The 144,179-nt window shown below is 40.1% G+C and overlaps 7 protein-coding genes and 1 long non-coding RNA gene across 17 annotated transcripts; 6 read left to right on the top strand and 2 right to left on the bottom strand.

Moving 5' to 3' along the window:
- Nucleotides 1-700: 700 nt before the first annotated feature.
- LOC124128287 lies at nucleotides 701-4,381 on the top strand. 2 transcript variants are annotated; one of them, XR_007218529.1, is made up of 3 exons: nucleotides 701-742; nucleotides 929-988; nucleotides 2,934-4,381. XR_007218529.1 is itself a non-coding variant. In XM_048384970.1 (2 exons), the coding sequence occupies exon 2, from the start codon at nucleotides 2,938-2,940 to the stop codon at nucleotides 3,529-3,531; it is 594 nt and encodes a 197-aa protein (XP_048240927.1). In that variant the 5' UTR covers nucleotides 913-988; nucleotides 2,934-2,937; the 3' UTR covers nucleotides 3,532-4,381. The 2 variants fall into 2 exon arrangements, 1 of the variants encoding a protein (XP_048240927.1); XM_048384970.1 differs by lacking the exon at nucleotides 701-742 and having other exon boundaries at nucleotides 913-988.
- Nucleotides 4,382-40,590: 36,209 nt separating this feature from the next.
- On the top strand, nucleotides 40,591-45,985 carry LOC125374203 (obscurin-like). Its single transcript, XM_048385106.1, has 3 exons — nucleotides 40,591-40,923; nucleotides 44,077-44,337; nucleotides 45,677-45,985. Exons 1-3 carry the CDS (start codon nucleotides 40,746-40,748, stop codon nucleotides 45,730-45,732), a joined length of 495 nt encoding a protein of 164 aa, XP_048241063.1. The 5' UTR covers nucleotides 40,591-40,745; the 3' UTR covers nucleotides 45,733-45,985.
- Nucleotides 45,986-51,326: 5,341 nt separating this feature from the next.
- Nucleotides 51,327-59,676, top strand: LOC125374177. Of its 7 annotated transcripts, none has more exons than XM_048385020.1 (6): nucleotides 51,327-51,447; nucleotides 54,872-55,017; nucleotides 56,807-56,863; nucleotides 57,380-57,430; nucleotides 57,780-57,839; nucleotides 59,239-59,676. In XM_048385020.1, exons 2-6 carry the CDS (start codon nucleotides 54,903-54,905, stop codon nucleotides 59,298-59,300), a joined length of 345 nt encoding a protein of 114 aa, XP_048240977.1. In that variant the 5' UTR covers nucleotides 51,327-51,447; nucleotides 54,872-54,902; the 3' UTR covers nucleotides 59,301-59,676. The 7 variants fall into 7 exon arrangements, with proteins under 7 accessions (XP_048240977.1, XP_048240978.1, XP_048240981.1 ...); XM_048385021.1 differs by having other exon boundaries at nucleotides 51,363-51,443; XM_048385024.1 differs by lacking the exon at nucleotides 51,327-51,447 and adding an exon at nucleotides 51,728-51,834.
- A 2,744-nt stretch (nucleotides 59,677-62,420) lies between these two features.
- On the bottom strand, nucleotides 62,421-76,384 carry LOC125374180. Its single transcript, XM_048385038.1, has 5 exons — nucleotides 76,246-76,384; nucleotides 70,690-70,752; nucleotides 69,546-69,596; nucleotides 69,041-69,088; nucleotides 62,421-63,920 (listed from the first exon to the last, which is right to left on the bottom strand). The coding sequence occupies exons 1-5, from the start codon at nucleotides 76,358-76,360 to the stop codon at nucleotides 63,859-63,861; spliced, it is 339 nt and encodes a 112-aa protein (XP_048240995.1). The 5' UTR covers nucleotides 76,361-76,384; the 3' UTR covers nucleotides 62,421-63,858.
- A 1,979-nt stretch (nucleotides 76,385-78,363) lies between these two features.
- Nucleotides 78,364-87,228, bottom strand: LOC125374162. The gene is made up of 2 exons (XM_048384992.1): nucleotides 87,098-87,228; nucleotides 78,364-80,558 (listed from the first exon to the last, which is right to left on the bottom strand). Exon 2 carries the CDS (start codon nucleotides 80,551-80,553, stop codon nucleotides 78,364-78,366), a length of 2,190 nt encoding a protein of 729 aa, XP_048240949.1. The 5' UTR covers nucleotides 80,554-80,558; nucleotides 87,098-87,228.
- A 4,955-nt stretch (nucleotides 87,229-92,183) lies between these two features.
- Nucleotides 92,184-100,681, top strand: LOC125374175. Its single transcript, XM_048385015.1, has 9 exons — nucleotides 92,184-92,272; nucleotides 92,756-92,803; nucleotides 93,079-93,123; nucleotides 93,638-93,810; nucleotides 94,045-94,143; nucleotides 94,947-95,014; nucleotides 95,866-95,957; nucleotides 96,269-96,378; nucleotides 99,662-100,681. Exons 1-9 carry the CDS (start codon nucleotides 92,248-92,250, stop codon nucleotides 100,013-100,015), a joined length of 1,014 nt encoding a protein of 337 aa, XP_048240972.1. The 5' UTR covers nucleotides 92,184-92,247; the 3' UTR covers nucleotides 100,016-100,681.
- Nucleotides 100,682-105,337: 4,656 nt separating this feature from the next.
- Nucleotides 105,338-109,183, top strand: LOC125374182. 2 transcript variants are annotated; one of them, XR_007218536.1, is made up of 3 exons: nucleotides 105,338-105,527; nucleotides 107,944-108,089; nucleotides 109,076-109,183. It is a non-coding gene; the product is annotated as an uncharacterized LOC125374182 (long non-coding RNA). The 2 variants fall into 2 exon arrangements; XR_007218535.1 differs by lacking the exon at nucleotides 105,338-105,527 and adding an exon at nucleotides 105,536-105,673.
- A 7-nt stretch (nucleotides 109,184-109,190) lies between these two features.
- LOC125374176 (myosin-binding protein C, fast-type-like) lies at nucleotides 109,191-120,081 on the top strand. 2 transcript variants are annotated; one of them, XM_048385016.1, is made up of 6 exons: nucleotides 109,191-109,378; nucleotides 113,654-113,914; nucleotides 115,508-115,549; nucleotides 116,110-116,172; nucleotides 116,811-117,071; nucleotides 118,617-120,081. In XM_048385016.1, exons 1-6 carry the CDS (start codon nucleotides 109,219-109,221, stop codon nucleotides 118,670-118,672), a joined length of 843 nt encoding a protein of 280 aa, XP_048240973.1. In that variant the 5' UTR covers nucleotides 109,191-109,218; the 3' UTR covers nucleotides 118,673-120,081. The 2 variants fall into 2 exon arrangements, with proteins under 2 accessions (XP_048240973.1, XP_048240974.1); XM_048385017.1 differs by lacking the exon at nucleotides 109,191-109,378 and adding an exon at nucleotides 109,389-109,432.
- The last annotated feature ends 24,098 nt before the right edge of the window (nucleotides 120,082-144,179 follow it).

Raw genomic sequence — 144,179 nt, 5'->3', positions numbered from 1 at the left:
AGGGAAATCTGACGTTTTGCTCTCAGTTGCGGATAAACCTGATGTAGTACAGGTAAATCTGACTTTGGGTTCCCAATTACAGGTGAACATGATGTAGTACAGGGACATCTGACGTTGTGCACTCAGTTGCGGGTAAATCTGATGTAGAACAGGGAAATCTGACGTTATGCTCTCAGTTGCGGGTAAACCTGGTGCAGGGCTTTTAATTAATTTAATTATACAGTGGCTGATCTCTGTTATAGAGATCTAGTTATTGTTCACCACTGTGAAAGTGATACACATGCAACACATAGTATGCGATTTGGTGGTGCGTTTTACGGACGTAAACGTTTTTTGACGTCAGACTTTTGTTGACAACACTTATATTCGGTTTTAATGATGTATATTTCATGCCCCCTACGCTTTTTTATAATTTATACTATTATAACAAAGAATATTGAAAAAACACTATTAAAATATGAAATACTCTTAATGCAGACCAGCATGCATGGTTGATCCTGAACGGTGGACAATGTTGGGAAGAACTCTCCAGTAACCAATTCTTGTTGGTAAGGAAACTGAACATGGAGGCATCTTCATTGCATTGGATGGTCAGGCACGGTGGCGGGGCTGATTACTTTCCATTGTAGAATGATGTATTATCGTTGAAGACGTTAAATTGTAACACGCTTGTGCTGACAATACACTTATTTTATTGCAGCTTCCGGGACTTCCCGGGTTTCCACTGAAGCACACAGTAGAGGTAACCATTGTGTTTTGTTAACACTATGTATTCACTCTTTTTGCTAACGGCACTGATGCAACAAGGTATATAAGTAGTTGTTAAATATATCATTACTTATAAGCATTGTGGTAATAGTGCAGCCTTGGGGATGGTTACATTAGGTCAATGTGACATGATGCTGATACAACTGCGCTCCTGTTGCAGGGAAAGAAGAGTTGCACCTGAAGGATGTGACTCCCCGTCCTCCAGAAGGACAATCTAAAGGTGAAGCTGGTGGTGGTGGCAGCAGATGCGATGCTGCAAAAACGTATACATATGTTGTTGGTTGGTTGGTTTGTTGATTAACGCCGCATTCAGCAATATTCCAGCTATATGACGGCGGTCTGTGAATAATCGAGTCTGGACCAGAAAATCCAGTGATTAATATCATGAAGATCGATCCACGCAATTGGGATCAATGACATGCATCAACCAAGTCAGCGAGCCTGACCACCCGATCCCGTTAGTCGCCTTTTACGACAAGCATAGTCACCTTTTACGGCAAGCATGGGTTATGCTGAAGACCTAATCTACCCCGGAATCTTCGGGTCGGTGAAACTGGTGGTGTTGCAAGCAGAAGCGATGCTTCAAAAACGTATACATATGTTGTTGCATGCCAACTGCACAGGAAGAGAGTTGTTGCAGGGTGCAACTTTTAACAGGACAGACTTGGGGGATCAAATTGTTGCTAGATTATAAAGAACTGATGATGCATTGTGGGCAACTCTTGTATAAATACACAGTGTGTTTTTCTTGTGTACCACTTTTGTATAAACATATGCAGTCGATTGTGGATTGTGTATAACTGTTGTACAAAGATATAGAGCTGTCATTACAATGTGTTTCGTTGTTGTGCACAGGCATTGAACTGGTGCTGAATTAAGTACAACTGTTGTTATGGAATCACATATGTTGCTATGTACACACCTGTTGACTTATGGCATGCAGCTAGTGTTGAATTGTGCACGGATTTTGTATTAGGGTTTCAACAGTGTGGAAACATTGTATACAGCTGTTGTTGAATTGTGTATGACATTTGTATTAGGGTTTCACCCGTGTTGAAGCATTGTGTACAGCTGTTATTGAATTGTGTATATCTTTTGTATTAGGGTTTCACCCGTGTGGAAGTAGTGTGTACAAATGTTGTTGAATTGTGTACGGCTTTTTTTATTAGGGTTTCAACTGTGTGGAGTGAGTGAGTGAGTTAAGATTTAACGTCACATCGGCAGTATTTCAGCCATATTGTGACGAGAAGTACATGAATAATACATATAGTTAGACAATATAAAACGCTGTCAACGATGGACAGTACAATAACTAGCATATCACAGTCTATTTAAAACTAGTTGAGAATATATAAAAGTCATAAGTATAAGTGAACAACACAATATAAAAATAGGCTAGAGATCGTCAGCAACTGAAGGGAGATCTCAACTGTGTGGAAACTTTGTGTGTACAGCTGTTGTTGAATTGTGTACGGCTTTTGTATTAGGATTTCACCCTTGTGGAAGCAGTGTGTACAGCTGTTGTTTAATTGTGTACAGCTTTTGTATTAGGGTTTCACCAGTGTGGAAGCAGTTTGTACATCTGTTGGTTAAATGTATACATCTAATGTTGCGTGGTATAAATAGCAGGATGGGTGTTGTACACTATTATCATCTATAGTTGATATTGATTCTTGAACACATGCTCATGATCGCACAATCGACTCTGCTTTTGGTATAGATATGAACATGGACAGGGTTTTGTCGTTTGTATCTGCAGGATAGGGCATATTTTCATATAATGTAAGTGATACAGCTTGGTGTGTTAATGTTGCTACACTGCGAGAATATAGCAGCGTGTCGTAATGTCAGCTTAGTATATGTGCATGACACTTTATTCATTTTATGTACAGGCCAAGATTACTGCTGAAATACTGAAATATAAATATTTCCGTTCACTGTGACGTTGCTAGCGTTAGAATGACCTGTCCAGTTTGAATAGGATTGAATATAAATTACAGACATACACAATCATCAAACCACATTTTGTGTATGTGATTTTGTATTCAGAAATAGTCAATGTGTAATTTATGTGTATTTTATATAGTTTTAGTTTGTTAGGCAGAGACGAATTTCATTAATTGTGTAATGCTCAAGTGAATTAGTTTTTCTTATATTTGTTTTAGCTGGATGCTACCCTCCTGGTATAAGGGTCCGTCCTCCGCCGCTCCCACGCATATAGCGCTTTTGACAGTACCTGGACCAGCGTCTACTTTATTAGCAACTGCACTGCACCTTGACCAACACCTACATCTACTTCATTACCAGCTGCACGACACCTCGACCAACACCTACATCTACTTCATTACCAACTGCACGACACCTCGACCACCACCTACATCTACTTCATTACCAACTGCACGACACCTCGACCACCACCTACATCTACTTCATTACCAACAGCACGACACCTCGACCACCACCTACATCTACTTCATTACCAACTGCACGATACCTCGACCACCACCTACATCTACTTCATTACCAACTGCACGACACCTCGACAAGCACCTACTTCTACATCATTACCAACTGCACGACACCTCGACCAACACCTACATCTACTTCATTACCAACTGCACGACACCTCGACCAACACCTACATCTACTTCATTACCAACTGCACGACACCTCGACCACCACCTACATCTACTTCATTACCAACTGCACGACACCTCGACCAACAACTACATCTACTTCATTACCAACTGCACGGAACCTTGACCAACACCTACATCTACTTCATTACCAACTGCACAACACCTTGACCACCACCTACATCTACTTCATTACCAACTGCACGGCACTTTGACCACCACCTACATCTACTTTATAAGCAACTGCACGACACCTCGACCAACACCTACATCTACTTCATTACCAACTGCACGACACCTCGACCACCACCTACATTTACTTCATTACCAACTGCACGACACCTCGACCACCACCTACATCTACTTTATTACCAACTGCAGGACACCTCGACCAGCACCTACATCTACTTCATTACCAACTGCACGACACCTCGACCACCACCTACATCTACTTCATTACCAACTGCACGGAACCTTGACCACCACTTACATCTACTTCATTACCAACTGCACAACACCTTGACCACCACCTACATCTACTTCATTACCAACTGCACGGCACTTTGACCACCACCTACATCTACTTTATAAGCAAATGCACGACACCTCGACCAACACCTACATCTACTTCATTACCAACTGCACGACACCTCGACCAACACCTACATCTACTTCATTACCAACTGCACGACACCTTGACCAACACCTACATCTACTTCATTACCAACTGCACGACACCTTGACCAGCACCTACATCTACTTCATTACCAACTGCACGACACCTCGACCAACACCTACATCTACTTTATGAGCAACTGCAGGACACCTCGACCAACACCTACATCTACTTCATTACCAACTGCACGACACCTCGACCACCACCTACATTTACTTCATTACCAACTGCACGACACCTCGACCACCACCTACATCTACTTTATTACCAACTGCACGACACCTCGACCAGCACCTACATCTACTTCATTACCAACTGCACGACACCTCGACCACCACCTACATCTACTTTATTACCAACTGCACGACACCTCGACCAGCACCTACATCTACTTCATTACCAACTGCACGACACCTCGACCACCACCTACATTTACTTCATTACCAACTGCACGACACCTCGACCAACACCTACATCTACTTTATTACCAACTGCACGACACCTCGACCAGCACCTACATCTACTTCATTACCAACTGCACGACACCTCGACCACCACCTACATCTACTTCATTACCAACTGCACGGAACCTTGACCACCACTTACATCTACTTCATTACCAACTGCACAACACCTTGACCACCACCTACATCTTCATCATTACCAACTGCACGGCACTTTGACCACCACCTACATCTACTTTATAAGCAACTGCACGACACCTCGACCAACACCTACATCTACTTCATTACCAACTGCACGACACCTTGACCAACACCTACATCTACTTCATTACCAACTGCACGACACCTCGACCAACACCTACATCTACTTCATTACCAACTGCACGGCACCTTGACCAGCACCTACATCTACTTCATTACCAACTGCACGACACCTCGACCAACACCTACATCTACTTTATGAGCAACTGCAGGACACCTCGACCAACACCTACATCTACTTCATTACCAACTGCACGACACCTCGACCACCACCTACATTTACTTCATTACCAACTGCACGACACCTCGACCACCACCTACATCTACTTTATAACCAACTGCACGACACCTCGACCAGCACCTACATCTACTTCATTACCAACTGCACGACACCTCGACCAACACCTACATCTACTTCATTACCAACTGCACAGAACCTTGACCACCACTTACATCTACTTCATTACCAACTGCACAACACCTTGACCAACACCTACATCTACTTCATTACCAACTGCACGGCACTTTGACCACCACCTACATCTACTTTATAAGCAACTGCACGACACCTCGACCAACACCTACATCTACTTCATTACCAACTGCACGACACCTTGACCAACACCTACATCTACTTCATTACCAACAGCACGACACCTCGACCAACACCTACATCTACTTCATTACCAACTGCACGGCACCTTGACCAGCACCTACATCTACTTCATTACCAACTGCACGACACCTCGACCAACACCTACATCTACTTCATTACCAACTGCACGACACCTTGACCAACACCTACATCTACTTCATTACCAACTGCACGACACCTCGACCACCACCTACATCTACTTCATTACCAACTGCACGACACCTCGACCAACACCTACATCTACTTCATTACCAACTGCACGACACCTTGACCAACACCTACATCTACTTTATAAGCAACTGCACGGCACCATCACCAGCACCTACAGTGGTCATTCTCGCTAACATGGATGATGCATGTCATTGTATCCCAAAAAACATGTGACAGGTGAAGATCGATGAATTATCTCCCTCTATTTGTGTGTAGCATTGGTACATTAACTAAACATCCCACTGATCTTCCTTTTTCGTTTTGATAATCTATCCAAACATCACTCATGCAAGTATGATGTCCGGTTGTGTGCAGTGCAATAACTCATCTGAACTATGTTCACTGGACCTTTTCGTAATCGGCCTAATTGCAGCACTAAAAAGGTTATTACTTGTGTTGTTTTACCATCTGCAGCCTATGCTAGAATACGTAACTGTATTTGTAATGAGTAAGGATGAGACAAATGGACGAACATCTTCTTTATTACAATTAAGAGCGACGTTCCGGTGTAGGTTCTAACACTTATCAAGCAAGTGAAGTACAGAGTATGGTTGACAAGAATATATACAGGATAGGAGGCAGTTTTTATACAGTTGAGTAGGTTTAAGATGCAGTTACACTGTTGTATTTGTAATTAGTTGTGTGTTTGATTAAACAATAATCAGAGAAGTAAGTGAGTTCTTACTTTAATTAGAGATCATTGAGATCATGGGGTCACCATGAGGTGTACTGAGAAGTACAGCACCAATCATCTGATGGTCTGAGTAGTAGATTGGAGTCTGGAATGCTACAGCACTGGCATCATCAGTAAACAACAAGTCCAGTGTAGCTCCAAGACATTGAGTTGGAAAATGAATGAGGTGAGACATTTTCCGCACATTTAAGAAATCTTCAAGTTTCAGTTTTTCACTCAGATCACAGTTGAAATCGCCAGTAACGAGGACATGTTCACATTTCTACTACTTGGAGAGATCCTGAATTTTCTGCATGAAGTTAGTAAGTGAATGCGATAACCGTGTCAATGACACTTTTGGAGGAACATACACACAGGCAATGCAGAACTTGTAAATGTATTCAATACTGCGAGATGCCATTACATCACACAGCTGGACACTGGTTTTTTTAAAACTTGTTGAAACATACACAGCAATACCATGTCCAGTGTCTCCTAGATAGATTTGATATCCTGGCAGGTCTCTATCCCTGTAATCATTGATGTGTGTTTCAGTGAAACACAAAAACATCAAGCACACCAACAAACTTATCATTCTTCACATTTTCGTAATGAGCACTGGGGGATCGAACTTTCAAGTGAGCCACCTTGAGTCCATCACAATGAATGTTCTCTTTATTTTGCAATCTAGTCATCTCATCCAATGTGTTTTTGTTTACTACAATTTTGTGCAAAACCTACAAGGTTTAGGCCTTTCCTTGATTTGACCCTACAAAGCATCATGTACATTTTACGAGACAGGGCTTTAAATTTACTTCCTTGTGTAATTGTCATTTTCTCAATCATCTGCTCATAGGTGCTACCTTGAGACTTGTGGATTGTGAGGTCATATCCTACAGAGTTCCTTGATACTGTTTTCTTTCAACCATGACAGAAAATTGTACGAGTTTCAAGATCTGTTCCGGGAACAAGAACTATCGCCATTTTCAGTCAAAGTTAAAGTCGTTGCCAGGGAAACTAGAAAATTTGTTGTTTATTTTAAATCCCAAAGTATCAAAAGGCACCAGTTTACCTCTAGGCCTGTTTTTGTGCCAAATTTGGCGAAGAAATAATGTACGGTTTTCAAGATCTGCTCCGGAAACGAGGACTACAACCATTTTCAGTCTAAGTCAAAATCGTTGTCATGGAAACTCGACCTATCTATGTGCCAAGGTTAGTTGAGAAATATCTCATGGTTTTTAGTGTTCTGCTCCGAAAACGAAATGTGACGGACGGAGGGATGGAAGAACGGAAGGATGGAAGGAAGGAAAGGACGGACTGCACTTCGTGGCGGGGGATAATAACCACATTCCCTCACTGCTAAAATAATCAATACGTTCCTTTGAACGCGAAAGACAGAACATTGAGTCATTTGATTTTGCATCACTGATTCGTTCAACATGAACTTCAATATTTATGTACAAGTTTTCCGCCACAACTCGATACACTAAAGCTCTACGCTACTGTTTTCACTGTCACTCAATGCTCAGCTGCAGTGGGGGTGAGTCAAGTCTGAGAAGTACCCTCAGCAATGTACATGTTTGTAGTTGGGGTATTTACAGTCTACATGATATGTAGTCACGTCACATGTAAAGGCGAGGAGGTGTTCCTTACCAGGGTGGCTCCTTCCTCGCTGGTGTGTGACTCTCTGTGTACCTACACAACTAGGTGTGGCTCCTACACCTGGGATGCTGCCACCAGAAGCTGCCACCTGCACACACAAGGAGACACAGAGACAGAGACGATGCCCCTTACAAAGAATCGGGTAAGTTCAACAACGTAACAACAGTGAGATACAAGAGTAAGGTTTTTTGCTGGTGATTGTAATATAATCACTCATTGATATAATAGATGGTTAGGTGAAATTGGTTTTCACGTTGTCTTCATAGATCTACAGAACTTCATTGCAGCTCGCAATATGTACACTAGGGTTATCAGGATGAAAGGAAATCGTGTATGTAGAAATGATCAAGGACAAATTGTTAGCTTATATTTACGATGCCCGATCCTTTTGGAGGTCGTTGAAACACTGTACATCAACAACTAAATAAATAAATCGCCAATACGTATTGACACTTGGTACGAGCACTTTAAAAATTGTTTGATATTTCTGGTAAGCAACATACTGTATGGTTGATGATGACGACGAGGATAATAATGTTTATGAGGCTGTTCATGAACCTGATGATACATCTACCTCTATCTTGGACTCTTCTATTTCACAAGAAGAAATATCAAAAGCAATCTCAGAACTTAAATGTTCAAAACCTGCTGGACTGGATAATATAATCCAAGAGTTTTTTGTAGCTGCTCAAAATATTTTGGTTAATATTGTACTTGTTGAATTTGTTTCTTTTGACATTTGGAAATTCCAAAGGCCTGGTGTTCAGGAATAATAATTCCTTTGTATAAAAGGGTGATGCATTATCTCCCAATAATCATAGAGGAATAAACTCTATCAAGTGTATTTAGTAAACTCAGCAGTATTAAATAATAGATTATCATATTGGGCCAGCGCCTATGACAAGATAGTTGAATGGCAAACTAGTTTTCGCAAGGGGTATAGTACAACAGACAATATAGGCATACTACAAGTTATTCAACAGTACTTACAACAACAAAATTGGAAGATGTATGCACTATTTGTAGCTTTTAAGAAAGCTTTTGATCTTGTAAATATATCTAAATTATTTCAGCAAGGAGTCTCTCCTAAATTTGTGAAGTCTTTACAATCTATCTATGAACGTGTCAAGGCCAGTGTCAGACAAGGTTGTGTATTACACCCAATGTTGTTTTTTTATGTTCATCAATAAACTGGCAAGAGATATAGAATTATTATGTTCGCATGGAATACAACTACATCCCGATCTTGTTCAACTTGTTTCTGTTATTATTTGCTGATGATAACATTTTTGTTTCTGATAGTGTGTGGACTTCAGCAACGTATTAATACATTGAAATTGTTTTGCGATGAATATCATTTATATGTAAATTTAGAGATAAAAACAAGGTTGTTGTTTTTAAAAGAGTTGGTATCTTATCAAGGCATGAAAAATGTTTTTTTTTATGGAGTCGAGCTCGATTGTGAAAACTCCTAAAAATATTCAGGCTTAACCTTTACCAGGTCTTTATCATGGGGTAAACATGTACAAGCAAAGAAAGTATCTTTTGGAGTACTTACATCTTTGGCAAATCTGAAGCCGTTATCGTTTAATATTTTGTTTAAAATCTTTGATACCAGAATCACTCCTGTAATGTTGTATGGGTCTGAAATATGGAGTCCTGTAACGAAATTGAGACGGTATATATGATTGCTTGTAAACGATTTTTAGGAGTTCAAACTCAACCTCAAGTCATGTTGTGAGAGGTGAATGTGGACGTTATCTGCTGTATATTTATGCGTATAAAAGAGCTTTTAAATACTGATGTAATATTTTAAACAACTCAGATTCAAGATATGCCAAAAGAAGTTGTATCATGCAACTTCAGGCGCTCCAAAATGGTAAAATTAATTGGGTTAAAAATTAAAAGTATTATTCAGCTAACAGGTTTTGGCCTTGTGTGGGAGCATCAATGTATTACGAATAACCCAATGTTTATAAATGAATTTCTGTGCAGATTTAAATCGTCATATAAACAAGACTGGTATGCCACTCTTTCCGAAAGCTCTAAATCACACAACCATTCGTTGTATAAGCAAACGTTTGGCATGGAAATATATATTACTATGTAACCACAAGATAAATTTAGACATGCTGTGCTTGATTACCGTGTAGTTCCCATCATCTTCGGATCGAATCTGGTAGACTCAAAATGGAACCTAGAGTGGAACGCGTTTGCAAAGCATGTAAATGCAATTATGTTGAAGATGAGTACCATTTTATTCTAATATGTAAATGTTACTTGATTCTGAGGGCAGAATTTATACCAAGAAAATATGAAGAATTCCCAACAAGGCTAAGGTTCAACATTCTGATGTCATCTGTCCATCGAGCAGCTGTACAAAGTCTTTCTTTGTTCATGTTAAAGCCATGTATCTTAGACAATCATTGTTAAATACATAAATGTGATCCTCGAATTCCCACTGTCCATTTACCGTTCGTATCATGGGCATCTGGCCTACAATACACTTGAATAAAGAACCATCACAAGTACCATCTTTTACCGTCTTATGGAATGGCGCGGCCCGGGGAGCGAACCCCTCCGGGTGGACTTTCTACCACAAGACCACGGAGGCGGTCTCATAACATAGATTAATTTGTGTATTGATGTCTTTGCGAACACCTGGTGTCATCACTATTTGGTAGTGATTCATTAACACATGCTTATGATATAGTCGGAATCGGAGCAGATATTTCTTTTGATTATGGAAATGGTTCTGTGGCTTTTATTTAATAAGTATTTTATAAACCATTCTGGGTATACTAACTAATTGTGATGTACTTATTTCTTTTGTTGCCCCGTTCTTGTGATAATGCAAAAAATGAATACGGAGGTTAAGACGACGGCACTGGGACACCCCATCAGCATACAAACAGTCTTAGGACGACACCGCATTGGTTGAATTACCGCCCCTTCAGTTGAATGGCCTTGACCCCTCTACACCGTCAACGCAGATTATAATATGGACGAACTGTACGTCGGTAGATGGCGTGATTGGGAAAGGGTGCTGTTCACAGATGAAAGACGCTTTAACTTGTTCCGAAATGATGGCCAAGTCCGTGTTTATCGACGTAGGGGAGAGCGACTGGCACCTAACTTAATCCGAGATGCGCACCCTTATGGTGGCGGCAGCGTCATGGTATGGGGTGGTATTAGAGGTCAGCGGAGAACAAGGCTTGCCATCATCCGTCGGAATCTGACTGGCCAAAGATTCAGAGATGAAGTGTTGCGGGCTGTTGTTTTGTCATTCTTAGTGGACAACCAAGGGGTACCATTTTGCAGCAGGATTGGTTTGTTAGGCAAAATAGCGGTGAAAATAATAGAAATGGACCACCGGTCCATCGCTTACTCGTCTCGTGGTATTGCTTTCTCGCCTCGTGTTATCGCTTTCTCGTCTCGAGTTATCGTTTTATCGTTTCGTGTCTCGCTTTCGCCCGACCATTTTACCAATCCCCGTCATTCCGGCAACTCAACAGGAACTCGGCAATGCGCTTACTGAAGAGTAGAACAATTCTTCTTATCTTGGCAAACACAAAGACACTTATTGAAATGCCTGAGACGATGGAGCCCAGCTGTGACCACATCACGTGGATCACAAACGAGCTCCTAAGAGTTGTCTTTTGTACAATGAAATAGTTTTCATGATTTCGTGATTAATCTCATTTTTGAGGGGGTGGGGATGGGTCTGACTGCTTATGGGTGATCCATAGCAAACGTTGCGTAGTTAATAGTTTAGTGTGCATGTAATGCACTTTCTTACACGAAACAGAAGCGGTTAAGTAATACCGTATTAACAAAATTAAATAGAAATTTACAGCTTTGAATAGAAATAGTTACGGTTATATGTGGGGAGCGGGGTGGAGGTTGGGGGTTGTAGGAAAACATATAATTTTTCAGCTAGATGTATCCCAGAGAAGACCCACCGCCCTACTTGTTAAAAGTCTGAAAATCATCACAATTTGTTGTAAGTTTAGATGAGGTTTGTGGAAAGATTCTTGTGGGTTAGTACTGTATCTTGGTGTTGGGAGACTGAGTCCCGGGGGATGGACTGTCACCGCCGTCCGTGCGGGGAGAACGAGGTTTGTGTGCCAGTTGAAACAGGGACGAACTACATGTGTCTGGCATCAACAACTTCAACGACCACGACTAACACACCACCCACGACTTCATCATCTATACTTACCACCAGCAGGAGTCCACCAACTACAACTACCACCACCATAACTCCATCAGCTACCACTACCTCCACTATGACTACCACAACGTCGACTACTACAACAACTGCAACTGTTTATCAGTCAAATGGTAAGTTCTGCTGGGCACTTGTTTACAACTGCCATTGTGGGGCAGTCTTTTACTGATAGTATTGCTACCTGTTACAAACTTTATATAAAAAACCCATGAAACTATCAGCGTATTGCCGTGCTACATATTTCATATTTTCTGATTCGCATTTCGGAATTCAGTGTTCATAAAAATAAACCTTCTCAACAATCTCAAGCATTTTGTATGCATGTGAGAAAGCTTAATTTATGCATGGTCTTCAGACATGGTGTGATAGGCGATATAAGATTATATTAATCTACCGTTTATATTAACTCACTCAATTATTTCATCACATATAGCCAATCACTTTTGTCTAATACTTTCAAAAAGTTTGTTGGGGGCACGGGTGGCCCAGTCGTCTTATCCGCCGCGATTCGCTGTGCAGAGTTGCGTCCCTTGGGAACGTCAGAAACCTATGATTGTGGGTTCGAATCCCGGTTCGCCCCGATTATGTTTCTAGGTTTGTCAACACCATACCCCTGCTCTTGGGTTTCACCGAAGTGGTAAACGTCTGAGACCTGCATCACTTCGGGCTTTCCTCCGACATTAAGCTGACACGCCGTGATATAACTGGAATACTGTTAAAAGCGGCGTTAAACCGAACTCAATCACTCACTCAAATACTATGTGTTTATATAAATCATCTACTGATCACCACCATTGATATATTCTTACAGTTCAACACAAATATGTTGGGTGTTACCGCGATGGGCCTGAGCGTGTGCTTCCATTCGAGATGATGGAGGACAAAAAACATCTGACAACTGAAACTTGCAAGATGCACTGCCACGGAAAAAACTACACCTACTTTGGAACCGAGGTAGACAAAGCGACAATTCGATATGTTATTTGTTCATTGCAGTCAACAGTGGACGAACAATTAATCATTTTTTTAACAAAATGAAATAGAAACAAACGTCATTGTTAAAATTTCGGCTAAGATAGCAATCATCCATTGCTGATGTTCAAATCTGAATGTAGCTATTTGTCGTGCCCCGGTTCTGTGCAATATTTGGAACACAAGTGCCGAGGAAAAGTATCTAGCAATGAAGTGACACTGTCATGTTACAATTTGTGTGACCCGTGAAGAGCCGGGGTCTTCAGCAATCCATGCTTGTCGTAAAAGGCGACTATGCTTGTCGTAAGAGGCGACTAACGGGATCGGGTGGTCAGGCTTGCTGACTTGGTTGATGCATGTCATCGATCCCAGTTGCGTGGACCGATGCTCATGATGTCAATCACTGCAATTGTCTGGTCCAGACTTGATTATTTACAGACCGCCTGCTTATAGCTGGATATTGCTGAGTGCGGCGTTAAACAACAAACCACCCAATAAAATGTGTATACTATTATTCAAAGCTTGATTGAAAATAGAAGATAACCGAGTATTCTTATCATATATAACTGTCTACAACATGAGAAGAGAAATGCTGTGTAGATTAAACATTGTAAAACATTACTTTCTTACTCACTGAGGGGCACGGGTGGCCCAGCCGTCTAAGGCGCCGCAATTCGCTGTGCAGAGTTGCGTCCTTTGGGCACGACAGAAACCTATGATTGTGGGTTCGAATCCCGGTTCGCCCCTATTATGTTTCTAGGGTTTTCCTCCCACATTAAGCCGACACGCCGTGGTATAACTGGAATACTGTTAAAAGCGGCGTTAAACACAACTCACTCAATAACCCGGCAGGCCTCAAAGTTTAATTTCTAGCCATGGAGCCATATGGCTACAAGTATTTTTTTCCAGGTAGCCAGTGGTAACATTAAGAAGTCGAGCCAATAGCGCAGGTAGCCAAAATTAAATTAAAAATGAAATTATCTTTTATCAAATAACTACTTCTGTATATTAGTGGAAACTGTACTTGATTTTTGTTATTTGTGACTCGAACAATGATGCAATATATGTTACGAGATTATATAGGTATATCTTTGCTTATCAAATACTAATTACATTAATATTTATATATTTTGGTTCATTGTTGACTTTTGGAGGAATTATTTGCGAGTACAATTAGTAGCAGACATGTTTATTTTCGTGTCTACAGACGTGTACGAAAAGAATTTAGTCTCTGCAAGATATTTTTCAAGGTAATCATTTGGCTACCCCTGAATTTTAGACAATAGACAAATTGAAATTTAGGTCCATTTTAGTCGCAACTTTGTTTATATATATATCCAGTAATGATGATGCAGAAACTATCGATGCACATCCTCATCACTATCTGCACCGTCTTATAGCCGGAATATTGCTGCGTTAAACAACAAACAAAAATCATCAGTTTTAGTTAGAACAGGTCCCTCTCGCGTAGCGGATGAGGAGACGTCGTAGATGTAATGCCATTGTAACATTACAGCATTACACCAGACCAATACAACACACCAGTACACTATACCAGTACACCAGACCAATACATCCAGCAGTACACTATACCAGTGCATGAGACCAATACATCACACCAGTACACTATACCAGTACACCAGACCAATACAACATACCAGTACACTATACCAGTACATGAGACCAATACATCACACCAGTACACTATACCAGTACATGAGACCAATACAACACACCAGTACACTATACCAGTACATGAGACCAATACATCACACCAGTACACTATACCAGTACACCAGACCAATACAACACACCAGTACACTATACCAGTACATGAGACCAATACATCACACCAGTACACTATACCAGTACACCAGACCAATACAACACACCAGTACACTATACCAGTACATGAGACCAATACATCACACCAGTACACTATACCAGTGCATGAGACCATACATCACATCAGTACACTATACCAGTACACCAGACCAATACAACACACCAGTACACTATACCAGTACATGAGACCAATACATCACACCAGTACACTATACCAGTGCATGAGACCAATACATCACACCAGTACACTATACCAGTACATGAGACCAATACATCACACCAGTACACTTTACAAGTACATGAGACCAATACATCATTCCAGTACACTATACCAGTACATGAGACCAATACATCACACCAGAACACTTTACCAGTACATGAGACCAATACATCACACCAGTACACTATACCAGTACATGAGACCAAAACATCACACCAGTACACTATACCAGTACATGAGACCAATACATCACACCAGTACACTATACAAGTACATGAGACCAATACATCACACCAGTACACTATACAAGTACATGAGACCAATACATCACACCAGTACATTATACCAGTACATGAGACCAATACATCACACCAGTACACTATACCAGTACATGAGACCAATACATCACACCAGTACACTATACCAGTACATGAGACCAATACATCACACCAGTACACTATACCAGTACATGAGACCAATAAATCACACCAGTACACTATACCCGTACACCAGACCAATACATCACACCAGTACACTATACCAGTACATGACACCAAAACATTAGACTTGTATATCATAGCAGGACGTAAGACCAAAACATGGGACCAATACATCACACCAGTACATCATAGCAGTACACGAGACCAAAACATGAGACCAATACATCACACCAGTACATCATAGCAGTACACGAAACCAATACATCAGACTAGTACATTATAGCCGTACATCAGACCAATAAAATATACGAGTACATAATAGCAGTGCACTTGGCTAGAACATGGTACATCTGGCAGATCGATATGTAATTCAATGACATAAATACGAAAAAACCCTTCGATAATATTCCACGAGATACTCGGCTCGCTGACTTGGTTGATGCATGTCATCGATCCCAAATGTGTTGATCTATGTTCATGATATTAACCACTGGGTTGTCAGGTCCATACTCGATTATTTACAGACCGCCGTCATATAGCTGGAATATTGCTGAGTGCGGCGTTATACAACAAAACAACCACCAATCAATGAGATACTCAAACGTCTGTTGCTGGCGACGTGCAGCATTGCTATATGGTGTTTATCAGACTGAGACGAGCACCGGCAGTTCCGGGTTGTTTATTCCCTTCTTCAAAGGTACAGGTTCAGACATTGTCAACGTTGTCGAAGGTGTAGTGTTGCAGTTTCCATATAACAGAAACTAAGATATAGTGGTGTTTATTCCCTTCTTCAAAGGTACAGGTTCAGACATTGTCAACGTTGTCGAAGGTGTAGTGTTGCAGTTTCCATATAACAGAAACTAAGATATAGTGGTGTTTATTCCCTTCTTCAAAGGTACAGGTTCAGACATTGTCAACGTTGTCGAAGGTGTAGTGTTGCAGTTTCCATATAACAGAAACTAAGATATAGTGGTGTTTATTCCCTTCTTCAAAGGTACAGGTTCAGACATTGTCAACGTTTTCGAAGGTGTAGTCTTGCAGTTTCCAAAAGCAGAAACTAAGATATAGTGGTGTTTATTCCCTTCTTCAAAGGTACAGGTTCAGACATTGTCAACGTTTTCGAAGGTGTAGTGTTGCAGTTTTCAAATAAGCAGAAAGATATAGTGATGCACATGCTGCTTCTGATTGCAGGCAGGAAAATCGTGCCACTGTGGTAATGTCAAACCTGGGGACATCAAACTTGCCACTGGATGCAACGACCAATGTCCCGGTGACAGAAGCACGATATGTGGAGGACACTGGAGGATTTCCATCTACGAGTTTGTCTAGTGTACGCCAGCCGCTTTATCTGGTCACTTGTTCCATGGTATGCAAAATCCAGACATTCAACACTAAACTTGATTATTTGAAATTTGCTCTGGCACTATAAAAGGATTTGGAAATATACCTCACTGACCTACAAAGTATTTTTTGTCTCCTCATATTGCTGAGGTCCCCCTGCTTTCATTTGTATTCTATTCTATTATCACTTCAGATTTCTGAATAAAAAATTGGGACCTCGATTTTTTTGTTTCACTGAAACTATATTTTACGTAAGTAATAGACAGACTGTTTATCATTACATTCATACATATGTCAAAATAATGTTTGTTTTGTGAACGGGGGCACGGGTGGCCCGGTCGTCTAAGGCGCCGCGATTCTCTGTGCTGAGTTGCGTCCCTTGGGCACGTCAGAAACCCTTGATTGTGGGTTCGAATCCCGGTTCGCCCCGATTATGTTTCTAGGTTTGTCAGCACCATACCCGTGCTAGTGGGTTTCACCTAAGTGGTAAACGTCTGGGACCTGCATCACTTCGGGCTTTCCTCCCACATAAAGCTGACACACTGCGATATAGCTAGAATAATGTTAAAAGCGGCGTTAAACCCAACTCACTCACTCACTCACTGTTTTGTGAACATTTGTCTGGTCAACACTTTATTGATTACAGGCTGCTGTAATATAGATGGAATATTGTTGTCTGCAACGAAAAAAAACTTTCCGACAAATCAAATCGCCAATTTCAACAAGCAGTAGAGCGTTAGGTGCTAGTCTTCCCATTGTAGAACGTGCTTGTGAGTATTTCCCCAGAAGAGAGTGAAAGGAGTCATGAAGAACAAGTGTGTCCTTCCCGACAGGACCATGTTCAGATTGTCACCAAAGGCATTCTGGAAGAACGTTTCTGTTTTCGCACGCTTAACATGTCCTACGAGGCGACGTAATGAATTGTGTGGTCAGACTTGGTGATTTTGTTGATTGGACGTCATCAGTACCTCGCCTAGCTGCTCATAATATTAACCATTGGTTTTCTGGTCGGAGAGATCGTTGCCATAATGGCTTCGATATTGCTGAGATTGGGGTTAAAGTACAAGCAAACAGATTTACACATGTAACAACGAGCCACATAATGACAATGATATGTAATGTTAGTGAATTCATTAAGCTCTCATACAACTGCAGTTGTGCAGTGTTAAATAAAACAAAACCAACGCTCAAGACGATGTGGCCGTCGCGTGGTTCTTCCTGTTCTTCAAGAAGGCCAGCTAAATTACTGTTTTGGCTTAAGTCGTATTTTGTGGGAACACACCAGAGATATAGAGGCAGAACAAAGGATTCGACTCCTCGACCAACGCATGGTGGCCCGATTATTGTACTCACATGTAAATGAGTAAAGTTGACACTCAAATAGATGGTGAGTGGCAAAGTCGTCTAAGGCGCCTCAATTCACTGTGCTTTTGCGTCCCATAGGCACGCCTGAAACCTATGGTTGTGGGTTCGAATCCCGGTTCACCCTGATTATGATTCTGGGTTGTCAGCACCATACCCGTGCTCGTGGGGTTCACCGAAGTGGTAAACGTCTGAGAACTGCATCACTTCGGTATTTCCTCCCACATGTATATGTGATATAACACTGTTACTAGCGACGTTTAACCCACCTCTCTCTCTCTCTCACTCACTCACTCACTCACTCACCCACTCACCCACTCACCCACTCACCCACACACCCACACACCCACTCACTCACTCACAATGATGAGTACACTGAAACACATCGTGACGGGCACAATGAAACAAAACCGACGGGTTCAATGACACACAGTATAATCAACCAAGATACACACAGTGACGGGTACAATGACACACAGTATAATCAACCAAGATACACACAGTGACGGGTACAATGACACACAGTATAATCAACCAAGATACACACAGTGACGGGTACAATGACACACAGTATAATCAACCAAGATACACACAGTGACGGGTACAATGACACACAGTATAATCAACCAAGATACACACAGTGACGGGTACAATGACACACAGTATAATCAACCAAGATACACACAGTGACGGGTACAATGACACACAGTATAATCAACCAAGATACACACAGTGACGGGTACAATGACACACAGTATAATCAACCAAGATACACACAGTGACGGGTACAATGACACACAGTATAATCAACCAAGATACACACAGTGACGGGTACAATGACACACAGTATAATCAACCAAGATACACACAGTGACGGGTACAATGACACACAGTATCATCATCCAAGATACACACGGTCGGGTAGCCAAGTGGTTAAAGCGTTCGCTCGTCAGACCCGGGTTCATCCATAGAACTTGTCTTTCTTCAACGTAGTGTTAGTGTACCACTGTGATTTGTGAGTGTAGGGTAAGTTTACAGTTCCATTCAGTTCGGGTTTATAGATTCTAAATCCGTCTTTTAAATTTTTAAATTTATTTGAACTGAATGTGTCTTTAAAATCTGATATTTACATGTTTATGATCTTATGGACGTAGCAAAGCGAGAGAGAAATGTTTTCTGAAATATGTCAAACACTGAACAGGGATGTTTTTGTAGTACTACAATCTCTGAACATGAGGAGGAGAAGACGCACAAGAGATCCCTTTCAGCAAATGCGTATTAGTTTAATTTTCTCTTAGGATCAGTGGTCAGGCTCGGTGATTTGCCTGTAATGTTGCGTCAGGAGCTGTTCATATTATTAATCACTGATGTGCTGACAATATCGTTCAATAGATTGTCTGGTCCAGATTCGATAAACCATAGCTGGGATATTGCCAAGTGCAGCGTTAAGAACAAACAAACTACTATAACGCCAAGATGAGTATTGGAACCATATCCTACTGTGGGGATTGACCGCCTCGGTGGTCTTGCGGCAGAGCTTCCGCCCGGAGGTTCGGGGTTCGATCCCCGGCCGCGTCATACCAAAAGACGTTTAAAGATGGTACTTTTTGTTACCCTGCCTGGCGCTTGGCAATAAGGGGCTAAAACAAGGACTCGTCGGCTCGGAGTCAGTATACTGTGTCTGAGTGGGGTATTCATGTTAAACCGCGGCATGGTATCTCAGTGAGCTAGCACTATGAATCAGTCCGGACTAGCACAAGCAGCCACACAAACACACACACGTACATGCAGTCGCTATATAAGTGCAATAATCTTGGACGCGACGTTAAACCCCATTTCACCTCACCACCTCACTTGCATAAAGTGGATTGGAATACATATTAATTAGCATTTGAGTTAGCAGAGAAACACAGTTTATTTTAAATGTATAGGACCTTTCTAGTTCCGTGTAATTTGAAGTTAAACATACTGTGTTTTGAATGTAGAGCAAGGTTACATGTAGATAAAGCCGTGCTAAATTAAACTGTGAACCGAACGCGAAGCATCACAGTCGTATATAGAAAAGCACCAAATTCCAAGCTCTGTTGTCCCAAAAACTTAAAATACATTCTCTATGTAGATTTCTTTCGTGTTTTCTCCCCGACATGTATTGCCACACATCCTTTGAACATTGCAGTAGCCGCAACTTTGCATTTTGTTAACTATAATTGAAGGTGTAATATTTAAATACGCCTACCGACAATGACTGAAAAAGTATCTTCTGTGAATATTAGCTTCCGCGGTGATGCAGCCGTCAAACCAACTCTTTCAATCAGAGGGGGTTTATTGTGATTTAATAGCCTCTGATTGACCAGTCATAAGTAATTTCCAAATTCATGGTAGAATTTGTTACAAGGTCCTTCTAACGCACGTTGGTTTCTACTTGAGATTATCCGCATTGTTCGGACAAGTGTGATGTCGTCTCTGGAAGGAGTGATGTCTACACATGAAATGGAACCGAGTCTGTGGCGTGCAATCCTTCTCCACTGCCACACTCGGCACCTGATTAGGCCTCTTAAAAACAAAGCTATCTATGCCAGAAATTTGTTGTTTGAGGCCAAAAACATACAGGACAACATAACAAGAGCACATCAGCCAGGACCTATTCATATGATTTATTTAGTTAAACTTTTCCGAGCAAAGTGCGGCGTGACAATGCGCCACTGTGCTTTGCCTTTGTGAACATATTCCATATGAATAACTTATTTCGTCAACGTGGATGTAAAGTGAGCGAACAATAGTATGTTTCATGTTTGCCGCAAAAGAAATGATTTGTTGTGACGACGATAGTCTGAAGGTTCTTTGGTGTAAGTTATCACGTTTCAAGCCCTATACAAATGTCACAATATTGATTTTCAACTGTAAATGTTCACGAACACAACAACACAAAAAAATATTTGTTCATTACTCTACTGCTTTTCTGAACAGATCATTTTAAACTGCAACATGAATTAATCACTTCCAGTCAATTACGTTATACTTCCCACAATTGGCATGATCGATAAAGTTTGCCATGCTTGTTACTCTGAATATAATAGTTGACAGTTGATACGGTGCATGGTTCTAGTAAGTTCAGGACATGGTCGCTATGTGATGTTGGTTCAGGTACATGTATAACACTGTAATATGTTACATCTGACATTCAGTCGACTATTTCTCAAATCCTGAATCAGTCTTTGTGCGGTGTTGTGACAACCCTTACTGTAAAAAAGTACATGAAGGGTTACGTGTTTACTCTCAATGTAAAAATAAATACATGAAGGGTTACGTGTTTACTCTCAATGTAAAAAAAATACATGAAGGGTTACGTGTTTACTCTCAATGTAAAAATAAATACATGAAGGGTAACGTGTTTACTCTCAATGTAAAAAAGTACATGAAGGGTTACGTGTTTACTCTCAATGTAAAAATAAATACATGAAGGGTTACGTGTTTACTCTCAATGTAAAAATAAATACATGAAGGGTTACGTGTTTACTCTCAATGTAAAAAAAATACATGAAGGGTTACGTGTTTACTCTCAATGTAAAAATAAATACATGAAGGGTTACGTGTTTACTCTCAATGTAAAAAAAAATACATGAAGGGTTACGTGTTTACTCTCAATGTAAAAAAAATACATGAAGGGTTACGTGTTTACTCTTTATGTAAAAATAAATACATGAAGGGTTACGTGTTTACTCTCAATGTAAAATAAATACATGAAGGGTAACGTGTTTACTCTAAATGTAAAAAAAAATACATGAAGGGTAACGTGTTTACTCTTTATGTAAAAAAAATACATGAAGGGTTACGTGTTTACTCTCAATGTAAAAATAAATACATGAAGGGTTACGTGTTTACTCTCAATGTAAAAAAAATACATGAAGGGTTACGTGTTTACTCTCAATGTAAAAAAAAATACATGAAGGGTAACGTGTTTACTCTTTATGTAAAAAAAATCATTAAGAGTAATAACCCGCAACCCTAAATGCAAAAAGTATTTTTTTTTTATATTAAGAGTTATTCTACCATGACGTTGATGAATGCTTGATTCTGACTGGTTAAAAAGGGGTTTCCTTTTTGCTACGGAAACCCCTTTCAAATATATTAAGCCTTTTCACACAAAAAACGCGCGTATTAATACATAGATAGCCTACAGATCGATTCATACTAAGTGGCTGCCGATCAATCACCCGTATCTATATTTCCTCTAATACACACTGGGTCTCTAATACCAGCCAGGTCTCTAATACACGCCGAATCAAGGGCTCTCGCGAAATTAATAGGCGGCGTTGTGTCAAATAGAGGAAATATGGTAGTTTGATATCAGATGTTTTGGGCAATCTAGGCCGCAAACCTGACTGATTCGATGATGACATTAAAAGATTTAACAAAGAAATATCTTTTGCATACAAATGAAATGTTTGTGAACATGTGTAAGAAATGTTCTATGCTGCCCAGAATCGGAACAATTTAAGCGAACCGACAATGAAAGTAAAATATAACATTATAAAAATTGTTTGAAAAAACTTTATTCATGACAACATGTTGTTTATCGATATTCGTTGCCATCTCCGCCAATCACCATCATAAGGCTTTGCAGAAGAGGACTTGAAAGCCCATCACTCTGAAAACACTCGTCCTTTTGAAAAGCCACAAAAACAATGTCCCGACATAATTGAAGCCAAATTCATTTCAGAACACGCACAATAAAGAAAATCATACACAACCCACTATTTCTGGGCCACCAATGTCTCATTTCATTAAAACTCTGGCTTGGAATCCATGAAAAAATCTTGAAATTGACAGGTCACACCTTGCAGATAGGCCTAACCTCGTGTCAAAATGTCCCGCTCGTCTGCAGGCTAAAAAGCGGCTGTTCAGTCACACTCAGTTCCATTGGTAATCATATTGTACCAGCAGGCAGGGGACACCAGAAATGGGCTTCACACATTGTACCCATGTCGGGAATCGAACCAAGGTCTTCGGCGTGAAGAGCGAACGCTTAAACCACTAGGCTACCCGCCCCACAATACATTAAACAATTAGCACATAAAAACAGACCTCGTCTCAGGGACGCAGGCTCATAACGTCATTAAGATAAAACATTAAATTAAAACGTTTCTGCCCAGGATAATGATATACACAGAGATTATTGAATGGATATGCAAAAAGGCTTGTAAGTTTCAGCGAATACTGATGAAATACTATTTGTAAACATATGCATCATACACACAATATTGCAATAATATATCTGTACGTACTTACAGCTGTGCACATCGCCCTGTAAGTACTCGAGACTGGAGCCAACAAGACAATTGTTGCGCAGTGGAACTAAATATTTTTGAGCGTGGTTTAACTTATATGAATCTAATCTAAATTTGATTGACTTATCTTAAATAAATTAACAAGGAACTAAACGTGATAACCTGTTAAAAACTATGGAATATCTATAGTGAGTGGGTGAGTGTGGTTTTTACGCCGCTTTTAGCAATATTCCAGCAATATCACGGCGGGGGACACCAGAAATGGGCTTCACTCATTGTACCCATGTATGGAACCGAACCCGGGTCTTCGGCGTGACGAGCGAATGCTCTAACCACTACGCTAACCCACTGCCCCAATGGTAAATCTATAAGAAACAAAACGTGATTACAGGTTATTATGTGAAGGAAAGTTGAATAAACTCCAAATTAAAGAAACTAAATATCTAACACTAATGCCAATTCTAACAGTTACTGTATGCTTATGTGTTGGTTACTCCTTAGGGAGTCTTAACACGGTCTTACGCTGTTTAACGCTGTCTAACGCTGTCTTACGCTGTTTAACGCTGTCTAACGCTGTCTAACGCTGTTAACGCTGTCTAACGTTGTCTTACGCTGTTTAACGCTGTCTAACGCTGTCTAACGCTGTCTTACGCTGTTAACGCTGTCTAACGCTGTCTTACGCTGTTAACGCTGTCTAACGCTGTCTAACGCTGTTAACGCTGTCTAACGTTGTCTTACGCTGTTTAACGCTGTCTAACGCTGTCTAACGCTGTCTTACGCTGTTAACGCTGTTTAACGCTGTCTTACGCTGTTTAACGCTGTCTTACACTGTTTAACGCTGTCTTACACTGTTTAACGCTGTCTTACACTGTTTAACGCTGTCTATCGCTGTTTGACGCTGTTTAGCGCTGTCTTACACTGTTTAACGCTGTCTTACGCTGTTTAACGCTGTCTTACACTGTTTAACGCTGTCTTACGCTGTTTAACGCTGTCTTACGCTGTTTAACGCTGTCTTACACTGTTTAACGCTGTCTTACGCTGTTTAACGCTGTCTTACACTGTTTAACGCTGTTTAGCGCTGTCTTACGCTGTTTAACGCTGTCTTACACTGTTTAACGCTGTCTTACGCTGTTTAACGCTGTCTTACGCTGTTTAACGCTGTCTTACACTGTTTAACGCTGTCTTACACTGTTTAACGCTGTCTTACGCTGTTTAACGCTGTCTTACACTGTTTAACGCTGTTTAGCGCTGTCTTACGCTGTTTAACGCTGTCTTACGCTGTTTAACGCTGTCTTACACTGTTTAACGCTGTTTAGCGCTGTCTTACGCTGTTTAACGCTGTCTTACACTGTTTAACGCTGTTTAGCGCTGTCTTACACTGTTTAACGCTGTCTTACGCTGTTTAACGCTGTCTTACGCTGTTTAACGCTGTCTTACACTGTTTAACGCTGTTTAGCGCTGTCTTACACTGTTTAACGCTGTCTTACACTGTTTAACGCTGTCTATCGCTGTTTGACGCTGTTTAGCGCTGTCTTACACTGTTTAACACTGTCTTACACTGTCTTACGCTGTTTAACGCTGTTTAACGCTGTTTAACACTGTCTAACGATCTGTCTCACCATCTCTCTCACCATGTCTCTAAACATGTCTCTAACCATCTCCCACCCATCTCTCACCAACTAACTGATTGATGCGCTACTGCCTTATATTTGTTCACAACCCTCGTCTTTCACATGCAGTCACAGCTTGGTGTGTTCATGCGATGCGATCTGTATGCATCGGTTGCGTTTTGGAGAACAGATTCTTTATTTAAAACTATAATGACTGCACGTGAAGCGCGATCCATATGCTCCGGGTGCGTTTTGGAGCACATTTATAATGAACAAACGTGTCTTCAGAACAAGAATGGTTGCTAGCATGAACATGTGTAGCTGTATAGCATCGTTGTCTATACCGTCATCATGGTATTCGCGGTGAGTCATGCTCAAATTTGGTAGTGCCAGAATGTCCCGTTGCTGTGAAATCTCAGCGTGGACCCCTGGGACGTGTAGGGGGCACGGGTGGCCCAGTCGTCTAAAGCGCCGCGATTCGCTGTGCAGAGTTGCGTCCCTTCGGCACGCCAGAAACCTTTGATTGTGGGTTCGAATCCCGATTCGCCCCAATTATGTTTCTAGGTTTGTCAGCACCATACCCGTGCTCGTGGGTTTCACCGAAGTGGTAAACGTCTGAGACCTGCATCACTTCGGGCTTTCCTCCTACATTAAGCTGACACGCCATGATATAACTGGAATACTGTTAAAAGCGGCGTTAAACCCCAACTCACTCACTTACTCAGTGGGACGTTTACATGTTTGTGGGAACACATCTGTAAGACGTGCGCTGCACGACAATCGCAAACGTGAATACTTCCAAAGGACGAGATAGATGAAATGCCTGTTTTGGCCCAGTGGAAATATCAAAGGAGGAGGTAAGAAAAGCGCCCTTATTGATACTCTGAACTGTCAGATTTCATAGTTGCCAAAACATTTGCAATGTTGGTTTTGGTTTGGTTTGTTGTTTAACGCCGTACTCAGCAATATTCCAGCTATATGGTGTTCCTACCCGGAAGAAGTTGCCGGTAATTTCCTCGTGGCTTGGCAGCTTACCTTCACACTCAGGTGAAGCTGGTTGGTTTGTTGTTTAACGTCGCAATCAGCAATATTCCAGCTTTATGACGGCGGTCTGTAAATAATCGAGTCTGGACAAGACAATCCAGTGATTAACATCATGAGCATCGATCCACGCAATTGGGATCGATGACATACATCAACCAAGTCAGCGAGCCTGACCACCCGATCCCGTTAGTCGCCTTTTGCGACAAGCATTGTCGCCTTTTACGGCAAGCATGGTTTGCTGAAGACCTATTCTACCCTGGAATCTTCACAGTTTTTTTCAATATTGGGATGAAAAATATCTGCATATTGAAAAAGCCGAGAACTAGCCTATTTTCCTTCTGATTCTTGCAATATGTGGATTTCTGACATGATTAAATCCATAGGTATGCCTAAAGGAATATACCGGCAAGAGGCATCACCAGTGATGTAGTGTTACACATTGCACTTTAACATTGTGATTATGTATGAAGGAGTTAGCTCCCTTGGATCAGAAAATAAAGAGCATGGCCGAAGTATTGCCTTTCTCTTTTCAACCGAACATATATCGACGCGCATCCACGTAGACGTATAAAGTTAGCGCCTATCGGGTCGCTTAACATCACATTGGCGAAGAGTGAATTCTTTTGCAAGTGGCATTATGGCTGACGAACACGAAGAAGCCCAACCACAAGCGCAACAACAGCCAATACCCGTTATCTGACTGTCCGCCATTCGACTGCAAATCTGATGGAACATTTGTCCGTTGGAACAAGTGGAAATCGCGGCTTGCGAACAATGTATTTGTCGGTTACAACATAATTGATGATCGACAGAAGAAAGTGTTGTTTCTTTCATTCGGTGGCGATGACTTAAACGACATTGTGGACTCGATTCCGGCAGCTGATCTCATGCAGGGGGTAGGCGAGACACATTTCGGGAAGCTAGTGACTGCCATCACGAATCACTTCAACCTGCAAGTAAATATCGAGTTCCAAAAGTACTCTTTTCATCAAATGCGCAAAAAAGTCAGATTCGATTGATTATTTTTATTACGAAGTGCGTCAACAAGCCCAAACGTGCGGTTTTGATGAAAGAATCGATGCGGACATAAAATCTTAGCTCATATCAGGTTGTAGATCTAACAAAGTTAGAGAGAAAGGGTTGAGTAATCCGAACATGACATTGAATGAACTGTTGATATACAACAGAACAGTTGAATTTACACATGAACATTCAAAACAAATTCAGGGAAATTCCAGTAGTGCTAGTGCATCAAACACACATCTACTGTCGAAGAAACCTCAACAATCAAAGCCTGCTCCATCACATAAGAAACCCCAAAAACAGAACACATGTTTAACTTGTGGTAGAAAATGGCCCAATGCTGGTTGTCAAAGGAGCTGTCCAGCTTTTGGAAAAACATGTGGAAAATGTGGCAAAACCAAACATTTCACAAATATGAATAAAATAAGTAGTGAAAATAGTGCAACCTATTGTGGACACTTAAAGTCTGTGATCATGGTTAATAACGAATCTGAAGATGATGACTTTGTTTCTTATCGCAAGATGAAAACAATAATGATCAAAATTCGAGATGAAAGTAAACTGACAATCAGTCATCATGCTTGAGGAAACTGTGTACAATACGCTGATCCAAAGCCTCAGTCAGATTCATGCAGAACAAAAGTGTTTCCATTTGGAAAAGAAGAACCTGTGACTGTATGAGGCAGATTTAGAGCTACCATAGAATCTAAAACTGCATCAGCTGAAGCGAACATTTGTGTTGTTCCAGATGTAAAAGAGTGTCTGTTGAGTTGGGAGATGACTCAACAACTGAATCCGTTACAATTACATGACAAGTAAGACGAGTTCTAAGGATGAACAACTTCTTTATTACAATTAGTGCGACGTTTCGGTGTAGATGCTTGATAAAGGTGTCAGGATCTACACCGAAACGTCATTGTAATGAAGAAGTTGTTCATCCATAGTACTCGTCTTACTTCATCACTCCAACTTCTAAATGTCACTCAAAGAAATTACATGACACTTAATTGTCATGTTTTACAACAAAGATGGTGGTGGAGTATGAAGATTTAGTCACACAACATGGTAAGCTCAAAGATTTACAAGTCAAGTTACACATAGACAGAGGCATTCCGTCTGGAGATCAACCATACAATTAATTTCATATCAGAAAAGACAATGAGACTCAGATTCAAGCAGACCTGGACGGAGACGTTATTGAAAAGGCGACAGGTCCGATACCCTGGGTATCTCCTCTAGTAGTCAGACCAAAACCTTCAAGTCAAGATAAAGTCAGAGTTTGTGTGGATAAGAGATGTCTCAATGTTGCTATTAAACTTGAGAGACAACTCTTGAAGAACTGACAACTAACCTGTCAGGAGTACAAGTGTTCTCCAAGCTTGAGCTTAACCAAGGATATAATCAACTTGAACTTTCCGAGGACTCGCGGTATATAACCGCAATCGATATCGCCACACACCTTGTATTGTATAGATATGAACGCCTGAACTTTGGCATTAACAGTGCTGCTGAAGTTTTTCAGGAATCCATTCGACAGGCCCCAATGGATTACCAGAAGTCGTGAATATCAGTGACGATATTCTTGTATAAACGTCGGACTAATTGTAATAAAGAAGTTGTTCATCCATAGAACTCGTCTTACTTCATCACACCAACTTATAAATGCCACTGAAAAAAGTGATATGCTTGTGTATGGAAAAGATTAACAGTCGCATGATGAAAATCTTCATGCATTGATTATAAGGCTCCGTAAAAAAGGACTACCTTTAAACTGTGAGAAATGCATTTTCAATAAGAATTTCATTGAATTCCTTGGGCATGTATTTATTGGGAAGGGCATGAAACCATCACAGGCAAAACTGTCACAATAACAGTCATGCCACTGCCTACAAATGTGTCAGAGGTAAGAAGTTTGTTGGGGATGATGAACTTTTGTGGTTTTCTATATAATGAAGACCACATAATGTGACTTTAACAAACATTAACTCTGTTCACTGTGAAGTGAAGTGGAAATCCAAATATGTGCCAAAATCTGTGCTTTATAAACTTTAAATATTAATTTGTGAGTGAAATGTGACTATATTTCAGCAAAGGAACTCTATAAACAAACTGTTATCACATATGTGCCAAACACTAGATAAACAACAGCAAATACTTTGTGTCATCTGAAATATTTTAATTTCATTAATAATATTTTAATGTTTTCTTTCAGCAAAGAGACTTGACTTTGAACAATTACAATGTTGTATTTCAGCAAAAAGGACATCCAGTTTGCAATAATTGCATTATGATAGCTTCTTACAAAAAACTTGATGGACTTTTATCATTTTGATGGTCATTTTAAGGTTAAAATGTAACAATTTATTTTCGTTTATATAATGCTTGCTAAAAAAAAGTCAATATGTTGCATGTTAAAAGGCCCAAATTATTATGTGCTGTAATTATTGTTTACTCCAATAAATAATCCAAGGAGGAGAGATGTCGTGATTTACATTGCACTTTAACATTGTGATTATGTATGAAGGAGTTACCTCCCTTTGATCAGAAAATTAAAGAGACTGTCCGACGTAATGCCTCACTCTGTTCAACCGAAAATATATCGACGTGCATCTCACGTACAAATATAAAGTTAGCCCCTATCGGCTCGCTTAACATCACAAGTGAGTGGCTTGGTGAGTTAGTGAGTTGACCATTTAATCTCGATAGGACATTTTCTTTGATTTAATAATCAATCAATCAGTTTATTATCATTACGTTTATGACTTTGGAAAACAACTTATCGCTTCCTGTTGCACATACGGTATGCACTTTCTAAATATGCGTTTTAACCAGTGAATGCACAGGGATCATTCACGTGTTTTGCAAACACTGGGGCCAGCGTTGTCGACAATTTTCCTGCTTCAACTGATTTATTTTATTTATTATCGGACTTTACTGTTCAGACACGCACTGAATCAGACCATTTCCCAGTTACTTGTAGTCTTAGGTGTAGACCTAATATGATAAAACCTATAGATCGAATAGAAAAAAAGTGTTTCAATACCGAAATATATATGGCGTTCTCAGAACATTGAACCGTTTTATTAACCTTTGAAAGACAGATTACTTGAGATGCCAGTTGGAGATATATCTCAGTGTACTACCTCTTCTCAAAAAGCAGAACATTTGACACCTATAATTCAAGAGTGAACAGAGGAAAATGGTATGGCTGTACGCCAGGGTGCTTCTTGATGCAGAATGTGAAAATATGAAACGCTGTAAATACAAACTGTTAGACATGTTTATAATTATTGGAGTGATAGACACTTTAAAGAACTTTCATGTAGTCCGCAATAGATTTAGAGAAACATGCCGGCCAAAAAAGGATGTATTTGAAGAATCTGCTATTGTAAAGATTCTCAACTCCTGTAATGACAAGATAAATTCAAAAACATTTTGTTCCGAACTGAAATTTCACCTACGGAAGCTACCCGTAACAGCACCCAGTATTGGTATTTCTGAGAGGATTGATTACTTTAAAACTGTTTTGAATATTACTGATAATGTAACTGATGTGGATTTTGTTGTGTTCTGCAAAGCTGTTATTAGAGAGCATCCAGTAAATATCATGAATTGTTATGGGTGTAACAATGAGGGTGTTGAGAGTTTGCTAAATCAAGATTTAACGGCTAAAGAGGTTTCAGAAGCCATAGATTCCCTCAAATGTGGTAAAGCAGCTGGTCCTGATGGTATTTTACCAGAGATGATAAAGGATGGCAGTGATGTTTTAATTCCACATCTTCTAGTTCTTTTTCACAACATTCTATGCAGAGGTAGTTTTCCAGATCAATGGTCTAAAATTATATCTTCCTTCTCCATAAGGAAGGTGACGTTCATGTTGTTAACAACTATAGGGGCATTTCCTTAATAGATATTTGTGATGAGGTTTTTACCCCAGGTTTTGAATAATAGATTAAAGAATTTTGTTGCATCATATGATATGTTCCCAGAGTGTCATTCTGGCTTCCGAAAAGAATATTCCACAGTGGAAAACAGGTTTATTCTTCAATCATTAGTGCAGAAATATTTGTCAAAGTCAAAAGGAAGATTTTTCATGCATGTTCGACTCTATTAATAGGATCCTTGGTTTGTTCTGCATTCAAATGGAATTCATAGGAAATCTTTTACTATCATACAGGACATTTATTCTAAAACACTTGCTTGTGTTAAAAATTCAACAAGTAACATCTCCAATTATTATCCCCCGCCACGAAGTGGATGGGGGATAGAGGAATGGGTGCCGTCCGTCCGTCTGGACGTCCTTCCGTCCAGCCGTCCTTCCGTCCGTCCGTCCGTAACATTTCGTTTCTGGAGCAGATCTTGAAAACTTTACTATATTTCTTCATCAAACTTGGCACATTGATAGGTCTAGCGGTGAACTGGTGCCTTTTGATAGTTTGGTATTTTTTTTAAAAGTCATTTTTTTAGTTTCCATGGCAACGACTTTGATTTATACTGAAAATGGCGGTAGTCCTCGTTTCCGGAGCAGATCTTGAAAAACATACAATATATTTCTTTACTCAACTTGGCACATGATGTCATCTCACAGTATTGAATACATTCCCTTTCTTGTTGGTAAGTTCTGTATTGCTTGAGTATATGTTCCTCCAAAAGTGTCATGGACACAAATGGTGTTTTAAAGTCAACATGGATAAAACTAATAAATTAGTTTTTCATAATGATGGTAAGTTAAGGAACAACGAGAAATGGAAACTAGGGCATATGTGTGTCCATGTCTATAGGTTGTCATTTCAGGTAGTTAGAATTGTGATTGTTTATAGTTTTACCTTTAATAGTATCATCTTCAAGCGTTAGCCCATAGTTATATTTAGATCTTTGTCACGTCTATTACGGGTATAAGAGGTGACAGCTTGTGTTGTGTCATTGCCTGTCTTATGTTCTATGTCGGCCCCTTGCGTTTGTTTCCAAGCCAAATCTTGTCAATATTTTTTTGGGTATTAGTACCAAGTCTACAAATGTTGCAGGACTCGGATAATGTGGTCGATATGGTATTTATATTGATTCTTACACACGATACTGACTAAAGCATCTTTATATATCTCAAGAGAGATTTCCAAAACGGTGTTATGAAATTTTGGTTAGATTTGATGCTGTTGGTAGAAATAGGGTTTCTGCTATTAAGAACATGTTATATTCTCATGGCGTCGGACATGTGTGGGAATTTCAAATTGCTGGTGATTCTGAATAATTTATAAGTGTGTTTATACTGGGGGCTAAGGATTGTCATGCACAAACATGGTATTCTGAAGTGTCTGGATGCTCGAAATTATAACTTCATTCATTATTTAATACATCATTATCACTTGAATGTGTTATCAAAAGAAAAGCGACGTATGCTTACCCTTTTACGTATTGGAGAACTGGGAACTATGTAAAACACAGGAAGGAGGGATGGCATCGATAAGACACTCCGATTTTGTCAATTGTGCAAATTAAGGGCAGATGAAAGTGAAATTCATTTCATTCTTGTTCGCCCTATTTATGAAGATATTCACTTAAAATATTTCGCATATGTAGGCTTTATTACTGGTAATAATCATTAAGATATACTCGTTAAAATGTTAAAGTCTTCTGATATAAACTGTCTTGAGAACTTAGCTAATGATGTTAAAGATGTTATCTGTCTTCGTTCTTCTTACCTGTAAATATAATTTCATGCAGCACTTGATGTGAAGCTAAATTGTATGTATCTTTACGTGGACCTGAGACCTTATCACCAAATAAACTGATTGAATAATGATATACCAATGAAGGAAATGTATTAACTTTAAAACAACTTTAACGGTTTTCCCTTTTTTGTCTGATCAGCTTTTGCTATGGAATGAGTTCTTACTTTTCAAAACGAAATATTAACTAGATCATGAAGCAGACTGGTTAATTATCTCATTTCCATGACTCACATTAATCTTGTTGAAAGTCATTTGATGTGTTGGTTGCAAATAGACCTTGAATGGTCCAAACCTCCCTATAACCTACATTCTATACCATATCGTTCCGACTCCTCAGAGGGAGCACGGGTGGCCAAGTCGTCTAAGGCGCCGCAATTCGCTGTGCAGAGTTGCGTCCCTTGGGCACGCCAGAAACCTATGAATTGGGGTTCGAGTCCCGATTCGCCCCGATGATGTTTCTAGGTTTGTCAGCACCATACCCGTGCTCGTGGTTTTCACCGAAGCGGTAAACGTCTGAGACTTGCATCACTTCGGGCTTTCCTCCTACATTAAGTTGACGCCGCGATACTGGAATACTGTTAAAAGCGGCGTTAAACCCAACACACACCTTAGATGACTGGACATGCCACCGATATACCCAAGATTTCGCTGGGATACACACTTCGGGCTTTCTTCCACATCAAGCTGATTTTCCTTGATTTAGATGAAATTCTGTTACAAACAGCGTTGAAACAACTCAGACAAACTACTGGTCACGAACAAAAGTTAAAAAGGTTCAGAACAAGTAGGCAAAGTAATGCCACCCGAAGTTTACTAAGACAGCAATGTGTGAAATGTTGGACTACCACACTAATAACATCAATGTTAAAGTTAGGGGTAAAACCTTAGGCAAGGAGTTGGCATCCCCGTATGCACCAACTGCGATCCCATCCTTGGTGATCGGTTTCTTTAAGGATACAAATCGGAATTTTTACTCAGAGTGGCAAAGTCAAAACAATGTAATTTGACCACGAAAGTTAACATAAGCTTCATGTGTAATCGGATACCGTTCAAAAACCAGCATATTGTCAACTATCTTCTATTGACTTACCCAGGTGAAATGAAAGACGTCAGTGAGACCGCCTTATTTGTTTCAAAGTTAGATGTATGTATACATAGTGACTTAACACTCTCCATAGGATTGTGTGACAAGAGGAATGACTTCTACTTTCAAATACTCAACTGACCATTATGTCTAGCAAAGTTCCAGTGGCCCCAGCCTTTTGAGTCACATGACGCAACTGTTGGGGTACAATGGGGCGTGTTCTTTCTACAAAGATTTCAAAGAGCGTCATGTGACTCTTGATCGGAAGTTGATTGATCAAGATTACATTCAAGGCCTCAGTAAAGTTTTCAAAGATTTTATGGTAGACATGTGGTGGACATTTCCAATTTTGACGCGTCAGTGTCAAAAATCCTGCCTGATGCTTTTTTGAATTGCATAACACACTCTTCAAAAAAAAGAAACCCAAAGCCAGATTTGCAGAGGAAGGTGTGGTGGGCGACATGATATAGAGGGGAAGGAGTGGTGGGTGAAGTGCTGTAGAGGGGAAGGTTGGATGGGCGACATGCTATAGAGGGGAAGGAGTGGTGGGCGTCATGCCATAGAGGGGAAGGTGGAATGGGCGACATGCTATACAGGGGAAGGTGGGATTAGCAACATGCTATAGAGGGGAAGGTGGGATGGGCGACATGCTATAGAGGGGAAGGTGGGGTGGGAGACATGCTATCGATGGGAAGGCGTGGTGGGCGACATGCTATACAGGGGAAGGTGGGATTGGCAACATGCTATAGAGGGGAAGGTGGGATTGGCAACATGCTATAGAGGGGAAGGTGGGATGGGTGACATGCTATAGAGGGGAAGGTGTGGCGGGCGACATGCTATACAGGGGAAGGTGTGGTTGGCGACATGCTATACAGGGGAAGGAGTGGTGGGCGTCATGCCATAGAGGGGAAGGTGGAATGGGCGACATGCTATAGAGGGGGAGGTGTGGTGGGCGACATGCTATAAAGGGGAAGGTGGGATGGGCGACATGCTATACAGGGGAAGGTGTGGTGGGCGACATGCTATACAGGGGAAGGTGTAAAGGGCGACATGCTATACAGGGGGAGGTGTGATGGGCGACATGCTATACAGGGGGAGGTGTGATGGGCGACATGCTATACAAGGGAAGGTGGGATGGGCGACATGCTATAGAGGGGAAGGTGTGGTTGGCGACATGCTATACAGGGGGAGGTGTGATGGGCGACATGCTATACAGGGGAAGGTGTGGTTGGCGACATGCTATACAGGGGAAGGTGTGATGGGCGACATGCTATACAGGGGAAGGTGGGATGGGCGACATGCTATACAGGGGAAGGTGTGGTTGGCGACATGCTATACAGGGGGAGGTGTGGTGGGCGACATGCTATACAGGGGGAGGTGTGGTGGGCGACATGCTATACAGGGGAAGGTGTGGTGGGCGACATGCTATACAGGGGGAGGTGTGATGGGTGACATGCTATACAAGGGAAGGTGGGATGTGCGAGATGCTATACAGGGGAAGGTGTGATGGGCGAGATGCTATACAGGGGAAGATGTGGTGGGCGACATGCTATACAGGGGAAGGTGTGATGGGCGAGATGCTATACAGGAGAAGGTGTGATGGGCGACATGCTATACCGGGGAAGGTGTGGTGGGTGACATGCTATACAGGGGAAGGTGTGGTGGGCGACATGCTATACAGGGGAAGGTGTGGTGGGCGACATGCTATACAGAGGAAGGTGTAGTTGGCGAAATGATATTGAGGGGAAGGTGTTAGGGGCGACATGATATACAGGGGAAGGTGTGATGGGTGACATGCTATACAGGGGAAGGTGTGATCGGCGACGTGCTATACACGGGAAGGTGTGGTGGGCGACATGCTATACAGGGGAAGGTGTGGTGGGCGACATGCTATACAGGGGAAGGTGTAATGGGTGACATGCTATACAGGGGAAGGTGTGATGGGCGACGTGCTATACAGGGGAAGGTGTGATGGGCGACATGCTATAGAGGGGGAGGTGTGATGGGCGACATGCTATAAAGGGGAAGGTGGGATGGGCGACATGCTATACAGGGGAAGGTGTGGTTGGCGACATGCTATACAGGGGAAGGTGTGAGGGGCGACATGCTATACAGGGGAAGGTGGGATGGGCGACATGCTATACAGGGGAAGGTGTGGTTGGCGACATGCTATACAGGGGGAGGTGTGATGGGCGACATGCTATACAGGGGAAGATGTGATGGGCGACATGCTATACAGGGGAAGGTGTCGTTGGCGACATGCTATACATGGGTAGGTGAGGTGGGTGACATTCCATAGAGGGGAAGGTGGGATGGGCGACATGCTATACAGGGAAGGTGTAGTTGGCGACATGCTATACATGGGGAGGTGGGATGGGCGACATGCTATACAAGGGAAGGTGTGGTGGGCGACATGCTATACAGGGGGAGGTGTGATGGGCGACATGCTATACAGGGGGAGGTGTGGTGGGTGACATTCCATAGAGGGGAAGGTGTGGTTGGCGACATGCTATACAGGGGAAGGTGGGATGGGCGACATGCTATAGAGGGGAAGGTGTAATGGGTGACATGCTATAGAGGGGAAGGTGGGATGGGCGACATGCTATACAGAGGAAGGTGTAATGGGTGACATGCTATACAGAGGAAGGTGTAATGGGTGACATGCTATACAGAGGAAGGTGTGATGGGCGACATGCTAAAGAGTAAAGTCAGAGTGTCCACGTCCTAAGAGAGGAAAGTCAGACGGTCCACGTCCTATAGAGAGGAAAGTTAGACGGTCAACGTCCTATAGAGAGGAAAGTTAACGGGCGACATGCTATAAAGGTGTCGTGATTTTAGTTTATCTCACAAATACTTGCATTACATATACTACCTATTGTGTGTGAGATGCAGAACCGAACGTAACTGAGAGATAGTGAAGAGACTGTTTGTGTCTAACACACTGATAAGGGATACCCTGCTGTTGTCAGAAGGGATACAGTGCTGTTGCCAAAGTGGATGCTGCTTGTGCTGTCGAAAAGTATACACTTTTGTTGCCAACAGTGAGCAGTGAAACACTTGTGGCTTCTTTATGGATATTCCGCTATTGTCTATGGAAATGGTCTGATGTTGTTTAAAGGAATATTCTGTTGTCGTTGATAGGATATAGAGGAAAACACACGGCAGGTAAGTGTGTGATGTGCCGCAGGTTGAATAGGACAGGATAACGAGTTTATGTTCAGGAAGTAGTGGTATGTTATAGGCGACTCATTTAAAGATGTGACTTGTTATATGTTAAAGGCGGGACGAGCGACAAGCTATAGTTGGGATGGTGGGATGGGCGACATGCTATAGTGAGAAAGGTGCGTTTATGAGGCGGCACAGGATGACTCCCTAATGGAAAACAGAACACGCCGTCATTTAAATCGACCCAGTTTCATCTTTGTGGACTGAAGACATTAATATGCATACATTGGGTGGCCTAGCGTACAATACACCGGTTGTGTACACATGACTACAACCAGCGTGTAGAGTTCACCAAGTAACCCGCACGACTCTATTGATCAACCCCGCTGTGAGACGATCTAATATTACCATTTTACTTCCTTGTTGTGGGTAGAGCTCGTATTGCATAGTCCTGTTTATCATCTTTTTTAAGGGCCGCGGAACTACACAACTGGGCCCTTGATGAGTGTTGGTAAAATTCCAAAATAATTACGTGCACATATGTCATGCTTCACATGCCGTAAGTGTCTTGATAAGAGGGAACATCTTATATGTGGGTGTAATTTACAAACACGTGGTAATAATGATTATTTTGCATGTTTAATGTGCTGAACAAAGATTTCTGACGTCTCTGATATTGGTCAGTGGGGAATATAGGACTTGTGTTTCGTATCTAAACTGTTCAACTGTTTCAGTTATGAACTTATGTAAAGAAACCAAGACTCACACCAGTTCAAGTGAGTGAGTGAGTGAGTGAGTGAGTGGTCTTCGGCGTAACGAGCAAACACTTTAACCACCAGGCTACCCGAACGCCCCCAGACCAGTTCAAGATTCAGGCCGTCCAATTTATCTCCTTTCCGAAAGAACACTCTAATCCCCTTATTTAACTAAATCTCATGAAAAAAAAAGGTGTCGCTAGATGAGAACAGTCCTAATAAAAAGGTGATTAAGTGAGTGAGTGTTGTTTAGTGCCGTAGTCAGTGAAACTCTAACCATATCTGACCTGAACAGAAACAACAGTGATTGAAAAAAACAAGAGGAGTGATCCACACCATCCGTGCACGATGACAAGTAGTCAAAATTATGAAGGAAACACTCCAACCAAAGCCCTACTTAATAAGCCATGCATTCTGTTACGACCGCACAAGTGACACATGTCGTCATAAAGTTTGGATGATGCAATTCTGAAATGTCAACAGTTGGAAAGTTTAAATGCCTTCCTCTCATGAAGAGCTGTTTAGGTCAATATCCAGTCTGCATTGTACTATGGGCCTTGTTGCCTAAATGACAGAAGAAACTGTCTGTCTGTTTCAGAAGGCATGGCCCCAGATTTTTGTTCAATCGCAAGCATTATCTCTGCATAAAGAGCGAAGTAAATATTATTTTTTGCAAAAGGAGCGCATCCTAGGATTTAACTGAATAATTTTTACATTTGGTCCCCGATGACGCGCGTTCCATTTTGTTTGACCAGGGTTAACGTCCGAGGCCTCAGTAGACTGTTATCTTTAGCCTCGTACCTTCACAAAACCTGCAGCATACGAAGCCAAAGAAATGTTCCGTTAGGCAGGAACCGTTCACTTTAAAAACCCCTCTGTAATCAACCACCACTGCAGCCATCTGGACCTGTACAGAACAGTTGGTTAAGGTGTTTGCAGTGACAGAGTATTTTTATCAATGGAAAGCCAAGAAGGAGTGTGTGTAAACCTTTTATGTAATGAGTGAGCAATGATTTTTATTTTAAGGATGCGTTGTAAAGTTGTTTAGTTTAATGTGCCAGCCGTGTCGTTGTGCCCTTCTAATTCTGCTGGATGAAGCTCAATAGATCCTCAATACAGCCTCAATACAGCCTCAATACAGCCTCAATACAGCCTCAACACATGCATTCATTCAAAATGTAAAGGTGGGTCCCCACCCACAAAGGAACTAGCTGCAGCTACTCCCGGGTAGGTACACCAAGGTGCAATTTTTAATAACCCCTTGCACACCATACACCGGTGCATTCCCATGCAACATTCAATACGCGGGAACGTTCTGTCGGGTAAGTGTCATTGCGTAATAGAAGGGCTTGTCAGTGAGAGCGTACAGTGTGGAGGTCGAATTTGTGTAAATGCTTAACTGTTTAATGACATGCAGACAAATTCTTTGTATTATTTGCAGAAGTTGATTCCTGCAGTGGACCAACGGAACCATGGATAGAAAAAATGTCATAGCAATTGCTGTATGTGCTGTCGTCGTGGCTCTGTTAATCAGACGTCGGAGGAGGGTTGTTCGTAAGTACTGACTATAGGTACTGGTTGTAGAACGTATATTGTATACCCACGCCACGACCTCACAAAACTAAACTTACTGTGCTTTGACTTTGTAGTCACCCTAGAATCAATATTTATAATTTGGCACCGAACACGTTTGCACGAGGTTTCAATTTAAAATACGAAGGTTTCGATTCTAATGCGAGACGACCTCAAATTTTAACCACAGGAAGTTAATCGCCATTATACAATGACTAAGAATGCTCTATAACGTTTTTTGACACTGTCATTACACATAGGTACATCGTTCCGCTATCCTACAGTAGGAATTATTACAGAGGTCCAAATCAAAATACACATATTCTTAACTACTTCAACATACGCTTGTAAACACATACATTTTGTTTTAAAAAAATGAAGTTATCACATAACCCTGCAAAAATGTTATAATTTAATCGCAACCTGTTGCATACCTCCATTGGTACATACCTCATACCTGTTGCATACCCCCATAGGTTCTAATTGTAATAAAGAAGTTGTTCATCCATAAATTCTTATCCTTACTTAGAACTCCAACGTCTAAATGCCTATCAAAGAAGTAATTATTCAATTGTTTGTTTCACAGGTTATACTTACAGTGCAGAAAAAAACGCTGAAATAATTGTTTTCTCAACACACTTTATTAAAAAACAGATTCTGTTACTTATTTTACATTTGTATGTCATATTAGTTACCCCTTTTGAATAATACTTATTCAAAGTAACCACCTCTCAACTCCGAACTTGAGGTGTCTGAGCTTGGCCTACGTCGCGGTTACTCGTCACAACTATCAGTAGCTGCCAAAGTAATTGTTAATTGTCTCTGTGCCACTGACAAGTTGCAGGGCGCCAGACAACCCCGATCTATGATGTTTTTCAACACTTACCTATAATTGCATGAGTTATAAATATCCCCATACCCTCATCAGCAATTTGTAGGAGCAAAAGCAATGATGAGGACAACCCGCCTGGAACCACTGACGGACCAGGCAGTACTGTGGAGGATGCAGAAAAAAAAGATGTTGATGAAGAGAGTGCTGACGAATATTTGTTTGGTGACATGACAGATGAAGAAGAGGGAGATGACATCGAAGATATGTATCAACTTGGAGCATATGCTGACGACTGTTACTTTTATGCCACGAGTCGTAGGGGCTATTATGGTTATGACGACAGAGATGAAGAAGTGAGTTTCCCATTGACCGTTCATCAAACGCCATGCCAAGTTTTAGGTAAAGGTATGTATGTCGTCATGAAGTAATGCTAGAATCGAAGTAATGGCTCACTCACATGGTGAGTTTTTTCTCGGTCAATTGGCTCGTAATATTTCTGAAAGCGCCAACACAATTAAAAAAAACCCGAGCCAATGCAAAATAAAAGAAAGTAGTGCAAGTCAGGCTTAAGATTTATGCTCATATCATCTTCACGAGGCAAGGGACCTAACTTACTCTAGAAGTCCAGTTTCCGCCCTTGCTGAACTAGACTGGAATTATGGAGTTATATTTTAGCTGGACTGGCACAGTCCAATTGAAATCGCATAACGAAATTGACATTAACTAACTGGCAGTTAGTAAACAACATGGATTTCAACGTGCACATTTTGGACGACTGCAGGATTTGCAAAGGATGTGTACCGTCAACAATTTCCAAATCTTTTGAAGTTTTTAATCAAGGTGTTCATGTGATTTGATGCACTTCGCGAGGCAAGACCCGTTTTATTACAATAATCGTTTCGGCTGGGTGCCGCCATTTTGTTTAAAGCAAATGCAAGTTATATGAGAGGTGGAATCAGATTTGGTCAATAGGACGGTCATAGAAGGGACATAACTTGTAATAGCCACTGGTGGCGCTGCGATCGAGTCCAGAAATCCTAGCCCAGTTCTGCAATGATTATTTCTCCATAATACAGGTGAGCCACAGAGCATTGTGGATAAATTTTAATGACCTTTGAGTTTTGTAAAGCCTCACATTAATAGGAAACACAATATGAGCAATATAATACTGCCCTCTAACCTTGGGGATTTGTGCATAACATTTGTTAATTTTCATTGCGATCCTACTGTTATCTGCGCCAATTAGGCAATAACCAAAACAGTGTTTTATTGCAACATGCTAAGATATAAAGATGGCGGACAGAACAGGCCGTTTGCTAAGTAACCGTAAGGTTTTCCTGAAACTAATCCGAAGGGATAATAGCGATGTTTGTTCCAATCATAGACACCATGGCAGTAGCATAACACATTGTGGGATGTTGTCAGCAACCCCAGGGACAGAGAGTGTCAGCACCACATGTAAATTATATTTTGTTCGATTTTTGGCAATATTTTAAATGTTTTCCTTTTGACAATGAGTGACAGGGCGACTTATACACCACGATAACACGTACGTGTTTAATATTCAATTCATTATATAATACTAAACTGTATTGTGACGTGAAAAAGGATCCAGTAATAGAAAATAGGTGGGCAACATGAATTCCAATTGTTCGCCAGTAACCACTAGACCCTGTAAATACTTTGATTACACTGCAGATGTTTTGTACTTCAATGTCAGAGCCATGAGATGTGAATTCCAATTGTTCGCCAGTAACCGTAACACCCTGTAAATACTTGGATTACATTACAGATGTTTTGTACTTCAAATGTCAGGGCCGCGAGATTTGAATTCCAATTGTTAGCCAGCAACCGCTAGATCCTGTAAATACTTTGATTACATTACAGATGTTTTGTACTTCGAATGGCTGGGCCGCGAGATTTGAATTCCAATTGTTTGCCAGTAACCGCTAGATCCTGTAAATACTTTGATTACACTACAGATGTTTTGTACTTCGAATGTCAGGGCCGCGAGATTTGAATTCCAATTGTTCGCCAGTAACCGCTAGATCCTGTAAATACTTTGATTACACTACAGATGTTTTGTACTTCGAATGTCAGGGCCGCGAGATTTGAATTCCAATTGTTAGCCAGTAACCGCTAGATCCTGTAAATACTTTGATTACACTACAGATGTTTTGTACTTCGAATGTCAGGGCCGCGAGATTTGAATTCCAATTGTTCGCCAGTCACCGCTAGACTCTGTAAATACTTTAAATACACTGCAGATATTTTTTCATCAGATTTTCATATTTGTCATTAAACACATTCGAGGGGGTATCAAACAGAGTTAGAGTCTATTACATAGAACTGTCATTTGATCATGAGCTGTAATTGTTTCAACATTGTCCTCTTGTAGTTCAATACACTTGTTCAATCTCTTCTCCAGGTCAGTTAACAGTTGGTAGAAGGTCAATTCTAGGTCATAATAATAATTATAACGAGTCCATTTGTATGGCGCCAAACTCCATACCAGCTCGTGTGCTCATGGCGCTTACATAGTACAAGGGTAATACTTGTCAAAGAGAAATGTTTTTGTCTAGTCTTAAATACAGATAGGGTCTCTGCAGTTTTTAGGGTTTCTCGGAGTGTATTCCACAGCATAGGTGCTTGACAGGAGAATGATCTGAAGCCATGTCCCTTTAATCTCCATCTTGGGACACTACACAAAAGGTGGGATTGTGATCGAAGGTGATCTGGTAGGCTGGTACACTTGAATGAGGTTACATAGGTATCTTGGTGCTGTGCTGGAGATACACTATACATGCATTTAGTGTCAGTACTGGTTATGGTTTAATGACTGAAGCCTGTGTTAAAAACGTTGTATCACCAGTGCGTGTATCAATATTGTAGGAGCGATACTCTGATAACTTGTGTGCGATGATCTTGGTGTGTTTACCCCTTCAAAAACAGATGGTAAGAATGACGACCATATGATGACAACCATGGCGACACTTACGGGCCGACCTTTTATAATCTGGGATTTTGTATGGGGACTAGATATTTTTTCAGCTACAGCTACAGAACCAGATATCCTTTTTGGATTAAAACTGATGAGCCTGTATATTTCTTAAGCATGTCAAGCTGACACACACAATGTAGCTGAAATGCTTTTGAAAGCAGGGTAAAACCAAAATCATTCCCTCTTTAGAACACCAGCTTTTTTCATTGTATCAACAGACCCATGAAGATCCGGGGTAGAATAGATCTTCAGCAACCCATGCTTGCCGTAAAAGGCGACCATGCTTGTCGTAAGAGGCAAGAAACGGGATCGGGTGGTCCAGCTCTCTGACTTGGTTGATGCATGTCATCGATCCCAATTGTGTGGATCGATGCTCATGATGGAAATCACTGTATTGGCTGGACTCGATTATTTACAGACTGACGTCATATAGCTTGAATAGTGATGAGTGTGGCGTAATACGACAAACCAACAACAAACAACAACAACATTGTATCCACAATTTAAGAAAACAAGGATAAACAAACACCTTTATTGTTTCAATAATACGGCACCAGGTATCGAGCTTGTTCTGCAGAACCAGGAAGTGATGTTTGGAGACTCGGCCACCTTCAGACTGAGGCTACGTGATGACACTGGGGAGGCGGGTGAGTGGACCAGAGACGACGTCACACTGACTCATTCCGAGAAAACACAGATCTCTATCAATGGAAGGGACCGTCAGCTTACTCTCACAGATGTCCATCCTCCTGACACAGGGGAATATGCCTACAGAGTGGGGGAGGACAGGACATCAGCCCACCTGTCAATTAATAAAGGTAAATGGACAGTTATTCAGTTGTTTTCAATTATCCTGAATGGACAAAACAGTCTCTGTGTCCTTTGTAAGGGCACTCTGATATTGTTAGCTAAATGACATCTATATAACGTTTGTTATTGGTTGATTTGTTTCTAAAATAAGTTTCATATCTACCTTTGCCTTTTGGTAATTCACAAGGGCACCAAACATAAAACGACCAAGGACTTGTCTGAACATAACATTATCTATCATCCTAAACTGGCTCCAAACGCAGATATCGCTTGGGTGAGATCAAGCGACATCAAATGAAAATACTAATGGCTCTGCTACTAAAACTGTTAGCAATACGTTTTACACTGCTTATTAATTCCTATCTACAAACTGAAAAAGTTGGAAGAATGATGTTTGATGATAAATAAAATCCCACCCTCGTACGCGTGTTTTTTCATATCAAATATATCAACACTCTTTGATGAAAGTGGAAAAAAACCTCGCCAAGCCTCGGAGTTTTTCCGTTGTTATCAACTCGTGTTGATATATTTGATATCAAAAGACACTCGGGTGAGATTCACTATATTCATTCCCTTATTGTTTCCAACTGTTTATCAAGACCAGAGTATTGGAGTTATTCTGAGACATCGGTATTTATATAGTATCATGGTTCCAGGCCATCTTCAAAGCCTGAAAATCACCTGAAGAATTATCTGTATGTCAATGCCACATTAAACATATCATCTTCAAGTCTGGCCGCAAACTAGAAATGATCTAATGAGTTATCTCGAGGCATCGTCAATCACCAAAGTTTGTTCATAGGAACTCTTCATATAACTTGACTAATTACATCAATTCTCTGGACCAGTTACTAGAGAAAATTAATATGATGTCTGTGCAGAATGTGCAGTCTGTGTGAATGTAGTTGTTGTCCAGGTGCTGGTGGAGTGGATGTAGTTTCTGCTCAACGTTTTGATGGAGTAGATGTAGTTGGCGCTCATGGGGGTGATGGAGTAGATGTGGTAGTCGGTCAAGGTTGTCCAGGACATCAAATCGGAAGATCTTATGAGCTAGCTCGGGGCATCACTTGATATGAGGTGGTATTGCAGACGGCATGTGGTTATCTCAGCCGAACGGGATGACATTTAATTGCAAATGCAAGGTAAACTGTAACGATTTCTGAGGCGTTAAAAGAAACTGCGACGAAAGGTCTTGTTCTGATTTTTGCCAATATACGACATTCGCTACAATCGTAATGTACATGAAGCACATGTATTTAGTTGTGAAACTTACTTCAAGCGCTCTGATAATACTCAGCAATGTCAGACAGAGATGCTATATGTAACATAACCTTTATTGTATTTCAGCAAATTGCTTCTGTTCTGTTCAACACCCTCCTCCACCACCGAACATACCAATATGATCTGCGAGGCAACAAAATGAAGAGCATGACAGAAGAACATTTTCCTGCAATTCGGGTCACAAGTGTTGGCTTCCATTGTCTTTTGCTAATCACCTATCAGCGCCAATCATCTGTTGGCTTCCTTTGTTAGCTTCTACCATCTGTTGGCTTCCCTTGTTAGTTTATACCCTTTGTTAATTTCCACCTTTTGTTCTCTGACTCATGGCATTCATTCACCCGATGAAGGAGTAAGCATTTACTCGGAAACGCTGTGTTCCTTATAATAAAGAAGTTGACATCCATATATTCTCTTTCTTATGTGTATCACTTAAATATGCCTTTCAAGGACCTGAAGTAGAGAAATGTTTGATATCCTGGCGAAAAGTGTCAAAACACACTGTTATATGAACTTGCTGATGTCACATTTTTAGATGTGATATTGTTGGATAGTATGAGTACTGTTTCGGCTTCTACATGATGTTTTGAGATGGTGTTAAGAGAATACATGATCCTGTTAAATGTTATTGTTATTCAAATGCTTTTTTTGTAATTTGACATTAAACGTCTGCAGTACGACTTTCAATGATCATGTTAATGAGGTTTGGCGGAGCTTTGATTTTTATTGGACCCTAATTACTTTATGATAGTTGGGTCTCTCTTTGTCTCAGCTCCAAAGCCATGACGCTGGGAAAAGGCAGCATTTGATTAATGAGAGTAGGTTTTATCATGGAGGATACACTTGAGGTAGATGGTTCTACTAATTACCGTACCGCAGGAAGAGACCTGTAGACGTGTATAAGATGGCCTTTGCATAATGGTCGCCAGGAGAGGTGAACATGGAGATAAAGCAGTGGATGTTTTCACGGGCTTGTTGAATAAATTCCCAGCGCTACTGTCAATACATCTTCTACTTGATCTTTGATACATCATTTTGGCATTTACAACATATATTTTTGCAATGTACATTAATAGTTTACTTACCATATGTTTGAGAGTATTTGTCAGTTGTGTTGAGCTTACAAGCAATAAATGTAATTTCTGATAAATATAAAACGTCTCATGTAAAACAAGTAAGTAAGTACAATAGTAAATAATAGTATTCAAATCACAATAAAATTCAATGATAACAAGATACATATGTAAAGCATATATTTCATATTCAGAGCCAGGAGGAAAACTGATTAAATAAAGGGACGAAGCTTGCCCCTAAATATATGCAGAGACATCCTCTGAATATCTATATATGTAAATGTTACGGTACTGTAGCTATCTGCACGAACTTTTGCAAAATGGGCATAAGGTCACGGACACGAAGGCTATAGATACTATACCATATTTGATTTTTTAGATGATAAAGTACATTCTACCATGAATTTGGAATTTACTCGATTCTGATTGGTCAATCAGAGGCTATTAAATCACCATAAACCCCCTCTGATTGTCACAGCTGGTTTGACGACCGCATCACCGCGGAAGCTAATATTCATAGAATAGTACTATTTTCAGTCATTGTCGGTAGGCATATTTAAATAATTATATCTACAATTACAGGTTACAAAATGCACAGATGCGGTAACTACAGTGTTCAAAGGATTTGTGGCAATACATTTCCTGCAGAAAACATGTTAGAAATCTACAAAGGGAATGTATTTACGTTTTGGAGATAACAGAAAGCTTGGAATTTTGGCGCTTTTCTGTATACGACTGTGACGTCATATCTTTTGCGTCACAATGAGCGATATGACGTCATAATGGTGACATACGATGTAGAGCGAAAACCTTGCAAAGCTTGCCTTGTTTTCTTTAGGGATGTCCACCTCATGTTAGCTTACCAAGTTGCCGTGCTTATATGCATTCAATGGCTGTCATATGTTCGAGTGAAGTATTAAGGTGTCAACAAACTGCTTGAGTATATACAGCGCCATATTTTGTTCGGTGATTCCGTAATTCAGATGGATAACCTACTCAAAACACTGGATTCATCCCTTGCCGCTTCACTCAGTATGTTTGCTAACACCAAAGAGTTCGCGTTTTATTTAGTCATGGTAGAATGGAGATAGACATACTGTGTTTTCAATGTAGAGCTAGGTTACCTGTAGATTTAACCCCGCTAAATTTAACATTTGAAACCTCACGCTGCGCGTTCGGTTCCAAATTCAATTTAGCGGGGTTAAATCTACAGGTAACCTAGCTCTACATTGAAAACACAGTATGTTTATCTCCTAATTATCTGGTATAATAAATTCAGTTATTGATATCTACAATTTGATTTGCGATATCAGTAAACATTTCAGGATATAATAAAATCAAATTTGTGATATAAATTCTTTCTTTGGTATCCATAAATGAATTATTGATATCAAGTAAGAATCGACATCTTGAGACCAGACTTGGCGCAGAAAAGAGACACTTATGTACGTGTGATAACATGGCTGTATGTGTGCATGGTATGTATGGATGTATGTACCATTACGTTGATGTATGTATGTAAATTATCGGTGTGTATTTATGTATGTATGCGTGCGTGTGTAAATGTATGTAAATGTATGCAAGCCTAGATTACAAAAAAAATGCCTCCCCAGTTCTCATAATGCTTTATATGAAAGCAAAAATTGTTGGTGTTATTATCAACCTCATCTATCATGTCAGTGACTGATTTCAAACCGCATGGTTGGTGTTGCACAGGCAGTGTCCCAACTCTCCTGTATCTACTTCAATATTTCGCCCTCGTGATCAAACGTTCTAGCATAGACATCCTCTTTTTCACAACATATGCATTTTGGACATATTATCTCTCGGTTCCATAGCCCGTACAGCCTTAAAATTGACTTTATTTATCTTCGAATGTTACGTCTAGTACACACACAGAGGACCGTTTAGCCTCTATAAGGAATGCAGTAGTCAGTGGATCTTCCAGTTAGCTGACTTACTGTTGGTAATATCCGTTTTCTTCCTTGTTGCATATCAAGGTACCAATGCATCGGTCATGGGGTTTTGTTCTGTTCTTTTTGGCAAATAAGAGGATAGTTAGTAACAAACAATATACGGTATACAACGAATCTTTTCACTACTATCACAAAATCATTCGACACAGACACCGCTTCAAACCCGTTTGTAGACTGGACACAGTTATTTGGGCACCGATTATACAACTCCTACCGACAGGGTGGGGTGGTGGTTCAAATCGAAACAAACGACACTGTCTGTTGTCTTAGTTAAGCTGGGCGGCGACTTTGATCTTGCCTCCAACCATGCATGTAGTAGAAGTAAACGATGATTTGGACAACCAAGAAATATTGACCTTTTTCACACTTTCGCCATCTTGGATCGAAAACGAGGCTTGGAGAGCATAGCTCCATGCAGTGTACGTCGCATCAGTTGTTAAGGAACAGACAGCATGTTGTGCATTTCACTGATGGACATTTCAAACAAACAAAAAATGGTATCCTCTGTATCTAATACAGAAGATATTTCACATTTAATCCTGAGGTCCAACTAAAATATGCCTGTAATACACTGGAATTAGCATTTTGCTGTCAGGATCCCGGAAATGAATCGAAAGGTGCATGTCGAGATATGTATTTCAGAAATAGATTGTTTTATCATAACCTCGTCGTCATATAGGTACAATGTGACAGTAGTTTCAATGACAGAAGTTTTGTATCGTAAAAGAACTGCATGACAGGAAACACGTCAGTGTACTTTTGCAAATTTGCTCAGTCAATGCGTGGCTTGGCGAACTCGAGACCGTCGATCATGTTTATTTCACGTTTCATAGTGGTGTTTGCTGTACAACGCACTATCGTTTTGCCATGAGTCCAGTTGACAAAAGACACTTTTTCTGCTATGATTTTCATCGAAACATATGACGATATCAATGAAATTAGTTCACAAAATAACTTGTGTGTCAAAATAAATATTCAGAAGGGGTGATAACTCTATTCAGTGTGTACAATGACAGATGATACTTTACTTGTTCTCAAACATCACTTACTTAACTGATTATTGCTGATTGAGATTGCACCTTGCACAACAAAAGTCATAATGTGTGAACTGTTTAAAATAAGTTAAAAGGAAACTTAAAATTGATAAATACAAATAATGCATGAAATTGAAGAAGTATAAGAATTGATACAAACACCAATTTCTTGAACACCCAATTCCGTTGATCGTGGCATTGTCAGTGTGATGGTGTGGGGAAAGGGCCATATTGTCTAATAAATAATCATTGTTTCTTTATTTTCGATATTCATAATTCTGTGTCATATTTAGTTCGGTGGCGCTTAATTAAGTTCCAGGTGTATACATTGTGTGCACATATGTAAAAACATCCGCATGATGTGTACATGTTTTATTATTATTCAAAATGTTATTGAAATGTTTTTAAATGTTTGTCAAGAACATCATGCATAGGTGTAACTATTTCACTGGTATTACAATGTTTTAACACGTTGCAGAAATGTTATGCCAGAAACTATTTCAGGAAATGTTTTTGAAATGTTTTTTAAATGTTATTCAAGAACATCATGCTGTAACATAGCGAATACTGTTTCATTACATGTTATTGCAATGTTTTCAACACATTGCAGAAATGTTATGCCGGAACATATTTCAACAAATGTTATCGCCATTTATTAAAGTGAGTACCGATTACGTGTCTGTGGATTGGTATTACAATTTGGACTGCTGACACAAGACATATGTATGTATGTCTTGAGAGTTTCTAATACATTTATATGCTTGTCATTGCCAGTGACATTACACAGTGATGGGGTATATAAGTACATATTGTGCTCAGAGCTCATTAGATCTGTCCGAGACAATCACGATGAAAGGCGATCACAAGAGAATCAAGTCACAGTTCAGCAAGGGCCACATTCCCTGGAACAAAGGTCTCACCCTTGAATCTGAAGAGACAGAAAGTGCCTCTCCACCCCAGATACCCAGGACTGTCAGTAGGATGAGTGCTGAAGACTTCTCACTGGTTACCAAGTCTAGGTTTGATGGCAATGGGCTGTCGACTCCTGACTGTGAGGGCATCTCTACCTCTGTGAGGCTGTTGCAGCCTACTGCGGCCAGCAAGCAAGACCTGAAACATGCCCTAGACCAGATTTGACATGTGCCGTTTTGACACGTGCAATGTTGGCCACTTTTGGCTTTTCAATGTTGGCCATATAGATATTGTCCAAGCTCATACGAGGCACAACAGGTGTAGGGATACATGATTCTAACATATTGGAACTCATATGACTTATTATGATGCTTGCATTCATTTATTTCAACAATATGCTTAAAACTGCACGTTCGAAAAAGTAAACCAAATCATTAAAAAATATATAAAACGTATTACAACCTGAAAACACATGTACAAAGATTTCAACACTTACGGTGAATATACATGCCAAGTTTCAAGTCAATTTATTACATAGTATAGTATAGAGCTATAATGAATCAAACATGTGCAAAAGCCGCACCATATCAGGCCTCAGACCACAATTAATTTCCTTCTTTGCCATCTACAGTGACATGGCAGCCAACCATAATTATTATCAGTCGGAGGCTGTTCTCCTGTTGCATGCTGACCAACCTGCCACTTGTCACTTAAAACGCAACTGGTAACTGTGGTCTCAGGCCAGCTTATAAACGGTTATATTAAGCACAGGTTTTTCCAGCTTCGTTGTAGAGGGTCTTGACTCTGGTTTCGTCCACACATTTCTCCATCATACAACACAGTAAGTAAGTGTTCACGGTGTTGTGTTTGTTTGTATACCCCATTGCATCATTCTTCAATGTGTGGTTGAATTTGAGAACGAATGGGACAGTGTGTAATCTGACTCCAACTCGGCATAGATCATAGCAATCAATAGACATATGATCATGGGTTAAGTCCCGGGTCGCCCCGATTATGTTTCTATGTTTGTCACCAAGTTGACCTGCCTGATATAACTGTAAAACTGTTCAAAGCGGCGCTGGCCAAATCTCGCTCGCTCACTCTTGTTCAAATCGAGGCTCTGACTGAAAGGCTGCCGTCTGGTGTCGACGGGTTCTGAGCATGGTAGTGTCAAACCTCCCCATTACGGCACGGCGATCAGAGGAAATGTCAGCAAGCTACTGGATACTGAGGTAGGCTGAGACTGTTCAACCGGGACGCAGTATGCTAGAAGTGTGCATTATTGTAGGTATATTTTCCCACAGAGATTTCGGGCTAGTGAATGTCTGTTAATGGTGTTTCGCTCTATTAATCACTAACGTTATTAAGGAGACTGCTCACGCTTCCATTCACAGGGTCAGTGATGGCGCATAACTTGTCACATTACTTCTGATAGAGGAAAAAGTCCGACGGTCCACATCCTATTGAGGGGGAAGTCAGGCGGTCCACGTCCTATAGAGGGGAATGTCAGACGATCCACTTCCTATAGAGGAGAAAGTCAGACGGTCCACGTCCTATGGAGAGGAAAGTCAGATGGTCCACGTCCTATAGAGAGGAAAGTCAGATGCCCCACGTCCTATAGAAGGGAAAGTCAGACGGTCCACGTCCTATAGAGAGGAAAGTCAGACGGTCCACGTCCTAAAGAGGGGAAAGTCAGACGGTACACGTCCTATAGAGGGGAAAGTCAGACGGTCCACGTCTTATAGAGGGGAAAGTTAGACGGTCCACGTCCTATAGAGAGGAAAGTTAACAGGCGACATGCTACAAAGGTGTCGTGATTTTAGTGTATCTCACAAATACTTGCATTACATATACTACCTATTGTGTGCGAGAAGGCCACGTCGTCTCTGATGCAGAACCGAACGTAACTGAGAGATAGTGAAGAGACTGTTTGTGTCTAACACACTGATAAGGGATACCCTGCTGTTGTCAGAAGGGATAAAGTGTTGTTGCCAAAGTGGTTGCTGCTTGTGCTGTCGAAAAGTATACAGTTTTGTTGCCAACAGTGAGCAGTGAAACACTTGTGGCTTCTTTATGGATATTCCGCTATTGTCTATGGAAATGGTCTGATGTTGTTTAAAGGAATATTCTGTTGTCGTTGACAGGATATAGAGGAAAACACACGGCAGGTAAGTGTGTGATGTGCCGCAGGTTGAATAGGACAGGATAACGAGTTTATGTTCAGGATGTAGTGATATGGTATAGACGACACATTCAAAGATGTGACTTGTTATGTGTTAAAGGCGGGACGAGCGACAAGCTGTAGTTGGGAAGGTGGGATGGGCGACATGCTATAGTAGGAAAGGTGCGTTTATGAGGCGGCACAGGATGACTCCCTAATGCAAAACAGAACACGCCGTCACTTAAATCGACGTGACCTACCCAGTTTCATCTTTGTGGAGTGAAGACATTGATATGCATACATTGGGTGGCCTAGCGTAAAATACACCGATTGTGTACACATGACTACAACCAGCGTGTAGAGATTTCCAAATAACCCGCACGCCTCTATTGATCAATCCCGCTGTGAGACGATGTAATGTCACCATTTTACTTCCTTGTTGCGGGTTGAGCTCGTATTGCATAGTCCTGTTTATCATCCTTCTTAAGGGCCGCGGAACTACAGAACCGGGCCCTTGATGAGTGTTGGTAAAATTCCAAAATAATTACGTGCACATATGTCATGCTTCACATGCCGTAAGTGTCTTGATAAGAGGGAACATCTTATATGTGGGTGTAATTTACAAACACGTGGTCATCATGATTATTTTGCATGTTTAATGTGCTGAACAAAGATTTCTGACGTCTGTGATATTGGTCAGTTGGGGATATAGGACTTGTGTTTTGTATCTAAACTGTTCAACTGTTTCAGTAATGAACTTATCAAGAGAAACCAAGACTCAGTTCAAGATTCAGGACTGTCCAATTTATCTCCTTTCCGAAAGAACACTCTAATCCGCTAATTTAACTAAATCTGGTGAAAAATAAAATGTGTCGCTAGATGAGTCCTAATATAAAGGTGATTAAGTGAGTGAATGTTTTTTACCGCCGTAGTCAGTGAAACTCTAACCATATCTGACCTGAACAGAAACAACAGTGAAAAATTGAAAAACAGTGAAAAAAAACAAGAGGACTGATCCACACCATCCATGCACGATGACAAGTAGTCAAAACATGAAGGAAACACTCCACCAAAAACCCTATTTAATAAGCCATGCATTCTGTTATGATCGCGAAAGTGGCACATGTCGTCATAATGTTGGATGATGCAATTCTGAAATGTCAACATTGAAGGTCGCAATGCCTTCCTCTCACAAAGAGCTGTTGATGTCAATATCCAATCTGCATTGTACTATGGGCCTTGTTGCCTGAATACTGAATAAACTGTCTGTCTGTCTGGTTCAGAAGGCATGTCCCCAGGTTTTGTTCAATCTCAAGCATTATCTCTGCATAAAGAGCGAAGTAAATTTTATTTTTTGCAAAAGGAGCGCACCCTAGTATTTTACTGTATCATTTTAACATTTGGTCCCCAATGACGCGCGTTCCATTTTGTTTGATCAAGGTTAACGTCCGAGGCCTCAGTAGACGGTTATATTTAGCCTCGTACCTTCACAAAACGTGCAGCATACGAAGCCGAAGAAATGTTCCGTTAGGCAGGAACCGTTCACTTTACAACCCCCTCTGAAATCACCACTGCAGCCATCTGCACCTGTACAGAACAGTTTGTGAGGTGTTTGCAGTGACAGAGTATTTTTATCAATGGAAAGCCAAGAAGGAGTGTGTGTAAACCTTTTATGTAATGAGTGAGCAATGATTTCTATTTTAAGGATGCGTTGTAAAGTTGTTTAGTTTAATGTGCCAACCGTGTCTTTGTGCCCTTCCAATTCTGCCGGATGAAGCTCAATAGATCCTCAATGCAGCCTCAATACAGCCTCAATACAGCCTCAACACATGCATTCATTCACAATGTAAAGTAGGGTCCCTACCCACATAGGAACTAGCTGCAGCTACTCCCGGGTAGGTGCTCCAAGGTGCAATTTTTAATAACCCCTTGCACACCATACACCGGTGCATTCCCACGCAACATTCAATACGCGGGAACGTTCTTCTGTGGGGTAAGTGTCATTGCGTAATAGAAGGGCTTGTCAGTGAGAGCGTACAGTGTGGAGGTCGAATTTGCGTAAATGCTTAACTGTTTAATAACATGCAGACTAATTGTATTATTAGCAGAAGTTGATTCCTGCAGTGGACCAACGGAACCATGGATAGAAAATATGTCATAGCAATTGCTGTATGTGCGACTGTGATAGTCGTCATCATCGTCATCGTCGTTGTCGTCGTGGCTCTGTTAATCAGACGTCGGAGGAGGGTTGTTCGTAAGTACTGACTATATGTACTGGTTGTAGGACTTATATTGTATACCCAAAGCACACAACCTCACAAAACTAAACCCTAAAAGATAACCTACTGTGCTTTGACTTTGTAGTCACCCTAGAATCAATATTTATAATTTGGCACCGAACACTTTAGCACGAGGTTTCAATTTAAAATACGAAGGTATCGATTCTACAGCGAGACGACCTCAAATTTTACCCACAGGAAGTTAATCGCCATTATACAATGACTTAGAATGCTCTATAACGTTTTTTGACACTGTCATTACACATAGGTACATGGTTCCGCTATCCTACAGTAGCAATTATTACAGAGGTCCAAATCAAAATACACATGTTCTTAACTACTTCAAAATAACGCTTGTAAACACATACATTTTGTTTAAAAAAGAAGAAGTTATCACATAACCCTGCAAAGATGTTATAATTTAATCGCAACCTGTTGCATACCTCCATTGCATCATGTGCATGGACCCAACTAAGAGGTTTCGTAGAAATCAAAATTGTATAATTATTCAATTAAGTAAGGATAAGAATTTATGGATGAACAACTTCTTTATTACACTTAAGAGCGACGTTTCGGTGTAGGTTCTCACACCGTTAGCACTTGCTTGATAACGGTGTTAGAACCTACACCAAAACGTCGCTCTTTATTGTAAAAAAGAAGTTGTTAATCCAAAAATTCTTTTCCTGACTTAGAACTCCAACGTCTAAATGCCTATCAAAGAAGTAATTATTCAGTTGTTTGTTTCACAGGTTATAGTTACAGTGCAGAAAAAACGCTGAAATAATTGTTTTCTCAACACACTTTATTAAAAACATATTCTGTTATTTGTTTCACATTTGTATGTCTTATTGGTTACCCCTTTTAAATAATAGTTATTTAAAGTAACTACCTCTCAACTCCGAACTTGAGGTGTCTGAGCTTGGCCTACGTCGCGGTTACTCGTCACTACTATCAGTAGCTGCCAAAGTAATTGTTAATTGTCTCTGTGCCACTGAGAAGTTGCAGGGAGCCAGACAACCCCGATCTATGATGTTTTTCAACACTGACCTTTAATGGCAGGAGTTATAAATATTCCCTATACTTTCACTATCAATGAGAGTATATAAATTCCTGGGCTGTGGTCAAAGCGTCGCTCGTCACAAAGATAATCCGGGTTCGTTTCCCACATGGGTACAATGTGTGAAGCTCATGTGTAGTGTCCCCCGCCGCGATATTGCTGGAATATTGCTGGAATATTGCGAAAAGCAGCGTAAAACCACGCTTGCTGACACACTTAACAGCTCTTCCTTTTGCTTTAGTGGCGGTCGGGTGGCCAAGTGGCCAAGTGGTTAAAGCGTTCGCTCGTCACGACGAAGACCCGAGTTCGATTCCCCACATGGGTACAATGCGTAAAGCCTATTTCTGGTGTCCTCCGCCGTGATATTGCTGGAATAGTGCTAAAAGCGGCGTAAAATCTAACTCACTCACTAAATTCTACATTTATGGAAAACACATGTGATCTCCCTCTATGCCTCCATAGTTAAGTGTGAACGGTGGTTGTAAAGTTCGTCTAGGGCAACAGAAAGCACACTAACCCCTTCAGTTTTTAATTCGAAAGTTACATCTAATCATCTATATTTTATAATTACCTGTCTCAAGAAAAGCATATTCCGAATACAGACCAGAGGACATCATTAAAGAAAGATTCCTACTTTATATATGTATCAGACAATGATAGAATTAACAACTGACCAACGTCATATAACAAGCCAATTCTTTCTCCAGGTAGACAACGACCACGACCACAGAGCTCAGTTTCTGTTGAGGGTACCCTTCAAGTTAGTAAGTATGAATTAATATGTCTTTTGTTTTTTTTGTGGTTAACAAATATTTTCATTTGCAAACATAATGGAAAGACTCATTGAGTGAAGCTTTGCCCGTCATGCCAGAACTACCTTCAGTTCCTTCACGTGACTGCGTTCAGACAAAAATCAGTAAGAGTGAGTGAGTGAGTGAGTGAGTGAGTGAGTGAGTGAGTGAGTGAGTGAGTGAGTGAGTGAGTGAGTGAGTGAGTGAGTGAGTGAGCGAGCGAGCGAGTGAGTTTGATTTTACGCCGCTATTAGCAATATTCCAGCAATATCACGGCGGGGGACACCAGAAATGGGCTTCACACATTGTACCCATGTTGGAAATCGGACCCGGGTCTTCGGCGTGACGAGCGAAAGCTTCAACCATAAGGCTACCCGACCGCCCTTGAGAAATAGTAAGAAAACAACGTGATAATATTGATTGATATTGTGTGAAGCTCTGCTGATTGTAATAAGCTGTACATTGTGCGAATGCTCTGTTTTTGTCCAGGGGCAGCAAAGAATTATCGAATCAGCCGCGATGACATCGTGGAAAGATCAGGTATGTGGTAATATCACAGTTTAGATGTCATATGAAGCACTTCACATAGTTTGGATCTCGCCTATGTTTTAGTACCAGTTATTTTATCACAGTTTTATTTAACTTTATTTGGAAAAACTCCAGGTTCCTCTCTTAAATCACTATACTTTTCTTAACCTATAATTTATTTTCAGAATACTCCCGGCGTTAAAGCTTTGACGATAAAACGGCAACCTTCATTGCGGCCGTAGGTTTCTTGATAGCTTGCATAGTGGAGCATAATTATTAACAAAAGGGCTACGACACTCTTTACAGGCCATTAGTCATTACGATGAACACCGTATAATAACACACCACCTTTCTGTTACAGGAAAAGACGACTTGGAGCTGAAAGACGTGACCAACAGCCCGACAGGGGAGGCAATCACAGGTAACATAATTTATCATACCTCCATGTCAGAATGATGAGATCTGATTGGTCCACGTGATCTTGTTAAAATGTGTATCCCGCCTTGGAGGGAAATTAATTTCTCAGCTGGAGAAATCCCTCATACCCTGCTTAGAAGCAAAAAGCCGCATGCTTTTTTCGCGTCAATGTCAATACGGCACAAGTTAATATCAGCTGTTTTCTATCAATTATGAATTTGTTTTAATTCGGTTAGAATATCATGTAAAACATGTCGGTAAGATACATTCGTTGCCGCAGGATCAAGAGGGGTCCTATGTGTTTTTATCGTCCTGCGTCAGGTTTTATGACATAATATTGACATTGCCCCCGGCTCGTGGTATAAAATCTAACGCGGATTTGGTTAAATAATATAGAATGTTGGCAAACTACATAAAAATGTTAAACCCTCTTAATGCAGACAAGTAAGCACCTTAACCCTGTTTCATTTTAAAAAAGCGAAAAAAAGTGGCGACGGCGGTGGTGGTGGAGGTCGTGGTGGCAGCGGCGGCGGTGGTGGTGGTGGTGACGGAGGCGGCAGTGGCGGCGGCGGTGGTTGTTGCGATGGTGGCGGAGGAGGGAGGAGGGGGAGGAGGAGGGGTTTTTTTTGGTTGTGGTTGGTAGGTAAAGCCTTGTCCAGTGTGTTTCCAGTTGGTTTCCAAAGGCCCTTTTCAGGGCCACCCCACTCTCCCGAAAGAACGCTTTCATCATTGCTTTACCTACCAACCAAAACCAAAAAAACCAACCTCCTCCTCCTCCGCCACCACCTCCGCCACCACCGCACGGATGCGTAGAACAACTTCCGGACACCAGGGATACCAGAACTACTGATGTATTTATATGGGTACCCGTTAAAAAGTGTGTAGCTATTTTCACTGCTGCACATGCATCTACCAAAACAACTTTTGCAGTGTTTTGACGACTGTTTCCATGGCAGTAAAATTTTGATGACGTTATTTTGTTTGGTCAAATCAAATTTCCAATTGTATTTTGTAAACTACGATTATGACTAACTCAGAGGGACCACGAATTTGAGTTCTTATAACCGTAGTTTAAGGCCAGCATATATCCAGCAGTATAAACAGCAAATATCCGGGACAAAAATATATTCACTATATCCGTCAGTTCGTTATAGGCGTGTTCTTTTACAAACGTATTTTACTGTACTTTCTTTTGCCCAGCATTATGTATTTGCCTCGGGTTTGCCGCCATAAATTGTGGGCTGAACCTGCTAGCTGTCCTGAAGAGATTTATTTACTGTTTAAAGTAAGTCCGTTCGGTTTATATGTTTTGAAGCTGTGCCTTCCTATCCCGTATTATGATGTTGGGTCCATTAATTAAACCTGCTACATTTAAATGACTGATTGTCCTTCTCTGTTGTCAGCTATGTGTCCCCCGACACCTCCAGTTGGTGGAGCCACTCCCCCGCGTCTCGATCCCATATAACGCCAGGACAATCTCACAACCAGCATCTACTGAACAGCACCTGCATCATCAACTACATCAGGAAGTGCACAGACGTCAGAAATTGGGAATCGACACGCTACAGTGCCTTAAGATTTGACTTCAACAATGTATATCGTGTGTTTGACTATATGCAGGTCTTCCTTTTAGGTTGACGTAATTGATGTATACATGCGTAGTGCCCATATAGAATAAACCGTTAATGTAGATGATAATGGGATACAAGAGGAAAGGCTACAATACACCAAAGGTTGTTGTTGAGTTACAAAAAGGGATGTGCCAAGGTGGTTTTGTAGTATATAATTGGTGTATCCCACATAGGTCTGTACAAATTCAGCTTATACAATTTCAAAAATGAGTGTTTTTTGTGTATACATAATCAGCAAATTTCCTTCTGTATCACGATGGACTGTTATTACATCAAGTCAAGACAAACCAGTGATTGATATCATGAGCAACGTCCAACGCCGTCGGGTATCAACACACGCAATCGACCAGTCCAGTCCAGTCCATCCGACCCACATTTAGTCGACTCACTCAAAAAAAACAATAGAGTGCTGGGGACCTAATAGAAACCGTGTTACAAAATACCTTCTTCAAGTTCGTACAAACACACAGATACAGTTTTATGAGGATCATATCACAAATATTCATTAAAAGCTGTGCATTTAACATATGAATACAACGTGTTCTGTTTGCATTTTGTTTCTCCGGTGAGGTAAAAAATACAGTTCATATACTCTGCAATAAAAGAAACGCAAAAGTAAAAAAAAAATCATAAATTCTGTCAGAGTGTTGCCGACATCCATACAAAATTATATCAAAAATGAATTTGTACATTTCTGCATGGATTGGGATTGATTTGTGTGGAAATTTTTGTGGAATGAGGTACTGCAGACATTTGGTGAAAAGATGGAAAAACGCAACCACGTGAGAGCCTGGTGCCGAAACACACCAATATGATATGCACGTTCAACGTAACTCGTTTGGTAATAAAATCGTTGGGATGCGTAAGATATCAGCCCAGACCGAGGAACCGTTTACGCGCTGAAGGTATTCGCGCTAGATGACCAGTTCGGGTGTCATTTTGATGGAGCTGCATCATCGACTGCGACGTCAAGGTGCGATGGAAACAAGTTTAGTTCAGTGATGAATCACGTTTTATGCTTCGCCGTGTGGACGGTAGGCGTCGTGTTTACACGGGGAACGTTATACACGAAACTGCATACAGGAAGTGGACAAATTTGGTGGTGGAAGTGTGCCGATGTGGGCAGCCATCTCCTGCACTGGTAGAACAGACTTGGTGCAAGTTCCTGGGAACTTAACGGCACAGCGTTACACGGATGAGATTCTTCGACCACACGTCATTTTCAAACAAGACAACGCCTGAACTCACCGCAGTCAACAAGACTGACAACAGCCTTCCATAGGAATGCCAACATCCAGATCCTGTCAAGGCCCTCCAGGTCTCCAGATTTAAACCCAGTCGAACATTTATGAGATGTACTGGATTAACGACTGGGAGCACGTCAGCATCACTCACAGACCATCCAACAGTTGGCACAAGCACTGCAGGTAGAATGGGTGAACGGTTCCCCAGGGCACAATTCGGTAACTGATTTCTTCCATGGGACGACGATGCCAGTCAGTTTGGACTCATGGTGGCCATACACGATATGTAGAACAGATGACCTTGAACATCTACTGTTCCATTTCTGCTATATGGAACATGGGTCAATGACAATGATATGTGCCAATTTTGAACAATCGATTACAATCTGTTGATTTTTATATGATGCATAAAATATAAAACTTTTGCGTTTTTTTTGCAGAGTAATTATAAACACGGATACTTTCGAGTGATCTCATTCAATCAGTCAGATATATGACGGCGATCTGTAAATAACCGTGTCTGGACCAAATAATCAAGTGATTGATATTATGAGGTGCCGTCAACACCGTCGGAGTATGACACGCCATCAACCCAGACCACCCGATCTATCAAGTCACCTCTTACGAGCCGCATAGGGTGCTAGAGACTAAAGTTGTATATGCGCCTTGAGACTGGTGAGCTAACTGCCAATGGTCGTCAGGCACCTTTGCACGAATCCCAAGTTCCAATAGTAGCAGACCCGAAATTGCAAATGGACGTTCGCATTGTTCTCCCTAATGTCCCTGATGCAGTTGTCACCGATGACCCACTCATGGGCTCCCAAAAAATAAAATCCCTGATGCTGGCCTCGAAGATTTGGAGTTTTCCATCTCTTCAGACCCATCTGCTGTCGATGGTCTTTCTGATGATCCCTTGTGTTTTTTGTTACTGTCATTTTATTATCAAATCTGTGGTAAAAAAACACACCATCAAAGTAAAAACGGTTTCAAATTAAAATTAATAAAACAAGGAAAGGTGTCTTGTTTATAGTACTTTGCTTAAAATTGTGTTCTTCAGGACAATCTTTATCAAGACGCCAGAGATAAATTTGGGAAAAAAATAAAAACAAAACACAATACAAGAAAGGTGAAAAATCACAATCAAATTCGGAGTATGACACGCCATCAACTCAGACCGCCCGATCTATTAAGTCGCCTCTTAAAATCAGACAAAGTGTATTCCGGACAATGTGTGCATGCGAACAGGAATGTTGCAGTATCTGTCTGCCATACGTTTCAGACAGTCCACACTACGCATAGTCAACACGACAACCAATAGTTAACCCGACCCTTCCTTTTAGAAACAAAACAAAACAGTTGTCGTCAACACAAACTGCCATAAAGCAAATATAAACAATTGAACTATTAGACGTTATAATGAACTTTAGAACATTGTAACAAATACATAAACGAGCACCAGTACTGAACAGGCGACTTCTCGTCTTTGTGTACTAGAAGTTCTCTGCTTAGTGCTTTTTGGTGTATGCGCGCTAAACAACAAACAAACAAGCACATATCTATATATATTTTTTTTATAATATCTCATCATATATACACAAACACACATACACTCACACACACACACACACACACACACACACACACACACACACACACACACACACACACACACACACACACACACACACACACACACACAACACACTCACACACACAAACACACTCACACACACAAACACACTCACACACACACACACATAATACATCGTTAATAGCCTTTCTTGTAACTGGACACACAAACTACATCGGAAACATATTTTGGTGTAACTTGACAAACATACAGTGCATCGTAAACATCCTTTCTTGAAACTCAACACACATAGTACTTCGATAACATCCGTTGTTGAAACTCGACACACATGCAGTACATCGACAACATCCTTTCTTGAAACTCGACGCACATACAGTACTTCAATAACATCCTTTCTCGAAACTCGACACACATACAGTTCATCGATAACATCCTTTCTAGAAACTTGACACACATACAGTACATTGACAATATCCTTTCTCGAAACTCGACACACATACAGTACATCGACAACATCCTTTCTCGAAACTCGACACACATACAGTACATCGACAACATCCTTTTTCGAAACTGGTCACACGTAGAGTACTTCGATCACATTCTTTGTTGCAACTTTGCACACACACGGTACATCGATACATTCTTTGTGGTAGCTCGACACGCAAACCGTACATCGTTAACATTCTTTGTTACAACTTGACACACACACGGTACATCGATAACATTCATTGTGGTCGCTCGACACGCAAACCGTACATCGATAACAAACTTAGTTGCAACTCGACACATATACAGCACATCGATAACATCCTTTGTGGTAGCTGAACACACACAGTAGTACATCGGCAATACTCTTTGTTGTAACTCCACACAGGTTCAATACATCAGTAACATCCTCTGTTGTGTGATCGCCTTTCCTTGTACATTCAATTATCATTTTCAACTGAACATAAACATAGCACATCGATTTAAACTGTATGGCCGCCGCATATGTGTGCATATATGTACCTTAGAAACCTCGACGAATAACCGATCTGTATAGTTGCCGTCAAATCATATACATTCCAACTCTGCTGTCTTGGAGGTCCTGGTGGCTGCACATCAGGTAACCAACTCCATTGGAGAAGTTCCTGGAGAGAGTTAATGACTTCTGACTTTGTTGTCGCTATACACAAACAACGTGTGGATTTCCCAAGCCAGTGCTCTGGACCAGTCGTCGTCAAATCATATCACGTTCAAGGTCTCTGAGCTTCGGGTGCCTTCATGCTGTCACATCCGGGTTCATTTGTCAAAGGTCATGACGAGTTCGCTGACGCCTGACACTGTTGTCACTTCACGACACTTATCAATCATCACACGCACCTATTCAAAACATGATCTGTTGTAATATGCACACATACAATGTGAACTGTCACGTCCAAGCAGTTGTCAACACACACGTGTCATTGGTGCAGTTCTTGCTATAGTGGGGACAATGTCTGACGTCTATGCAGTTCATGATACAGTTGATTGTGCAGGTGCTGTGCAGTAGATGCTTGTGGTGAGCTTGGCCCGGCGTTATATGGGATCGAGACGCGGGGGAGCGACTCCACCAGCTGGCGCCGTCGGGGGGCACATAGCTGACAACAGAGAGAAGTGATCAGTCATTTTAATGTAGCAGGTTCAGTTAATGGACCCAACATAGTGAGGAATTATCATTGAGAGCCCTACAACATTGGTGAACTACCATTGAGCGCCCTACAACATTGGGGAACTATCATTGAGAGCCCTACAACATTGATGAACTATCATTGAGCGCCCTACATCATTGGTGAACTACCACTGAGAGCCCTACAACATTGGTGAACTACCATTGAGCGCCCTACAACATTGGGGAACTATCATTGAGAGCCCTACAACATTGATGAACTATCATTGAGCGCCCTACAACATTGGTGAACTACCACTGAGAGCCCTACAACAGTGGTGAACTACCAGTGAGAGCCCTACAACATTGATGAACTATCATTGAGCGCCCTACAACATTGGTGAACTACCAGTGAGAGCCCTACAACAGTGGTGAACTACCAGTGAGAGCCCTACAACAGTGGTGAACTATCATTGAGAGCCCTACAACAGTGGTGAACTATCATTGAGAGCCCTACAACATTGATGATCTATCACTGAGAGCCCTACAACATTGATGAACTATCACTGAGAGCCCTACGACAGTTAGGATCTACAATTGTGAGGCCTACAACATTGATGAACTATCACTGAGAGCCGTACGACAGTTAGGATCTACCATTGTGAGGCCTACAACATTGATGAACTACCATTGAGAGCCCTACAACATTGATGGACTACCATTTAGAGCCCTACAGCATTGATGAACTACCAATGAGAGCCCTACAACAGTGGTGATCTATCATGGAGAGTCCTACAGCATTGGTGAACTACCATTTAGAGCCCTACAGCATTGATGAACTACCATTGAGAGCCCTACAACAGTGAGGAACTATCATGGAGAGCCCTACAACATTGGTGAACTACCATTGAGAGCCCTACAACAGTGAGGAACTATCATGGAGAGCCCTACAGCATTGGTGAACTACCTTTGAGAGCCCTACAACAGTGAGGAACTATCATGGAGAGCCCTACATCATTGGTGAACTATAATTGAGACCCCTAGAACAGTGAGGAACTATCATGGAGAGCCCTAAAACATTGGTGAACTACCATTGAGAGCCCTACAACAGTGAGGAACTATCATGGAGAGCCCTACAGCATTGGTGAACTACCATTGAGAGCCCTACAACAGTGAGGAACTATCATGGAGAGCCCTACAACATTGGTGAACTACCATTGAGAGCCCTACAACAGTGAGGAACTATCATGGAGAGCCCTACAGCATTGGTGAACTACCATTGAGAGCCCTACAACATTGGTGAACTACCACTGAGAGCCCTACAACAGTGGTGAACTACCAGTGAGAGCCCTACAACAGTGGTGAACTATCATTGAGAGCCCTACAACAGTGGTGAACTATCATTGAGCGCCCTACAACATTGATGAACTATCACTGAGAGCCCTACGACAGTTAGGATCTACCATTGTGAGGCCTACAACATTGATGAACTCTCATTGAGAGCCCTACGACAGTTAGGATCTACCATTGTGAGGCCTACAACATTGATGAACTACCATTGAGAGCCCTACAACATTGATGAACTACCATTGAGAGCCCTACAGCATTGATGAACTACCTGTGAGAGCCCTACAACAGTGGTGATCTGTCATGGAGAGTCCTACAACATTGGTGAACTACCATTGAGAGCCCTACAACAGTGAGGAAATATCATGGAGAGCCCTACAGCATTGGTGAACTACCATTGAGAGCCCTACAACATTGGTGAACTACCATTAAGAGCCCTACAACATTGATGAACTATCATGGAGAGCCCAACAGCATTGGTGAACTACCATTGAGAGCCCTACAACATTGATGAACTACCATTGAGAGCCCTACAACAGTGAGGAACTATCATTGAGAGCCCTACAACATTGGTGAACTACCATTGAGAGCCCTACAACAGTGAGGAACTATCATGGAGAGCCCGACATCATTGGTGAACTATCATTGAGAGCCCTACAACAGTGAGGAACTATCATGGAGAGCCCTAAAACATTGGTGAACTACCTTTGAGAGCCCTACAACAGTGAGGAACTATCATGGAGAGCCCTACAGCATTGGTGAACTACCATTGAGAGCCCTACAACATTTGTGAACTACCATTAAGAGCCCTACAATATTGATGAACTATCATGGAGAGCCCTACAGCATTGGCGAACTACCATTGAGAGCCCTACAACATTGATGAACTACCATTTAGAGCCCTACAACAGTGAGGAACTATCATTGAGAGCCCTACAACATTGGTGAACTACCATTGAGAGCCCTACAACAGTGAGGAACTATCATGGAGAGCCCTACATCATTGGTGAACTACCATTGAGAGCCCTACAACAGTGAGGAAATATCATGGAGAGCCCTACAGCATTGGTGAACTACCATTGAGAGCCCTACAACAGTGAGGAACTATCATGGAGAGCCCTAAAACATTGGTGAACTACCTTTGAGAGCCCTACAACAGTGAGGAACTATCATGGAGAGCCCTACAGCATTGGTGAACTACCATTGAGAGCCCTACAACAGTGAGGAACTATCATGGAGAGCCCTACAACATTGGTGAACTACCATTGAGAGCCCTACAACAGTGAGGAACTATCATGGAGAGCCCTACAGCATTGGTGAACTACCATTGAGAGCCCTACAACATTGGTGAACTACCACTGAGAGCCCTACAACAGTGGTGAACTACCAGTGAGAGCCCTACAACAGTGGTGAACTATCATTGAGAGCCCTACAACAGTGGTGAACTATCATTGAGCGCCCTACAACATTGATGATCTATCACTGAGAGCCCTACAGCATTGATGAACTATCACTGAGAGCCCTACGACAGTTAGGATCTACCATTGTGAGGCCTACAACATTGATGAACTCTCATTGAGAGCCCTACGACAGTTAGGATCTACCATTGTGAGGCCTACAACATTGATGAACTACCATTGAGAGCCCTACAACATTGATGAACTACCATTTAGAGCCCTACAGCATTGATGAACTACCATTGAGAGCCCTACAACAGTGAGGAAATATCATGGAGAGCCCTACAGCATTGGTGAACTACCATTGAGAGCCCTACAACATTGGTGAACTACCATTAAGAGCCCTACAACATTGATGAACTATCATGGAGAGCCCTACAGCATTGGTGAACTACCATTGAGAGCCCTACAACATTGATGAACTACCATTGAGAGCCCTACAACAGTGAGGAACTATCATTGAGAGCCCTACAACATTGGTGAACTACCATTGAGAGCCCTACAACAGTGAGGAACTATCATGGAGAGCCCGACATCATTGGTGAACTATCATTGAGAGCCCTACAACAGTGAGGAACTATCATGGAGAGCCCTAAAACATTGGTGAACTACCACTGAGAGCCCTACAACAGTGAGGAACTATCATGGAGAGCCCTACAGCATTGGTGAACTACCATTGAGAGCCCTACAACATTTGTGAACTACCATTAAGAGCCCTACAATATTGATGAACTATCATGGAGAGCCCTACAGCATTTCCGAACTACCATTGAGAGCCCTACAACATTGATGAACTACCATTTAGAGCCCTACAACAGTGAGGAACTATCATTGAGAGCCCTACAACATTGGTGAACTACCATTGAGAGCCCTACAACAGTGAGGAACTATCATGGAGAGCCCTACATCATTGGTGAACTATCATTGAGAGCCCTACAACAGTGAGGAACTATCATGGAGAGCCCTAAAACATTGGTGAACTACCACTGAGAGCCCTACAACAGTGAGGAACTATCATGGAGAGCCCTACAGCATTGGTGAACTACCATTGAGAGCCCTACAACATTTGTGAACTACCATTAAGAGCCCTACAATATTGATGAACTATCATGGAGAGCCCTACAGCATTTCCGAACTACCATTGAGAGCCCTACAACATTGATGAACTACCATTTAGAGCCCTACAACAGTGAGGAACTATCATTGAGAGCCCTACAACATTGGTGAACTACCATTGAGAGCCCTACAACAGTGAGGAACTATCATGGAGAGCCCTACATCATTGGTGAACTATCATTGAGAGCCCTACAACAGTGAGGAAATATCATGGAGAGCCCTACAGCATTGGTGAACTACCATTGAGAGCCCTACAACATTGGTGAACTACCATTAAGAGCCCTACAACATTGATGAACTATCATGGAGAGCCCAACAGCATTGGTGAACTACCATTGAGAGCCCTACAACATTGATGAACTACCATTGAGAGCCCTACAACAGTGAGGAACTATCATTGAGAGCCCTACAACATTGGTGAACTACCATTGAGAGCCCTACAACAGTGAGGAACTATCATGGAGAGCCCGACATCATTGGTGAACTATCATTGAGAGCCCTACAACAGTGAGGAACTATCATGGAGAGCCCTAAAACATTGGTGAACTACCATTGAGAGCCCTACAACAGTGAGGAACTATCATGGAGAGCCCTACAGCATTGGTGAACTACCATTGAGAGCCCTACAACATTTGTGAACTACCATTAAGAGCCCTACAATATTGATGAACTATCATGGAGAGCCCTACAGCATTGGCGAACTACCATTGAGAGCCCTACAACATTGATGAACTACCATTTAGAGCCCTACAACAGTGAGGAACTATCATTGAGAGCCCTACAACATTGGTGAACTACCATTGAGAGCCCTACAACAGTGAGGAACTATCAAGGAGAGCCCTACAGCATTGGTGAACTACCATTGAGAGCCCTACAACAGTGAGGAACTATCATGGAGAGCCCTACAACATTGGTGAACTACCATTGAGAGCCCTACAACAGTGAGGAAATATCATGGAGAGCCCTGCAGCATTGGTGAACTACCATTGAGAGCCCTACAACATTGGTGAACAACCATTAAGAGCCCTACAACATTGATGAACTATCATGGAGAGCCCTACAGCATTGTTGAACTACCATTGAGAGCCCTACAAAATTGATGAACTACCATTGAGAGCCCTACAACAGTGAGGAACTATCATGGAGAGCCCTACAACATTGATGAACATTGAGAACCAGATATCATGTTTACCTTTATCTTTTTCACCTTGAATGCCTTTCAGCTCCAAGTCGTCTTTTCCTGCAAGATATTAGTAATGTCTTAGTATTGTTAGCTCAGATTTCACACTGAATGCCCGAAATATTGTTTAACCGTTGTTTCAAGAAACACATCTTGGCGGCAACGGAAGTGACCTGTTGTATGGAGACTGGACCATGCACAATCTGGACACGTTCTTATCCAAGATGTTGCGTATTCGCTGTGTAATCTCCATCGTTTGAATGTAAACTCCGTGTGGGGAGCGCAGCTGTTTTTACAGCTTCAGCCGCAATTTTAACTTTGTGAACAACTTGGAGGTCTCAGTTTATTGGATAACTTTAGACGAGATCCGAACTGAGTGAACAGGCTTAACTCTGAGATTAGCTTCTGGCGAGATCCGAACTGAGTGAATAGACTGAACTCTGAGATTAGTTTCTGGCCAGATCTAAACTGGGTGAAAGGATCAGATGAAATCTTACCGTGTGATATAACGACTCACCTGATCTTTCCACGATGTCATCGCGGCTGATTCGGTAATTATATGCAGCCCCTGGAGAAACAGAGCATTCGCAAGATGTGTACGCTGTTGTTTTACAAAGCTACATGTGTATTTTCTCACAATTATTCAGGGTGTTTGATTCGATCTATCACGTTAACCTCTACCTTGGTATTGTCTGAAACAAAACCTCGTCACTTGGAGACAAGGAAGGTAGATCTGACCGGATTTTTTTTTCACCCAATGACTTATGTCTGCAGATGAAAAAAAATCATTAATCAACAGCATCACATTAAAATGTTATTTATGTATACTGTCTCGTTGTGTCATCGTTGCGCCATATTTTTGTCGTACAGATGTGCATCCCTTTGGTGTGCCAGAAACCATTTATCGAGTGTTCGAATCCCGTTTCGCCCTGATGATGTTTCTGGGTTTCTCAGCATCATGTCAATACTGATGGGTTTCATCAAAACGGTGAACGTCTGAGATTTACATCAGTTCAGGCTTACGGCGGCACTGAGTCATAGTCAGTTGGCCAGGGGTGAAAAACAAGATGTTCGTTCCCACATTTTCCTTTACACCTTAAACCTTTTTCTATTGCATAAAAGAGGTATATGTACACACCTTTTATTGGGTAGTAAGCTTGCAATTGTGTGTGGGGATTTTCAGGGGGTCGAAATTGCATAAATTGAAAGAAAAATGCATAATTTGACAAAACTGTCTGTAACATTTTTATTAAGTCATTAAACTATCCAAATTATGTCTTTGATTACAGGTAATGAGTTCGGTTATCTGAATTTGGCAAACATTTTGTTTCATATAACTGTTATTTTAATTCTCAGTGGAAACATTTGTAAAAATCATGTTTTTTTTACTTCGATACCCATGCTTTGCATGGTGCAGTCGACCGAACCGCACGTTGAAATCCACTTGTTACAAACCGGATGTCTAGTTCGTTTCGCGATTTTAATTGGACTATGCATAGACTCGTTGGTCCAGCCAAAATGTAACTTCGGAATTCCAGCCTAGTTCGGCGAGGGTGGAAACTGGACTCTATAGTCAGTTAACGCCCTTGCCTTGGGAAGATGGGAAGATTTCAGAAATTCCATTTACTGCGGATCCTGAAGAATAATTGGGTCATACTTATTAACTTGCAGCGTGTCCTCAGCAGAAACTGAGCTTTGTGGTCGTGGTTGTCGCTGTCGTCTTCCTAGAGTAAGAATTGGTGATTTGAAATAAATAAAATGTTCTGTCAGTGGTTTGTTAATCATATCATTGTCTGATAAATATTGAAAGCAGGATTCTTTTAAGGATGTCGGCTTGTCCGGGAACGTTTTCTAAGATAGCGAACTTTCTAAACGAAAGGGAGAGAGGCTAGCGTACATTCTTTTGCGCTAGACGAACTTCAGAACCACCATTCACACTATAAATAGGCTTATAGGGAAATCACTCACGTGTTTACATTTTTACATGAAAGGAGTGGTTAACGTTTTAGAACATACCAACCACATATGGATAAACAGTTTATCTATGAGAAATTATCATTCTGTTTTATATGTTTTTTCAAGAAGTTGATAATAGCGTGTGCAGCGACATTCCATGATGACGTCATACAGTGCCATGACGTCACGTGACTAAGTGTAAATCCAGTGACGTCATAGCTGAAGAATATTGCTGGCCTGTTCTGGTCTGTTTGGCCATAAGGAATAAGTGAAGAGAAAATTGATTACCATTTTGTCTGACGCTGAAGATTTAACAATTTGACTTTTAGTCATAGATTCGCGTCGTCCGCGCAATATATCGGCGATAGACGTACTTACATTATGTCGTTCTGATAGACACACATACGTTTTATTCAGCATAATGCCCTGGTAGAAAATGTATCAGTGCAAATAGTTGCAGTTCCTAGTTTCAACAGTTTACTTAATAAGTAAGGATAAGATTTATGGATGAACAACTTCTTTATTACAATTAAGAGCGACGTTTTAATGTAGGTTCTAACACCGTTATCACTTGTTTGATGTTAGAACCTACACCGAAGCGTCGCTCTTGATTGTAATAAAGAAGCTGTTGATGCATAAATCTTATCCTTACTTAGTACTCCAACTTCTAAATGCCTATCAAAGAAAATTTCTTGATGTAGATATAAGGCAGCGTTAAACATAACATCCATCTTATTGTTTTGTAAGAGATTTATTTGCGTGTGAAAAGTGTAAGGCTTACAGATATATTATTCCTAATGTCAGCATAAAACAAAGAGAGAGAGAGACACAGAGAGAGACACACACACACAGAGAGAGAGAGAGATAGAGAGAGAGAGAGGGGGAGAGAGAGAGGGAGAGAGAGGGGAGAGAGAGGGAGAGAGAGAGAGAGGGGAGAGAGAGAGGGAGGGAGGGAGAGAGAGAGAAAAAGAGGGAGGGAGAGAGAGAGAGAGGGAGAGAGAGAGGGAGGGAGAGAGAGAGAGACACAGAGAGTGAGAGAGAGAGATAGAGAAAGAGAGATGATCTCTGAGTGGCCTAAATGTAGAATATTGTTCCGTGTTTATCTGTTCTAAATCTCGCTCCCACCAGGGCGGTTGAATGTTTAGCACAAATACCACATTAACCCTTATCTGTGCGTTCAACTGCTTCCTGGTGTATGTTGGTCAGGTGATATATTGCACTGACAGCGTTACTATGGATTACATTGTATGTATATGTGTAGGTGCATGAGAGAAAATATATTGACGGAAGTTTCATTCGGGAGACATTATTTGTAATGAGCTCAGTGTCATTGTTAAATGTGCAGTTTGTGAAGTGAAATGAATTGCCAGCTGTACCAACCCAACATATTGTAATGTATGGATATAATTATGAAGACGCTAGTAGATAATCAACCACACTGACGCCATTATGAGTAATATATGTAAATAGAATCATCATTCTCATTTCATGTATGGATACCAAATGTACAACAGGATTATGTAAGTTTATGAGTATTATATGTAAATAGAATCATCATTCTCATTTCATGTATGGAAACCAAATGTACAACAGGATTATGTAAGTTTATGAGTACTATATGTAAATAGAATTATCATTCTCATTTCATGTATGGATACCAAATGTACAACAGGATTATTTAAGTTTATGAGTAATATATGTAAATAGAATCATCATTCTCATTTCATGTATGGAAACCAAACGTACAACAGGATTATGTAAGTTTATGAGTAATATATGTAAATAGAATCATCATTCTCATTTCATCTATGGATACCAAATGTACAATAGGATTATGTAAGTTTATGAGTAATATATGTAAATAGAATCATCATTCTCATTTCATGTATGGAAACCAAATGTACAACAGGATTATGTAAGTTTATGAGTAATATGTGTAAATAGAATCATCATTCTCATTTCATGTATGGATACCAAATGTACAACAGGATTATGTAAGTTTATGACTAATATATGTAAATAGAATCATCATTCTCATTTCATGTATGGAAACCAAATGTACAACAGGATTATGTAAGTTTATGAGTAATATATGTAAATAGAATCATCATTCTCATTTCATGTATGGAAACCAAATGTACAACAGGATTATGTAAGTTTATGAGTAATATATGTAAATAGAATCATCATTCTCATTTCATGTATGGATACCAAATGTACAGCAGGATTATGTAAGTTTATGAGTAATATATGTAAATAGAATCATCATTCTCATTTCATGTATGGAAACCAAATGTACAACAAGATTATGTAAGTTTATGAGTAATATATGTAAATAGAATTATCATTCTCATTTCATGTATTGATACCAAATGTACAACAGGATTATGTAAGTTTATGAGTAATATATGTAAATAGAATCATCATTCTCATTTCATGTATGGAAACCAAATGTACAATAGGATTATGTAAGTTTATGAGTATTATATGTAAATAGAATCATCATTCTCATTTCATGTATGGATACCAAATGTACAACAGGATTATGTAAGTTTATAAGTACTATATGTAAATAGAATCATCATTCTCATTTCATGTATAGAAACCAAATGTACAACAGGATTATGTAAGTTTATGAGTACTATATGTAAATAGAATCATCATTCTCATTTCATGTATGGATACCAAATGTACAGCAGGATTATGTAAGTTTATGAGTACTATATGTAAATAGAATCATCATTCTCATTTCATGTATGGATACCAAATGTACAACAGGATTATGTAAGGTTATGAGTACTATATGTAAATAGAATCATCATTCTCATTTCATGTATGGATACCAAACAACAGGATATATCTAAGTTTATGAGTATTATATGTAAATAGAATCATCATTCTCATTTCATGTATGGAAACCAAATGTACAACAGGATTATGTAAGTTTATGAGTAATATATGTAAATAGAAGCATCATTCTCATTTCATGTATGGATACCAAATGTACAACAGGATTATGTAAGTTTATGAGTACTATATGTAAATAGAATCATCATTCTCATTTCATGTATGGATACCAAATGTACAACAGGATTATGTAAGTTTATGAGTACTATATGTAAATAGAATCATCATTCTCATTTCATGTATGGATACCAAACAACAGGATATATGTAAGTTTATGAGTATTATATGTAAATAGAATCATCATTCTCATTTCATGTATGGAAACCAAATGTACAACAGGATTATGTAAGTTTATGAGTACTATATGTAAATAGAATCATCATTCTCATTTCTTGTATGGATACCAAACAACAGGATATATGTAAGTTTATGAGTATTATATGTAAATAGAATCATCATTCTCATTTCATGTATGGAAACCAAATGTACAACAGGATTATGTAAGTTTATGAGTATTATATGTAAATAGAATTATCATTCTCATTTCATGTATGGATACCAAATGTACAACAGGATTATGTCAGTTTATGAGTACTATATGTAAATAGAATCATCATTCTCATTTCATCTATGGATACCAAATGTACAACAGGATTATGTAAGTTTATGAGTAATATATGTAAATAGAATCATCATTCTCATTTCATGTATGGAAACCAAATGTACAACAGGATTATGTCAGTTTATGAGTACTATATGTAAATAGAATCATCATTCTCATTTCATGTATGGAAACCAAATGTACAATAGGATTATGTAAGGTTATGAGTACTATATGTAAATAGAATCATCATTCTCATTTCATGTATGGATACCAAATGTACAACAGGATTATGTAAGTTTATGAGTAATATATGTAAATAGAATCATCATTCTCATTTCATGTATGGAAACCAAATGTACAACAGGATTATGTAAGTTTATGAGTACTATATGTAAATAGAATCATCATTCTCATTTCATGTATGGAAACCAAATGTACAACAGGATTATGTAAGTTTATGAGTACTATATGTAAATAGAATCATCATTCTCATTTCATGTATGGAAACCAAATGTACAACAGGATTATGTAAGTTTATGAGCAATATATGTAAATAGAATCATCATTCTCATTTCATGTATGGAAACCAAATGTACAACAGGATTATGTAAGTTTATGAGTAATATATGTAAATAGAATCATCATTCTCATTTCATGTATGGATACCAAATGTACAACAGGATTATGTAAGTTTATGAGTAATATATGTAAATAGAATCATCATTCTCATTTCATGTATGGAAACCAAATGTACAACAGGATTATGTAAGTTTATGAGTACTATATGTAAATAGAATCATCATTCTCATTTCATGTATGGAAACCAAATGTACAACAGGATTATGTAAGTTTATGAGCAATATATGTAAATAGAATCATCATTCTCATTTCATGTATGGAAACCAAATGTACAACAGGATTATGTAAGTTTATGAGTAATATATGTAAATAGAATCATCATTCTCATTTCATGTATGGATACCAAACGTACAACAGGACTCTGTGAGTTTCTTACCATAACTACAGTAATCACAAAACACATATCTGAGTCATGATCAGTCATATAATCTCAAGAATTCCTTCTTACTGGCTTGGAAAAATACCGTCAACTTCAGAATAGTTACAAATAGGAGGATTCCTTGGTGATAAATATTGAAATATTAGAATATTATCAACATTCCAAGCAAGAGATGATGTACGAAAAAGCTTTTGTCGAAATGATTGTACATGCATGTAAATATATCCCCCACGAACAGTTTATCTGTTATTAGAGACCCGTGAAGATCCGGGGTAGAATTGCGTCCCTTGGGCGCTCCAGTAACCCATGATTGTGGGTTCGGATCCCGGTTCGCCCCGATTATGTTTCTTGGTTTGTCAGCACCATACCCGTGCTCGTGAGTTTCACTGAAGTGGTAGAGACCTGCATTACTTTTGGCTTTCCTCCCACAATTAGTTGACACGCCGTGATATCACTGGAATACTGTTAAAAGCGGCGTTACATCCAACTCACTCACTCACTCACTCACTCACTCACTCAGGCACTCACTCACTCACTCACTCACTTGCAGTAGAATCGGTCTTCAGCAACCCATGCAAATCAATCACTCGATTGTCTGGTCCAGACTTATACAGCTGGAATATTGCTGAGTGCGATGTTAAACAGTAAACAAACAAACAACAGCAATTAGAACTATCATGGTGTGGGTATACAACAGAAGTTCTACAACAAGTAAATATAGTCAGTACTTACGAACAACCCTCCTTCGACGTCTGATTAACAGAGCCACGACGACAACGACGAAGGCGACGATGACGACTATCACAGTCACACACACAGCAATTGCAATGACATATTTTCTATCCATGTTTCCGTTTTGTTCCAGTGAGAGAGTCACCATCTGTAAATGTTACAAAACATTTAACATATGCATTATGTACCATTACGCAATGGTCCACATACACAATGACACCCCGCTGGTGTCGTCCACCAGATAAACATCACTGGACAAAATATCATCCATTCCAACATTTCCAAAACTTGGAAATACCGTCATTCCAATTGGAAATATGACCATTCCAAAATTTGGAAAGGTCATATTTCCAAGCTTGGAAATGTTTGGAAATGTTTGGAAATGTTTGGATTTGTTTGGATTTGTTTGGAAATGTTTGAATACATAGGTGATTTTATGTCTGCTTCTTCTGTCTGCTGGTTAAGCTGTTCAGATCGTTTCCAAAGTGGATTTGCTGCAATATTCTATCCCAACGCTTTAGTTGAATACATAATACTGTTTATAAATGTATTTGACGGTGCAACACATCAAGAATTTACTGCCGCTTCTTCAACTTGTGTGCACTTGAGATTATTATTACGTCGGTAATGCACTCTTTCAAGTGCATCTTTGGCTTAAAGCTTCAAACGAATGCTTTCATAAAATACCCCATTAGATACTTTTCAAATGTTAGGATGTGTTGGCAACACATCATGGTTTTATTGCCGCTTCTTTCAGTTCGTAGGCTTGTATAACGGAACATGGTGGACTTATATGTCTACATATTTGATTTTATGTCACCAAGCTCATTTGTCGATGAAAACATTTCATCTGTAATACGTTACATAAGTGTATCATACTTATGGCCATCATATATTTTGGCAATATTTAGATATCGCAACACATCATGATTTTATTTCAAAGATGCAAAATAAAGGTCACTGAGGGTAGATTTTTTATTTAATTTGTATATAGCGTAGTACAGTGAATTTCTCTTGGTTGTTTAACAAGCTCACATAAAAGATGTAAGCCTCAATAAATTAAGAATTATGTTTCTACTGGTGCTTCTTCTGGTTCTCAGTTTGTTGTTGCGCTTTGTTCAAATATTTTGTAATATGAACTTAGCACCATAAATGATTTGAAATTTATCACAGGATGTACACCACCACAAGAGAGGCATCGTGGTTTTACTAGTGCTATTTTACAAATCGAATATACCTTTATCAGACATGGCGATGCGATTGAACACCGGATTGGTACCCTGTTATATATGGCTGTTTCCCTCTCTGTTTCTCAGAACTAATCCATAAATTGATAGCATTATAACTAAACTGCTGTCGAGGTGTTCATTCCAAATCTTACATTTCACCAAGCCATGCAGAAATAACAAAAATACAAAACACAGGATGAACGTGAATTTATATTCAGGATATCATGTCATAGTTCAAGGTATATGTACAATAAATAACACTTGGGCACATCACTGGGTAATGATCATACATGTATACAATTATATCTACAATAATACACATACAAGAACTAAAATATAGAATGTACAATTAAAATTTCTATTTAAAGCAAAACTTTACAACAACAATAAACCAATAAATTACACACACACAAATCTGTCCCTTGGTGACACAAATGTAACTGTCCTGGTACCTATTTGTCCCTCAATTTTGACGAATTTACCCTTAATTCGTTGAATGGGCATAAACGAAGATGGACCAGAGTCAACATACATGGAAGAGTGCCAGGCTTCCACTGGTCGGCCACAATGGTTTTTTAGTTTATCTTCAAGTTCCCGATACCATTGAACTTCTGCAAGGATGTGTCTCTTCTCTATGCCGTCAACTCTTGCTGAGTGCTGAAGGTATCTCAATACCTTTCCAGGTCTCGGAAAAAACCCCCAACCAATTTTCCCGTCCCCGTCTGTCCAGTAGGCAGTGATGTAAGAAGATCTCACACTTTGAGACTTGGCAGATCCAAAGACTTCTGATCCAAGGTATAGAGTTTTTATTTCCCTAACGGCCGGCAAAGTCTCGACTGTTTCGCCATAGAGGGCTCTGTACATTTCTTGAAGGGAGTGTTCATCATTTTCAGTGAGGCCAAAAAATGAACCTGTCAATGTCAGTCCACTGAAGGTTTTCAATGTGATGAAGTCGGGATGACATCTGTCGGAGCTGCAAGCATTCACTTGAATTAATCTTGCCAAGAGTACCCACTTTAATGTTAGCTGTAACAGTGGCGATGATCGGCTCAAGGGTGTCTCCAAAGTGAAACTCGTCATCTAAGACCAATCCAAGGAGATGAGAATGGCTTACGAAACGTCTCATCAGCTGCAGTTCTACGCTTTTCTTGTTAGTTGTGTAGTCGCCCAGCATACCATTAAACCGTTCAAAACTGAACAGCCAAAACGAGTAAATGGGTCCAAAGTCCTGAACACACTCAATCAGATGACCATGCAAGTGCATGTTAGGGGTAACTCTGTCACGGCCATATAATCGCTCAAAATTCTCACAGAAGCGCATCAGTAATAAATCTGCCATTTTTATGTCATTTTCAGTTAATACTCGGCAACACAAATATCTACAGGCCAATACAAAATTTCGCCAACATTCTAAATGATCATCAGAAATAACATCCTTCAGTGCATACACAGAAAACAGTAACGTCCAGTTTTTAAACTGGTCTGCACTAAACCCTGCAAAACCGGAGGAAATCTTATGTGGGATGCGACCAATGTCACTTGGACAGTTAACTGCATCCACCTTTGCTTGGATAGTGTCTAAGTTCTTGTCAGTTAGTACACCAGTGTCTCTCCATACATGCAACATATGTTTTGATGTCCCCAGAAACAAATTGTGCATAGGGTCCACAACAGACATTTTGATCAGATCAAGGTATGGCAGCTCAGACAAGACGGAGTATCTTGTTCCATACGAACTCGCAAGTGCTTCTCTATCTGTCTTGGTTCTGGCACTTGTGATGTGTCTAATTTCTCGTATATGCTTTTCATGGGTGCGAGGTATCCACTGAGTTCTGTCAAAACCACTGTAGTCTCTTTTGCCGAATTCACCAGGAAAAAACTTCTTGCACCGAGAACACCCTTTGACGGCTGCATGTCCCAGAAAGCCACATAACTTTTGGCAAGCAGGGATATCACATCCAATGCACATTAAGCCCAAGCGAAATATCTTAGAGTTGAATGAAAAACCTACTGTCCATGCTTCAAGAAGCTCATCAACTAAAGGTTGTACAAAACTGTTTGTAGGGGGTTCTTTCTTCATGTGCGGTATAATACCAACAATGATAACATTCTCACGTTTGTAACGTTCTTCTCGAGGTAGATTGAGGATGACTAAATACATTACACCTACAGAGTATTTGACGTGTTTGAATGGCTGAAACCAGTCTAAATTAAGCATAAGGCCATAGTTTCTCTTCTTCTTCAAATATGTCCCACTGAAGCTCTTCCAGATACGACCATCATACACGTCATGCAAAGTACCATCACTAACGACCCTGTCACGCCATTGTTCACATTTCTCCTCAAAACCTGGTCTTGACAAAAAGTTAAAAAGTGAATCTTTCAGAGATTTAAAATAATAGTTCTTATGTGGTACAAGCTTCTTCTTGCCAGAGGAAAGGGTCATACTTTGTAACAGTTGTGCACCACAAGGCTGGCGATAATGTCTCATTGGGTGATTAGGTTGGGAGACGTTTGAACAAGTCATACTGACTTCTTCTCCTTCGAAAACAGAAATACAGTCAGAATATCTATATATGCTACAGCATGCTGGGCATACAACATAGTGGAAAAAGTTATTGTCGTCAATTCTGAGTAATTTCTTGAGCAGGAAAATAGTACTTGGGAACATCGGTACTACAACAGCAAGGAACTTGTAATGCTGAGCGGCAACGGCGAGAAGGGCATGAAGGTATTTCAGAAGGAATGCGATGGCATTTGAGGAAATATAAAATACAGACTGCCAAATGCAGAGGAAGAAACATGTCCATAAGATGAGTGCCTTAAAAAATGGTTTCACTTCCGGTGAGGCAGGTTGAGAGGATTCAGCTTGCTGAGGTTTTCTCGGTTGAAAACTCTGAAGCAGATCGTCAATCTCATCTTCATCAAAGTATACCTCTTCATCATCGTCAGAGCTGTCTTGAGATGCAGGTTCAGGTTCTGTACTCGGACAAGTGCCTTTGTGTCGCTTGTAATTAGAAGAAGAGGAAAAAGAGTTTCCACAGTCTTCACAGCGTTTTCTCTTCATAAAGGAGGCCATGATTCCTGAAAAAGATTAGTAACAAATTAGTAGTTTGTACATAAGATAGACAATACATCTAAACCTGTTACATTAATAAACATACACATCATCCGTTCATGTGGGAAGTACCTATATGCCTACAGCATAAAGAGGTCAATGAACAGATAAATGTTTATTGATAACTATTTCTAAAGTGAGGGAATATCCGTTTTGTTAAATATACTTTTAGTATTTTGTGTGTGTGTGTGTGTGTGTGTGTGTGTGTATGTGTGTGTGTGTGTGTGTGTGTGTGTGTGTGTGTGTGTGTGTGTGTGTGTGTGTGTGTGTGTGTGAGAGGTAGAAGAAGAATTGTACACCATAAAAATGGCTACGTATGTAGTTGGGGTAGATATGTTGAATGCCCGGCCAGTATGACCTTTGAGTCACTACAGTTTCAGTCATTAAAATGCGTAAAACAGTATTTGAGTGAAAGAAAACACTATAAGTGAGTGAAACGAAATACCTCAGTACAGGCACACCCAGTCCCACAACCCCAAGTCTGCATGTATCAATACTCATACCTGCCACATCCTCAATCACTTAACTTACTCACACAATCATCTGACAACATGTTCGCCAACCCTCGTATCACAACGCATGCACGCATGCACGCACGCACACTCGCACACACCCCCACCCACATCACATTCTTCTTTCCCCACCATTATGTCTACGTCAGCCAACATGGATCCATGCACATGCTTTCATACATAATCCATCCTCCCACCATTCCCCAACATCCATCGAACTATAACTATATCCGCCCTCATGTATCGGTATTCGTGCTTTCATACATACATACACCCCTCTACCATTCCCCTACATCCATCGCAGTATAACTATGACTATAACCGCCTTCGTGCATCCGCACTTATGTTCACATTGCATTGCATATGCATCGAATTACACGTTTAAAATATCGTAAATATTTTACAACATGTACATATTATATATCAGCAAACAGAGATTATAACGCAATAGATTTCATCCGTCAAAACATCACAGAAAGAGGGGCAGCCTGGAATTTTACAATGGCATCTGAATGCACTAAGACGTTCAACTGGTCAGGAGGTGAGAGTTGCGGAAGATTACGGTAAACTTCAGTTACAGATCTCCATTACGAATATCTAAAGTATGAATAAAGATCACAGCTTGCTATGACGTGTACTTCATGACTGCAGAATTTGCAATGTCCTTAGCTCTAAATTGTATGTCTAAATGCTTATGTAGACAAAGACCCAAATGTATATAGGCATGACCATATTATATTGTACGCACATATCACCACATTTAAAAACAAAGCTAGATTGAGTCTTTTAAGGGCATTAAGAACTGATACACACAAGGAAATATATTTATGGATGTCAACGGAGGAACACTGCGTTTCGGAATATATACATTCTCCTTCATCAGGTGCATATTATTAAATGCTATGAGGCAGAGAACATAAATTTGTACCTGTAAGAACAACAAAAGTAAAACGATAGCAAAGAAGGGAACGCAACAAGGGAAGCCAACAGATAACTGGCATGGCGCTGATTACCCCGCCTCCCGTTTGCCCATTGTCCATTTCCCATTACCAATCATTCATAAGTTAAGTTTTGGCTTTAATTAGTCCATTGATAATCAACCATCAACGTCTATTATCTCCACCCTAAAAATATGTAGTTTACTGAGAAAGTGGTATCCAAATATAATGTGTGTTACTGTTGATCACTTTCTTAAAGGCATTTTGGTTCAAAGCTTTCGGTCATAGAAGCCGTGCCATTTTTCTCTTGTCAGAGGAGTACACAAAGTATACGTCATCTGGACTAACATTTTTGGTTCGGTGGCTGGGTTAGATCGCCAACTTTGTGTTCTGGCGATTGGGTGCCTCACTCACAGTGTGGGTTCAAATCCCGGACGGGACTCAACCCAAGAAAGTACGAGAATCTGTACTTTACTCAGAAAGTGTTATCCCAATTATAACATTTGTTGTCAAGAAAACACAATAAATGTATATTCGGCTTTGGAAGGGTAATGATATCACAGACATATACGGATATTGATGATGACTTGGAGGAGCTTCGTAACGCACGTCTTCTCAATTCAGGGATTGGTAAATCCAAATATGTGTGTGTGCGTGCGTGCGTGCGTGCGTGCGTGCGTGCGTAAATGTGGGCCTGTTGGATGTTACATAAAACATTTATCTTGAGCGGGATGGTAGTTCGAGTTGGATTAGCATGTTAACAATATGATCTTCTTTAGGCAGAGAATGCCGCGCATGAATGTATTGATGAAATTCCTAGGTACATGGGGCCTTTTCGTCCTCAGGAATACCCACAGTGGAGACTTCAATGGGGATAGGTCGTACTCAATGTGCTACCTGGTAGATTTTGTGTCATCAGACCGGACAACGTTGGTCTTTGACTGATTGTGGCGTAAAACACACTTTCCATTTACTTATATCGGAAATTGAATGTTCATCTTAATTGATATTGTTGAACATGTAATATATTTTTAAAGAAATAAAACAGTGACATAATAACTACAACTTTATGTGAGCGCGAGTAGCTTTTTTGGAATGAGATGAATAAGTCTTATAAAGTTGTAAGCTTCTTCACAACCGTGTAACTATGAATTGACTTTATTGTGTAATCAAAAAAGAGATAGGACCTAAAATAGCCAAATTTCATACGATTTCACTTGTCCACCATCTTGGATGCAAGGCGAAAACATTTCAGCGCGTTTGAAGCCACTGAGAATGCCCCCTGCAGAGTTGGACGAACATTCTGCGGTGGCGCGGCTGAGTTGACCAGAGGCTATCAGCAGTATTTCCTATCCAGGTTATTTAGGTCAGTTGTTTGTGTGTGTGTGTGTGTGTGTGTGTGTGCGTGCGTGCGTGCGTGCGTGCGTGCGTGTGTGCGTGCGTGTGGACGTGCGTGCGTGCGTGTGGGGGGTGGGGGCGGGGGCGTGGGGGGTGATATTGGGGGGATAGATGATAGATTTAGCAACAAGTAAGGTCATCTTGAGTGGGGGGGTATTCGCAGATGGATTAGCATATGAACTATGATTCTCTTTAGGCCGAAAATGAGGATCCACGATGTTCGACCTGGTAGAAGTGTTATCAAACCTCACAGCATTGGTTTTTTGACTGACTGTAGCGTCAAAACAAACTCATTCATTTACTTGAACTGAATGTTCATCTTAATTGTTATGGATAGTCACGGAGCCATGATCCAGAGAACAGGGTGTCATTAGATAGAAATAAACTAAGTAATAATAGGATTACCAGAAAAACGGGGTTTTACACACAAGCCAATAAACTGCGCTCATTAACACCAGAGTAAGTCAGTACAAGATTGAAAACTGCCCCATAATTATGTATGACATGCTTGTCGGGTATTGCTACATATATATGTGAAAACAAAGTTATTAAAATGAAGAGCAAAACTGATGAAAGTTAACAATAAACGTGTATACGTGTTATATCGTCACTGCAAAAATAATGATTGTTTTTCTTTAGTATTAACATTCAAATACGTTATATATGTATCTGTATTAGCGATATTGTCTTTGTTCCGACGGTGAGTCAGCGTTAGCCGTACTATCTCGTAGTATAATTGAATTTCTGAAGACATTACGATACAGTTTTTCTGATGCATCACGTCTGCACTAGCGCTTGATAACAGCCTTGTGTTTGGGTGTTTCAGTGGTTTAAATCGCTGCTCTTGATATTGTTGATTAAACTTTGATACTGTGAACAATATAATGTTATGTGAGAGGTTGACTTTAGAACGGTAACATACTAATAGTATATAGGATGACATAAACAGAACAATGAGAAGTTCGTCCAGATTAGTGTATAGGCAACATTTAATAATTAAAATAATTACATTCAACAACTCCCCTTTTAAGTCCATTTTCCTGACTTATAAGTAAATGCAAGAACAATCGGCCGGAATAAAATGTATAGTTCTTGTCCACTTCCATATGACTATATAGCATACAATAAGCTATCGGGTCCCGTTTAGATCGGTTTGGGCGGCAGCCTAGATAGCCATAGAATAGTTTCATCTTGGAATCTCCCATATCACTGGGGCTCCTCTTTAATTTAAATGGAGTTACTCGTTACGATTCCGAACCTTCACGTGACTGAGTTTATGAACCATTGTCAAATAGTGGTGACATTAAATCTAGGAAACAATACGCGAAGTCGCGCATGCACAGAACGGAAAATTTGGTCAAGGCATTAAGTAATCCGCATGCGCAGAACGATTGATTTCAGTACTTCCGCTAAGCGCTTCGAGTGCAGCGTCAAACGCGGGCCTGTAATCTAACACGCGGAGACTGACCAATGAAATCTGAGAAGTAGAAATACCGGTAGACGCTGTTGCTTGATTGACAATGTCAATCAAGAAAGGGAGGAGCTTAACGCTATCGTTCTCTCCCAGTAAATTCCGATGTCAAATAACGACGTTATTTGGACGGAAAAACGATGGTTTGAAAACGTCCAAATAACGTCGTTTTTCCGTCCAATGACCATATACGGAAAAAACCGACGTTTTCGTGTTTGCAGTGTAAGGATGCCACTGTCTTAAATATACATGTTAAAAACTAGTAAGCACTATTTCTATGGTTTACTATTTCTATAGCAGAATATGCAGGTACAATTTACTGACGAAGAACTGGACGAAAGGTTTGGTTTAAATGCAGTAAAGTCACATGCCACATCTTAATGTCATTCCATACAATAAACACTTGCGACCAAATACGTATTCATGGTGATAGTGTTTACAGAGATCGAGTTTCTGTGCCAGTTATATAATGATAAACTTATACAGCCTTTCAAAAAGCAATAATTCATTAAATAAAAATTGATGTAATGCTCAAGCCATAGCTTCGTCACGTCCTTATACGATAACAATAAAAACGTGAATCCATACACTTTTAGGTTAATCATATTGGTTCTACCATGATGTTAGCCTGTTCTGGATTCTGATGTGGTCAGTCAAACTGAATCAGAGGTATCAAAGGAGTGTAAGTTGTCTCGTACGAAAGTATCAATATAACATCAGTCGGTAAAATACTTCGAACATTTATACCATCAAATCTAAGTGGACTTAACAAATAATGAATAATTAATATTTCGGTGTGAAATGCAATTAAATTGGTTATGGACCGCGAAATAATGCTTAATTTCACATATAAATCTAGTATGAAAGGTTTTTAATGCTGCGTTTGTTGCTTTCAACTGTCGTTTGTTTCGTGGCGTTCTTGTACAAAATCCCACCCCTTTCATATTATCATCGTTGAAAGCAAAGAGTTCATACGCAATTCTCACTATGTTCACATAATTATATATTCTCTCAATTAAAAACAAAGTAGTTTTGTTTCCAAAATAACACGATCTATTGTTGAAGTTGCCAGAATACTTATAGATAAATAGTCATTGGATTTGTCATAGTGAGTCGTATATAGTGTTTCCAACATCACTCTTATTGGAACAAGAAGTATATTGACACTGTATTCATATATGAACCGTTCACATTTATTTGTAGTAAGATAACTAAAAACGAGTCAAGAGGCGTCACTCTATTATCTAACAGAACCCTAAACGAATTAACAGACATTAAAACGGTAAGTTTTCGAAATATAATCAATACCCCATTCTACAGTTCAATATTTCTCTAGTGCATGCTCGCCTCAGACTCGGGTTTAGTTATGTAACTGGTTATGTATAAGATTTATATCTGAATGCTTGATGAACACAACGGATCCAATTCTGTTTTAGTGCATGGAAATTACAGTAAAGTTAAGATCTACAATAACTGGTTGCGAACTAGTTACAGTTTTATAATTTCCCTGTATCAAGAAGAAAAGATTTGGCATAATGCTCAGGTCGGCAATTAATGGTTGGCAGTTTTATCTCTTTCTAGAGTGATAGCTTTCATTATGGAAGAATGATATTTGAATTTCACACTTTCTAAAGTGACGGTTATCTGAAGATTGTCAACATATTCATCTTTTGAATTCCGATTACCCTCACGTGTATCTTATCATAACATTTTACGCATAAGTCTTTATTGGTTCTCGCTATTGGTGAAATTGTGCCGTCTATGTACGACTATGATATTTTTAATATATCATAGTTCAAAAGACGTTCTCGTCAACTACGGACATACCCAATGTCGTATTCTCGTTATGAAAAACCTACCTCGCAGTCGTGAAATGGTATCAAGGACACTAAACTAATTAAATATTTTATCTGGGAGTGGTATAGCCGGAGTTGTACTGAGACATTTCAGAAAGTAACATACTCTCGACTCACATTCACTTTCGACAACTTAGACAGTAGTTTCGTATGGTATGAAAGCAACTTCTAAATCTGTTTGAAAAATCGCAAAGAAAAGCTGTTTACATGTAACGCATTGCCATCTAATCTACATCATATCGTCAAACAAGACATTGTTTTCAGCTTTCATTAATCAATATCTTCTACGCAACATAACATCTACATGGGAGAAGTAAAATGATTACTTACTTATTCAGTTGTTAATCCGGCCCTCTCCAGAAACTTGACCAGTTTCTTAATCTACGATGAATGGCAACTTGAGCAGGCAGCTGGGCAAACACAGGAATGTGATGATTGTTGAAGCATACCAATCAGGGTATACTCTGCCGCTGAGGAGAACGTGTCATATAGCACCAATGACCTACCACGTGACATAGCGAGCAGTCACGTGATATGTTACGCGCGAGAAGTTAATTCCATGGTGTGCAATAGTCTTCATTCCAAACTGACGCCATCTTTCAGTGCTTTTATACAAACAACATTATATTTTATTCATTTAGTTTTTACTTACCTTTTTTAAATAAAATTCACTTTCTGTGAAGCAGACGTTAAATAAACGAAAGAAACAACTCATTTTAGTATCTGAAGTAATCCTTAACTTATTATCTTAAAACTCACCTCTAGTTTTTACATAATATTCAGTTAGATTATTTACCATATCTTGTTTTGTGTTTGTACCCGTCGGGCACATCCCATTTGTGAAGCCGATGTTGAATGATGATGTGACACTCCCACTCCAAATAAAGGGGATAATAGAATATAAATATTTCAGATAACACTTACTGTTACCTTTAATAAATCTTTTCCTTGTTGTTGTTTTTAATGAATAAAAATAGCTTTTTGGGGTGATTTTTTTGTATCTAAAGATAGTAACCCGGCATGATGAAAGGACAATGTATGAAACGATGAAACAGAAGCAACATATATAACGGAATACGGTTGGTCCTTATAGCCTTCTGTTCTATTTGTAGGAACAGACTAAGCAAGAATGCTTCGCTGTGAACTTAATTTTTTCAGTGAAACCCCTATCAAAATACTACCCTTGTTTCTCTTTTCAAAGATTCTAGTTTTCACCTGTTTTGTCTGGTTTAAATTTAACAGTTTTTATTCAGAAAGGCCATACGCCTTTCATACGACAATTCACTGCAATAATGATGAGAAAAACAGATTGAGTTATATCATTGTAGATACAATTACTGGTAGCTGCATATTATATTTTGGCACTATTTACCACGAAAAGACCAAATCATGAGCAAATTTAACTGAAATGTAAAGTGGCTACTCTTTATATTTATTTTCTTATCTTCCTTGTCTATAATCATATGACATTGCCTATGAAATTTGAATAAATAAACAAATATTTTGTTTTCCCATACCGACTGACGATTGTCGTAGAACAAAGATCGTTTCTACAATAGAGGGCCTCATTAGTAATATTTGAACTAATATATTATATTTTGTAAACGCTTTTGCTGGCTGTGACCTAGGCAAACCATGATGTTTTTAGAAGAATCTGCTTTGTTTAAATCACAATCACTGATCCAAACATGTGCGCCAATATGTTAATCCTTCAATAAGATTATCTTATCGTGAGAAGAAAGGTGCCGTTTATGAACTGTGCGTTGCGACTCAACGTTCAACTGAATTGTGAAAACATTTTAGTATTGGGCAGAGACGTCCACATTATACAAATTCTCACTTCCGTTTAAAAAATCCAAAATGCATATATACTTAGACGTCTGATGGCCAGTTACGTTTGAAACGCGTTGAAAAAAGGCTGTTCATTATCTTGGATCGACTTTTTGCAATGGAAGAGGCATCACTGCATGGAATTTGGTCAGAGTCAGGAGAAAGCTCAGGTAAGACCAAATATCTACATATTTATTTATGTAAAGACATCGGTTTATTTCTGTGTAAATCACCATATAGAGGAGATACATTATCGTTCGATATTATTATATTATGCAAAACATCACACATAAGATTATGAAATGTTTTCCCTTTCTGAGATATTGCTCATATCTGACAAATATACATACATTGTAAAGGAATCGTTTAGTGCCATATACATGAATATAGAAATGTAATGACTACTCTATTAACATAAGACGTTCGATATAGAGTTGTGAACGGACCTAACAATTTACATCTACCATCTTTTATTATCTCTGTCGCAGAAAGCACACTTCGTTGTGAACTGCAGTGTTATAGTGAGAACCTTTGACACAGAAGACAATTATTTCTAAAATATGTTCTAAAATAACGTATCGCTTTACCGTATGCATGTACATAGTATAACGTTAGTTGTTATCTATTAGATTTTTGATCCCCGTACATTGCTAAAACTGCACAATGCGACACCCGGGTATACGACTATTAAAAAACCTCCAATACAACAATGTTGATAAACAAAGATTATTTGTGATATCTACAAGCAGTGTCACAATAAAACTGAAGATTTTGATTTTGTATCGCCTATGAAAAGTAATTTATTCTGCAAACATGCAGTGCCACGGAAACTCTAACTATCTTTTATTAAGAAGCTGCATATGTGTTATTTCGTTTAAACAATTTGTAACTACAGTTTGAATCCCCTTTTTAACATGGACATATTATACACTTGATGAGATTGTTTGCGCGGCTCAGTTCTCAGTTCACATGTTTGACAAATGGCACTATAAAACGTTGGTAAAAATATCAAAAACAGCCTTTTTAATTTGGAATAGTATATGCCCAATGACGGTTTGGCAGAAACCACAAAAAAGTATAGATTGTCAATAACATGTCGCACATACCGGGCCCTAGTTCAAGATCAAAGATAATTGCCGCCTTGGAATGTCTAGCGGAATGATTGACACCTGTTATCACTGTAAATGTCTTGTCAAGGCTTGACTAACGATGACTCAACGCCAATTTAAAGAGGACATTACCACATGTTTATTGATAAACATTGAGAATAACCATAGACAGTATGGCGCCGCTTAATTTGACTGTCTGCCGCTTTCACACTGATTTGACAATATGCATAGGTAACACGCGTTACTGCCGCATGAGTTTGTTATTTTCTATGATGGGTAGTGATACGTGTGCGATTTATTTGCAATGAAACTTAGCCAATTCTCTATGACATCGGCATTTGTGCACGGGAACCACGGCGTGTATGTTTATTTCTCTCAAATCGTAAACGTAATTATTAATTACTACAGTCACCTACTACAATATTTTGGGTTATTTGTCATTTGGATATTTTCTTAATAACTTAAGACAAATAATTGATATATGAATTATTTATATTAATATGAATTCAGGCTCTTGAAATAGAGTTTATTAACATCATTCCTCTATTTGGCTGGCATTTTGAGTAGATTGTTCTGACTAAATCTAGTTCCACCATGCAAACTACATGTTTTCCTCTGAATTTATAATCAGTATCTCTTCAATTGTAATTATTCTACCTGCGTTTTATGTTATAAGAAAACCGAACAGTTATCATCATTCGATAGGACAAAGGCTTAACTATGCTTCTTACCCAAACTACCAAACTAAGTATTCAGATGTGTGACCATATCCCTACAAACACGCTAAAACCAAGCAATCCCATTTCACTTACATATTGTTTGAAACACATGCTAGTCAATCGCAAAATACTGATTCGCATTTTAGATTCAAGGTAAGCAATGCATTATATACTTACAACATATTTATCATGTTCAATTTAAGGATCCGAATACCAGATCGACGAGGAGGACAAGAGTGACACATCGTCGGAATTTGCCACCAATTACCAGGTATTCATTGAAATAGTGAATAGATTATTCACTGATTATCCGGGGAAGTTAACAATTTTTGATTTAAACAATATTTCATTCGGAAATAATATAACGATACAGAATAGGGAAAAGGTGAACCGAAAACTAAATATCTATACTAAGTCTAACATCTTTCCTCTTACAATAATGTACGCAGTAACTATATTCTAATGTAAATGAATAACATTTTGTAAAAAGGAAATACGGTGAGACAGTTAAGTAATGTTGTATCATTTATTTCGGTTTCTTCATGTCCCAGGAAACTATACGCTGACCTCTTGTAATAGAGTAACATGAATGTTTTATTAGTAGACTGAATGTGTGTCTGTATGAACTGAATTGTATCATCATAGTGTTGACCCAAAAGGAATATCGCCAAGGTGAACGAGACAAAAATATTGAAAAAAATCATAGAGTAGGTTAGGAAAAAAAGTCATGGGAAAAAAATCATAAACAATAAAATCTGTATGCATATCAGTTTTATTCAAGTAACAACAAGTGATCTGAAGACTAAATAAATAAAGTCCTGTTCTGTTCTGAAGACGCCGTCATGATTAGTTGGCGCCAGCCTAGACTGTCCAATCAACGTGAATATACAAACCGTGATGTTACTTGACCAGTTGATGGCACCTGTCAAACTCAAAGTGCCCCTGGTCCTCCACCCACCATGTGTAATACTTTAGCGCACTTGAACGTTTTATGTGCAGCTATATCACTGTTAGGCTGAGTGATGAGAGAATAAATTTGGTCGTTTTTGTTAACGATCGTTTTTATGTTCAACCTGGTAACCTTATAAGTGACTAACTGTTTTATCATGATGAAATGAAACATAAAAAAATAATCAGAGGGAATGACGGTCGCATTTTTCGCATACATGTCATGCTCGCATTAATTTCATGATTTACTCAAGATAGATTTGAGCAACGATCATGTTTGGGTAAGGGAGATAATTTTGTCTCCGCTTGCAATTGGTTTCAATCGGACGAGCAGCTCCGAGATCGCAGCTTGACTGTTCGGTACGGCCGAAACGCGGCATCCATGTTGTTCACGCTCCTTAGATCACGCGGCCTCATTGGCCTGACGAGACATAGCTCTACATGCCACTATCGCTTTGCTTCAGTTTCTGCCAGTCTATACCTTTCTTGAATTAATTAACGATTTCATTGTCAAAGTGGTCTGATTTCAGTAATGTTAATGAAATCGGTGTTGTAATATATTATAAACTTGAACATTGTGCACTATCTGTTATAAATCTGTCAGTTATATATGTAATATTCATATTGTCAGGGATTGTTTTACTAAATGTGTTAACACTTATATCACCCGTTTACATCATCTGCTGCTAGTGTCGAAAACAAGTGTTTGACGAATTCAAGTTTTACCGCATAACCATATTGTGGAAACATTTTAATTTTGTATTTGGTCTCATCGTAGAGTCCAGTCAAGCGCAAGAACAAAATCTTGAGACAAAGGAAAGAAAATGGAAAAAAGAATAGATTAGGAAGCGGTCCAGTTGCCTCATCTACACCTATGACAAGAGTTTACGACTTTTCAGGTATTTCTTACCGAACTTTACAATAATGGTTCCTAATTAGTGGCCAGGTTGAACTGTTGAAATGTGTCTGTGATTGCAGAAAGTGTCTCTCATAACCTGTAATGGGTTGTTCATACATAATTGTTTTAAATAGATTTTATATTGTAAATATGAGGTGAGACTGTAATAAAATATCTGTCTGTAATTACGACAAGTAGGACTGACCGTTAGCTTTAGCAGTCCACGTGAAGCAAAAAAAGTATAACGTTTGTGACTCGCCTGCAGTCGCAGATGAATTTCTTTACCTTTTTAAATGTCCAGGGCTCAATCATCAAAGAAAAACATGAACTGTAAATTATTGTGCATGGCAAAATGTATATAAACTTTGCAAATGTATGCAGTCTAAAAACTATTATGTTCGAGCAATAAAGCACGTTCAAGATAACTGATTCATATATTTTCATCAACCCAAGCCCATTTCTTAAATTGTACTTTTCTATGCAGATGGAGAAGATGACGGTCAGGACTTACTGAGAAGAGCCTCAAGCTGTAGTATGTATTTTCATCAAACACAATTCTATGAGCAGGTTCATGAATTTTCTTGTCACATTCGTGCAGTTTAACATGTAATTTGCTTTCATTTCAATCAGAGATTATCGTAGGTATGCTTAGACACGCAGTTATTTTCAACATCTAAATGGATATTCATAAAGATAAATGAAATCCGTATCCATCGGCGATCAATGGTATGTAGTGCATCGATGTGTCTGCAATTTGCTTAGAAAATAGCACTCATACGGCATCTGATAAACAAATTAATGTTTCAGAGAAACAAGCTGCAATTCAAGCTGAGACTCCTCGTATGAGACAAGGTATGTCACACAACGTATGAAATGATTTTTCGCATTATATGAATAATCATACATTTATATGATTTTGGCACATCTTTAGCTGCCACAAGATACGCGGAATGACACAGGAGGAACATCTCCATTATTGATAAGGATTGCTTAATCGACATTAAAATGCCCTAGCTAATGATATTCAAACACTCATTCGTCAACACCAATTACATTCGACCAGCAACAAGATCATTTAATGTAACTATCCTTTTTATGTTTGCCGCTGAGGCTTGTCTTATATTCCAGCGGGATTTCAAATGACTGCAACCTAGTGCTTATAACACTTCAGATTGCAGTTGATGGCAAAATTAGCTTACTCTTTTTAATAAGAATATCAAGGAGGGGTAGTTCTGTTTGGCTCGAATATATTTTGAATTTGATATTTGAGTGCATATTTTGGAGAAGGTTGCACTTGAATTTTTCCCAGAACGTAAAACGGTCATCCAGGTGCTATGTAAGTATTTAATGTTTCTCTTAATTACAGGAAAGTCAATCCCCTATGCGGAATTTCTCCAACTCATGAGGGTCATGGAAGGACGACTTCACAGGGCCATTACAGATTTGAAGGGCGAAGTCGGCGACCTTAAAAAGGAAATTGGAAACTTAAACAGCGAGGTTAGAGACCTCAAGAGCAAACTTACTGAAAAGAATACACAGGTAAGTGATGATAGTCAACACTGTATTCAGTTTAAAATGCATTCTCGATATGATTTATCGTGTTTCAAGGGGAAAATTATAGTTAAATGTATATTTAAGTGTCATTACAAGGAAACATTGATTTTAAAAATTACATCCAGCCAGTGTTGGATCATGCGATATAACAGTAAGTGAACTAGTAGGGCATACCATGATACGTTTCACCGTCAATTTTCACTATATTTGTATTTCCAGGTTACCGCCCTAACTGCAAAAGTTACACGTTTGGACAACAGGGTCCAGGAACCAACACAAACTTCTACCAAATCCAGCAAAGTCAGTACAAACATAAGGGTAAGATCCCAGCAAAACATCAAAACGGCGGATATGTGGAAAACCGTGTTTAGCGACCGAGATTATACAGCTCGTTAAACGAGGGCAATCAACATAAACTATGTGTTGTTATTGGGAAGAAAAACACCATAACGATTGTTTTCCCGATGTACTCGGCACTAATAAGCGGATTAAGGTTCAATTCAGATACTTTCGGCTTGAAAGCATTCACTTTCTTTATCTAAAATAATATTTGGCATGGGGGAGATTGCACTAGTTACAATCAAGTTGTAAACAATCAAGTTGTAAACCAACGCATGGACCTGTTACTGTTGTGGTACGGTATATTGTAGACATGGAGCATAGAGTGTTTTTGTATGTTGGATGAGTGTGTTTGGATGAGAAAGTGTTTGTATGCGTGAACGTTGTGTTTGTGTCCAGAATGGTAAATGCGTATGAGTTTCGTATGTACCCCGGTATGCAAGTATGAAAGTAATTATGTCTTGAGTGTATGTGTGTGAACGTTACGTAAATTTGTGCATGGAGGTATCTGAGTGAGGTAGGTATGTTGTGGTGTGTCCACAGAGGTGGATGTGGGATGCAACTGTATTTTATTGTAATTTTTTAATTTTTTTTAAATGGCCAGGTGTATCTATTTTAAATAGCTTGGGTTCAGCAATCGCATTAATTTCACGATTTACAGTAATCGATGCGTTTCTCATAAGACAATATCAAGTTTCGATAGATTTATCTCACAGATAAAATCACCAATATTGATTCTTTCTATTGTCTGTTAACTATATTTTATCAATTTTCTTCCTTAGGCAGCATTGAAGGCAGCGATCGACCATGCTGAAACTGAGAAAGGGTGGACTATGGAGCCTATGTTCACGTAAGTATCGTAGTGTGCAGTGATCATTTTGGAAAGGACGATATGTTCATTCTGTTACAATCATTTAAATAATTCGAAAATATCATTTTTACCATACTTGACAACCATTTGTTTGGAGTCGACTTACACCAGGAAAACGCTGTGGCATTGTAAGCACTATTTCTGTTGATATGTGTATCTTTGCGTCTGTGAGACCGAGTATGTAACCTATATAATTATTTATCTCTTTTTAAACCCCTATAGGTTTGTCGCTGATAAAAGTTAATCAAAACTATCAAAAGTCATATGTAATTTATCTTTGTTTCACTTATACTTTTATTACAGTACTTTTTATTCAGATGAATAGATAGGCTTGTTTTAAAATCTTATCGCATTTTTAGTGTTCATTTTACCTCCATAATCAATGAACGAGTCGCAAAGTTTTGTGTGCCTCAAGTTTTTCTGATAAAATTGGAGGTACATCCGAAAAAGACTGTTACGCAATTTTGGCAAAAATAATATTTTCTTAATACCACCACGATTACTTCTCTTCCATGAATCCCGTTTCAGTAGAAAATAGTCATAAATAAAGTCTTAGGAATCTTTGTAATGGGAAATTATATGAGACAGTCACATAAATATATATCTTTTTGTTATTTTTGTACCAGAAAACTGTACCACCAATATATCTCAAATCTAAACGAATATGTCTTAATTATGCAGTGAAATTATACCTAATAATCTTGCTTCTTTTAGTTACTTCAAAATAAGTTAATAAGTTCATGCTGAAGTCGTTAAAGAAGATTATATGTAATAGTTATTGGCATATGTATATTTCTGGTCATATAATAAAAGTAAAACATTTGTTGCAGGTTGGAGTCCGCACAGAATCGACAAGTTGTCAAATACATCTGGGACTTTTCTAAGGTGATAGCTCCAAGCATGACAAAACAGGAATTTAAAGGTATTTTTATCATTTAAGTGTATTTCAAATGCATGTGTCCGTCATGTACATTTTTAAAACATTTCAATTCCATAAGTCAATGCAAAGGTACACATGCCTACTAGTGGAAAGATTTAAACCTTTTTTCATTGTTTTGAAATGACTTATCTATGATGCGTAACATTCCCATTAGTCTGTCAGGAAAGAATTATATGCAGCATTCACAGGTAAACTAATGGTTAAAGACTTGCTGTACACTATTTGAAGATATGGAAAAAAGACCGGTATGTTGCAGTTCACATCCAAATAAGGAAAGAAACATTATGTTCCAGATGGTATGACCAGGATCATGTTAACGAAGAAAGAGAAGCTATCCCGAACACGTAACGGAAAAGAGAAAGAACACACGGACGCGTCCAGAAAGAATTCAAGGAAACTGACGGTAAGTTGAAAGATTTGTGTTGCTGGAGGGATTAAATACCCCCTTAGGATATAAAATTTGGATTATTGAAGATGAATTTTGAGTGAAGCTTAACTTGGGCAAAGTAAGGCCAATTGTTGGAAGTGTTTGAGGTGTGACTTTATATAGGCCTGTTGGCCATGGCCGCCGAGTTAAAAAAAAGAGAAATTTAGAATGAGGTGAGTGGCGCCTTATTAATATATAATTAAAAGGTGCCCAGTGGAGTAAGGTTATAGGGAGAGGTGGAATTTGGAATACATATGTTTTTTGCAGAATTAACAGCAGGATAGATTAGAATAGAGAATTTTATTAGGACAACCGGGGTGTATAAAAATTGGTAAATTGCCTGCTTTTAATATTTACCTATTTACCCTTATATAGTTTACACCCCGGGTAATTTTCTGTTGTTTATATTATGAGTGTATATATATACATAGTGCCCCAGGTAATTTTACAAGTATACACTACAATTCTAAGACGGAAAGGCCGTCATGTGTTGTCTAGACTGTCCAATCAACGTGAGTTAACAAACCGTGATCACTTGACTAGCATTGATTAGCTTGTCTATAATGCCCACCTTTGTAACATGTCAATATATTGCTTTGTCATTATATCATTGTAATTAGTGCTGAGAAAATGTTGTTATGAACAGTGGCACGACCATCACCCGACACCTGTATATATTCAATGTGTTACGTGACAGACTATTTCTATTATCCCCCAGTCTCTGTCTTGTTAGTTAACGCCAGAGTCGACACACGCGTAGCTCAGCTATTTTAGTCAGTCTTCTAATGACTGGGACAACACACACGACTTGTGTAACTTGTTTATAATTTCAATCACTGTTCAGAAAACATTTGTGGAGGTGTAATAAACCACAGGCGCGAAAGAGATTTTTTTTTAACCTTTAATATGAAAGTATATATTTTACAAGAGCTTTTTGCCAGTCTAGCTACCACTCGCTCGTCTTCTACATAAGAGTAAAAGTGGGGCACATCTCTGCCGGTATTCTTCCATGTATTCGCATAACAGCTTCGAAATAATATTTTGGGCGTCCATTGATGCACATATGCATCGGAGAGTCAACTAGGACATTGGCAAATGAATTCATGTAAATGCAATATCATCATACAACGTGTTTAGAAAATAATAAGAAGAAGAAGATTCCAAGCGATGCTCCCGAGTGCTTTGCCGGTACTGACGTCAGTGGTTAGGGCTTGTGGTTTTGCACATTAGTAGATAATAGAATCCAGTCAATATATATAATATCGTTTTTTAAGTCTTTCACAGTATTTTAACCTGTGAAATAAACTCATCATAATACTTATTAAGAGGTGTGTCGCTAATCACCTCGGGATATCTTTGATATTCCATGTATAACTTTGCTCTGACTTATTGAATTTCCTATTTACCTGGCTTGAATCAATTCATATACAGAAGAGTAAAACGACTGAACCTGCATACATTTTAAGCGGTCATTGATCAAAGGATATTATGAGGCGTACTACTTTTTGTTTGTCAACATCACGCCTCGAAACATTTTATAAAGTAAACCGTGACTGTTCTGTTGTTAAAATTAGGTATTACTGAAACGGATTTTTGAGCAGTTGTCAATATATGAAATAATAGGTCATGTGTATCCATTAATGCCCATCCGACGGATATGTTTCCATTACCAAGCCTAGTAAGGCAAGGTTGCCTGTTGTCCTCAATACTATTTTGTGTTGAGCAATACGATTTAGCAACAAAATTTAAAAAATCATTGGCTTGCTATTATATGCGTATGAATTTCTCTTTTAACAGCAGGGTTTTGCCCGGTCTCAGTAATATTGAATTGTATAAACGTTGTTAGGTAAGGTTTAAATCTTACCATTTCTTGGTAGTTATTATTGTCGTTGCAAGAAATTAATAGTTTCTTTTAAATGTTACTTGACGAATTTACATTGCACCCTCAATGTAAATGTGTTGTCAATATATTCAAACAGTTGAAATCATTTCCTAAATAACTAATGTTACACAAATAACACTTTCTGCCATAAAAAAGGTACATAACGCCATCTTTCTACCTTTATAGAAACCCTGAGCGTCACCCAATGACCCTAATAAATCTGTCACCCGCGGCCGCATGTATATGCACATAGAAAATTGGTTAGAGGTAGATATGCCACAAATACAATTACAGAAACTCTCAGAATATGATAAATTAGGAAGCATTTGTTTTTAATGATTTAAAGAATGGTTTATCTCAAATAAAGAAGGCCAACAGACAATGCCTATATGAAGTTCCCTCCAGACAAATTCCTTCCACATAATTTACTATTGCATCTCAGAGGACTGTACCTTGGGTACTGAAACAGATAATGAACATTACCCTGATGAAAGTAACCACAACTAGAAGATAAATTATGAGGAGCAAATCTATCAAATTTGTAGCCATTTATTTCACTACGTTCTTATCTAAATGTACTATGTACTATCCAATTCTTTCCGTTACCAAATATTCTATATTGATGAGTTACATTACTATCGATCCGGACTTTCGTTGTCAAACATGTTAAATCGACACAAATTAGCCTCGAGCAGATCACCACTCAGCTGCCCAGCCATTCCACAGAGATTTTTCTTAAATTGTTCTGATAAACAAAACCAGAATATCGGAATCGTAACTGACATATCTCCCTTACTTGCGATATGTTCCAATGTTGTTAGAAATGTCGTGTCATTTTAAAACGTATATAAATCCAATCATACCTTCAGATCATTGTTGTAACATGTCTTTTGGTAGTATATTTATCTATACTACGAAATGTTTCATGTTTCATACTCTGTGGGGAGTGACTAATATTCACACCAAGTACCAGATAGATAGTTAGGAATGTAACGATGCGTATAACTATAGTTGCTGCAATTGCTTCTCTGAAATGAGAATAAAATGTTTCATGTTTGTTATTCCTGCATTAAAACGTCTTAAATAACTCCTGCTTGTACGCAGTGAGTTTTACTTTAGGAGTTCAACTGCAAATAATATGTACTATGAGTTGTAAGTTAATGTTACTGAAACTTGAAGATTATCTGTAGACTTCTTTTTATAGATTTAGATATGTATTTCTTCCCATTTACAGAATTTCGATTTATAGTGACTCTAAACACAACATGCTCAGGACAAACTATTCTACTGAAGTAATGGGCACATTTCTGTTTTGTCTTCGTTTTATTTCGTGTTTAAGAAAGGTGGGTGTTATAAAGTGAACGGTTTTGCTTTCAGAAAAGCAGAAACCGTGTAACTGGCATTGAAAAATCCGAACTACCTCATCACACAAGGACCAAGTACATTCGAGTAATGAAAAAAACGCAGCTCATGTCGTCAGAAGAGAGTTCGGTCGACGAGGATGGCAACCGGGTCTTCAATGTGAGAAGGAGGGACTGGGAGAGTCATGAAATGAGGGCCGCTAAAAAAGTGGCCGACGAGACATTTAGTAAAACAACCAAGACAGCAGCGTCCATCGTACCACGGACGAGACGAATTACAGGTGTCTCGTCATTTGCACCACCTCCTGCCTGGTTGCAGAAAGAAGACAGCTGGGTCAGCTCAGCACTGACATACCATGGAGTAGTTTAGAATCATCATCATTCATATCCTCATCAGAACATGCTTACTTACTTACTAAAAGGGGTGTTTTTATAGGTTAGGAATTTTAGGGTTTATTGGCAGCTTGTTTTTTGTCCTTTTTTTTAAATGCGGCCAAGTAGGCCTGGTTTGATTAGATATATGCTTAGTGCTTCAAAGGTTTAAAGTCATGTAGGGGGTTCAGTACAGTCATGTGATTGTTGCAATTTAGTGAGGATTGGAGTGTTGTTTGGTCTGTGTTGCTGGTAATGTGTTCCATAAAGTATTGAATAGGGCGCTCTAAATGTAAATGTCACACGGGAATAATACGTGTTCGGGCGTTTCTTTTTAAGTTGCAGTGGGGGTATTTACCGGTTGGGTGGTTTTTTTAATTAGGTGTAGGTGAGAGCTTAACTTAGTGTGGCCTGTTTGTAGTTTGGTTATTACTCTGTCAATGTTTTTGGTTTTATGATGGATATGTTTTTTTGAGTGGCGTTTTAGTTTGCAATCATATTTCTGATTGTTATTTTGCCGCTATTTTCCTTTGAGATACTTTTAACTTCTTTTTTTTTATTTTGGTAGGTTGATGCTTGGGATGCTTACTTCTTCTAATTTTAGTGCTGATTTGGCTGCTTTGTCTACATGTTCGTTGCCAAACACCCCAACGTGGGCAGGGATCCAAACTATTTCTATGTCTTTACCTAGTTTACGTAGATTGTTGGCGCTTTTATCTGTTGTATTAGTTTGGGGCGTTTTTTGTGGTTTTGTTTTTATGGCCTGGAGCCCACTTAATGAGCCGGGATGCGCATGAATCACGGTCGTCAAAACGAATATATTTACCAATTATATGAAGTCAATTAGCCAGTTCAAGAGACAATACCCTGGTGTAATTACGTCGCATGCCTCTGGTTCACGGTTCGTCTGATCTCCCGTCATAAAACCACGATGTTTATTTACCTGGAGCCCCAGACAGCGCTGACTTCCCTGTGTGCAAGTACGTACATGGCAATAAATGGTTTGACAGTTGTTTGACGGAACCCCCCCCCCCCCCCCCCCCCCCCCCCCCCCCCCTCCTTCTACCTTTTATGGCATATTTCAAAATTCCAAACTTGACCTGTTTTGTATATATGTATATATTATTATGTTAATATGGACAATGGTAAAATTCATAATCACAGTTCAAGGGCTGTTCACAAATTATGTAAATCTGCTTCGTGATGAATGAAGCATGGTAATAAATGTATGCATCTGAGTCATTTGTTCTGTATTCTTTGATGAGAATGAGTTTTCTTATATTAATGATGATTACTCTCACAGAATATTTGATAAGAGGATAGGACTTTCAGTTGAGAATAGTTATGCAAAAGTATAGGCGGTCTGTGCACATGTGGTAAAACTGATATATCATTGACATGATAATCGGGACTTGGAAATCATAGTCTCTCATTATATGACATAAATACACGTCTATAAGGACGCCCGACTTGTTCACGAAGCGTAATTTCAGGTTATCTGAAATCTGTCGGTTTGGAATTATTATTTTTTGTTTGTAATAAGGATAACAAAAACATGTTTTGTATTCTATTGAAGCATTCATAAATAATTCAGTGTTCGTTTCCCGCGGTTAAAGAGTTTAAACTGATTGCAAACTGATTTTAAAATATATGGTTCTGTCTGTAGTACGTCCTGATGTCATAATATTATGTCGTAAACATGTTAAATAAAACAATTATTGATAACTTCCTGAATTCCAATTGTTCAATGAACAGAATTATTCACAGCTCTGGCCTGAGACAACAATCAATTAGATGTTACTAAAGATTGTCCATTCTATGATCTTAGGCACATGTCGGCGCACTTACATGTGAGCCGTCTAGACGACCGTCTGTTTTGTCATTAAATGGCAGCTGCCATCCAGCCGAATACTTAATCTTGAGACCTATTAGGGTCTTGTCGAGTCAAGTGCGGGTCTCTCTCCCACCTTAGGGACTGAGACTGTAAAAGCCCCTCGCTACACAGACAAGTAGTGAATGTTTGAGATAAATATATTATTATATAGTTTAAACTCAATAAATAACTGTTGTTATTGTCCAAATTACTGATAAAACATATTTTAACTTTTTCCTTCTAACCATATTTCCAAACCATTCCAAACCATTCCAAGCCATTCCAAACATTTCCAATTTTGGAAATATGCTTGGAAATGTTGCCATTCCAATTTTGGATTTTTTGGAAAGATCGATCTTTCCAAGCTTTGGAAATGTTGGAATGAGCGATCTTTCCAAAGAAATCCAACGATCATTCCAAATTGGAATGGACGCTATTTGGTCTTGTGCATGTACACAAACTACCTGCCTAACAACCGCCCAAGTGTCACCCATAGTGTTGATACGTGGGACGGTATGTTCCCCAGTGCAGTATTACAAATCTACGGTGGCCAATACCCGCCACTGGTGAGATCATTTTTCACTGTATGCCTTTTTATTTGATCTGCCGGCCGCCAAATACTTCAACTGGTAAGATCATTTTCCCCTGTTAACCTCTATATTTGATCTCACCAGTGGAAGTATTTGGCGACCGCCAGATAAAATATAGAGGCATACAGTGAAAAATGATCTCTACAGTGGAAGTATTTGGCGGCCACCAGATAAAATATAGAGGCATACAGTGAAAAATGATCTCTACAGTGGCGGGTATGGGCCACCGTACAAATCGCACCTGGGTGTTCCTACCCGGAAGAAGGTGACGGTAATTTTTCTCTAGGCTTGGCAGCATACATTCATCTTCAGGTTAAGTTGGTTAGTTTGTTGTTTAACGTCGCACTCAGCAATATTCCTGCTATATGACGGCGGTCTGTAAATAATCGAGTCTGGACCAGACAATCCAGTGATTAATATCATGAGCATCGATCCACGCACGCAATTGGGATCGATGACATTCATCAACCAAGTCAGCGAGCCTGATCACCCGATCTCGTTAGTCGCCTTTTACAACAAGCATAGTCCCCTTTTACGACAAGCATGGGTTGCTAAAAGACCTATTCTACCCCGGAATCTTCACGGGTCCCAGGTTAAGTGGTCGGCCCATTATTATTTTAAGTGGTCGGCCCATTATTTGCATGAGTGAATGAATGTATTATGGATGTACTGATGATGTATTAAACATTATCCCGCATCACTGCAGGGACACACAGACACGGTTAGCACACTCAGCTGATAAAACTGTGCATAGCATCGCGAAAACTCAAATCATTGGTTTTTTACTTTTATAAGTATATATTTTCTCCTTGGCTTCCCATTGATATGAAATTAGTTATATGTGTTAAGAAAGAGATGGTCTCTTCTGAAACTAGCTGTAGAAGAGATTGTGACGTCACTTCTGAAACTGTCTGTGGCGGCGAATAGGTCCAGGGTGATATCATACCAGAATGGAGATATAATACCCTGGACAATCGAGGATGCAAATGACGGAAAAGGTTCGATGAATATTTTCGATAAATGTCAAATGGTAAAACGCCATTAAGTCGATATTGATCATATTGTTATTCATTACTCTCGGGGCTGTTGGATGGCCTAGTGGTTAAAGCGTTCGCTCGTCACGCCGAAGACCCTGGTTCGATTCCCGACATGGGTACAATGTGTGAAGCGTAAACCAATACTCACTCACACACTCACTTTTGCATAACACATGGTCAGCAGGACCTGTTGTTGTGTGTCGACCAACGTGCATAGAAATACAAGGGTCAAAACCAGGTCCATAGTCACAGGAAACTCGGGTAAAAAGTACCGCGTGCAACGGGTTGATTAATGCGTAGTTCCCGGGCTGTATATCGATTTAATCATGTATAGCAAATATGTTGGGAATAGGTAACAAATGATTAATGATATATGCTATCATTCCACAGTAGTGAGTGAGTGAGTGAGTGAGTGAGTGAGTGAGTGAGTTGGTGAGTCGGTGAGTGAGTGAGTTGGTGAGTGAGTCGGTGAGTGAGTTGGTGAGTGAGTGAGTGAGTGAATTGGTGGATGAGTAGGTGGGTAGGGATGTTAGTGAGTGAGTGAGTTGGTGGATGAGTGAGTGAGTGAGTGAGTGGATGGGTAGGGACAAAAACTTTAATTTAACTTAAACAAATTTTTTGTTGTTTAACTCCTCTTGGGACTAGAAATACGTTTCTTGAATGACACTCATTTTCGCATCCTACTTTACAGACCATAGACGTTTTATCTCAGTGAGATAGATTAATATTAATGCTACGACTACAAAATTGAAAATAATCAGTCGGGTTCCTGTTACGCATCTCTGGAATACAATTAGCGACAGCTATCTGATTGGCAGGAAGAGATAGAGGGAAATTGATATGAGTCAACATAGGGAATGCATCTGAAACCATTTTTGTCACTGATGCGTCAACATGTGGAGATGTCTCATCATAAAACTTCACTGAGGCCTTGAATATTGTAACTCTGATCAAACAACACGGAACGCGCGTCATCGGGGATCCAATGCTAAAAATATTCATTTAAATCCTCAGTACTCTTGTTTTGAATGGAATAATAAAATATATTATTTATTTCGCTGTTTAGAGAGAGATAACTCTTGCTACTAAACAACACCTGGGGCTGCTCATATAGATTTTCATAGGGGGAGTGAGTGAGCAATTGTTTTGAACAATATTCCAGTAATATCACGGCGTATCATGTTACTTGTTTGTTTGTTTGTTTGTTTAATGCCGCACTCAGCAATTATATGACGGCGGTCTGTAAATAATCGAGTCTGGACCAGACAATCCTGTGATTGTTATGATGACCATCGATCCACACAATTGAGACACAATGACATGCATCAACCAAATCAGCGAGCCTGACCCTCCGATCCCGTTAGTCGCTGGGTGGCTGTTATGTGTACACGACAATGTGTATTTCCTCTTCTTTAGTGATGAAGTATTCTCAATCTTACACCAGGTTAATACAAAACAAAACAATCATTATTCTTACCTGTCTGTACACTATACCTACAAGGAGTTCCCCTTGTCAGTAAACAAGACGGTCGTACACTCATCAAGGGCCCAGTTCTGTAGTTTCGCGGCCCTTAAGAAGGATGATCAACATCGAAATGCGACAGGAACTCTACCGGCAACAAGGAAGTGAAAGGGGAATATCAGACAGTGACGTCATTAAATCAGTCGCCGGTTCATTGTGTGTGCGACCAAAACTGGGTAAACTCTACAGGGTGGGGTACCGGTCCACGTCTTATAGAGGGGAAAGTTAGACGGTCAACGTCTTATAGAGGGGAAAGTTAACGGGCGACATGTTATAAAGTGATTTTAGTGTATCTCACAAATACGTGCACTACATATGCTACCTATTGTGTGCGAGAAGGCCACGTCGTCTCTGATGCAGAACCGAACGTAATTGACAGATAGTGAGGAGACTGTTTGTGTCTAACACACTGATAAGGGATACCCTGCGGTTGTCAGAAGGGATACAGTGCTGTTGCCAAAGTGGTTGCTGCTTGTGCTGTCGAAAAAGTATACACTTTTGTTGCCAACAGTGAGCAGTGAAACACTTGTGGCTTATTTATGGATATTCCGCTATTGTCTATGGAAATGGTCTGATGTTGTTTAAAGGAATATTCTCTTGTCGTTGATAGGATATAGAGGAAAGCACACGGCAGGTAAGTGTTTGATGTGCCGCAGGTTGAAGAGGACAGGATAACGAGTTTATGTTCAGGAAGTAGTGGTATGTTATAGGCGACTCATTTAAAGATGTGACTTGTTATATGTTAAAGGCGGGACGAGCGACAAGCTATAGTTGGGATGGTGGGATGGGCGACATGCTATAGTGGGAAAGGTGCGTTTATGAGGCGGGACAGGATGACTCCCTAATGGAAAACAGAACACGCCGTCATTTAAATCGACCCAGTTTCATCTTTGTGGAGTGAAGACGTTGATATGCATACATTGGGTGGCCTAGCGTAAAATACACCGGTTGTGTACACATGACTACAACCAGCGTGTAGAGTTCTCCAAGTAACCCGCACGACTCTACTGATCAACCCCGCTGTGAGACGATCTAATATCACCATTTTACTTCCTTGTTGTGGGTAGAGCTCGTATTGCATAGTCCTGTTTATCATCCTTCTTAAGGGCCGCGGAACTACACAACTGGGCCCTTGATGAGTGTTGGTAAAATTCCAAAATAATTACGTGCACATATGTCATGCTTCACATGCCGTAAGTGTCTTGATAAGAGGGAACATCTTATATGTGGGTGTAATTTACAAACACGTGGTAATAATGATTGTTTTGCATGTTTAATGTGCTGAACAAAGATTTCTGACGTCTGTGATATTGGCCAGTGGGGAATATAGGACTTGTGTTTCGTATCTAAACTGTTTAACTGTTTCCGTTATAAACTTATCAAAAGAAACCAAGACTCACACCAGTTCAAGTGAGTGAGTGAGTGAGTATAGTTTTACGCCGCTTTAAGCAATATTCGAGTAATATCACGGCGGGGAACACCAGAAATGGGCTTCACACATTGTACCCATGTCGGGAATCGAACCCGGGTCTTCGGCGTGACGAGCAAACGCTTTAACCACCAGGCTACCCGAACGCCCCCAGACCAGTTCAAGATTCAGGCCGTCCAATTTATCTCCTTTCCGAAAGAACACTCTAATCCCCTTATTTAACTAAATCTCATGAAAAAAAAAAAGTGTCGCTAGATGAGAACAGTCCTAATAAAAAGGTGATTAAGTGAGTGAATGTTGTTTAGCGCCGTAGTCAGTGAAACTCTAACCATATCTGACCTGAACAGAAACAGCAGTGATTGAAAAAAACAAGAGGAGTGATCCACACCATCCGTGCACGATGACAAGTAGTCAAAATTATGAAGGAAACACTCCAACCAAAGCCCCACTTAATAAGCCATGCATTCTGTTATGATTGCACAAGTGGCACATGTCGTCATAATATTTGGATGATGCAATTCTGAAATGTCAACATTGAAGGTCGCAATGCCTTCCTCTCACAAAGGGCTGTTTATGTTAATATCCATTGTACTATGGGCCTTGTTGCCTAAATGACAGAAGAAACTGTTTGTCTGTTTCAGAAGGCATATACCCAGATTGTTGTTCAATCGCAAGCATTGTCTCTGCATAAAGAGCGAAGTAAATATTATTTTTTGCAAAAGGTGCACATCCTAGGATTTAACTGAATCATTTTTACATGTGGTCCCCGATGACGCGCGTTCCATTTTGTTTGATCAAGGTTAATGGCCGAGGCCTCAGTAGACGGCTATCTTTAGCCTAGTACCTTCGCAAAACCTGCATCATACGAAGCCGAAGAAATGTTCCGTTAGGCAGGAACCGTTCACTTTACAACCCCCTTTGTAATCAACCACCACTGCAGCCATCTGCACCTGTACACAACAGTTGGTGAGGTGTTTGCAGTGACAGAGTATTTTTATCAATGGAAAGCCAAGAAGGAGTGTGTGTGAACCTTTTGTGTAATGAGAAAGCAATGATTTTTATTTTAAGGATGCGTTGTAAAGTTGTTTAGTTTAATGTGCCAACCGTGTCGTTGTGCCCTTCTAATTCTGCTGGATGAAGCTCAATAGATCCTCAATACAGCCTCAATACAGCCTCAATACAGCCTCAACACATTCATTCATTCACAATGTAAAGGTGGGTCCCTACCCACAAAGGAATTAGCTGCAGCTACTCCGAGGTAGGTACACCAAGGTGCAATTTTTAATAACCCCTTGCACACCATACACCGGTGCATTCCCACGCAACATTCAATACGCGGGAACGTTCTTCTGTCGGGTAAGTGTCATTGCGTAATAGAAGGGCTTGTCAGTGAGAGCGTACAGTGTGGAGGTCGAATTTGCGTAAATGCTTAACTGTTTAATGACATGCAGACAAATTCTTTGTATTATTTGCAGAAGTTGATTCCTGCAGTGGACCAACGGAACCATGGATAGAAAATATGTCATAGCAATTGCTGTATGTGCGACTGTGATAGTCGTCATCATCGTCATCGTCGTTGTCGTCGTGGCTCTGTTAATCAGACGTCGGAGGAGGGTTGTTCGTAAGTACTGACTATAGGTACTGGTTGTAGAACGTATATTGTATACCCACGCCACGACCACACAAAACTAAACCTTAAGAGAAAACCTTCTGTGCTTTTGGTTAGTAGTCAACCTAGAATCGATATTTATAATTTGGCACTGAACACTTTAGCACGAGGTTTCAATTTAAAATACGAAGGTATCGATTCTACAGCGAGACGACCTCAAATTTTAACCACAGGAAGTTAATCGCCATTATACAATGACTTAGAATGCTCTATAACGTTTTTTGACACTGTCATTACACATAGGTACATCGTTCCGCTATCCTACAGTAGCAATTATTACAGAGGTCCAAATCAAAATACACATATTATTAACTACTTCAAAATACGCTTGTAAACACATACATTTTGTTTGAAAAAAAATGAAGTTATCACATAACCCTGCAAAGATGTTATAATTTAATCGCAACCTGTTGCATACCTCCAGTGGTACATACCTTATACCTGTTGCATACCTCCAAAGGTTCTAACACCGTTAGCACTTGGTTAATAACGGTGTTAGAACCTACACCGAAACGTCGCTCTTTATTGTAATAAAGAAGTTGTTCATCCATAAATTCTTATCCTTACTTAGAACTCCAACGTCTAAATGCCTATCAAAGAAGTAATTATTCAATTGTTTGTTTCACAGGTTATAGTTACAGTGCAGAAAAAACGCTGAAATAATTGTTTTCTCAACACACTTTATTAAAAACAGATTCTGTTATTTATTTTACATTTGTATGTCATATTAGTTACCCCTTTTGAATAATACTTATTCAAAGTAAGCACCTCTCAACTCCGAACTTGAGGTGTCTGAGCTTGGCCTACGTCGCGGTTACTCGTCACAACTATCAGTAGCTGCCAAAGTAATTGTTAATTGTCTCTGTGCCACTGACAAGTTGCAGGGCGCCAGACAACCCCGATCTATGATGTTTTTCAACACTGACCTATAATTGCAGGAGTTATAAATATCCCCATACCCTCACCAGCAAATTGCAGGAGGAAAAGCAATGATGAGGACAACCCGCCTGGAACCACTGACGGATCAGGCAGTACTGTGGAGGAGAGTGAAGAGAGTGCTGACAAATATTTGTTTGGTGACATGACAGATGAAGAGAGTGTTGACGAATGTCTCTTTTATGAAGAGAGTACTGACGAATGTGTCATTCCTCACTTCATTTATTTGGGTTATGACAACAGAGATGAAGAAGTGAGTTTGCCATTGACTGTTCATCAAACGCCATGCCAAGTTTTAGGTAAAGGTATGTATGCTTCAGGAAGTAAGGCTAGAATCGAAGTAATGGCTCACTCACATGGTGAGTTTTTTCTCGGTCAATTGGCTTGTAATATTTCAGAAAGAGCTAACACAATTAACAAAAAACGAGCCAATGCAAAATAAAAGAAAGTAGTGCAAGTCAGGCTTAAGATTTATGCTCATATCATCTTCACGAGGCAAGGGACCTAACTGACTCTAGAAGTCCAGTTTCCGCCCTTGCTGAACTAGACTGGACTTATGGAGTTATATTTTGGCTGGACTGGCACAGTCCAATTAAAATCGCATAACGAAATTGACATTAACTAATTGGCAGTTAGTAAACAACATGGATTTCAACGTGCACATTTTGGACGACTGCAGGATTTGCAAAGGATGTGTACCGTCAACAATTTCCAAATCTTTTGAAGTTTTTAATCAAGGTGTTCACGTGATTTGATGCACTTCGCGAGGCAGGACCCGTTTTATTACAATAATCGTTTCGGCTGGGTGCCGCCATTTTGTTTAAAGCAAATGCAAGTTATATGAGAGGTGGAATCAGATTTGGTCAATAGGAGGGTCATAGAAGGGACATAACTTGTAATAGCCACTGGTGGCGCTGCGATCGAGTCCAGAAATCCTAGCCCAGTTCTGCAATGATTATTTCTCCATAATACAGGTGAGCCACAGAGCATTGTGGATAAATTTTAATGACCTTTGAGTTTTGTAAAGCCTCACATTAATAGGAAACACAATATGAGCAATATAATACTGCCCTCTAAACTTGGGGATTTGTGCATAACATTTGGTTATTTTCATTGCGATCCTACTGTTATCTGCGCCAATTAGGCAATAACCAAAACAGTGTTTTATTGCAACATGCTAAGATATAAAGATGGCGGACAGAACAGGCCGTTTGCTAAGTAACCGTAAGGTTTTCCTAAAACTAATCCGAAGGGATAATAGCGATGTTTGTTCCAATCATAGACACCACGGCAGTAGCAAAACACATTGTGGGATGTTGTCAGCAACACCAGGGACAGAGAGTGTCAGCACCACATGTAAATTATATTTTGTTCGATTTTTGGCAATATGTTAAATGTTTCCCTTTTGACCATGAGTGACAGGGCGACTTATACACCACGATAACACGAACATGTTTCATCTTCAGTTCATTATACAATACTAAACTGTATTGTGACGTGAAAAAGGATCCAGTAATAGAAAATAGGTGGGCAACATGAATAAGAATTGTTCGCCAGTAACCGCTAGACCCTGTAAATACTTTGATTACACTGCAGATGTTTTGTACTTCAATGTCAGAGCCATGAGATGTGAATTCCAATTGTTCGCCAGTAACCGTAACACCCTGTAAATACTCTGTTTACATTACAGATGTTTTGTACTTCGAATGTCAGGGCCGCGAGATTTGAATTCCAATTGTTAGCCAGTAACCGCTAGATCCTGTAAATACTTTGATTACACTACAGATGTTTTGTACTTCGAATGTCAGAGCTGTGAGATGTGAATTCCAATTGTTCGCCAGTAGCCGTAACACCCTGTAAGTACTTTGATTACATTACAGATGTTTTGTACTTCGAATGTCAGGGCCGCGAGATTTGAATTCCAATTGTTAGCCAGTAACCGCTACATCCTGTAAATACTTTGATTACACTACAGATGTTTTGTACTTCGAATGTCAGGGCCGCGAGATTTGAATTCCAATTGTTAGCCAGTAACCGCTAGATCCTGTAAATACTTTGATTACACTGCAGATGTTTTGTACTTCGAATGTCAGAGCTGTGAGATTTGAATTCCAATTGTTCGCCAGTCACCGCTAGACCCTGTAAATACTTTGATTACACTGCAGATGTTTTGTACTTCAATGTCAGAGCCATGAGATGTGAATTCTAATTGTTCGCCAGTAACCGTAACACCCTGTAAATACTTTGATTACATTACAGATGTTTTGTACTTCGAATGTCAGGGCCGCGAGATTTGAATTCCAATTGTTAGCCAGTAACCGCTAGATCCTGTTAATACTTTGACTACACTACAGATGTTTTGTACTTCAATGTCAGGGCCGCGAGATTTGAATTCCAATTGTTCGCCAGTAACCGCTAGATCCTGTAAATACTTTGATTACACTACAGATGTTTTGTACTTCGAATGTCAGGGCCGCGAGATTTGAATTTCAATTGTTAGCCAGTAACCGCTAGATCCTGTAAATACTTTGATTACACTACAGATGTTTTGTACTTCGAATGTCAGAGCTGTGAGATGTGAATTCCAATTGTTCGCCAGTAGCCGTAACACCCTGTAAGTACTTTGATTACATTACAGATGTTTTGTACTTCGAATGTCAGGGCCGCGAGATTTGAATTCCAATTGTTCGCCAGTAACCGCTAGATCCTGTAAATACTTTGATTACACTACAGATGTTTTGTACTTCGAATGTCAGGGCCGCGAGATTTGAATTCCAATTGTTAGCCAGTAACCGCTAGATCCTGTAAATACTTTGATTACACTACAGATGTTTTGTACTTCGAATGTCAGGGCCGCGAGATTTGAATTCCAATTGTTCGCCAGTCACCGCTAGACTCTGTAAATACTTTAAATACACTGCAGATATTTTTTCATCAGATTTTCATATTTGTCATTAAACACATTCGAGGGGGTATCAAACAGAGTTAGAGTCTATTACATAGAACTGTCATTTGATCATGAGCTGTAATTGTTTCAACATTGTCCTCTTGTAGTTCAATACACTTGTTCAATCTCTTCTCCAGGTCAGTTAACAGTTGGTAGAAGGTCAATTCTAGGTCATAATAATAATTATAACGAGTCCATTTGTATGGCGCCAAACTCCATACCAGCTCGTGTGCTCATGGCGCTTACATAGTACAAGGGTAATACTTGTCAAAGAGAAATGTTTTTGTCTAGTCTTAAATACAGATAGGGTCTCTGCAGTTTTTAGGGTTTCTCGGAGTGTATTCCACAGCATAGGTGCTTGACTGGAGAATGATCTGAAGCCATGTCCCTTTAATCTCCATCTTGGAACACTACACAAAAGCTGGGATTGTGATCGCAGTGATCTGGTAGGCTGGTACACTTGAATGAGGTTACATAGGTATCTTGGTGCTGTGCCGGAGATACACTATACATGCATGCATGCATACATACATACATACATACATACATACATACATACATACATACATACATACATACATACATACATACATACATACATACATACATACATACATACATACATACATACATACATACATACATACATACATACATACATACATACATACATTACATTTGTCATTTCATATTTCTCATCAATGTTAAACAAAAAACCAACAAACAAACATGATCAACTTCATCTCGTAATGGATGCCAAGAAACGATTTTAGCTGTAAATATTTACTCGAACGACAAAGAAGGACACTGTGTGACATAATTAGTGCACAGGAGATACTGGACGGTGGAAGAAGTTCCAGCAGCAACATAGGATCATGTGTTCCCATTTAGTGTCAGTACCGGTTATGGTTCAATGACTGAAGCCTGTGTTAAACGTTGTATCACCGGTGCGTGTATCAATATTGTAGGAGCGATACTCTGATAACTTGTGTGCACTGATCTTGGTGTGTTTACCTCTTCAAAAACAGATGGTAAGAATGACGACCATATGATGACAACCATGGCGACACTTACGGACCGATCTTTGATAATCTGGGATTTTGTATGGGGACTAGATATTTTTTCAGCTACAGCTACAGAACCAGATATCCTTTTTGGATTAAAACTGATGAGCCTATATATTTCTAAAGCATGTCAAGCTGACACACACAATGTAGCTGAAATGCTGTTCAAAGCAGTGTAAAACCAAAATCATTCACTCTTTAGAACACCAGCTATTTTCAATGTATCCACAGACCCATGAAGATCCGGGGTAGAATAGATCTTCAGCAACCCATGCTTGCCGTAAAAGGCGACCATGCTTGTCGTAAGAGGCGACAAACGGGATCGGGTGATCCGGCTCTCTGACTTGGTTGATGCATGTCATCGATCCCAATTGCGTGGATCGATGCTCATGATGTATATCACTGTATTGGCTGGTACAGACTCGATTTTTTACAGACCGTCGTCATATAGGTTGAATAGTGAGTGCGGCGTAAAACGACAAACCAACAACAAACAACAACATTGTATCCAAAATTTAAGAAAACAAGGATAAACAAACACCTTTATTGTTTCAATAATACGGCACCAGGTATCGAGCTTGTTCTGCAGAACCAGGAAGTGATGTTTGGAGACTCGGCCACCTTCAGATTGAGGCTACATGATGACACTGATGAAGCCGGCGAGTGGACCAGGGATGACGTCACACTTACTCAGTCCGAGAAAACACATATCTCTATCAATGGAAGGGACCGTCAGCTTACTGTCACAGATGTCCATCTTCCTGACACAGGGGAATATGCCTACAGAGTGGGGGAGGACATGACATCAGCCCACCTGTCAATAAATGAAGGTAAATGGACAGTTATTCAGTTGTTTTCAATTATACTGAATGGACAAAACAGTCTCTGTGTCATTTGTAAGGGCACTCTAATATTGTTAGCTAAATGACATCTATATAACGTTTGTTATTGGTTGATTTGTTTCTAAAATAAGTTTTATATCTACCTTTGCCTTTTGGTAATTCACAAGGGCACCAAACATAATAAGACCAAGGACTTGTCTGAACATAACATTATCTATCATCCTAAACTGGCTCCAACAGGAGATATCGCTTGGATGAGATCAAGCGACATCAAATGAAAATACTAATGGCTCTGCTACTAAAACTGTTAGCAATACGTTTTACACAGCTTATTAATTCCTGTCTACAAACTGAAAAAGTTGGAAGAATGATGTTTGATGATAAATAAAATCCCACCCTCGTACGCGTGTTTTTCATATCAAATATATCAACACTCTTTGATGAAAGTGTAAAAAACCTCGGCAAGCCTCGGAGTTTTTCCATTGTTATCAACTCGTGTTGATATATTTGATATCAAAAGACACTCGGGTGAGATTCTCTATATTCATTCCCTTATTGTTTCCAACTGTTTATCAAGACCAGAGTATTGGAGTTATTCTGAGACATCGGTATTTATATAGTATCATGGTTCCAGGCCATCTTCAAAGCCTGAAAATCTCCTGAAGAATTATCTGTATGTCAATGGCACATTAAACATATCATCTTCAAGTCTGGCCGCAAACTAGAAATGTGTTGACTGTCGTTTCTTGTGATTGACCAAATATGATGATCAAGGTCTAAAGACTTCTTTTATTAAGACATGATCCACGAGACTAATTTGTACTGCACTGGACATTTATTTTGTTTTCACAAACTGGAAGGGAATTGAAGTTGATGACCTTGATATGACCAATACATCAAGTCGGAAGATCTAATGCGTTACCTCGAGGCATCGTCAATCACCAAAGTTTGTTCATAAGAACTATTCATATAACTTGACCAGTCACGTCAGTTCTCTGGACCAGTCATGGTTTAATCTGACGACCATGTAGTTGTGTTTAAGCATAAGGTGACTTAAGACCATCAATGGTGCATTTACTGGAGAGAATTACTACGATGTCTGTGCAGTGAATGTAGTTGTTGTCCAGGCACTGTTGGAGCAGATTTAGTTTCTGCTCAACGTTTTGAGGGAGTGGATGTAGTTGGCGCTCATGGGGCCGATGAAGTAGATGTGGTTGTCGATCCAGGATGTGTTTGATATCACCAGGACATCAAGTCGGAAGATCTTATGAGCTACCTCGAGCCATCTTACTATACATCACTTGGTATGAGGTTGTATTATAGTAGGTATGTGTTTATCTCAACCGAACGGGATGTCATTTAATAGCAAATCCAAGGTGAACTGTAACGATTTCTGAGGCTTTAAAAGAAACTGCGATGAAAGGTCTTGTTCTGATTTTTGCCAATATACGACATTCGCTACAATCGTAATGTACATGAAGCACATGCATTTAGTTCGAAACTTACTTCAAGCACTCTGATAATACTCAGTAATGTCAGACAGAGATGCTATCTGTTACATAACCTTTTTTTGTATTTCAGCATATGGCTTCGGTTCTGTTCAACACCCTTCTCCACCACCCGGTAATATATAGAACATTATTTTCGTGTTCCTGCCATACTATGAACTCGTTCCTAATCTTGGAACACTACACAAAAGCTGGGATTGTGATCGCAGTGATCCTGTAGGCTGGTGCACTTGAATGAGGTCACACAGGTATCTTGGTGCTGTGCCGGAGATACACTGGTAGGTAATGACAAGAACCAAACACACACACACACACACACACACACACACACACACACACACACACACACACACACACACACACACACACACACACACACATACACACACACACAGACAGACACACACACACACACACACACACACACACACACACACACACACACACACATTTTAGCTGTAAATATTTACTCGGATGACAAAGAACGACCCTGTGTGACACAATAAGTACACAGGAGATACTGGACGGCGGAAGAAGTTCCAGTGGCAACATTGGACCATGTGTTCTCATTTAGTCTCAGTACTGGTTATGGATTAATGACTAAAGCCTGTGTTAAACGTTGTCTTCTGTTTCGAACCTGTATCATCAGCGCGTGTATCAATATTGTTGTTGCAGGCGCAGCCTTCCATCGCGCGATAAGCGATGACTTTCTTGGGTTTATCCATGTAAAAACAGATGGTAAGCATGGCGACACTTACGGACCTACCTTTGATAACATGGACGGTCTGGGATTTTGTACTTTTCAGCTACAGAACGAGATATCGTTTTTGGATTAAGACTGATGAGCCTAAATATTTCTTTTATACAGAACATCTTGCAACAATGGGTTTTTTCAGCAATCTGAAACATTATTATTTCTTTCAAGCTTTTTTCTGGTATAAATCTTTTATTTATCCAAAAAAAAACCAGGCCAACCATATGGGATATAATGTTGCCTATTATTAGCTAGGGTTGGATATAAATGAGTTTTATTTTCCGCAATAATGATGATGTATAGAAGGGGTTTAGTTTCCGTTATCACCATCTTGATCAGGGTAGGTTGACTTTCTGTGATAACTATCTTTAAAAAGAGAGGAATTAAAGTTGTCTTTGGGGAATAGATAAATCATGTTCGGAATTTGGTTAAATATATGACGTCATCAACTTTTTTAAAAACCATACGAAGCTGACACAAACACTGTAGCTTAAATGCTATTTAAAGCGGTGTTAAACAAAAATCACTCAATCTTTAGAACACCAACTCTTTTCCATTTTATCACATTCTTAGAAAATAACGATTACCAAACACTTTTATTGTTTCCATAATACGCCACCAGGTATAGAGCTTGGTCTGAGGAACAGCATAGTAATGTTGGGAGACTCGGCCACCTTCAGACTGAGGCTACATGATGACACTGAGGAGGCCGGTGAGTGGACCAGAGACGACGTCACACTGACTCATTCCAACAAAACACAGACCTCTATCAATGGAAGATGCCGTCAGCTGACTGTCATAGATGTCCATCCTCCTGATACAGGGGAATATGCTTACAGAGTGGGGGAGGAAATGACATCAGCCCACCTGTCAATGAATGAAGGTATGATGGTGTTTTCAATTATCCTGAATGGACAAAACAGTCTTTATGTCATTTGTAAGGGCAGTCTAACATTGTTAGCTAAATGACATCTATATAACGTTTGTAATTGGTTGATTTGGTTCTAAAATTAGTTTTATATATACCTTTGCCTTTTGGTAATTCACAAGGGCACCAAACATAATAAGACCAAGGACTTGTCTGAACATAACATTATTTACCACCCTAAGCTGGCTCCAACAGGAGATATCGCTTGGGTGAGAACAAGCGACATCAAATGAGATCACTAATAGCGCTGCTACTGAAGCTGTTAGCAGTAGGGGCGGTTGGGTAGCCTAGTGGTTAAAGGGTTCGTACGTCACGTCGAAGACTCGGCTTCGATTCCCAAAATGGGTACAATGTGTGAAGCCCTTTCTGATGTCCCCCGCCGTAAGCAGTACTTTTTACAGTGCTTATTACTGTCTACAAACTGAAAAAGTTGGAAGAATTATGTTAGATGACAAATAAAATTCCACTTTCGTGGGTTTTTTTCATATCAAGCATATCAACACTCATTGATAAAAGTGAAAAAAGTCCTCGGCAAGCCTCCTCCAAGTTTTACCATTTTTACAAATCGAGTTGATATATTTGATATCAAAAGACACTCGGGTGAGCTTCTCTATATTCATTCCCTTATTATTTTCAAGCTGTATATCAAGACCAGTGTATTGGAATTATTCTGAGACATCGGTATTTATATAGTATCAGGTCTCCAGGCCATCTCCAAAGCCTGAAAATCTCCTGACGAATTATCTGTATGTAAATGGCACATTAAACATGTCGTTTCTTGTGATTGTCCAAATATGATGATCAAGGTCTAAAGACTTATATTATAAAGACATGACGCACGAGACTAATTTGTCCTGCACTGGACATTTATTTTGTTTTCACAAACTGGAAGGGACAAGTCACGTCAGTTCTCTGGACCAGTTATGGTTTACATCTGACGACCATGTAGTTGTGTTTAAGCATAAGGTGACTTAAGACCATCAATGGTGCATTTACTGGAGAGAATTACTACGATGTCTGTGCAGTGAATGTAGTTGTTGTCCAGGCACTGTTGGAGCAGATTTAGTTTCTGCTCAACGTTTTGAGGGAGTGGATGTAGTTGGCGCTCATGGGGGGTGATGGAGTAGATGTGGTTGTCGATCCAGGATGTCTTTGATATCACCAGGACATCAAGTCAGAAGATCTTATGAGCTACCTCGAGCCATCTTACTATACATCACTTGGTATGAGGTTGTATTGTAGTAGGTATGTGTTTATCTCAACGGAACGGGATGTCATTTGATTGCAAATGCAAGGTGAACTGTAACGATTTCTGAGGCGTTAAAAGAAACTGCGACGAAAGGTCTTGTTCTGATTTTTGCCAATATACAACATTCGCTACAATCGTAATGTACATGAAGCACATGTATTTAGTTACGAAACTTACTTCAAGCACTCTGATAATACTCAGTAATGTCAGACAGAGATGCTATATGTTACATAACCTTTATTGTATTTCAGCAATTTGCTACCGTTCTGTTCTACACCCTCCTCCACCACCGATCATACCAATATGACCTGCGAGGCAACAAAATGAAGATCATGACAGAAGAATATTTTCCTGCAACTCGGGACACAAGTGTTGGCTTCCATTGTCTATTGCTTATCACCTATCAGCGCCAATCATCTGTTGGCTTCCTTTGTAAGCTTCTACCTTCTGTTGGCTTCCCTTGTTAGTTTCTATCCTTTGTTAATTTCCACCTTTTGTTATCTTATTAATTTTGATGTCCTTACATGCACATATATATGCTTTCCTGATTCATGGCATTCATTCACCTGATGAAGGAGTAAGCATTTACTCCGAAAAGCTGTGTTCCTCATCATAAAGAGGTTGACATCCATATATTCTCTTTCTTATGTGTATCACTTAAATATGCCTTTCAAAGACCTGAAGGAGAGAAATGTTTGATATCCTGGCGAAAAGTGTCAAAACACACTGTTATATGAACTTGCTGATGTCACATTTTTAGATGTGATATTGTTGGATAGTATGAGTACTGTTTCGGCTTATACATGATGTTTTGAAATGGTGTTAAGAGAATACATGATCCTGTTAAATGTTATTGCTTTTCAAATGCTTTTTTTGTAATTTGACATTAAACGTCTGCAGTACGACTTTCAGTGATCATGTTAATGAGGTTTGGCGGAGCATTGGTTTTATTGGACCCTAATTACTTTATGATGGTTGGGTCTCTCTTTGTCTCAGCTCCAAAGCCATGACGCTGGGAAAGGGCAGCATTTGATTAATGAGAGTAGGTTTTATCATGGAGGATACACTTGAGGTAGATGGTTCTACTAATTACCGTAACACAGGAAGAGACCTGTAGACGTGTATAAGATGGCCTTTGCCCCTAAATATATGCAGAGACATCCTCTGAATATCTATATATGTAAATGTTACGGTACTGTAGCTATCTGCGCAAACTTTTGCAAAATGGGCATAAGGTCACGGACACGAAGGCTATAGATACTATACCTTATTTGATTTTTTAGATGATAAAGTACATTATCTGGTATAATAGATTCAGTTATTATATCTACAATTTGATTTGCGATATCAGTAAACATTTCAGGATATAATAAAATCAATTTTTAATATAAATTCTTTCTTTGGTATCCATAAATGAATTATTGATATCAAGTAAGAATCGACATCTTGAGACCAGACTTGGTGCAGAAAAGAGACACTTACGTGAGGGAAGAAAGTCAACAATTGAATTTGCAGATGCTGTGGCCCATTTTGTACGATTGTGATGATCAGGAAATGTAGTGTTGGTTTATTATAAATTGTCGATTTGTATTTTAAATTTGATGTTGAGACATTATAAACCGTTGTGATATTAGAATATTAATTGTAAAATTCAATCATGTTCATGTGCTGTGATAAGGAAATCATGTGAAATCAAATACTTTATAAATAAAAAAAATCTATTACTGCATGTTTGTTCATACTCCTATTCATTGAAATCGTAGTGTGTCCATAGAGCGTCGGTCCCCCCTAAAAAGACAGTGGGACATACCCACAGGTGTTAGTCCATTAATCCCTGTGTTGTTCTAAGTTTTCCAATGTTTGGAAACCGGGAGTACACCGTTTTGAATACATACTGACTGACACTCTTGATGGGTCGGTGATTAAGACAACAAATCAAGGCACCCGCTTCCTGCCTGTTCAGTATGTACGTGTGATAACATGGCTGTATGTGTGCATGGTATGTATGGATGTATGTACCATTACGTTGATGTATGTATGTAAATTATGGGTGTGTATGTATGTATGCGTGCGTGTATAAATGTATGTAAATGTATGCAAGCCTAGATTACAAAAAAAATGCCTCGGTCGTTTGAAGCCAGAAGGCAGGGGTATTCCCGGGAAGGAAGCCTACTCTCGCAGTAGGTCACTAGAGCAGAACTTTTTCTCGCAGAATAAGGCGAGCATAGCAGAGTCAGCAGGGGGATTATCGGCTTTTGTGTGAAAACAACGCTTAAGAATGATCGACTTCCTGTTCCTGTGTACCACCGTTGGTGTTTGTTTTTTTCAGAGAAATAAACTGAAACTGACACTGTGAACAGATTACGAATTGAACATCAAAAGTGTCTGTCAGGTTTCTAAGTACTTTTCCTGGAGAATATGTGTCTTGCACAAGCGCTATGTTAAGGCTTTACTTTTCGTTTATTTAGCAGGCCCCTCATTCTCACAAACAGTCGAACTGTTTATATTACTATATCCTGCTATGCTTTACATCTAACAAAGCTATACATTACTATTATATTAGGCCTTAACCTTACCTTCATTTGAAACTTTTTCCCTCTTTTACACAAGCCATAGGTTCCAGTATTATACTTAATCTAGCCCTATTTACATATATACATAAATCATACATAATTTATAGTCATAATTTATAATATGATATAATATAATATAATATAATATAATATAATATAATATAATATAATATAATATAATATAATATAATATAATATAATATAATATAATATAATAATCTTGGCAAGTGGTAATGAATTTTGATATTCATTTTATTATAATCTGTTAAATTGTGCAAAACTTTGTGTGTTAAATCATAAATATTCAAAGGGACTGTTCCCTACACCCATCAATATCTTAATGAATGAACAGATTATTGTATGGATTATATAAGACCTCACTATGTATATGTTTTACATTTGCGTGCATGAAAGATAGGGTTGAGGGAGAAAGGAAATATTTTCCTAAACATTTCCAGTAACTAGTGGATGAAATTGGACCTTGCTAAACCTGAGGATAGCATCAAATCCGTGATAGATTTGACAGATCTCACAGGGTGACATTCAACAGGTTCATTACCATAACAGTTTAAAGAGAAGAAATTTGAAGTGAACTACATTGGAAAATAAGAGAAGAAATTAATAGTCAATGTGTTTTATCATAAAAAAACTCTCAGTTCGGTAACCAACAGTTGTTATTTTAGTACTTTCAACAGGAATCCTAAACCTTCTCTTACGCTTTTATGATGTATTATGACAAAGTGAAAACAACAGACATTAACGTGCAACAAAGCATTTTCCATGGACTTCAGAGTAATTAAAACTACACCATATCAACTACAGATTGCTTCCGTGTGCGAATGCTGTAATACGTGCATATTGGCTCCCCAGTTCTCATAATGCTTTATATGAAAGCAAAAATTGGTGTTATTATCAACCTCATCTATCATGTCAGTGACTGATTTCAAACCGCATGGTTGGTGTTACACAGGCAGTGTCCCAACTCTCCTGTATCTACTTCAATGTTTCGCCCTCGTGATCAAACGTTCTAGCATAGAGATCCTCTTATTTACAACATATGCATTTTGGCCATATTATCTCTCGGTTCCATAGCCCGTACAGCCTTAAAATTGACTTTATTTATCTTCGAATGTTACGTCTAGTACACACACAGAGGTCCGTTTAGCCTCTATAAGCAATGCAGTAGTCAGTGGATCTTCCAGTTAGCTGACTTACTGTTGGTAATATCCGTTTTCTTTCTTGTTGCATATCACGGCACCAATGCATCGGTCATGGGGTTTTGTTCTGTTCATTTGGCAAATAAGAGGATAGTTAGTAACAAACAATATACGGTATACAACGAATTTTTTCACTACTATCACAAAATCATTCGACACAGACACCGCTTCAAACCCGTTTGTAGACTGGACACAGTTATTTGGGCACCGATTATATAACTCCTACCGACAGGGTGGGGTGGTGGTTCAAAGCGAAACGAACGACACTGTCTGTTGTCTTAGTTAAGCTGGGCGGAGACTTTGATCTTGCCTCCAACCATGAATGTAGTAGAAGTAAACGATGATTTGGACAACCAAGAAATATTGACCTTTTTCACACTTTCGCCATCTTGGATCGAAAACGAGGCTTGGAGAGCATAGCTCCATGCAGTGTACGTCGCATCAGTTGTTAGGGAACAGACAGCATGTTGTGCATTTCACTGAAGGACATTTCAAACAAACAAAAATGGTATCCTCTGTATCTAATACAGAAGATATTTCACATTTAATCCTGAGGTCCAACTAAAATATGCCTGTAATACACTGGATTTAGGATTTTGCTGTCAGGATCCCGGAAATGAATCGAAAGGTGCATGTCGAGATATGTATTTCAGAAATTGATTGTTTTATCATAACCTCGTTGGCATATAGGTACAATGTGACAGTAGATTCAATGACAGAAGTTTTGTATCGTAAAAGAACTGCATGACAGGAAACACGTCAGTGTACTTTTGCAAATTTGCTCAGTCAATGCGTGGCTTGGCGAACTCGAGACCCTCGATCATGTTTATTTCACGTTTCATAGTGGTGTTTTCTGCACAACGCACTATCGTTTTGCCATGAGTCCAGTTGACAAAAGACACTTTTTTTGCTATGATTTTCATCGAAACATATGACGATATAAATGAAATTAGTTCACAAAATAACTTGTGTGTCAAAATAAATATTCAGAAGGGGTGATAACTCTATTCAGTGTGTACAATGACAGATGATACTTTACTTGTTCTCAAACATCACTTACTTAACTGATTATTGCCGATTGAGATTGCACCTTGCACGACAAAAGTCATAATGTGTGAACTGTTTAAAATAAGTTAAAAGGAAACTTAAAATTGATAAATACAAATAATGCATGAAATTGAAGAAATATAAGAATTGATACAAACACCAACTTCTTGAACACCCAATCGCGTTAATCTTGGCATTGTCAGTGTGATGGTGTGGGGAAAGGGCCATATTGTCTAATAAATAATCGTTGTTTCCTTATTTTCCGTATTCATAATTCTGTGTCATATTTAGTTCGGTGGCGCTTAATTAAGTTCCAGGTGTATACATTGTGTGCACATATGTAAAAACATCCGCATGATGTGTACATGTTTTATTATTATTCAAAATATTATTGAAATGTTTTTAAAATGTTTGTCAAGAACATCATCCATAGGCGTAACTATTTCACTGGTATTACAATGTTTTAACACGTTGCAGAAATGTTAAGCCAGAAACTATTTCAGGAAATGTTATTGAAATGTTTTTAAAATGTTATTCAAGAACATCATGCTGTAACATAGAGAATACTGTTTCATTACATATTATTGCAATGTTTTCAACACATTGCAGAAATGTTATGCTGGAACATATTTCAACAAATGTTATCGCCAGTTATTAAAGTGAGTACCGATTACGTGTCTGTGGATTGGTATTACAATTTGGACTGCTGACACAAGACATATGTATGTATGTCTTGAGAGTTTCTTATACATTTACATGCTTGTCATTGCCAGTGACATTACACAGTGATGGGGTATATAAGTACATATTGTGCTCAGAGCTCATTAGTTCTGTCCGAGACAATCATGATGAAAGGCGATCGCAAGAGAATCAAGTCACAGTTCAGCAAGGGCCACACTCCTTGGAACAAAGGTCTCACCCTTGAATCTGAAGAGACAGAAAGTGCCTCTCCATCCCAGATACCCAGGACTGTCAGTAGGATGAGTGCTGAAGACTTCTCACTGGTTACCAAGTCTCTGTGAGGCTGTTGCGGCCTACTGCGGCCAGCAAGCAAGACCTGAAACATGCCCTAGACCAGATTTGACATGTGCGGTTTTGACACGTGCCATGTTGGTCACTTTTGGCTGAATGCCAAGCAAATACATCTCTGTATTTCTTGAAAAAGGCTTCAATGTTGGCCATATAGATATTGTCCCAGCTCATACGAGGCACAGCAGGTGTAGGGATACATGATTCTACCATATTGGAACTCATATGACTTATTATGATGCTTGCATTCATTTATTTCAACAACATGCATAAAACTGCACGTTCGAAAAAGTAAACCAAATCATTAAAAAATATATAAAACATATTTCAACATGAAAACACATGTACACATATTTCAACACTTACGGTGAATATATATGCCAAGTTTCAAGTCAATTTATTACATAGTATAGTATAGAGCTATAATGAATCAAACATGTGCAATAGCCTCACCATATCAGGCCTCAGACCACAATTATTTTCCTTCTTTGCCATCTACAGTGACATGGCAGCCAACCATAATTATTATCAGTCGGAGGCTGTTCTCCTGTTGCATGCTGACCAACCTGCCACTTGTCACTTAAAACGCAAAGTTTCGGCCAGCATTCACCACCTTGCTTTCGCAGTAAACACTGTCAACAATGCTCACCGGAAGTTTCGAGCAGAAACACACACAGCGACCTTCAACTTGGGGTCAAATCATGGGAAGATGGAACCAATACCTTCACAGATTGGGGCTAACAAAAAATTGACAGCAACCTACAATGTCTTATCTTTCATTTAAGCTATCATAATTATAATATCACATAATTCACTTAAACAATTTTGCTGCTGGCTGATCAGTCCATTTAAACAGGGCACAATATTCTCCTATTTTCCTTCCGGTTCGCAGTAAAACTTAGGAGTGTGGGGTGTGGGGTATGGGGTGTGGGGGTGTGGGGGTTGGGGTGGGGGGGAGGTAACTGTTGTCTGAGGCCAACTTATAAACAGTTATATTAAGCACAGGTTTTTCCAGCTTCCTTGTAGAGGGTCTTGACTCTGGTTTCGTCCACACATTTCTCCATCATACAACACAGTAAGTAAGTGTCCACGGTGTTAAGCTTGTTTGTATACCTCATTGTATCACTCTTCAATGTCTGGTTGAATTTGAGAACGAATTGGACAGTGTGTAATCTGACTCCAACTCGGCATAGATCATAGCAATCAATATTCATATGATCGTGGGTTAAGTCCCGGGTCGCTCCGATTATGTTTCTATGTTTGTCACACAGTTGAAATTGTGGAAAGTCAGACGGCCCACGACCTATAGAGAGGAAAGTCAGATGGTCCACGTCCTATAGAGAGGAAAGTCAGACGGTCCACGTCCTATAGAAGGGAAAGTCAGACGGTCCACGTCCTATGGAGAGGAAAGTCAGACGGTCCACGTCCTATAGAGAGGAAAGTGAGATGGCCCACGTCCTATAGAAGGGAAAGTGAGACGGTCCACGTCCTATAGAGAGGAAAGTCAGACGGTCCACGTCCTATAGAGAGGAAAGTCAGACGTACCACGTCCTATAGAAGGTAAAGTCAGATGGTCCACGTCCTATAGAGAGTAAAGTCAGATGGTCCACGTCCTATAGAAGGGAAAGTGAGACGGTCCACGTCCTATAGAAGGGAAAGTCAGATGGTCCACGTCCTAAAGAGAGGAAAGTCAGATGGTCCATGTCTTATAGAGAGGAAAGTCAGATGGTCCACGTCCTATAGAGAGGAAAGTCAGACGGCCCACGACCTATAGAGAGGAAAGTCAGATGGTCCACGTCCTATAGAGAGGAAAGTCAGACGGTCCACGTCCTATAGAAGGGAAAGTCAGACGGTCCACGTCCTATGGAGAGGAAAGTCAGACGGTCCACGTCCTATAGAGAGGAAAGTGAGATGGCCCACGTCCTATAGAAGGGAAAGTGAGACGGTCCACGTCCTATAGAGAGGAAAGTCAGACGGTCCACGTCCTATAGAGAGGAAAGTCAGACGGACCACGTCCTATAGAAGGTAAAGTCAGATGGTCCACGTCCTATAGAGAGTAAAGTCAGATGGTCCACGTCCTATAGAAGGGAAAGTGAGACGGTCCACGTCCTATAGAAGGGAAAGTCAGACGGACCATGTCCTATGGAGAGGAAAGTCAGACGGTCCACGTCCTATAGAGAGGAAAGTCAGACGGACCACGTCCTATAGAAGGTAAAGTCAGATGGTCCACGTCCTATAGAGAGTAAAGTCAGATGGACCACGTCTTAAAGAAGTGAAAGTCAGATGGTCCACGTCCTATAGAGAGGAAAGTCAGATGGCCCACGTCCTATAGAAGGGAAAGTCAGACGGTCCACGTCCTAAAGAGAGGAAAGTCAGACGGTCCACGTCCTAGAGAGAGGAAAGTCAGATGGACCACGTCTTAAAGAAGTGAAAGTCAGATGGTCCACGTCCTATAGAGAGGGAAGTCAGACGGTCCACGTCCTATAGAAGGGAAAGTCAGACGGTCCACGTCCTATGGAGAGGAAAGTCAGACGGTCCACGTCCTATAGAGAGGAAAGTCAGATGGCCCACGTCCTATAGAAGGGAAAGTCAGGCGGTCCACGTCCTATAGAGAGGAAAGTCAGATGGTCCACGTCCTATAGAGAGGAAAGTCAGACGGGCCACGTCCTATAGAAGGGAAAGCCAGACGGTCCACGTCCTATGGAGAGGAAAGTCAGACGGTCCACGTCCTATAGAGAGGAAAGTCAGATGGTCCACGTCCTATAGAGGGGAAAGTCAGACGGTCCACGTCCTATAGAGAGGAAAGTCAGACGGACCACGTCCTATAGAAGGTAAAGTCAGATGGTCCACGTCCTAAAGAGAGGAAAGTCAGATGGTCCACGTCCTATAGAGAGTAAAGTCAGATGGACCACGTCTTAAAGAAGTGAAAGTCAGATGGACCACGTCTTAAAGATGTGAAAGTCAGATGGTCCACGTCCTATAGAGAGGAAAAACAGATGGCCCACGTCCTATAGAAGGGAAAGTCAGACGGTCCACGTCCTAAAGAGAGGAAAGTCAGACGGTCCACGTCCTAGAGAGAGGAAAGTCAGATGGACCACGTCTTAAAGAAGTGAAAGTCAGATGGTCCACGTCCTATAGAGAGGGAAGTCAGACGGTCCACGTCCTATAGAAGGGAAAGTCAGGCGGTCCACGTCCTATAGAGAGGAAAGTCAGACGATCCACGTCCTATAGAGAGGAAAGTCAGATGGCCCACGTCCTATAGAAGGGAAAGTCAGGCGGTCCACGTCCTATAGAGGGGAAAGTCAGACGGTCCACGTCCTATAGAGAGGAAAGTCAGACGGGCCACGTCCTATAGAAGGGAAAGCCAGACGGTCCACGTCCTATGGAGAGGAAAGTCAGACGGTCCACGTCCTATAGAGAGGAAAGTCAGGTGGCCCACGTCATATAGAAGGGAAAGTCAGACGGTCCACGTCCTATAGAGAGGAAAGTCAGACGGACCACGTCCTATATAAGGTAAAGTCAGATGGTCCACGTCCTATAGAGAGTAAAGTAAGATGGACCACGTCTTAAAGAAGTGAAAGTCAGATGGTCCACGTCCTATAGAGAGGAAAGTCAGATGGCCCACGTCCTATAGAAGGGAAAGTCAGACGGTCCATGTCCTAAAGAGAGGAAAGTCAGACGGTCCACGTCCTAGAGAGAGGAAAGTCAGATGGACCACGTCTTAAAGAAGTGAAAGTCAGATGGTCCACGTCCTATAGAAGGTAAAGTCAGATGGTCCACGTCCTATAGATAGTAAAGTCAGATGGTCCACGTCCTATAGAAGGGAAAGTCAGACGGGCCTAGTCCTATAGAGAGGAAAGACAGATGGCCCACGTCCTATAGAAGGGAAAGTCAGACGGTCCACGTCCTAAAGAGATGAAAGTCCGACGGTCCACGTCCTAAAGAGAGGAAAGTCAGACGGACCACGTCTTAAAGAAGTGAAAGTCAGATGGTCCACGTCCTATAGAGAGGAAAGTCAGACGGTCCACGTCCTATAGAAGGGAAAGTCAGACGGTCCACGTCCTATGGAGAGGAAAGTCAGACGGTCCACGTCCTATAGAGAGGAAAGTCAGATGGCCCACGTCCTATAGAAGGGAAAGTCAGATGGTCCACGTCCTATAGAGAGGAAAGTCAGTCGGTCCACGTCCTATAGAGAGGAAAGTCAGACGGACCACGTCCTATAGAAGTTAAAGTCAGATGGTCCACGTCCTACAGAGAGGAAAGTCAGACGGACCACGTCCTATAGAAGGTAAAGTCAGATGGTCCACGTCCTATAGAGAGTAAAGTCAGATGGTCCACGTCCTATAGAAGGGAAAGTGAGACGGTCCACGTCCTATAGAAGGGAAAGTCAGATGGCCTACGTCCTATAGAAGGGAAAGTCAGACGGTCCACGTCCTATAGAGAGGAAAGTCAGTCGGTCCACGTCCTATAGAGAGGAAAGTCAGACGGACCACGTCCTATAGAAGTTAAAGTCAGACGGTCCACGTCCTATAGAGAGGAAAGTCAGACGGACCACGTCCTATAGAAGGTAAAGTCAGATGGTCCACGTCCTATAGAGAGTAAAGTCAGATGGTCCACGTCCTATAGAAGGGAAAGTGAGACGGTCCACGTCCTATAGAAGGGAAAGTCAGATGGTCCACGTCCTAAAGAGAGGAAAGTCAGATGGTCCATGTCTTATAGAGAGGAAAGTCAGATGGTCCACGTCCTATAGAGAGGAAAGTCAGACGGCCCACGACCTATAGAGAGGAAAGTCAGATGGTCCACGTCCTATAGAGAGGAAAGTCAGACGGTCCACGTCCTATAGAAGGGAAAGTCAGACGGTCCACGTCCTATGGAGAGGAAAGTCAGACGGTCCACGTCCTATAGAGAGGAAAGTGAGATGGCCCACGTCCTATAGAAGGGAAAGTGAGACGGTCCACGTCCTATAGAGAGGAAAGTCAGATGGTCCACGTCCTATAGAGAGGAAAGTCAGACGGACCACGTCCTATAGAAGGTAAAGTCAGATGGTCCACGTCCTATAGAGAGTAAAGTCAGATGGTCCACGTCCTATAGAAGGGAAAGTGAGACGGTCCACGTCCTATAGAAGGGAAAGTCAGACGGACCATGTCCTAAGGAGAGGAAAGTCAGACGGTCCACGTCCTATAGAGAGGAAAGTCAGACGGACCACGTCCTATAGAAGGTAAAGTCAGATGGTCCACGTCCTATAGAGAGTAAAGTCAGATGGACCACGTCTTAAAGAAGTGAAAGTCAGATGGTCCACGTCCTATAGAGAGGAAAGTCAGATGGCCCACGTCCTATAGAAGGGAAAGTCAGACGGTCCACGTCCTAAAGAGAGGAAAGTCAGACGGTCCACGTCCTAGAGAGAGGAAAGTCAGATGGACCACGTCTTAAAGAAGTGAAAGTCAGATGGTCCACGTCCTATAGAGAGGGAAGTCAGACGGTCCACGTCCTATAGAAGGGAAAGTCAGACGGTCCACGTCCTATGGAGAGGAAAGTCAGACGGTCCACGTCCTATAGAGAGGAAAGTCAGATGGCCCACGTCCTATAGAAGGGAAAGTCAGGCGGTCCACGTCCTATAGAGAGGAAAGTCAGATGGTCCACGTCCTATAGAGAGGAAAGTCAGACGGGCCACGTCCTATAGAAGGGAAAGCCAGACGGTCCACGTCCTATGGAGAGGAAAGTCAGACGGTCCACGTCCTATAGAGAGGAAAGTCAGATGGTCCACGTCCTATAGAGGGGAAAGTCAGACGGTCCACGTCCTATAGAGAGGAAAGTCAGACGGACCACGTCCTATAGAAGGTAAAGTCAGATGGTCCACGTCCTAAAGAGAGGAAAGTCAGATGGTCCACGTCCTATAGAGAGTAAAGTCAGATGGACCACGTCTTAAAGAAGTGAAAGTCAGATGGACCACGTCTTAAAGATGTGAAAGTCAGATGGTCCACGTCCTATAGAGAGGAAAAACAGATGGCCCACGTCCTATAGAAGGGAAAGTCAGACGGTCCACGTCCTAAAGAGAGGAAAGTCAGACGGTCCACGTCCTAGAGAGAGGAAAGTCAGATGGACCACGTCTTAAAGAAGTGAAAGTCAGATGGTCCACGTCCTATAGAGAGGGAAGTCAGACGGTCCACGTCCTATAGAAGGGAAAGTCAGGCGGTCCACGTCCTATAGAGAGGAAAGTCAGACGATCCACGTCCTATAGAGAGGAAAGTCAGATGGCCCACGTCCTATAGAAGGGAAAGTCAGGCGGTCCACGTCCTATAGAGGGGAAAGTCAGACGGTCCACGTCCTATAGAGAGGAAAGTCAGACGGGCCACGTCCTATAGAAGGGAAAGCCAGACGGTCCACGTCCTATGGAGAGGAAAGTCAGACGGTCCACGTCCTATAGAGAGGAAAGTCAGGTGGCCCACGTCATATAGAAGGGAAAGTCAGACGGTCCACGTCCTATAGAGAGGAAAGTCAGACGGACCACGTCCTATATAAGGTAAAGTCAGATGGTCCACGTCCTATAGAGAGTAAAGTAAGATGGACCACGTCTTAAAGAAGTGAAAGTCAGATGGTCCACGTCCTATAGAGAGGAAAGTCAGATGGCCCACGTCCTATAGAAGGGAAAGTCAGACGGTCCATGTCCTAAAGAGAGGAAAGTCAGACGGTCCACGTCCTAGAGAGAGGAAAGTCAGATGGACCACGTCTTAAAGAAGTGAAAGTCAGATGGTCCACGTCCTATAGAAGGTAAAGTCAGATGGTCCACGTCCTATAGATAGTAAAGTCAGATGGTCCACGTCCTATAGAAGGGAAAGTCAGACGGGCCTAGTCCTATAGAGAGGAAAGACAGATGGCCCACGTCCTATAGAAGGGAAAGTCAGACGGTCCACGTCCTAAAGAGATGAAAGTCCGACGGTCCACGTCCTAAAGAGAGGAAAGTCAGACGGACCACGTCTTAAAGAAGTGAAAGTCAGATGGTCCACGTCCTATAGAGAGGAAAGTCAGACGGTCCACGTCCTATAGAAGGGAAAGTCAGACGGTCCACGTCCTATGGAGAGGAAAGTCAGACGGTCCACGTCCTATAGAGAGGAAAGTCAGATGGCCCACGTCCTATAGAAGGGAAAGTCAGACGGTCCACGTCCTATAGAGAGGAAAGTCAGTCGGTCCACGTCCTATAGAGAGGAAAGTCAGACGGACCACGTCCTATAGAAGTTAAAGTCAGATGGTCCACGTCCTACAGAGAGGAAAGTCAGACGGTCCACGTCCAATAGAGGGGAAAGTCAGACGGTCCAGGTCTTATAGAGGGGAAAGTTAGACGGTACACGTCCTATAGAGTGGAAAGTTAACGGGCGACATGCTATAAAGGTGTCGCGATTTTAGTGTATCGCACAAATACTTGCATTACATATACTACCTATTGCGTGCGAGAAGGCCACGTCGTCTCTGATGCAGAGCCGAACGTAACTGAGAGATAGTGAAGAGACTTTTTGTGTCTCACACACTGATAAGGGATACCCTGCTGTTGTCAGAAGGGATACAGTGCTGTTGCCAAAGTGGATGCTGCTTGTGCTGTCGAAAAAGTATACACTTCTGTTGCCAACAGTGAGCAGTGAAACACTTGTGGCTTCTTTATGGATATTCCGCTATTGTCTATGGAAATGGTCTGATGTTGTTTAAAGGAATATTCTCTTGTCGTTGACAGGATATAGAGGAAAACACACGGCAGGTAAGTGTTTGATGTGCCGCAGGTTGAATAGGACAGGATAACGAGTTTATGATCAGGATGTAGTGATATGTTATAGACGACACATTCAAAGATGTGACTTGTTATATGGGCGGGACGAGCGACAAGCTATAGTTGGGAAGGTGGGATAGGCGACATGCTTTAGTGGGAAAGGTGCGTTTATGAGGCGGGACAGGATGTCTCCCTAATGCAAAACAGAACACGCCGTCATTTAAATCATGTGGTCCCCGATGACGCGCGTTCCATTTTGTTTGATCAAGGTTAATGGCCGAGGCCTCAGTAGACGGCTATCTTTAGCCTAGTACCTTCGCAAAACCTGCATCATACGAAGCCGGAGAAATGTTCCGTTAGGCAGGAACCGTTCACTTTACAACCCCCTCTGTAATCAACCACCACTGCAGCCATCTGCACCTGTACACAACAGTTGGTGAGGTGTTTGCAGTGACAGAGTATTTTTATCAATGGAAAGCCAAGAAGGAGTGTGTGTAAACCTTTTATGTAATGAGTGAGCAATGATTTTTATTTTAAGGATGCGTTGTAAAGTTGTTTAGTTTAACGTGCCAGCCGTGTCGTTGTGCCCTTCTAATTCTGCCAGATGAAGCTCAATAGATCCTCAATACAGCCTCAATACAGCCTCAAAACAGCCTCAACACATGCACTCATTCACTATGTAAAGGTGGGTCCCTACCCACAAAGGAACTAGCTGCAGCTACTCCCGGGTAGGTACACCAAGGTGCAATTTTTAATAACCCCTTGCACACCATACACCGGTGCATTCCCACGCAACATTCAATACGCGGGAACGTTCTTCTGTCGGGTAAGTGTCATTACGTAATAGAAGGGCTTGTCAGTGAGAGCGTACAGTGTGGAGGTCGAATTTGCGTAAATGCTTAACTGTTTAATGACATGCAGACAAATTCTTTGTATTATTTGCAGAAGTTGATTCCTGCAGTGGACCAACGGAACCATGGATAGAAAATATGTCATAGCAATTGCTGTATGTGCGACTGTGATAGTCGTCATCATCGTCATCGTCGTTGTCGTCGTGGCTCTGTTAATCAGACGTCGGAGGAGGGTTGTTCGTAAGTACTGACTATAGGTACTGGTTGTAGAACGTATATTGTATACCCACGCCACGACCTCACAAAACTAAACTTTAAGAGAAAACCTACTGAGCTTTGACTTTGTAGTCACCCTAGAATCAATATTTATAATTTGGCACCGAACACGTTTGCACGAGGTTTCAATTTAAAATACGAAGGTATCGATTCTAACGCGAGACGACCTCAAATTTTAACCACAGGAAGTTAATCGCCATTATACAATGACTTAGAATGCTCTATAACGTTTTTTGACACTGTCATTACACAAAGGTACATCGTTCCGCTATCCTACAGTAGCAATTATTACAGAGGTCCAAATCAAAATACACATATTCTTAACTACTTCAAAATACGCTTGTAAACACATACATTTTGTTTTAAAAAAAAGAAGTTATCACATAACCCTGCAAAGATGTTATAATTTAATCGCAACCTGCTGCATACCTCCATTGGTACATACCTCATACCTGTTGCATACCTCCATAGGTTCTAACACCGTTAGCACTTGCTTAATAACGGTGTTAGAACCTACACCGAAACGTCGCTCTTTATTGTAATAAAGAAGTTGTTCATCCATAAATTCTTATCCTTACTTAGAACTCCAACGTCTAAATGCCTATCAAAGAAGTAATTATTCAATTGTTTGTTTCACAGGTTATAGTTACAGTGCAGAAAAAACGCTGAAATAATTGTTTTCTCAACACACTTTATTAAAAACATATTCTGTTATTTATTTTACATTTGTATGTCATATTAGTTACCCCTTTTCAATAATACTTATTCAAAGTAACCACCTCTCAACTCCGAACTTGAGGTGTCTGAGCTTGGCCTACGTCGCGGTTACTCGTCACAACTATCAGTAGCTGCCAAAGTAATTGTTAATTGTCTCTGTGCCACTGACAAGTTGCAGGGCGCCAGACAACCCCGATCTATGATGTTTTTCAACACTGACCTATAATTGCAGGAGTTATAAATATCCCCATACCCTCACCAGCAAATTGCAGGAGGAAAAGCAATGATGAGGACAACCCGCCTGGAACCACTGACGGACCAGGCAGTACTGTGGAGGATGCAGAAAAAAAAGATGTTTATGAAGAGATATTCCGTACTGACGAATGTGTCATTTATCACAACACTGGTTTTGGTTATGACGAGAGAGATGAAGAAGTGACTTTGCCATTGACTGTTCATCAAACGCCATGCCAAGTTTTAGGTAAAGGTATGTATGCCTTCAGGAAGTAAGGCTAGAATCGAAGTAATGGCTCACTCACATGGTGAGTTTTTCCTCGGTCAATTGGCTCGTAATATTTCTGAAAGAGCCAACACAATTAAAAAAAACCGAGCCAATACAAAATAAAAGAAAGTAGTGCAAGTCAGGCTTAAGATATCATCTTCACGAGGCAAGGGACCTAACTGACTCTAGAAGTCCAGCTTCCGCCCTTGCTGAACTAGATTGGAATTATGGAGTTATATTTTGGCTGGACTGGCACAGTACAATTAAAATCGCATAACGAAATTGACATTAACTAATTGGCAGTTAGTAAACAACATGGATTTCAACGTGCACATTTTGGACGACTGCAGGATTTGCAAAGGATGTGTACCGTCAACAATTTCCAAATCTTTTGAAGTTTTTAATCAAGGTGTTCATGTGATTTGATGCACTTCGCGAGGCAAGACCCGTTTTATTACAATAATCGTTTCGGCTGGGTGCCGCCATTTTGTTTAAAGCAAATGCAAGTTATATGAGAGGTGGAATCAGAATTGGTCAATAGGAAGGTCATAGAAGGGACATAACTTGTAATAGCCACTGGTGGCGCTGCGATCGAGCCAAGAAGTCCTAGCCCAGTTCTGCAATGATTATTTCTCCATAATACAGGTGAGCCACAGAGCATTGTGGATAAATTTTAATGTTATCTGCGCCAATTAGGCAATAACCAAAACAGTGTTTTATTGCAACATGCTAAGATATAAAGATGGCGGACAGAACAGGCCGTTTGCTAAGTAACCGTAAGGTTTTCCTAAAACTAATCCGAAGGGATAATAGCGATGTTTGTTCCAATCATAGACACCACGGCAGTAGCACAACACATTGTGGGATGTTGTCAGCAACCCCAGGGACATAGAGTGTCAGCACCACATGTAAATTATATTTTGTTCGATTTTTGGCAATATTTATAATGTTTTCCTTTTGACCATGAGTGACAGGGCGACTTATACACCACGATAACACGTACGTGTTTCATCTTCAATTCATTATATAATACTAAACTGTATTGTGACGTGAAAAAGGATCCAGTAATAGAAAATAGGTGGGCAACATGAATAAGAATTGTTCGCCAGTAACCACTAGACCCTGTAAATACTTTGATTACATTACAGATGTTTTGTACTTCGAATGTCAGGGCCGCGAGATTTGAATTCCAATTGTTAGCCAGTAACCGCTAGATCCTGTAAATACTTTGATTACACTACAGATGTTTTGTACTTCGAATGTCAGGGCCGTGAGTTTTGAATTCCAATTGTTAGCCAGTAACCGCTAGATCCTGTAAATACTTTGATTACACTACAGATGTTTTGTACTTCGAATGTCAGGGCCGCGAGATTTGAATTCCAATTGTTAGCCAGTAACCGCTAGATCCTGTAAATACTTTGATTACACTACAGATGTTTTGTAGTTCGAATGTCAGGGCCATGAGATGTGAATTCCAATTGTTCGCCAGTAACCGTAACACCCTGTAAATACTTTAATTACATTACAGATGTTTTGTACTTCGAATGTCAGGGCCGCGAGATTTGAATTCCAATAGTTAGCCAGTAACCGCTAGATCCTGTAAATACTTTGATTACACTACAGATGTTTTGTACTTCGAATGTCAGAGCTGTGAGATGTGAATTCCAATTGTTCGCCAGTCACCGCTAGACCCTGTGAATACTTTGATTACACTACAGATGTTTTTTCATCAGATTTTCATATTTGTCATTAAACACATGCGAGGGGGTATCCAACAGAGTTTGAGTCTATTACATAGAACTGTCATTTGATCATAAGCTGTAATTGTTTCAACATCGTCCTCTTGTAGTTCAATACACTTGTTCAATCTCTTCTCCAGGTCAGTTAACACTTGGTAGAAGGTCAATTCTAGGTCATAATAATAATTACTACGAGTCCATTTGTATGGCGCCAAACTCCATACCAGCTCGTGTGCTCATGGCGCTTACATAGTACAAGGGTAATACTTGTCAAAGAGAAATGTTTTTGTCTAGTCTTAAATACAGATAGGGTCTCTGCAGTTTTTAGGGTTTCTCGGAGTGTATTCCACAGCATAGGTGCTTGACAGGAGAATGATCTGAAACCATGTCCCTTTAATCTCCATCTTGGAACACTACACAAAAGCTGGGATTGTGATCGCAGTGATCTGGTAGGCTGGTACACTTGAATGAGGTTACATAGGTATCTTGGTGCTGTGCTGGAGATACACTATACATGCATACATACATACATACATACATACATACATACATACATACATACATACATACATACATACATACATACATACATACATACATACATACATACATACATACATACATACATACATACATTACATTTGTCATTTCATATTTCTCATCAATGTTAAACAAAAAACCAACAAACAAACATGATCAACTTCATCTCGTAATGGATGCCAAGAAACGATTTTAGCTGTAAATATTTACTCGAACGACAAAGAAGGACACTGTGTGACATAATTAGTGCACAGGAGATACTGGACGGTGGAAGAAGTTCCAGCAGCAACATAGGATCATGTGTTCCCATTTAGTGTCAGTACCGGTTATGGTTCAATGACTGAAGCCTGTGTTAAACGTTGTATCACCGGTGCGTGTATCAATATTGTAGGAGCGATACTCTGATAACTTGTGTGCACTGATCTTGGTGTGTTTACCTCTTCAAAAACAGATGGTAAGAATGACGACCATATGATGACAACCATGGCGACACTTACGGACCGATCTTTGATAATCTGGGATTTTGTATGGGGACTAGATATTTTTTCAGCTACAGTTACAGAACCAGATATCCTTTTTGGATTAAAACTGATGAGCCTATATATTTCTAAAGCATGTCAAGCTGACACACACAATGTAGCTGAAATGCTGTTCAAAGCAGTGTAAAACCAAAATCATTCACTCTTTAGAACACCAGCTATTTTCAATGTATCCACAGACCCATGAAGATCCGGGGTAGAATAGATCTTCAGCAACCCATGCTTGCCGTAAAAGGCGACCATGCTTGTCGTAAGAGGCGACAAACGGGATCGGGTGATCCGGCTCTCTGACTTGGTTGATGCATGTCATCGATCCCAATTGCGTGGATTGATGCTCATGATGTATATCACTGTATTGGCTGGTACAGACTCGATTTTTTACAGACCGTCGTCATATAGCTTGAATAGTGAGTGCGGCGTAAAACGACAAACCAACAACAAACAACAACATTGTATCCAAAATTTAAGAAAACAAGGATAAACAAACACCTTTATTGTTTCAATAATACGGCACCAGGTATCGAGCTTGCTCTGCAGAACCAGGAAGTGATGTTGGGAGACTCGGCCACCTTCAGATTGAGGCTATGTGATGACACTGATGAAGCCGGCGAGTGGACCAGGGATGACGTCACACTTACTCAGTCCGAGAAAACACAAATCTCTATCAATGGAAGGGACCGTCAGCTTACTGTCACAGATGTCCATCCTCCAGACACAGGGGAATATGCCTACAGAGTGGGGGAGGACATGACATCAGCCCACCTGTCAATAAATGAAGGTAAATGGACAGTTATTCAGTTGTTTACAATTATCCTGAATGGACAAAACAGTCTCTGTGTCATTTGTAAGGGCACTCTAATATTGTTAGCTAAATGACATCTATATAACGTTTGTTATTGGTTGATTTGTTTCTAAAATAAGTTTTATATCTACCTTTGCCTTTTGGTAATTCACAAGGGCACCAAACATAATAAGACCAAGGACTTGTCTGAACATAACATTATCTATCATCCTAAACTGGCTCCAACAGGAGATATCGCTTGGGTGAGATCAAGCGACATCAAATGAAAATACTAATGGCTCTGCTACTAAAACTGTTGACAATGCGTTTTACACTGCTTATTAATTCCTGTCTACAAACTGAAAAAGTTGGAAGAATGATGTTTGATGATAAATAAAATCCCACCCTCGTACGCGTGTTTTTTCATTTCAAATATATCAACACTCTTTGATGAAAGTGGAAAAAAACCTCGGCAAACCTCGGAGTTTTTCCATTGTTATCAACTCGTGTTGATATATTTGATATCAAAAGACACTCGGGTGAGATTCTCTATATTCATTCCCTTATTGTTTCCAACTGTTTATCAAGACCAGAGTATTGGAGTTATTCTGAGACATCGGTATTTATATAGTATCATGGTTCCAGGCCATCTTCAAAGCCTGAAAATCTCCTGAAGAATTATCTGTATGTCAATGCCACATTAAACATATCATCTTCAAGTTTGGCCGCAAACTAGAAATGTGTTGACTGTCGTTTCTTGTGATTGACCAAATATGATGATCAAGGTCTAAAGACTTCTTTTATTAAGACACGATGCACGAGACTAATTTGTACTGCACTGGACATTTATTTTGTTTTCACAAACGGGAAGGGAATAGAAGTTGATGTCCTTGATATGACCAAGACATCAAGTCAGAAGATCTAATCAGTTACCTCGAGGCATCGTCAATCACCAAAGTTGTTCATAGGAACTATTCATATAACTTGACTAATCACATCAGTTCTCTGGACCAGTTACTAGAGAAAATTAATATGATGTCTGTGCAGAATGTGCAGTCTGTGTGAATGTAGTTGTTCTCCAGGTGCTGGTGGAGTGGATGTAGTTTCTGCTCAACGTTTTGATGGAGTAGATGTAGTCGGCGCTCATGGGGGTGATGGAGTCGATGTGGTAGTCGATCCAGGTTGTCCAGGACAACAAATCGGAAGATCTTATGAGCTAGCTCGGGGCATCACTTGATATGAGGTGGTATTGCAGACGGCATGTGGTTATCTCAGCCGAACGGGATGACATTTGATTGCAAATGCAAGGTAAACTGTAACGATTTCTGAGGCGTTAAAAGAAACTGCAACGAAAGGTCTTGTTCTGATTTTTGCCAATATACAACATTCGCTACAATCGTAATGTACATGAAGCACATGTATTTAGTTACGAAACTTACTTCAAGCACTCTGATAATACTCAGTAATGTCAGACAGAGATGCTATATGTTACATAACCTTTATTGTATTTCAGCAATTTGCTACCGTTCTGTTCTACACCCTCCTCCACCACCGATCATACCAATATGACCTGCGAGGCAACAAAATGAAGATCATGACAGAAGAATATTTTCCTGCAACTCGGGACACAAGTGTTGGCTTCCATTGTCTATTGCTAATCACCTATCAGCGCCAATCATCTGTTGGCTTCCTTTGTAAGCTTCTACCATCTGTTGGCTTCCCTTGTTAGTTTCTATCCTTTGTTAATTTCCACCTTTTGTTATCTTATTAATTTTGATATCCTTACATGCACATATATATGCTCTCTGATTCATGGCATTCATTCACCTGATGAAGGAGAAAGCATTTACTCCGAAAAGCTGTGTTCCTCATCATAAAGAGGTTGACATCCATATATTCTCTTCCTTATGTTTATCACTTATAGCTGCCTTTCAAAGACCTGAAGGAGAGAAATGTTTGATATCCTGACGAAAAGTGTCAAAACACACTGTTATATGTACTTGCTGATGTCACATCTTTAGATGTGATATAATTGGATAGTATGAGTACTGTTATGTGTATGGGTGTATGCTTTTATATGTTTGTTAGTATATCAGATGCATTTAGACTTGAATTGAAACAAGAAGGCTTGGGTTGCGTAACTTTGCTTGAATACTACACCTGGGGAGCTGGCTGACTGAGCGGGTTAAGTAATTATGTCACAAGTGAAGCTTGTAGCTAATCAGCATTATAGTATAAGGTTGTGGTGATTCAAAAATAGTTAGTTTTTCTGCTTCTTGGGTGTTGGCCAGACCTGTATTTTAACCTCCTCATTAATGTTAAAGTTCAGAACACTGTGTGAGAGATTGTATCCCATGTCGGGGCTTGTGAAACTGAACAAGAAATCATGCTGATATTTGCAAATGTGTGCCTTGGAAAACTTGCAGTGTGAGCTTATGTGCAACTATGGATATATGTGTTTTCGTGGACCAAGCAGTGGAATGAACAATCAAACATGGAAATCAGGGTGACTATATAAGTATGCAATTTGCTGTAGCCCTTTGATGGTGATATTATTTGTGCATGGTAGCCCAAGTCTAATTCTCCCAAACTAAACTCAGCTGTATTGGTGATCTATCATGCATTGTTAATAAATATCTGTCTTAATTGTTGTGCGATCCTTTCATTGTGCGAATGGATTTGGAGTGTATCCCTTCGTTCAACTTCCACTCGTAACAAATTGGGGGCTCGTCCATTTCTTTAAAGGGAACTATAATTAAGCGGGAAGCAAATTTGCATTTGTGTGTTAAAAGCAATACAAAAGTTAAAAAAAATAAAATAAAAAAAAATAAAGTATTTGCTATATATTTGCAAACATCTTTGGGAGAGCACAACAATGTTGTTTTCTATATCATAGGTACTTCAATATTACATGTGTATGATAGTGCAACATGAGTTTTGTAATTATTGAGTTTGTGAAATCTATGACCAGAGCTAAAATTCTCAACCTCCCAAAAGCAGATTTGTTTGTATTAGCTGATTATTTCAGTATTGATGTTGATAAGGCAGCTAAGAAAGGTATTATTCAAAATGTGATATTGGATGATTTAGCCAACAAGGAATTGATTAGAATGGATAGTACTTCGGAGGGGTATGATGATGGGAGAACTCATCAGACACAATTTGACCGAGAAATTGAGTTGTTAAAATTTCAAAGTTTAGAGAAAGAACGAGAACGGGAGTTTGAATTAGAGAAGCAGAGATTGGATTGGGAGGAGAGAGAGCGTGAGAGACAATTTCAGTTAGAAAAGTTAGATCGTGAGAGACGGAATGAGTTAGACAAGATCGGAGATGCTCATCAGCATGTGGATGTTTCTAAATTCATTAGGTTTGTGCCTCGTTTTTGGGAAAGTGAAATGGCCTATAGAGTGTTGGACTACTTTGTTACAAAGTGTGCTAGTGGGTAAGGCTCATGAGGCTTATGCAGCTTTATCGTTGAGTGATAGTGCAAGTTATGAGTTGGTCAAGGATACTATTTTGAAGACATATGAGTTGGTGCCAGAAGCGTACAGACAAAAGTTCAGGAACTACAAACAATATGATAACCAAACGTATGTTGAGTTGGCCAGGGCCAAAGAGACTGCATTTGATAGATGGTGTACATCTAAGAAGGTTGATAGACAGTATGATAATTTGAAACAGTTAATCCTTGTTGAAGAGTTTAAAAGGTGTAGTTCTACTGAGATTAAAGTGTATTTGGATGAACACGGTGTAAACACTTTGAGTGAAGCAGCTAGATTGGCAGATGAGTATGCACTTACTCTTAAGAGTTCGTTTTCACGAAATTTTCAATCTAGCGGAGGTCAAGGACGTGGTAGTGCCAACCATACCTTGGGTCACAATTCTCAGTCATCTAGGTATTATGGTCGTGACAGTAGTAATTCATCCCAGAGTCAGTCATTCCAGGGCAATCCATCCCAGGGTCAGTCTTATTACTACTCAAATAGTAATGTTGGTCAGGGGCGTGGTCAGTCTAACTACTATTCCAATGGTAATGGCGGTCAAGGTCGTGGTCAGTCGAATTACTATTCCAATGGTAATGGTGGTCAGGGTCGTGGTCAACCTTATGGCTATTCCAATGTTAATGGAGGTCAGGGTCGTGGTCATCAAGGCAATCGTGGAGGTCAAGGGGCAGATAATCATCCAGGCAATCAACAAGGCAGAACCAACACTTATACAGGGGGTGGTAGAAATCCAACTCAAGATAGAAGTGTCCAGGGTAGTGGTTGTGCTGCATTGTTTGAAAAGTCACCAAGCAGTTTTCTTGCAAAAGAAAACCCTGTTATTGAGTCGAAGTGTGATGTTGAGCTAGACAGGCATAAAGCATCTTATGATCCTTTCATATCTAAGGGTGAGGTTTCATTGAGCAATGGTGAGCAAAACCCAATTACTATTCTTAGAGATACAGGTGCTTTGCAGACACTTATATTGGAAGGCATAGTCCCTCTGTCAGAGAAAACTTACACTGGTACAAATGTCCTCATGCAAGGTATTGAGTGTGGTGTGATTAACGTTCCTCTTCATAGGGTAGAACTTAAGTCCAAATTTGTATCAGGAACTGTTATTGTGGGAGTTAGAGAAAAACTGCCTGTTTCTGGCGTGGGTCTTCTGTTGGGGAATGATTTGGCTGGAGGGGAGGTTAAGGCTCATGATTCAGTTGGTCGGGTGGACCCAATTGTTTGTGAGGAACCTACCGTTTGTGCAGATGTAGTGGGTAACAATATTTCAGAGACAGATCAGAGTTTGTATCATGAGGGTATAGATGATAACGTATTGTATCCTTCATGTGCTGTGACGAGGGCTAGAGCAAGAGCAAAAGCTCAGTCAGAGGAGATCTCAGTCCCAGTTGAGAAAGTTAGTGATTTTGAGTCTGAGTATGATTTGTCACATACATTTATGAGTGAGGTGGATGTTGTGAAGGATACTGATGGTAGTAATCCTGTGGGGTTAGCACAAAGTGGAGACAGTTTTGAAGGAGTTTGGTCCAGAGAAGAACTCTTTAGGAATCAAAATGCAGATTTAGAGGTACACAAACTGAGGGATAAGGTTTTATCTGAGGTGGAGATTGAAAATGTACCTGTTGGGTATTACTTGGATATGGATGTTATCATGAGGAAGTGGAGACCGCCTGATAGTAGTGTGGATGAGTTTTGGCAGGTTCAAAACCAAATTGTAGTGCCGAGATGTTATCGTCGTGACATTCTCAGTCTAGCTCATGATTCGATGTTAGCAGGTCATTTAGGAGTTACTAAGACATATCGGAAATTGCTGAACCATTTCTATTGGCCTGGCTTGCAGGATGATGTGAGGAAATATTGTAGGACTTGTCATACTTGTCAGTTGGCAGGAAAACCTAATCAGACCATTCACAAGTATCCTTTACAACCAATTCCAGCATTTGAGGAACCTTTCTGTAGAATTTTGATTGATTGTGTGGGACCATTACCAAAATCTAAGGCAGGCCATAAGTTTTTGTTGACCATAATGTGTACTTCCACAAGGTTTCCAGAGGCAATTCCTTTACGGAATATTAAGGCAAGAACTATCTGTGACGCACTAACAAAATTTTTCACTGTTTTTGGATTGCCTAAGTCACTACAAACGGATCAGGGTTCAAATTTCATGTCTAATCACTTCAAAGATCTGATGCGTGAGTTGGGAGTGAGACAGTTTACGTCTAGTCCATATCATCCAGAATCACAGGGAGCATTAGAAAGGTTCCACCAGACAATGAAAACTATGCTCAGAGCTTACTGTCAAGATCATGATAAAGATTGGGATAAGGGTATTCCTTATGTGCTTTTCGCAGTGAGGGAAACTATACAAGAGTCATTAGGGTTTAGTCCTTTCGAGCTAGTGTTTGGTAGACAAATGCGAGGTCCATTGAAATTGCTGAAGGATGCATGGTTGAAGGAGGAGACGGAAACGAATTTGTTACAATATGTGACGGATTTCAAAGAACGAATGAGTAGTGCTAGTGAGGTGGCAAAGAAAAACTTACAGGATAGTCAGGTACGCATGAACCAGTGGTATGATAGAAAGACTGTCGAGCGTGAGTTTAAGCCGGGAGAGAAAGTGCTGTTGTTACTACCGTTACCAGGTCAGCCACTACATGCAAAGTACTTTGGGCCATATACGGTGCTCAAAAAGGTCAGCAATACAGATTATGTGATAAGTACACCAGGCAAGAGAAAGGCTAAGAGGTAGT

The sequence above is a fragment of the Haliotis rufescens genome, unplaced genomic scaffold, assembly GCF_023055435.1.
Source record: "Haliotis rufescens isolate VD_foot unplaced genomic scaffold, xgHalRufe1.0.p SCAF_53, whole genome shotgun sequence".
NCBI lineage: Eukaryota > Metazoa > Mollusca > Gastropoda > Lepetellida > Haliotidae > Haliotis > Haliotis rufescens.
This window is presented reverse-complemented; position numbering and strand designations above follow the sequence as displayed.

Excerpts from the sequence above, each read along its gene's own strand:
- LOC124128287 (XM_048384970.1), top strand. The coding sequence starts at position 2,938 with ATGCTACCCTCCTGGTATAAGGGTCCGTCCTCCGCCGCTCCCACGCAT.
- LOC125374203 (XM_048385106.1), top strand. The coding sequence starts at position 40,746 with ATGACAGATGAAGAAGAGGGAGATGACATCGAAGATATGTATCAACTT. Across the intron at positions 40,924-44,076 it reads ATGCCAAGTTTTAGGTAAAG|GTATCGAGCTTGTTCTGCAG; the intron begins GTATGTATGTCG and ends ATACGGCACCAG. Across the intron at positions 44,338-45,676 it reads CCACCTGTCAATTAATAAAG|CAAATTGCTTCTGTTCTGTT; the intron begins GTAAATGGACAG and ends ATTGTATTTCAG.
- LOC125374177 (XM_048385020.1), top strand. The coding sequence starts at position 54,903 with ATGGATAGAAAATATGTCATAGCAATTGCTGTATGTGCGACTGTGATA. Across the intron at positions 56,864-57,379 it reads TGAGGGTACCCTTCAAGTTA|GGGCAGCAAAGAATTATCGA; the intron begins GTAAGTATGAAT and ends GTTTTTGTCCAG. Across the intron at positions 57,840-59,238 it reads GACAGGGGAGGCAATCACAG|CTATGTGTCCCCCGACACCT; the intron begins GTAACATAATTT and ends CTCTGTTGTCAG.
- LOC125374180 (XM_048385038.1), bottom strand. The coding sequence starts at position 76,360 with ATGGATAGAAAATATGTCATTGCAATTGCTGTGTGTGTGACTGTGATA. Across the intron at positions 70,753-76,245 it reads ACGTCGAAGGAGGGTTGTTC|GAAGACGACAGCGACAACCA; the intron begins GTAAGTACTGAC and ends TTCTTACTCTAG. Across the intron at positions 69,089-69,545 it reads TGACATCGTGGAAAGATCAG|GAAAAGACGACTTGGAGCTG; the intron begins GTGAGTCGTTAT and ends AATATCTTGCAG.
- LOC125374162 (XM_048384992.1), bottom strand. The coding sequence starts at position 80,553 with ATGGCCTCCTTTATGAAGAGAAAACGCTGTGAAGACTGTGGAAACTCT.
- LOC125374175 (XM_048385015.1), top strand. The coding sequence starts at position 92,248 with ATGACAAGAGTTTACGACTTTTCAG. Across the intron at positions 92,273-92,755 it reads AAGAGTTTACGACTTTTCAG|ATGGAGAAGATGACGGTCAG; the intron begins GTATTTCTTACC and ends TTTTCTATGCAG. Across the intron at positions 95,958-96,268 it reads GACAAAACAGGAATTTAAAG|ATGGTATGACCAGGATCATG; the intron begins GTATTTTTATCA and ends ATTATGTTCCAG.
- LOC125374176 (XM_048385016.1), top strand. The coding sequence starts at position 109,219 with ATGACAGATGAAGAGAGTGTTGACGAATGTCTCTTTTATGAAGAGAGT. Across the intron at positions 116,173-116,810 it reads TATCCATGTAAAAACAGATG|GTATAGAGCTTGGTCTGAGG; the intron begins GTAAGCATGGCG and ends ATACGCCACCAG. Across the intron at positions 117,072-118,616 it reads CCACCTGTCAATGAATGAAG|CAATTTGCTACCGTTCTGTT; the intron begins GTATGATGGTGT and ends ATTGTATTTCAG.